The sequence below is a fragment of the Miscanthus floridulus genome, chromosome 4 (genome assembly GCF_019320115.1).
Source record: "Miscanthus floridulus cultivar M001 chromosome 4, ASM1932011v1, whole genome shotgun sequence".
NCBI lineage: Eukaryota > Viridiplantae > Streptophyta > Magnoliopsida > Poales > Poaceae > Miscanthus > Miscanthus floridulus.
The window spans coordinates 4,050,632-4,190,300 of NC_089583.1; the positions used below are offsets into that span (position 1 = coordinate 4,050,632).

Sequence of the window (139,669 nt, forward strand, 5' to 3'; positions counted from 1 at the left end):
AATGAAGATTCTTTATTCTCGTTGATGTATTCTTTGCCCGGGTGTGGTCGGATTTACTTGACTTGCTGAGTACTTTGTCCTGTTTTCGTCTCTGCTCAACTCTGTGTGTTATCCTGACGAAATCCCTCGATTTGTCGAGTACTTTTCTCTTCTTCCTCTTTTGTGATCCGCCGAGTACCTTGTCCGCGCTTGGCAAACTTTGGCAGACTGGTTAGGTGTAGATCTTTGCGTTGACAACCTTTCATCTGCGCTATGTAAAACGACTTGGCATTGAATGTTGCCTTGACAAACTTCGGCATCTGAGTGCTTTCTTGAGTGGCGCTTGTGCTTTTCTGAGGAAAAGAGTATTCCTATCTGGATGTAGAGTATTCCTATCTGGATGTAGCCCCTGATCCTCTTGCTTTTCGAAACGAAGAGCTGGAGGGTCTTTTTAAGCTTAATTTCGGTCGACTAGTTTTGGTTGTTAGTTTTTAGCTACCCTCATCGGCGGGTTCAAGCGTCTTTTCAGCTATTTTGCTCTCGGTCGGGATGCTCAGGCATGTTTTCAGCCATCTTGCTTCTTGTTTCGGGTGTTAGCTTTGAGCTACCCTCATCGGTGGGCTCAAGCGTCTTTTCAGCTATTTTGCTCTCGGCCGGGATGCTCAGGCATGTTTTCAGCCATTTTGCTTTTTGTTTCGGGTGTTAGCTTTTAGCTACCCTCATTGGCGGGCTCAAGCGTCTTTTCAGCTATTTTGCTCTCGGCCGGGATGCTCAGGCATGTTTTCAGCCATTTTGCTTTTTATTTCGGGTGTTAGCTTTTAGCTACCCTCATCGGCGGGCTCAAGCGTCTTTTCAGCTATTTTGCTATCGGCCGAGATGCTTAGGCATGTTTTCAGCCATTTTGCTTTTTGTTTCGGGTGTTAGCTTTTAGCTACCCTCATCGGCGGGCTTAAGCGTCTTTTTAGCTATTTTGCTCTCGGCCGGGATGCTCAGGCATGTTTTCAGCCATTTTGCTTTTTGTTTCAGGTGTTAGCTTTTAGCTACCCTCATCGGTGGGCTCAAGCGTCTTTTCAGCTATTTTGCTCTCGGGGGTACCCGGGGCAGTATGTTCAGGCTTCGGTGTATGCTGAACTCAATGGTTAATGCAAGAGACAGTCGATTTATCCTAGTTCAGGCCCTCGATCGTAGATCGAGTAATAACCTTACGTCCAGTCGGCGTTAGCCTTTGCGTTGGATTGATTGTGATATGTTGTGTTGTACAATTGTCGTCCTCTTCTCTCAGGAGCCCTGCCCTCCTTTATATAGTCAGGAGGTTAGAGTTCTAGTCGGTTTACAATGAGATTTCCTAGTAGGATTACTTAATAGTTCTACTACTAAGATTATATGGGAAGAATCCTAGTTGGACTAGATCTTCTCTCTTCCTTGCGGAGTATCTTGTGGGTCCCGCATCAACAATCACAAATGCAAACAACGTAGCCCCCTCCTCCGCTTCCCCCCACCGGTGGCCACTCTAGCCCCAGCGTCCACCCTAGCCATCGCCGTTGGTCCTCCTGACCACGCCGACCACTCCTCTATCTTCACCGGCGACTGTTCCGACCGTGGATTTGGAAGTGCGGACGGATTGCATCGCCCGAAGGCGGCCTAGGATGGACATGACTTGTCATCAGAAGCGCAAGCAATGAAATTGTTCTCTCGATTTGGAGCATGGCGGGGCTCTCGGATCTATGCTTTGATCCAGGAATTTAGTTTTCTCGCTCGGTCTCACAGTGCTTCGGGTGTTTGGTTAGTCCCAGCGCCCTTCTCTCCACCCCGTCTTTCCTTCTCGTCGCCAGCTTTGGGCGCTCTGCTGTTCGTCTCAATGTAGACTCCGTTGGGCTCATCCTCCAGGCATGCCTTGGTGGCATTGCGAAGGATTTCAGAGTTTTTCATCTTTCTAGATGGATGTTTAGGTTTTCAGTTTCTTGCAAGAATGTGAGCCTCATGATCTACAAACTCAAAAGATATTCTTGCAAAATTTTTGTTGTCTTCTTCCATCTTTGGAGTGGGGGTGGCCCTAATTGGCGCAAGGAATATGATCTTTGGCGCCTTGAATAGGAGTCTAAATGGACAACCGTTGGTTCTAGGTTCAAAAAAAGCTTTGCTGAGGTTGTTCATTCACCCAAAAAATATGTTTTCCTCCGGCTAAATTATCCAAAAGATTATGGCGCTTCTCTCCTTGATCAGTCTTTCAGCACCAAATAGACCCATTCGGCCAATCACCTTCCCAAGGGCTTAATCATATACTGGATTTTGATCAAGCTCTGAAGAAGAAGCCTAAGCAGTCACATGTTCTTCGCTGGGTCCACAAGACTACCTTTAAAACCCCAGCGCCGTCCTCGATGGGATCCAGGTTGAGCAATTTCAAATCTTTGATTCCTCCCTTCCCGGCCCACTTGGAGGATCATCGGTCCAATAAAGTCAAGGCTCCAAATTTGAAAAATAGCAACATTCATGGCTCAATTTATCCACCTCTTATCTCGGCCAGCTACTCCAGATGCTTGGGCCTTAGCGACATAAGGAAACTTTGCAAAGGATCAATCAGGTGCAAATCTTGTTTCAATTATGGACATCTTTCCTATACCTGCCTTTCCAAAGGCCATCAGCGCCATTACCGGCCCATTACCAAATCTAATGTTGGAAGGCCACACCCGGCTCCCTTAAATGCAACTGCGTCCTCCTCCTCGATGCATTCGGAAAAGCTCGCCCCTTCACCTTCCCTCGCTACAATGAGAAACCCTCCCTTGAAAACAATGATGGCCAACTTCCCGTGCGATCCTCGCCCCCACGTGCCGCCGGGCTTCTCCCTCGAGGATCCACCCCTTCGGTCGCAGCTTCGTCATGAAGTTTTTGTCACGGGGTGCTACACCTTGTTCAACGAGGATCTGGCCATCGCCAAGCTCACACCGCCGGTGCATAAAGATGACTTCAAGCCCCTCTCCAAGGAACTAAAGGTATTCTTTGATGAAGTCCACCAAGTCAGTGTCGTAGAAATCTTGCCCTGCCCCCTTGGTGATGCCTATGCGTGCTTTGGTAGCCCACTGGTTAGAGAGCGGTTCCTAGGTCCTACATTCACCATTGATTGCTACCAACTGCATTTTGTGATGCACGATGAGGCAGAAAATGCTAGATCTTTTGAACTAGATAGGGAAGCTTGGGTCATGCTCTTAGGGTTTCCTGAGGATTTGCGTACTAGTCAGATCATTGCTAAGTCAGTGTCAACCTTTGGTATCATGGTGAACTGGGACGATTATGGTAGCCTTGCTCGAGTTGTAGCCAAAGTTTATCTGAATGATGACAGGAAAATCCTAGATTCAATTAAAGTTAAAGTAGGTCTGCCCACCAAAGGGAGGTCATGGATTGTTCCATGCTATGTGCTCAAGAAGAACAATGTGCAGGAAATGCCAAATGAGGAAGCTTATGTGACAGTGGGACCGCTGCACCCCTTCCCCACCCCAGCACCCCGTTGGTCAGGCCCTGTTCCCCTAGCAGACTCTAGTGCAAGCCCTGTTTACTCCAATGCAGATTCCAATATGGTGGATAGGCAGAACAGAGCCATTGAAGCCCAAAATGTCCTTGTTGTGCATGATGATATTGGGTTGCCTGCTCCTGCTGTGGTAGCTGAGGACAATGTTATAGAGATCGCCAATGCTTTTGAAGATAGGTATGAACCTGTGTTCCCTGTTGTGTGATGAAGTAACCCCCCACCAAAGGTGAAGTCAATATTGGTCAAAGTTGATAGGAAGCTGTTTGATGCTCCCCCTAAGAATTCCTCTGTGAAGACTGTCCCCGCCGTGGTTGCCCTGCCTGGACCACGACCGGTTCTGATTAGTGACTTGCCCAAGGTATTTCTTTTTATACCCAAAGCACCTCAGTCTAGATGTTACTTTAATCTCAATTTCCTTGACATTGATCTCAATTGTTATATCCTTGATTACTTTGATGATTTCCTAACTCTTGCATGGTTGGCCTTCCTCATCCCTGATCAGACCAAGGAGCCAACCCCTACCCGCAAGGAGATTGAGGATATGGATGAGGATGATGTGATGGAGATTGCCCTGGCCCAGTTCACCCCTAGGAAGAGAAGGGTTGTCAAGGTCAAGGAACAACTGGATGAAGAATTTCAGAGGCGCAGCAAGAGGAATGCAGTGAAGCGTGCTGGTTTCAAGACGCCCCAGAAGAAGAGGAGCACCAAGGGTGAGGTGCTCGAACCATTGCCCCTCGCCATGATCCCAGCTTTGCCCTCCACCTCAGCACCAACGCCTTATCTGACAAAGGAGGTGATCGAAGGCATTGCTACTGGGTTCCTCCAGATTCATCCTAGTGATGTTTCTGCTACCATTCTCCAGAAGGATGTCAATGACAACTAGTCTAAACGTGCATGCTCCTGCATCACCGTGCCACTGGGTGGTGCCTCTTTTGCTTTCATGGGGTCAAGACAATGTTAAGTTAGTGTTTTTCCTGTGTCATCAGTCTGCGTACTAGTTTAATAAGACTTCTGTTGCTATGTGGCCTGGACAAAGTACTGCATGGCTGAATCGATCCGTTAATGCTACCATTTACCTTTCTTACTTATGCTTGTGTATCTATGGCTCTTTCCCTATGCTATGCTATCTTACTGCTCTCTATTTAACTATTACCTAGTGTGATAGTTCTTTCATTCATCTCTCTTATGTGATACAATGAGTAATAACAAAAGCTTCAACATTTTGGCCTGGAATGTAAGAGGTATGAACTCAAAAGAAAAATGGGATGCCATTAGAGCAAAGATCAATGCAAGTTCTTGTCACATAGTTTTCCTTCAAGAAACCAAGAGAGACAATTTTGATCAATTGTACCTTAAAAAGTTTTGCACTAAACAGCTTAATTCTGTTCCCTTCTTTCCCTCAGTTGGGGCCTCTGGCAGCATTATCACCATTTGGAATAACAATGTGCTTTCTAGAAATGTCATTCAAGCTAATGCCTATTGTGTTACTGTCAAATTTATTAATAGGCTTGATAACAGCTGCTTTTTTCTAAGCAACATATATGGGCCTTCTCATGCTTCTAGAAAATTAGCTTTCATCACCTGGCTCTTAAATCTTGATACCACTGGCTTTGAAGATTGGCTTCTAGTTGGTGATTTTAACCTATATAGATCAGCAGAAGACACGAACAAGGCTGGTGGGGATGTTGGAGATATGCAAATGTTTAATGATGTTATTTCTGATCTCGAGTTGGTTGACATCCCCTTCAGTGGCAGATCCTTCACCTGGAGTAACATGCAACTTGTCCCCCTTCTAATCAAACTTGACTCGGTATTCTGTAATTCAAATTGGAGTTTGAAATATCCAAGTACATCGGTGCAACCTCTATCGAAGCCCACCTCTGCTCATACACCCTATGTTATCAACTTTGGCAGCAGTATACCCAGAGCTTGTATTTTCAGATTTAAAAATCACCGGGCAGACCATCCTGAATTTGTTAAAATGGTGGAACTCCATTGGAATAGTTCTCCCTTCCATGCTAATGCAACCAGAACCATATCTTCAAAATTCAAGCAAACAAGAATCGGGTTAAAACAATGGAGAAAGGGGTTTCAAAATGTTAACAAGCTGCTCCACAATTGTGACTGGGTTCTTCTTCTGCTAGATGGATTGGAAGAACAGAGACCTCTATCAAGCATGGAATCATGCTTCAGAAAGTTGATCAAGGGACACATTGCCAAGCTGCTGGAATCTAAAAGGTCCTATTGGAAACAAAGAAACATAGTTTGATGGATTAAACTTGGAGATGCAAACACTAGTTTCTTCCAAGCAATGGCTTCAATTTCTCATAGAAAAAATTCTATTGCTAGCTTTTCACTACCTGATGATGTCATAGTTACCAATCATGATCAAAAGCAGGTATTCTGTGGGAAGCCTTTAAAAATAGATTGGGTGTCTCTGAGTTTACTGGAGTGACATATGACTTACATTCCCTACTCCAAAAGACATGACTTAAACTTCTTGGCTGATGATTTCACTGAGGAGGACTATAACAAGGTGATTTCTGAGATCCCCAGCAATCATGCTCCTGGCCCAGATGGTTTCAATGGCAAATTTATTAAAAAGTGTTGGTCTATCATAAAGCCAATTTTTCTGAGATTGTTCTCCGACTTCTTTAGAGATTTCACTAACCTCACTAGCATCAACTCCTCCTATATCACTTTGATTCCTAAAAAGAGCAATCTAGAAACAATGAATGATTTTAGACCCATCTCCCTCTTGAACTACTCCATGAAGTGCATCACCAAACTGCTCTCCTCCAGCCTACAACAGGTCATTCTTCAGCTAGTACATGCCAACCAATATGGATTCATCAAGGGCAGGACCATACAAGACTGCTTGGCTTGGGCTTTCTAGTTCCTACATATATGTCACCATTCTAAAAAGGAAATAGTCATCTTGAAGCTAGACTTCGAAAAGGCTTTTGACAAGTTAGAACATCAAGTCATCTTAGATGTCATGAAATTTAAAGGCTTCCCTGAAAAATGGGTCAGATGGGTAGAGGTCATACTCAAATCAGGAACTTCTTCTGTCCTCCTGAATGGCATACCTGGCAAATCTTTTGCCTGCAAGAGAGGAGTTAGACAAGGTGATCCACTCTCTCTCCCCTTTTATTTGTTTTGGCAGCTGATCTTCTTCAGACAATTATCAATAAAGCCTGGCAAGCTGGTGTTCTGCACCATCCAGTAGCAGATGATTTTGAGGAATTCTTTCCCATAGTCCAATATGCAGATGACACTCTACTGATTATGCCAGCTGATGCTAGACAACTACTCACTCTGAAGTACTTGCTCAGGACCTTCTCTGATTCCACTGGGCTACATGTGAACTTCCAAAAAAGCTTTCTGGTTCCCAATAATGTTTCTTCAGAAAAATCATCCCTCCTGGCACAAATCTTCGGATCACCTACTTGGGTCCATGCCCTCACCTACTTGGGCCTACGCCTTGGCACAACAAGAGCCATTGTGCATGAATTTAGTCCCCTCTTAACCAAAATGGAAAGGTGACTCTCAGGGGTGAGTAAATTTCTCTCTTATCAAGGAAGACTCATAATGGTGAACTCAGTTTTCTCTGCCTTGCCCACGTACTATATGTGTAGTATTATAATTCCCCCTGCAGTGATCCAACAGATAGATAGATTCAGAAAACATTGCCTATGGAGCAAAGGGGATATCAGTAGAAGAGGTACATGTCTTGCTGCTTGGGAACCATCATGCAGGCCCAAAGATGAAGGGGGCCTTGGGATTATTAATATGAAAAATCAGAACATGGCACTACTTATGAAATTTCTTGACAAATTTTATAATCATGCTAACATTCCTTGGGTCAAGCTTACCTGGTCCAAACTTTATCAGAATACCAACATTCCTCCTCATGAAAGAAGCCCCACAGGATCCTTTTGGTGGAAAGACATAATCAAGTTATTTGAAAAGTTCAAGGCTTTTGCTATCTGCCACCCAAATCCTGAAAAATCAGTTGCTTTCTGGAAGGACAATTGGTCTAGTCAGATCCTAGAAAATAAATATTCTCATCTCTTTTCTTATGCCCTGAAAGCAAACTACCCGCTTCAATTTTTCTGCAACAATCAGATCAGCCGATGCTTCTTCCTACCCTTGTCAGTACAAGCTTCACAGCAATACAATGAGCTACAGCAATTCATCATAGACAGAATATGGGATCAGAATTCTCAAGATGTTTGGGCTTACACCTAGGGACCCTCATTTTCCTCAAAAAAGGCATACTCCCAACTTCAGGGATCCCGGGAAGCATTTCCATTGTTCAAATGGTTCTGGAAATCACATTGGCAAACACAAATTTTTTGCCTAGCTCCTGATCAGGGACAGACTCAACACTAGGAATCTCCTAAGAAGAAAAAACATGTATCTAGAAGACTACAGCTGTGTCCTATGCCACAATGGTCCTGAAGAAACTTGTTTCCATCTTCTCTTTGAATGCCCTTTTAGCTCTGATTGCTGGAACTCTATTAATATTGTTTGGAATTTTAACCTTCAGCCACTGGACATGATCATTCAAGCAAGAATAGACTTCAACAGTCACATCTTCAGAGAAATTTTTATAACTGCGTGTTCGATCCTTTGGAAAGCGAGAAATGGAACTATCTTTGATAATCAAACTACAACTTTGCTAGAATGGAGGGCATCTCTCAAGGAGGAACTTGGTAAGATTTGTATCAAGGCCAAGAAGAGTATCTCGGATCCCTTGTTTATATGGAAGGAGAACCACTTGTAATTTACTCTCTTTTTTGTTTTGGGCCTTGACAGCCTTGTAACTTCGCCCTGTACAGCTTTTCTTTCATTTAATGAAAATACAAAAAAATAGGTAGAGATCTTCCCTGCCGTTTCCTAAAAAAAACGTATGGTTGAGAAAAGGAAATCAGCCAACAAACTAGGCTATTCTAGTAGCATCAAATGGCCTCCAAAAGCAGGCAGCGATTCCGGTCCCACTTACCAGACACTAGCTGTGATAGCCATTACACATCTGCAGCCACCATGCTACCTCCTTTCTGTGCAAAATAATCATGTACCTCATCTAAGGGCAAACAGCAAACACAATCACATCAACCGTGTTGCACTAACAAATCAAGTGAGGAGAAAAGTAATGAAAAGGTGCTTTACACAATCATCTGCATAATAAAGACTTCGCTTGAAATCAAGGTATTGATCCTTTTCTAAAAAAATATTGAATCATTGATGTCATGAACAAGAATAAAATGGTGCCAATTAAAAACATTTTGAGTGTTCACTTATTTTAAACATTACAATTTTTTTATAGAGGATATCAGATTCATTACAGGCCTGCAAGCTGAAGCACATGAGTACGTGTGTAGTTGGGTAAGGCAGTAGTTACCACCTTTACAAACAAGCTAAATAGTTGCTTGACACAAATAACCAACAGATTTTAACACACAACCCCTCAACGAAAATGCTGAATCCCTGAAGACCAACAAACTAAGACTACCAATAATCTCCTGATATTGAAGAGCTAACAAACTACGAAGCTTATATGATGCAGCAGTACCATTAATCAATGACCCAATTTACCCTTGACCAGGGACTCCACAATCAAGCAACTTATGTTTGTCAAGTACTTGAGACACTGGCTCTTGGTCCCTCACATGTTAGAAGCTCGAAATTCTGCAAAAATACACAAATTTTGGAAATCATATCAGCTGGATGAGAAACAAATTGCCCTCAATGAACACTTACTAGTATCCAAACACAAAGATCAATGACTTGGACTTGTTGGCTCCCCAAACAGACAAACAGTACTAACATACTATCCACAGCTAGACCCATACCTTGAGAAAAAACACCAACCATTTCTTTAGCAGTGATATCATCTATTATACAAATTACTATGCTGTTAAGTGGCATTGGCAGAATATACCCAAATAATTCAAAGGGTTAAAGATATGCAGGATGATGCTGACATCTGGAATGTAGAATTTTTTTTGCTTTCTTACATACTAGATATCTTCCTAGCACAGCATAAATTTAGATTTTTCTGAACAGGTCTAAAAGATGAATACAGTCCTACAACTACAAATGTGTGTCTGATAGGCAGCTGCTCTCTGTGCCTTGTCGATCGGAGGTTGTAGCTGTGAGAGATCGGTGGTCGGGGCTTGAAGGTCGTACGGTGGCGAGGCGCCGTGATCGCATGACGAGAGAGAGAGAGAGAGAGAGAGAGAGAGAGAGAGAGAGAGAGAGAGAGAGAGAGAGATGACGGCTAGGGTTCTGGAACTCCCGGCTCCCAGAGGGAAGCCAAGTAATGTGATTACTCTTTGCTTAATTCTGTCCACGGGAATTACAACTCCTATATATGGCTAATTGCTCTACTAATTATGGAAATAAACAATTAAAGATAAATATGGGCTTTTAGCCCCTAGCTCCTGCGCCTCATCTACCCACTAATGGGCCTCCTCCTGGCATATTGGATGCCGGTCATAACATCTCTCCCCGCCTGCACAAACAGCTCATCCTCGAGCTGGAAGTCGGGAAACTGCTCGCGGAACTCTGGAAGAGACTCCCAAGTGGCGTCGTCGTCGGAAAGGCCTTGCCACTTGACCAGCAGGCGCCACTCACCGCGACGCTACTGAGCCTACAGGACGCGCTCTGGGGCAGGAAGATGCCGGCGTCGAGGACCGGGGGCAGCTCGCCGGCTGCTGCAGGAGGGTCGCCGCGGTGGGGCTTGAGCAGCCCCACGTGGAAGACGTCGTGAAGCCGTGCGCCCTCCGGAAGCTGCAGGCGGTAGGCGACGGAACCGATGTGTTCCAGAACACGGAACGGACCAGCAAACTTCGGACCGAGCTTGCGCTTCGCCCGAGGGTCAAGGGACTGAGCCGTTCGGTGGAGCAGGCGCAGATAAACCCAATCCCCGACCGCAAACTCCACGTCACGGTGCCCGGCGTTGTAGTACTTCTTAGACAGCTCCTGCGCCTAGAGAAGGCGCTGACGCACCTCGGCCAAGATCATGTCCCGGTCTCAGAGAAGCGTCGCGGCGGCCTCGAAATGGGCCGACCCCGGCTGATACGGCAGGATGGGCGGCGGAGGGCGACCGTAGACCACCTCGAATGGCGTGGCACGCAGGGCCGTGTGGAACGAAGTGTTGTAGCAGTACTCAGCCCAAGACAGCCAATCCACCCATGCGCGCGGACGATCACCTGTGATACATTGAAGATACATGGCGATCACCTTGTTAACCACCTCGGACTGGCCGTCAGTCTAGGGGTGGAAAGCCGTGCTCATGCGCAGCTCGATGCCGGCGCATCGGAAGAGGTCGCGCCAAACATTCCCGGTGAACACCGGGTCCCTGTCGCTGACGATGGAGGAGGGGAACCCATGCAACCGGACGATGCCGTCGAAGATGGCGCGGGCGACGGATGCGGCGGTGTAGGGGTGGCCGAGCGCGATGAAGTGCGCGTACTTAGAGAAGCGGTCGACCACCGTGAGAATGACGGATTTGCCACCCACCTTGGGCAGCCCCTCGATGAAGTCCATGGAAATGTTCGCCCACAGTTGGGAGGGCACCTCCAGCAGTTGCAGCAGGTCGGCTGGCTGCAACGTCTCCGTCTTGTTGCGCTGACAGGTACTGCAATGGTGCACCCAGTCCTGTACCAGCGCACGATCGCCTGGGATGTAGAAGTCGGTGCGTATGCGGTGGAGCGTCTTTTGGACACCCTCATGGCCGGCCGAGTGAGCCAGCAGCAGCGCCTGGGGGCACAGGTCGCCGTGGTCGAGGATGAAGATCCTGCTGCCATGTAGCAGGAACCCACCATCCAGGAGCCAGGGGGCAGCCAGCGCCCTGGCGACCAGCTGCTGGAGCAGGTGCTGGGCGTCCTCGGCCTCCCTGGTGGCGCGGCGCACGTCGTCGAGGAAGGCGAAAGAGGGGCCCGAGAGAGCACACGCTGCACCCTCCGTGCCCTCAGTCACCCGCTCTGTGTCGCGACGAGACAAGGCATCCGCCACGGTGTTGAGGCGGCCGGGACGGTACTCCATCGTGAAGTCGACGCCGAAGAGTTTGTTGATCCACCGATGCTGAGGCACGGTGGACAAGCGCTGATCCAAGAGAAACTTTAAACTGTAATGGTCAGTGCGAATAAGAAAGTGTCGTCCCCAAAGGTATGGCCGCCAGTGGCGCATGGCCTACACCAAACCGATGAGCTCGCGCTCGTAAGCTGCAAGCTTGAGATGTCGAGCAGCGAAAGATGGCGAGAGGTCTGGCGCCTTGGTGAAGGACAGCGCCGAACCCCACACCCAAAGCGTCGCAGTCCACCATGAATAGCTTGTCGAAGTCGGGCATCTGGAGCACGGGCCCGGTGGTGAGGGCGTGCTTCAGCGCCTGGAAGGCCTCCGTAGCCTCCGTGTCCCAGTCGAACACGTCTCGCCGCAAGAGACGCGTCAGGGGAGCCGCGATGAGCCCGAACTCCTGGATGAACTTCCGGTAGTAGCCCGCCAAGCCCAGGAAGCCACGAAGTCCCCGGGCCGAGCGTGGAGGTGGCCATGCCGCGACTACGGCCACCTTGTCGGCGTCCGTAGCGACGTCGTCAGTGGAGATGACGTGACCTAGGTAGGCCACTGACGTGGCCCCGAATGAGCACTTCGAGCGCTTGAGGTGGAGGTGGTGCACCCGAAGCTCATTGAGGACGATGGCGATGTGCTGCAGATGCTCTACCCACGACGAGCTGTAGATGAGAATGTCATCGAAGAAAACCAGCACAAACCTCCGTAGGTAGGGGCGAAGCATGTCGTTCATCAGCGCCTAGAATGTTGCCGGCGCATTGGAGAGCCCGAACGGTATGACCAGGAACTCGTAGTGGCCATGGTGCGTGCGGATGGCAGTCTTGGCGATGTCGTCGGGGTGCATGAGCACCTGGTGGTAGCCCGACCGCAAGTCGAGCTTAGTGAAGAAGCGAGCCCCATGGAGCTCGTCGAGGAGCTCGTCCACCACCGGAATCGGGAACTTGTCCTTGGACGTCTTGGCATTGAGGGTGCGGTAGTCGATGTAGAAATGCCAAGATGCGTCCACCTTGTGGACCAACATCGGTGCGGAGAATGGCGAGGTGCTCGGCCGGATGATGCCCTGGGTGAGCATGGCCTCACACTGGCGTTCCAGCTCGTCCTTCTGCAGCTGGGGGTAGCGGTACGGTCGGACGGCAACCGGGGCCGTGTTGGGCAGCAGGTGGATGCGGTGGTCATACGGCCTCGCCGGAGGGAGACTGCGCGGCTCATCGAAGATGGCCGTGTGCTACTCGAGGAGGTGATTCAGCAGGGGCTGCTGGACGGCGGCGGCAGCCGCCGTAGCTTGCTGGGAAGGCTCGGATGGGTCAGGGCCGCCCACACCCTGCCACTGGATCCGGCGTCCACCACGCCAGAACGCCATGGTCTTGGCCTCCAAATCCCAAGCGATGAGGCCGAGCATGCGCAGGTAATTGTAGCCGAGGATGAAGTCGAAGCAGCCCAAGTCGATGCCAGCGCATGTGATGGTGAAGGTCTCCCCTTCGATGGTGATGGGGACGTTCTGGGTGACCCCAGCGCAGTGAAGTTTGTCCCCATTGGCCACCATGACGCGGAGGTGTTCCCCGCCATCCGGAGCGAACCCAAGGCGCCTCATCGTTGCCCCACTGAGAAAATTGTGGGTGGAGCCGGTGTCGAGCAACGCCAGCAGGCGCTCCCCCTTGATCATCACCGGCAGCAGCATGGTGTTGGACGTCTGAATGCCTACAAAAGCATGGAGGGAGACTGCAAAGACATTAGCAACATCGGCCTTGAGAGCGGCATCTTCCTCCTGCAGAGCCGGCGCGACCACATCCTCTTGTGGCGGCGCGGCTTCCTCGATGATGTCGTCGGCTGCCAGGTAGAGGAGGCGCGGGCACACGTGGCTCGGGGCGTAGAGCTCATCGCAATTGTAGCAGAGCCCCTAGCGGCGCCGTTCTTGCTGCTCGACTGGCATGAGTCGCTGGAATGCGTGGCTACCCGGGGCGCCCGCTCCCGCGGCTGGAGGAAGCACAGTCGGCCTAGCCCCTGGTGCGCGCGCCGCTGGAAGGCTCGCCCGTTGGACTGGTCGGGCGGCGCGTGCAGGAAGCGCCAGAGTAGTCGCAGCCGCCCGCCGCTCAAATGCGCGGGCGTAGTACATTGCCGTCGGCAGGTCCTGTGGGTTGTGGATATCGACATCCACCCTGATGTGCTCCGGTAAGCCGCCGACAAAGAGCTCAGCACGCTGGCGCGTAGAGACGTCCGGTGCATGACAGGCGAGCGCTTGGAAGCGGTCGGCGAACTCCTGGACGGTCATGGTGAAGGGCAGCCGCCCGAGCTCAGCCAGCCGACTGCCCTGTAGCGGTGGCCCAAAGCGAAGGCGGCATAAGTCACGGAAACGCTCCCACGTCGGCATGCCTTCGTCCTGCTCCAAGGCGTAGTACCAGGTCTATGTGCCCCCGCGGAGATGGTAGGACGCAAGCCAGGTACGGTTGGTTGCCGGCGTGCGCTGGCCGCGAAAGAACTGGTCGCACTGGTTCAACCAATTCAGCGGATCGACAGTGCCGTCGTATGTTGGCAACTCGAGCTTGTAGAACTTGGCCTGCGGATCATAGCCGAACGGCGGCTGGCTACCATGGCTGCCATAGTTGGAGGTGCCGAATGGCGGTTGGCCGCCATGGTTGGATGCGATGCCACCATCGTTTGGGACGCCCCCATAGGCAGGCCCCCCTCAGTACGCGTCTAGAACTGGCGCCGCTGAAGGGTGGGATGATGGCATGCTGCTGCTGTGGAACAGCGGCCCGTCGGTGCCACCATAGAGGACCCCCGGGGCCGCAGCACCCCCGTAGTTGGACCCGACGCCGGCGGAGGACAGTGGTGGTGGAAGCCATGGCTGCGTCGTGGAGGATGAATAGGCCGGCGGTGCCGCGAACAGCCAGGGCGGCAGCGGGCACGGGGAGTGCGGGAACTGAATTTGTTGGATCGGCACCCCACCCGATGGGTTCAGCACGGACAGGCGTGGTGATGATCCATGCACTTCGGGCGGCATGCCGTATTGGGGCGCCATCCCTGACGTAGCGATCGTGGGGGATGGCGGCGGCGGCAGTTGTTGCTGCGGCGGCCGTGGTGGGAATTGCGGTTGGGGAGACGGCTGCACGTGATTTGATCCACCCAGGAAGGCACGAATCTCGCCCACCGCGCGGCCCGGATCGAGGATGGCCTGCGTGACTTCCTCGGCCCGCCGGTGGCAGCGGGCGCCCCTGCGGAGCCTAGCGGCATCGGGGACGATGGAATCATGGCGTTGGTGGTAGGGGGTGGCAGCGGCATGGAGGTGGACGGCAGTGGAACGGAGGTGGAGGCCACGATCGGCGGCGTGGAAGAGGTGGGCAGAGGGAGCGACATCGAACCAGAGATCTCTGATACCAGGTTGATAGGCAGCTGCTCTCTGTGCCTTGTCGATCGGAGGTTGTAGCTGTGAGAGATCGGTGGTCGGGGCTTGAACGTCGTACGGCGGCGAGGCGCCGTGATCGCACGACGAGAGAGAGAGAGAGATGACGGCTAGGGTTCTGGAACTCCCGGCTCCCAAAGGGAAGCCGAGTAATGTGATTATTCTTTGCTTAATTCTGTCCACGGGAATTACAACTCCTATATATGGCTAATTGCTCTACTAATTATAGAAATAAACAATTAAAGATAAATATGGGCTTTTAGCCCCTAGCTCCTGCGCCTCATCTACCCACTAATGGGCCTCCTCCTGGCATATTGGATGCCGGTCATAACAGTGTCTATGTTGTTATGTACCTTTGACAGACTATGGTCAGGGAATACTAGATATGTGGGAGGCTGATATCTGCAAGGTAGTAACTTATTCCCAGCTGGATAGCTTCTTAGTCCAGCCTAAATTCAAATCAGTTTACATGACAGCTGTAGAAGATGAATAAAGTCCTACAGACAAATTGCGACTTTCATGGGAGTGCCCGCTCACACTTTTCTATGCAATTGTAACATTCAATTGATATTTGACTAATCACAGCAAAGAAATGTGCAACACTAAACACATGCACAAGGCTGGGTATTTTCAGCATAAAATTGACAAGACCCCACCCCATCATATGTCTATCTAAGATGTATCATAGATGAGTAAATTATTACTACGCATATGTAACTAGTGTCAAGGATTCCGTAAATAAAAATAAAATAAAATAAAAGGTGTATGCAGGAGTAACAGGTTTCAGATTCATATCTATCAAACTGAATGAACATATATACTATCTTGATGTTGTCCATATTTACAAGTTCCAAAAGTAAAAATTGGCAAACCATTAAGCTAAGCAATGTTGTACCTGAAGTGTAGAAGCTCATGTAGGGAACAACGCTCACGATACGATTTTTATTGTTGTCAACCAACTTTTTCACCTGGTCAGTTTTTTTTTATCATCAAAGCAGGCTCTAAGGCCTTGTTATTAATAAAACCATAGGCTCGACAGAATCGCAAGCCACCAAACTTTTTACAAACTCTGGGAGGGGGTTTGTCCAGATACAAGACTCACCCAGGTCCGAACTCATCCCCAGACTAGCTAGTTCATGCGCTACTGAATTACATATTCTAGAAATAAGGATAACATCGTTACATACGAAATGATCGCGTAGGAGATCCCGAGTATCCCTAATCAGCATCCCGCTAGCAGCCAGGTCCATAGACGATGTGAGGAGAGCTTGTTGTAGAAGCGATGAGTCCATCTCTAACTGAATTCGAGAGATCCCAATGTCTGCTGCTGCTTGCAAAGCTTTGGCACACGCAGAGGCTTCAGCAGTCAGCGCATCCGGCACTGCAGCTAGCCGGCCCACCCCAGCAATGACGGCATCACCCTGGTGATCTCTGATAACGAAGCCCCAACCACCCCTGAATGTTGCTTGAACAAAGGCGCCGTCACTATTAATCTTCAGAAAATCCGTTGGTGGAGCACGCCACCGCTGCTCTCTCCTTGTTGTCAGATTTGGTGCATCCTTCGCCTTCCCTGTGAGTTCGCACATGAAGTTCAGGACCTGAGCATTGACCTCTTCTCTTGTGAGTCGCTTGTCTCCATGATCCACCCGATTACAGAAGCTCCACCACTTCCATAGCAGGATTATAGTTTTTAGACGATGCTCCTCATTCAGGTGCAGCACTTCCTCTACCACATCTCATGCCGATGTCTTGACCAGCAGCTTCTGTCGGACGTGCTCCAATTGGAGATCAACCCAACAGTGCTTCACAAACTTACATTTCAGGAAACAATGCCCGCCGTCCTCATCAAGCCTACAAACAGGGCAACGTCTATCAAGTTTAATCCCTCGCCCCTGAATGTTCAGTTTGAGCGCAAGACTGTTACGGGCTAGGCGCCACAGGAAATGCTTCAGAATTTGTAGCTTCCATACCTTGCGCCAAAACGCGCTTTTTCGTTCAGCAGAAGAAGAGCCCGAGCTGCTCTGGCCTTCCTGCCGAACCTGCGCGCCTTCCTTATCATCATCCAGCACATGATACGCCGACTTAACTGAGAACCGACCTTTTAGGTCAAAGTGCCAGGCCAGGCGATCTTCATGACCAGGATTCGTTGGTGTTGCCAAAATATGCAGGACATCCTCCTCCCAAAAAACATCACGGACAGTATGTTCATCCCACCATCCTTTTTCCGGGTCCATCAGTTCCTCCACGTGAGTTAGCAGAGTCTGCCCACGTGGAGTGATTGGACGCCTTGTAACCCCATGGCCAATCCAAGGATCGTCCTAGATCCTGATGCTACCACCATCTCCATCCCGCCATACAAGCCCCTTCTGCAAAGCCTGCAAACCTCGAATTATGCTTCGCCAGGTGTAATAAATTCCCGGCCCTTCTTTAGCTTCTAGTAAAGAGCCACCTGCACCATATTTTGCCATTAAAATCTGAGCACACAAGGAGTTCGGATTTTGTATTAGGCGCCACTCCTGTCGTGCCAGCATTGCCAAATTAAAAAGATGCTGGTCTCTGTACCCAAGCGGCCAAGCCCTCCTTTTTCATTTCTCTGGCATATCTTCTCCCAGGAAACCCAATGCATTTTATTTTCTTTATCTTGCTGCCCACCAAAATCTAGAAATCATATTGCTTATATCATCGCACAACGACTTTGTCAGGTCAAAACATGATAGAGCATAAGAGGGTATCGCCTGTGCCACAGCTTTAATCAAGGTCTCTTTCCCAGCCTTTGACAGGAGCTTCTCTTTCCACCCTTGAATTTTCTTCCAAACACTCTTTTGTTAGATAATCCACTGCTTCCTTGTATGAACACACAGCAAGGGAAGGCGGCGCCAAAAAGGCTCCCTGCTATAGTACTGTAGTCGCTGTAGAGGTAGGCGCCGAACGGCTCACCTGCCGGACTGTAGCCACTTGCAGGCACTGTTCGCCTAAACGGTCGTTTAGCCCGTTTAAACACCGTGTAAACGCTACACGGTGATGCACTGTTTCCGTTTAATCACCCGTTTACCCCGTTTAATTGGCCGTTTAGCCCGTTTAATGGGACGTTTTGCCCGAATAATGGCTAAATGGTAGGTGACCGACTGTTTACCATTTAGCGTTTAGAAAAACACTGCATGCAGGGACAGATGCAGAAGTCAGTCCTGCTGTGTTATCTAGTCACTGTTGCAACAGGACAGCTGTACTAGGACCAGATGGATAGAGTTGTATATATAGTTTGCCACTGCAACTCAACAAAGCGAGTTCAGACTTGCCATCTCCTATACAGGGCTCAGCCAACGTTGGTGTCTCTGCTGTGTGTGTATGTTCTGTTCTCCCTTCTTCTTCTACCTCTAGCCATAGAGTATGGTCGGACAACGTCTGTTGTGGTCGGCACGGCTAGTGAGTGCTTGGCAACACTAGCTAGTGCTCGGCAAGACCGGTGAGTGGTCGACTCACCTGAGTTGGTGATCCTGTGGGCCAACATCTAGGCGAACATACTGGCCTTTGATCTCCGCATGTATACAGGTAACCCCAAATATTTGTCATTCATTGGTTCTTGTGTTAATTCCAAGTTTCCAACACATCCATAAAACTCCTCCTGTCATGCGCTTTTGTATTCTTTCTGAACATGATAGACGATTTGTCCTTATTAATTATTTGCCCTGAGCATACCTCATATAAATGTAGCACTTGTTGCAGATGCCTTGCATTCTCTTCAGTTGCTTTCATGAGAAGCAAAGAATCATCTAACAGGAGATGAGTGATGCTTGAAGCATTTGCACATATAGAGACCCCATGCAATCGGCCCTCCGATTCCGCCGCATTCAGCAGAGCCGAGAAGCCTTCTGCACATAACAGGAATAAATATGGTGAGATCGGATCACCTTGTCGCAAGCCACGGGTTGGACAAATCTGACCAGTCAGCTTGCCATTCACTTTTATTCTATAATTCACTGTTGTGATACAGCTCATGTTCAAACCGATCCATCAGTCATGGAGTTCGAGCTGTCTCATCATTTTCTCCACAAAAGACCATTCAACTCGATCGTACGTCTTGCTCATATCCAATTTTAGTGCTGCATACCCGACCCCTCCCTTTCTTTTTGTCAGCATAAAATGTGTCATTTCGTAGGTGATTAAGACATTATCTGTTATAAGTCGCCCGCCAGGGACAAATGCACTCTGGTTATGCGAAATAATGTCAGGTAAGATGACCTTCAAATAGTTAGAGAGAACCTTTGAAGCAATCTTATATACGACATTACATAGACTGATCGGACGTAAATCTTTTAGTTTTTTCTGGATTTTGCACTTTGGGTATGAGGACCACCACAGTATCATTCCAGGACTGTGGCATTGACCCACCATTCAGGAAGTTTCTAACCTCCCTAGTGACATCTTCCCCAACCGTAGTCCAAAAATTTTCATAAAACAAAGCTGGCATGCCATCCTTCCCAGGCGCTTTCAGGTCCCCTATACCATCCAACCCTGTTTAATTTCCTCATCAGTGAACTCTCTGAGCAATACCTCATTCATCTCGGGTGTGGCCCCAGCCACCACATGCTGCAGCAGCTCCTCATCGCTGCTCCCAGCATGGGAAGTAAAGAGGTCTTGGTAAAAATTTGAGACCAACCGCAACATTTCCTTTTCGTCCTCCACCACCCTACCGTCATCTAGAACAATCCTGCGTACCCTACTCCTTCTTCTCTCTGATGTATATTGGGGGGGAAATTTGTATTACGGTCTCCATTCTCCAGCCAATGCACTATTGCCCTTTGCCACCAGTAAAGATTTTTTTGCTCCTCTAGTCTTTCCAACTTAAATTTCAGAAGCTCCAGCCTGCTTGTCGAAGAGTCCGAGATCGGCCCCCATCGGCAAGCCTCCAGCATCTGTCGTGCTTTTTTAATGCGCTTCTCCAGGTCGCCTAGAACGTTCCTACTCCAGTCTGAAAGGTCAAGTGCCATGTTATGAACAGCGTCACAAACCTGACCAGACTGAGCATTCATGGACAATTTCTAGGCGTTCTCAACTATCACACCACATTGTTCCTCCTGGATCCACTCGGCTTAAATACGAAAAGGGGATGGCTGTCGCCGAGCTCCCACCATATCCCCCTCCCATTCAGTCTCCAAAATCACTGGTCGATGATCCGAGTGCCTCGGGTCCCTGTTAGTGACTTTGAAGGCCGGAAATCTCGCTCTCCAATTTCCATCTGCTACTGCCCTATCTAGTCTTTCCCTTATACACTACTGGAGACGGCCTCTGGCCCATTAACCCTCGGCAAAGGCTTTGCCGAGGGCGGCCCTCGGCAAAGAGCTCTCGGAGAATTTTGAGTCGGCGAAGAGGGTCTTTGCCGAGGACCCTTTATCGGGCACTCGGCAAAGCCTTTGCCGAGGGCTGGAGCGGCACTCGGCAAAGAAAAGCAGCCGTCATGGCGCCGGCGCCTGGGACAGAGTCTTTGCCGAGGGCTGTCTTCAGGGGCCCTCGGCAAAGAATTATTCTTTTTAAAAAAAAAATCTTTGCCGAGGGCCTCCAATCATGGCCCTCGGCAAAGAAATGTGCAGAATTTTTCCAAAAAATCTTTGCCGAGGGCAATGGGACGGCCCTCGGCAAAGAATTATTCTTTTTTTTGAAAAATCTTTGCCGAGGGCTTCCACGCAGGCCCTCGGCAAAGAAATTTTATTTTTTTAAAAAAAAAAGTCTTTGCCGAGGGCCTCCAACCATGGCCCTCGGCAAAGAAATTTTATTTTTTTAAAAAAAAATCTTTGCCGAGGGCAATGGGACGGCCCTCGGCAAAGGATCCTTCTTTGCCGAGGGCCATGGTCATTGCCCTCGGCAAAGAGGCAGAAATTTAATTTTTTTTTGTTTTTTACATTCCATCGACACAAGCATTTCATATATATACATATATATATATATCAGCCATCACATATATATATCGCACAGAACCCATTTTCTCACAATATATCACAACCATAATTGTGAACCACAAATCACAATATATTACAACGACAAGTCACATGTTCATCATCATTCACATGTTTATTATGACAAGTTCATGAAATCCAAGCACAAGTCAGAACCATAAACCACAAATATTACAATAAAGTCCAACCACATCACCTAGCACTAGTCCTCATCAAGGTAGCCTATGAGATGGTGGTGAAGGAAAGGCGGGATCAGCCGGTGACGCACTACCGGGATGATTGGAACCCGCGGACGGAGGCTGCACAAAGGAGTAGAGATTGCATGTGTGAGTAATCCAGGAAAACAGTTTTAGAACTTAGAGATTGCATCCACTAATCTAGGAATACAAAAAGGTTAGACTCAATTGAAAATTTCGACAGCACCTCCCCTGCACGGGGAGGTTTCCAAAACCTGCAAGAAACAACGGCACGAACGCCGACATCTACAATAGCACGAACGCCGACATCCACAATGACATGAATGCCGACATCCACAATGGCACGAAGGCCAACATACATGCAAAGCACAAGCGAAAAGTGAACTTTCATACTTATAGGAGTAGCTGCAGGAGTAGGAGGTGGAGGAACAAAAAACTGCACAGGTACACCCGATGCTTGCCCAAGACTTTGCATGATCACCATCATCTCCGCCATCTGCTTCTACGCAGCCTTGAACATGACCTGTTGGGCCTGTAGCTGTGCGGTCAGTTCCGCGTTCTGCTCTTGACTTTGCCCTTTTGTTTCTTCCAGCTCGGCCTGCAATATTTCACTCCAATGTATCAGTAATGCAAATCTAATTTAGGTGTGTAAATATCAACGTACGATGAGTAAAACAGGAATTACCTGGACTGCCTAGACCTGCTGCAGTGCTGGAGAAGGCCGTCAACATATGGGCTGGCTGGAGCTCGTGCTCCGTGCTCCGATAGCGTCGAGGGAGGGAACGGTGGTGGAGTCGATGGCGCCATCTGCAATCCACAGCCGCTCGTGCTTCTTGCCTCCTCCGAGCCTCATGATTGTCTCTACATCAATGGGCTCAGTGCGCGCATTGTAATCTTCCCCATAGATCTCCCTTACCGAGGACGTATACTCTTGGACTTTAGTGTACACGTTCGGGTCGGAGTACACCTGGGGTGGGGCAGCCGGGTCGAAGGAAACAGAGGATGACACCCTGCCCATGTGGGACATAGCCCACACAGAGAACTCCGAGACCTCCTCGCCCGGGTTTGTAGCCTCCTGCGAGAAAGACGGGAAGATGGTGAGAAATCAAGCAGAATTGAGCATCAAAATAAATGAAAGAAATCACTTACGTATGCTTGTTTGTATCCGGGGAGGCTGCGGCTGCCTTGATGGTGAGTTGGACCTTGCCTCATCAGACGCTATTCCCGCTGCCTCTCGTGCGTGTCAACAAAGTCCTATGATAACCACTTGTCCACGATCATGGCCTAGCACTCGAGATACGATCGACACTTGATGGTGAGTTGGACCTTGCCTCATCAGACGCTGTTCCCGCTGCCTCTCGTGCGTGTCAACAAAGTCCTATGATAACCACTTGTCCACAATCATGGCCCAGCACTCGGGATACGATCGGCACCACCAAGGAATCACCTACAAGTCATCGAGTATTTGACATATAAGAAGATGAAATTGAACCTACTTAATATCAAAACGAATCATTATGAATGTTATTCGCCTACCTCAAGATACTGGTCCTGGGTCAGCGTAATCAGTCTTGCTTGAGGCTTGGGGAGGGACTGCTTAAGTACCGACCTGTAGTAGTCTATGTGGGCTTGGACGCTCGGTGACGTACTTCCTACAAGCTATGGTAGCCGCCCAATCCGCCTAGGCCTCAAGTCCTTCTTCGGCCTTGAAAATTTTCTGCATACAAAACTGATGTATCCATTCATTATTTCAATAAAACATTTAACCAATGAATGAGATGTATTAAGCAATGTTGTGCGAGAGAAACTTACCCAAAACTCCGCCAATACCCGCTCCTGCTTGTTGCGGTAAGTGTCAACCATGACCAGCGCGTACTTGTCCCAGTTGGAGGCTGGCTCCTGCACCACCGGCTCTTCGGACAGTTGCACAATGCCAGGGTACCATTTCCTGCATAAAACACCAAGGATGCTCGCGGGGGTGCATGCTGGATGAAGGGACCATGACGCCTAAGAGGGGGGTGAATTAGGCAACTTAAAAAATCTAACTCTAAACTATGGCCTCTTTTTCAACCTCTAGCAAAACCAATGCAAAAGATAATCTATCTAGATGTGCAACTATGGTTTTGCTAGTGTGTTGCTATCTCTACCACAAATGATGATAATATGATCAATGTAAATGCGGAAGCTTAAAGAGCAAGGTAGAGATATGCAAACTCCCATCGACGACTCTAGTATTTTTACCAAGGTATCGTGAAGCGTGCAAGCTTCCCCCTAGTCCTCGTTGGAGCCCCTCGCAAGGAATCCCTCGCAAGGGCCAAGCTCCCGGTCGGGTAACTCCGTGGATAGCCTCGGGCCTTCCCCACGCGTAAGTGGATCTCCGATGTGCCTCTCGGCAAGCCTCTCCCGGATGCTCCCCACCGTCTTCACTATCAAGCTTCAGGCCGAAACGCCGTGGGCCTTGTTCCCTCCGGTACACGGTGGCGGCCACACCACAAACGCGGTTGGTGTGATCTCGCAAGACTTCAAGCCCCTCCGATGTACAACACTTGTGCTCGCAAGTACGGGGTGGCAAGAGGTATGTAAACCTCACTAAACACTAGGCAAACACCTAGAGCAAGCGCATAAGCGGTGGTCTAATCAACCTAAGCACTTCGCAAAGCACTTATGCTAATCACCTAATAAAACACTAAGCACTATGCATGTGGAGATCACTAAAATGGTGTATCAACACTCTTGGTATGTTTCCTTAGCTCCACACACTCAAATGGCCGGTTGGGGGTTGTATTTATAAGCCCCACTGAGAAAGTAGCCGTTGGGGTCGAACTCCCACAAATCTGCTACTGACCGGACGCTGAATCACCCCGACCGTTGGAGCCACGAACTGCCGATCGGACGCTGCCAGCGTCCGGTCGCCTGCCACCAGACGCGTTCGGTTGTAGTTTTGCGCGCCTAGAACCTCTCTATACTCAATCGGACGTTGATGCTTTGCGTCCGGTCGGTTGCCGCCAGCGTCCGGTCCTTGCGTCCGGTCGCTTGTCTGCCGAGCCACCGATCTAGTGTCCGGTCACGCTTCTAGCGTCCGGTCCAGCGTCCGGTCGCCTCTGCGAGCTTGTTTCTTCGCGATCTTGCGTACGGCTTGGTTCCTTTCTTCATGCTTGGACTTTGCTTTATATCTTGGGTCTTTTCTTGTGCTCCTAAGGTCTTTCTTATGGTGTTGATCATCGGATCATCACGTCGCCTTCGTCTAAGTCATGTCTTGCACCCTATTGAACTACAAAATAGACACTTACAAATTCATTAGTCCAATTTGGTTGTGTTGGTCATCAAACACTAAAATCCAAAGTAAATGGGCTTAGGGTCCATTTTCCTTACAATCTCCCCCTTTTTGGTGATTGATGACAACACGACCAAAGCAAGCAAATGATAGAGATTTTGAAATTTAAAAACTACCTACTTGCTAGGAAGCATTGCAAAGGGCAAGGTTATATGATGCAAGAAAATCCTACTTAGATACCAATCAAAAACCATCTTGCCCTTGCAAAAGTCCCTATGTGTCATTATGGATTCCTACAGATTTTACCATTACTTAGTCTAATCCATAATCCACTTTCCTCCCTTTCTTGGACCATTACCACTTGTATGTATCAACTTGATGCTTGCCTTTGGTCCTTCAAATTCTCCCCCTTTGGCATCAAACACCGAAAAGGAAGACATTAGTAGCACAAGGGAGGGTCAAATTTCGTGATCCTTTGTGTATAGAATGAAATGGATCACAAAATTTGACTCTCACATTATATAGACTAAGCTCCCCCTAAATGTATGCATACATATGGTAGAAAGCAAAGCATATGCATAAATAGCAATTTATTGCACAAGAGAGTTTAATCTATATAATGCATGGAGAAAGCATATAAATATGGAATGAAAACAACATGATGATGCCAATTAAAGAATGATGCTTAGCTCCGGGGACTCCAATTTCCTTACAATGAGACTACTACACATAGGTCTAAAAAATTGACACCATTTGAAAAAGTGTTAGTCTCAAAGCATCCAAGTTGTAGATTAAGCTCCCCCTAAATTTGTGCACACAAGTGTTGAATACTTGTAAAATTTGTGCACATTGATTTAAGTATCAAAATACCACTTGAAAGATGATATTTGGGAGAGATTATGTACAAATTGGATTTTGGCACATATTAGATAAATGATAGTACAACAAGCTATGTGCCGTGCTTCTAAACAATTTTTAAACCATGTAGGTTTGCTCCAAGGGTTGATAATGAAACCGAGCAAGCCTACCATATGATGTACCTATTGAATGCATGACAAAGGATTTAAGCATGTAAATGCAAACATAGGCATGAAAGATAACTAGATGCTTTAAGAGTATATCAATTGAATGATAATACCAATTGAAATGAATACTAATAGAAAGTAATGACATCTAGTTACCTAACATGGGAAGGGGAATTTGGGTCCATAGTATTCACTAACCTACTTGGCAATGACTATGTCCATCAAGATGCACCCCATGAAATGCACCCATACTTTTGCCAAGTCTCCAAATTCCCCAAAGTCTGATGGACTTCTCACTTCCCTTTCGGGATCCAAAACCTTCTTGGTGCTCTTCATGTTTGAAATGATTTCCTTTGGCACCCAAAAGCGTTTGACCCCATTGTTGGCTTGCTTGTTCACCTTGATGGCCACCACCTTATCATTTTTCTTCTTCTTCAAGAGATAAGGTGTGGAGGCCTTTTTGTCCACCTTGTTGGTGTAGGTGTTGGAGAGCTTGCTTGTTTGCTTTTTCTCCTTCTTCTTTGCTCCTCCCCCATTCTTCACCTTGCACTCATAGGACTTGTGACCTTCCTTGTGGCACACATAACAAACCACGGTTTGTCCTTCATCAAGCTTCTTCACTCCCTTGATGGTGTTATCTTGATGAAGTTGAGTTTGCTTCGCCTTGCCTTTCACTTGAGTCAAGTCCTTGGTGAGGCAAGCTACTTCTTGCTTGAGTTGCTCATTCTCTTTTGCAACCTCTTGTGTGCATGTATCTACAATCACTTTCTCAACACAAGCTTGGTTGCACAAAGGTGAGTCTAAACATAAATCATTGCAAGAGGTAGATGCATCCTTTTTAATTATGTCATTTCTTTTAGATGCCTTGATGGGGGTATTTTTGATGGCCTCAAGATTAGCAACTTTATTTGTTAGCTCATCATAATGTTTGCACATGATTTCTATTTTAGCAAGCAAACTTTGATAATCATTTTGTGAGCTAGCTAACTTTTCTTTTAATTTTTCATTTTTCTTTTCAAGTTGCTTATCATTAATTGTGCATGCATTTGTTGTTGCACTAGCCTCAAGTTGCTCAATTTTAGTAGATAGTTCAATATTGAGATTTGCAAAGTTTTCATATTGTTCAAGCAAATTCTTGTATGCTTCTTGTGAACTACCTAGCTCTTCTTTTAGAGTTTTGAGCTTCTTTTGTTGACTAGTGCAAACTTTAGCATATTTAAGATTTTGTTGCACAATTGTATTGTAAGAAGGCAAGTCATCATCACTATCACTCTCACTAGAGGATGAGCTTTCGTTACCTCATGCCATAAGGCACACACACGAGAAGAGCTTGATGATGAGTGCTTGTGGCCTCGCCTCTTGTGATGGTTTTCTTCTTCACTTGAAGAATCATCCCATGACCTTATTGTTGTGAGGGCTTTGTTCTTGCACGCCTTCTTCTTTGTCTTGGGTGTGGGCTTGTTTGGACAAACTTCCACAAAGTGCCCCAACTCGCCGCATCCATAGCATCCCCTCTTTCTTTGCTCGTTTCTTTGATTAGTGAAAACGAGGTCTTGAATTTGGATGGGCACACCCTTGACATTGAGCCTTACGATCATCTTCTCCACCTTTTTGATAAGTTTGATTGATTCTTTATCAAGGTCGGAGGTGGAGGAGGAAGATTGATCATCATCACTTGATTCTTGTTCGTCATCATCATCATCCTCATCTTCTTCTTCTTCACTTGAGGAGCTTGAGCTTGAGCTTGACTCAACTTTCTTGCCCTTCATCTTTTTCTTCTCGCAACAAGCGAGAGCTTTGCCTTTGCTTGATGAAGATGCTTCTTCTTGACCCATCTTATGTGACATTTCAAACGCCACTAGTTTGCCAATGACAATGCCCGGGGTCATGTTGCTCAAGTTCTCCATGTTGTGAAGAATGGTGATGATGCTTGCATATTTCTTTTGTGGTAGCACGGAGATGGTCTTCCTCACGATGTCCGCATCATCTAGCTTTAATAATCCTATAGAATGGAGCTCATTGATAATTAGATTCAATCGAGAATACATATCACGAACAAGCTCATCATCATTCATAGCAAAGGAATCATAATTTTGCTTAGCTAGACAATGTTTTTGCTCACGGACATTACTTGTGCTGTCATGGAGCTCTTGGAGTTTTAACCAAATTTCATGAGCGGTATTTAAAGTAAACACTTGGTTAAAAACATCCATGCTAAAAGATTCAAACAAGCAATTCTTAGCTCTAGCATTAAAATGCATTTCTTTTTCGTCACTCTTTGTGGGCTTTTCGAGATTCTTAATGGGTTTCATCCCATCACGAGTGACTCTCCATACACCTAAATCAACCGCCTCAAGGTGGCAAGCCATTCTAGCCTTATAGTAGAGGAAGTTAGTCCCATCAAATTGTGGAGGCCTAGCGGTATCCATCCCAACCACTCTACAATAGCGTCGGCTCAATGGCGGTTAAGCCAAAGGTCCAAATATGAGCCAACCGGCTCTGATACCAATTGAAGGGACTGTGACGCCTAAGAGGGGGGTGAATTAGGAAACTTAAAAAATCTAACTCTAAACTATGGCCTCTTTTTCAACCTCTAGCAAAACCTATGCAAAAGATAATCTATCTAGATGTGCAACTACGGTTTTGCTAGTGTGTTGCTATCTCTACCGCAAGTGATGATAATATGATCAATGTAAATGCGGAAGCTTAAAGAGCAAGGTAGAGATATGCAAACTCCCGTCGATGACTCCGGTATTTTTACTGAGGTATCGAGAAGTGCGCAAGCTTCCCCTAGTCCTCGTTGGAGCCCCTCGCAAGGAATCCCTCGCAAGGGCCAAGCTCCTGGTCGGGTAACTCCGTGGATAGCCTCGGGCCTTCCCCATGCGCAAGTGGGTCTCCGATGTGCCTCTCGGCAAGCCTCTCCCGGATGCTCCCCGCCGTCTTCACTATCAAGCTTCCGGCCAAAACGCCGCGGGCCTTGTTCCCTCCGGTACACGGTGGCGGCCACACCACAAACGCGGTTGGTGTGATCTCGGAAGACTTCAAGCCCCTCTGATGTACAACACTTGTGCTCGCAAGCATGGGGTGGCAAGACGTATGCAAACCTCACTAAACACTAGGCAAACACCTAGAGCAAGCGCATAAGCGGTGGTCTAATCAACCTAAGCACTTCGCAAAGCACTTATGCTAATCACCTAATAAAACACTAAGCACTATGCATGTGGAGATCACTAAAATGGTGTATCAACACTCTTGGTATGTTTCCTCAGCTCCACATACTCAAATGGCCGGTTGGAGGTTGTATTTATAAGCCCCACTAAGAAAGTAGCCGTTGGGGTCGAACTCTCGCAAATCTGCTACTGACCGGACGCTGAATCGTCCTGATCGGATGCGTCCGGTCGTCCCGACCGTTGCAGCCGTGAACTGCCGATCGGACGCTGCCAGCGTCCGGTCGCCTACCACCGGACGCGTCCGGTCGCAGTTTCGCATGCCTGGAACCTCTCTGTACTTGATCGGACGCTGATGCTCTGCGTCCGGTCGGTTGCCGCCAGCGTCCGGTCCTTGCGTCCGGTCGCCTGTCTGCCGAGCCACCGATCCAGCGTCCGGTCACGCTTCTAGCATCCGATCCAGCGTCCGGTCGCCTCTGCGAGCTCGTTTCTTTACGATCTTGCGTACGGCTTGGTTCATTTCTTTATGCTTGGACTTTGCTTGATATCTTGGGTCTTTTCTTGTGCTCCTAAGGTCTTTCTTAAGGTGTTGATCATCGGATCATCACGTCGCCTTCGTCCAAGTCATGTCTTGCACCCTATTGAACTACAAAATAGACACTTACAAATTCATTAGTCCAATTTGGTTGTGTTGGTCATCAAACACCAAAATCCAAAGTAAATGGTCTTAGGGTCCATTTTCCTTACACTAGAGTACCTGACAAAACCAACCAGGCCCTGCACAAGTGATTAAGAAAATTTATCAGTTTCTCTTATGATTTCCAACATATCTTATGAAGTAGTTGTGATAACATGTATAGTTACTTACCTCTTTGCCATAGGCCGAATCACTGGGCGGTTGTGAGGAAGCGGAACTGGAGGGAGGCTCGCAGGACCTTGCTCGTAGGCAGTCCGGGTAGTGGTACCCCCTCCGTCGCCCTCGAGCCCCTTGCCTCCCTCACCCTTGAGCGCCTCGCCTCCCTCGCCCTCGAGCGCCTCGCCTCCCTCACCCATCTGCTGACCCCTCTCGTCCTCCGATGAGGACGTGGCTATGGCCATCACGTGCTCCTCCTCCAGCACCTCATCACTTGGCGAGGGAGGAGACCGCTGCCTCCTGCGGCTGCTGCCCCTAGTCCTCCTCTCGTCACCTCCTGCGGACGCTACCCCGGACGCTACCCCTCACCTCGAAGGAGAGGGCGGTCTCTCCCGTAAACCAAGGGCATGTCACGGCGTGGACGTCTGCTCACCATCTTTGTTCAATCACCTACAATCACAAAGAATGAACAAGACTAATTAGTACATATATTAGAAATAGATTCAAAATATATAAACAAAACACAAATTAAAAAAACATAGTATTACATGTATTAGGAATAATCTTCATGATTGGGATCATAGGTCTCATCATCACTGTCAAAATTGTCCAAATGGGCAATGCTATCCGAAGGGTTCTATGTTGTCATCGTAGTCATTGCCTAGAAGTAATCGCTCAAGCATTGCTATGTCCTTGGCATTTACCACCACATCTCCATCGACCTCGCCATCAACCATTCCGTTGTCTACTTCCATTTCAATTGCTTCAGGTAAGACTATCTCAAACGTGCCTGGTAGCCCATCTTCTTGATAGAACTGTCCATCATATGTGTTTGCGTTGAAGTTGTAATCATCATCGTTTGGGGCAGGTAGTTTACCATGTGGAGATACCTGGTGCACAATAGCCCAACCCTTAAGATCCTCTTTGTCTTGGTTGGCGTATCGAGTATAATACACCTGCACGGTCTGTTGAGCCACAATGTAGACATCTTTTCCAGGATAGATGGAATCTTCTCGAATCTCGACTAGCCCAAGATGAGGGGTTCGTCTCGTTGATCGAGGATTAAACCAGTGGCATTTGAACATGATAGGTTTAAGAGGTTTGTCTCCATGAAATGAGAGTTCATAGATTTCCTCAACTCTACCATGATAGTCGAGGCCATCAGTACCGGGCATACAAACTCCGCTATTTGTGGTTTTTCATTTGGGCCGAATCTGCTCGTAACTTGTTGTGTGGAAGCAATATCCGTTCACGTCATAGCCGGTAAATGACTTCACCCTAACGTCATAGCCATTTGCAACCTGTTTCAACTCGTCACTCATGGACGAACCGGTCTGGGCCTACAAGGTGAAGCATGATAGATCGTTATATTAATCAAATGTACGATCACCTTGGACGATCGAACGTACAAGCTAAATTGGACATTACCTTTTGTTTGAACCAAGAAATGAAATCAGGCCTCCCCGCTCCCGCACCCCGCGAAACAAGGGTGTCTTGTTCATGCGATGTAGGATCCCTTGATTGATGCCAGAATTCATGAACAAATTCCCTATCCGAACGAGAATCAATGGAGTTGGATGTAGAATAGTGACGACATATTGAAACAAGTTTGTTGAGAACTTACTTGATGAATGGCTGCACCTCGGTAAGGTTATTCAACACATATAGCATGATACTGCGCCACTCTTCATTTCTCAATAGCTTCGGGGTTGATCCACTTGCGCTGCCGAGTTGGCCTTGGAAAAGGCTGAGGGTCGATTCATTTTCGCCAGCATTGTAACGAGGGAGTGGATTATGATTGCTAGGAAGGTTCGGCTTGTAGTATTGCGTTGTGAAGTTTGCCATCTCCTCCCAAAGGCATGCCTCTGTAATGGAAGCCTCAATTCTGGCTTTATTTGTACATTTTTTGCGAAGAGTCTTTAGGCATCTCTCGATTGGATAGCACCAACGGGCCTACATAGCCCCCCAAATGTGCCTCGGACGGGAGGTGCACAATCAGATGCTGCATCGGCAAGAAGAAGCTGGGTGGAAAGATCTTCTCCAGCTTACAGAGCAACATAGGTGCCACTTTTTTGACGTCCTGAGCGATGGTTTGAGATATCTCCTTGGCACAAAGCTGGCGGAAGAAAAAGCTCAACTCTGCCAGCACTAGCCAAACATGCTCTAGGACATAGCCTTGGACCATCGCTGGAAGAAGCCGCTAAATCCATATGTGGTAGTCATGACTCTTCATCCCATTGACTCACAGAGTGCCTAAGTTCACTCCCCTGCTAAGATTCGCTGCATATCCATCTAGGAACATTAACGTCTGGATCCATTTTAGTACTTCCCTCCTTTGATCGATTTGCAAGACAAAATTGACCTTAGGCATTTTCCAATTCTTGTTTCGGCCATTAGGAGGCTGCATCGCTTGATTCGGTCTATCGCACAACGTCGCTAGGTCCACTCTAGCCTTAACATTGTCCTTAGACTTGTCAATGTCCATGAGAGTTCCCCAAAGTGCCTCGATGATATTCTTTTCAGTGTGCATTACATCAATATTATGTGGCAGAAGAAGGTCATCAAAATAGGGGAGCCTCGTCAAGCCGGACTTATGAGTCCACATATGTTCCTCACCATATCCCACAAAACCACCTTCTTCATTGGGCATGAGAGCATCTATCTGAGCACAAACCTCGGCACCAGTCCTCAAGTGCGGTTTAGGGTCTGTCACTTTGACACCTTTCGTAAAGCTCTTGATGTCTTCTCTGAATTCATGGTCTAGAGGGAGCAACTGATGATGCTGGTTGAACGACAAATACTTGCCACCCTTATTCAACCAAATGAACCTCACAGCTTCCTTGCATATTAGGCATGGGAACTTCCTGTGAACACACCAGGAGGCAAATAACCCATACGCCAGGAAGTCATGTAGGGAGTAGTGGTACCAAACGTGCATTTTGAAGCTTGTCTTTGTAGCTTGGTCGTATGTCCATACCCCCTTCTCCCAAGCATGGATCAATTCATCAATTACAGGCTCCATGAACACACCCATATTACTCCCCGGGTGTCCAGGAATTATCAACGACAAGAATACATTATGCCGTTGAAAGGAGATGCCAGGAGGGAGATTGAGGGGGATAACAAAAACGGGCCAGCATGTGTATGGGGCAGCCATCATTCCATAAGGATTGAACCCATCTATTGCCAGCGCGACATGTACATTATGGGCCTCAGCTGCTTTCTCACAATGTTTGTCATTGAAGTACGTCCATGCTTCAGCATCAGACGGATGTACCATCTTCCTAGGATTGTACCATTTGCCATCTTTGTGCCATGTCATCTGTTTTGCGGATTCCTCGATCATGAATAGCCATTGGATCCTCGACAGGAAAGGAAGGTGCCGTAGCACTCTCGCAGGGATCAGAAGCTGCTTTTTTTACCATCACCAGAGTCTACCTCCAGGTACCTGGTGGATTTACACTTCGGATAGTAATTTGCGTCCTTGTGTTCTTTCCTAAATAGGACGCATCCCTTCGGACAAACATGTATCTTGTCATACGGCATCTTAAGCATACGAAGGAGTTTCTCTACCTCGTACAAGTTCATCGGCAAAGTGTGCTTCTCCGGTAGCATGGTGCCAAACACGGCCAACATCTTATCAAAGCCTTCTCGACTCAGGTTTAACTCGGCCTTCAACCCCATTACACGTCCAACCTCATCCAGCTGAGAAATCGTTGTACGCTCGTGAAGGGGTTTCTGTGCTGAGTGCAACATTTTGTAGAAGTCCTTTGCGGATTCCTCCATCTCCTCCTTCTCATGTCGTTCAGCGAAGTGAGCTTGGTGGGCGTCATCTAGCATGTCTACTACCCTGGAATCATCATCAAAAGCCTCGAGGCATGCTCTCACCACCTCCGCTCTTATATGATCTGCTTCACCATGGTAGATCCACTGCTGGTAGCCAGGCGTATAACCATTGAACACAAGATGTCTACCCATGGTCTTCTCGTCTACCTTTCTCCTGTTGTCACATTTGCTGCAGGGACACCAAACTAGAGAATGTCCTCCTGCTCCTGGGCGAAATGCATGTTTCAAGAAACGATCTGTCCCCTTCACCCATTCATAGTCATAGTCACTCCCGCTTCTCCAGTCCGTGTACATCCATTGACGGTCCTCCATCCTTTAATATTTACATCACAGAGTATTGTGACCATCAATTGCATCTACGCAGTGTTCCTAATGTCTAATAGGTGAGGATAGGTCCTAATCTCACCCGTGGATGCGTAGATGAGGTCAGTTTCCAGGCTCCGCTCCTCTTCGAGACAGAATTTCGGCAGCACCTCCCCGCTGTTCTCCCGATACACGTCCTACCAGGGAGAGTGTGTATCCGGAGAACAATAGGGAGGTGATGCCAAAACTCCGTCTCGGACCGGAGCGGACCATGGAAACTAACCCATCTATGCATCCGTGGGGTGTCCAAAAAATGTGGACAATCCGAAACAGATACGGTCGTAGATATGCAAAGATCCGCATACCTACGACCGTATCTCGTTCGGACGGGAGACGCCTAACTGGGTTACGCGCGGGCTACGACAAACATGCGGAAAAAGAGGTTATTTATACCTAGGGTGTCGGTGAAGTCAGGCTAGCGAGGCAGTGGCGAGTCGACGCAGTGGCGAGGCGATGCAGTGCAGGCAGAACCGTGACGTCGACGAAGACGATCGGGGGTCCTCTGGGTCCCCTCCAAAGTGCTCTTCTCCTGCATAAAAAGGCAATAGGTTATTGTTTGTTAAAAATTTCAGCAGCACCTCCCCTGCACGGGGAGGTTTCCAAAACCTGTAAAAAAATGACAGGATGGCCGACATTCACAACGGCATGAAGGCCGACAACCACAATGGCACGAAGGCCCTCATATCAATTTACGGCACGAAGGCCCACACAACCACATACGGCACGAAGGATGACAACTAGAGTTTTACCTAGGGTTGCGGTGGAGTCGGGAGTCGCGGTGCGGGGGTCACTTTCTTCTCCGACGAGGTCGAGCGGCGTCGGAGTACTCCTCTCCCCCTGTTCCCTTCTCTCTTCTCCGCTTCTCCTCTTCCCTTCTTCTCTTTCTCCTCCTCTCCTTCCCCTTCTTCTCCTTCTCTCATTTTCCTCTTCTTCTCCTTCTCTTCCCCTTCCTCATCCTCTTCTCCTTCTCTTCTTCCTCCTACTTCACCCTCTGCCTCCTCCCCTCCAACAGCAGCCGGCAACGGGGGTGGCCTAGGGGCTAGTGTCGGGGGCGGGGAGGCCGGCATGGGGGAGGGGCGGGAAGGCCGGCGCGGGGAGCCACCGGAGGGCCAGCCGGGGTGGCGGGAAGGCCGGCGCGGGGGGGGGGGGGGGGGGGGGGCGGGAAGGCCGACGCGGGGGCGAGCAAGTTGTGATGTCGGATGCCTAAAACCCAGAGATGTCATGACACCTCGAAACTTGCTCGAAACCTTCTCAAATTTTTAGGCAACTAGAGAAGGTTTTAGGCATCCAACATCACAACTTGCTCGAAACCTTCTCAAATTTTTACCACAGCCTACACATGCGATAACATGACACCTCGATAAGTTTCATGATTTTCGGACTTTGTATGGATTTTATATAATTTAAAAACACTTTTTCGGCAAGTTCCTCATCATGTTACGTGAAGAAGATTCCCGAAATTTGATGCGAGTTCGTGGATAGGGACTCAACATACACCAAATACCATGAATAACATTTTTCGAATCACTAAATTGCATTATTCCATCCACCTGCAGTTCAAATTTGAAATATTCAAAAAAAAATCAACGAAAAGAAATAAATTAGTGAAATATATAAAAAAGTCAAATTTGGCCCAAATTTTAAAATTGAGTTTTAAATAATGTATTATAGCACCACAAAAAAACTGGGTTCAAAAAACCAAAAAAAAATCTTTGTCGAGGGCCGAGCCTGGCCCTCGGCAAAGGGGGTCTTTGCCGAGGGCCTGGCCAATGGCCCTTGGCAAAGAATATTTAAAAATAAAATAAAAATATTTGCCGAGGGCCCTGGATCTGGGCCCTTGGCAAATAATATTTAAAAAAATAAAAACTCTTTGCCGAGAGCCTGGACAATGGCCCTTGGCAAAGAATATTTTAAAAAAAATAAAAAATCTTTGCCGAGTGCCTGACGGCGGGCACTTGGCAAAGACTGACGTCAGTGGCCGCCGTGACCCATCCGACCATATTTGCCGAGGGCCAATTTGTCGAGGGCTAGGCCCTCGGCAAAGATTTATTTTGCCGAGGGCCGTTTCTTTGCCGAGGGCTCCTGGGGCTAGCCCTCGGCAAAGACCCCCTTTGCCGAGTGCTTGAGATCTAGCCCTCGGCAAAGAGGCCATCTCCAGTAGTGATATATTGTTCGCTTGTGTGGCTATTGTTTCTCCAAGTAAACGGATCGCCCGTGAACCCGAGATCCGACAGCCCACACTCCTCCAGGGCCTCCTTGAACCGGTCCATACAGCTTTGGTGCCGTGCCGCCCCCCTTCCTTCTCACACCCCAAAAGGATTTCATTGAAATCCCTCATGCAAAGCTGTGGATGCCGTCTAGCAGCATTGAGCGTCCGTAAAGCTTTCCATGAGAGGTCATTTTTTTTCTGAATTTGGTTCACCACAGAAACCTGTGAACCTCCAAACGAAGCCATCTGCTTCCGTCATATCTGCATCAATGTACAATTTAGGCATCATACGAACATGAACATTCACCCCTGCTTCCGAAAGACGTACTGCTAACCCGTCACTTTTCCCTTCACACTCTTTGACCATCATCTACGTCATACCCAGTTTCCACCTAAAACCATCAATTCTACACTCGTCCATTTTTGTTTCAGACAAGAACAGAATGTCAGGGTCCTCCTCCTCCTGAAGGTTCAGAAGGCCTCGCACTGCTGCGCCATTCCCCAACCCGCGGCAGTTACCGGCTATGATCTTCTTTGATCCTCGCGGAGCTGTCTCGGCAGCCTGGCGTTCACTCTACCGGAGTATCATTGGCGGTCTATGCTACCTAATCCACATAAGGCCGGACATTGCGTTCGCCATGGGCTACGTCAGCCACTTCATGGAGGATCCCTGAGAGGACCACTGGGCCGCGGTGAAGCGGCTGCTGCGCTACGTCAAGGGGACGGTGGATCAAGGGATCATCTTCCCCAAGACTGGCAGAAGTGGGCTACAGCTCACTGTGTTCAGCGATGCAGACATGGTGGGGCACATCGACGGATGGCGGAGCACCTCTGGCATGCTCGTCTTCCTCGGGTCGGCTCCAATCTCATGGCTGTCGCTGAAACATAAGATTGTGGCGCTGTCCACGTGCGAGGCAGAGTACGTGGCGGTGGCCGCAGCGGCGTGCCAGGCTGTGTGGCTGCGCCGGCTGCTGGGCGAGCTGAGCGGTGTGGAAGCTCACCCACCAGCACTGATGGTGGACAACCAGCCCGCCATCGCCCTCGCGAAGAATTCATTTCTCCACGACCAGAGCAAGCACATCGACCTAAAGTTCCACTTCCTCAGGGACTGTGTCGATGGATGGCAGATTGTCATCGAGTTCGTCAAAACTGGTCGGTAACTCACGGACGTCCTCACCAAGCCGCTCGACTGTCTTCAGTTCACGGAGCTGAAAAAGATGATCAGCATGGTGGAGGTTCTAGGGTTAGCAGCAGGATTAGGAGAAGAATTATAAAGTAATCTGCTGCTCTGCTATCTCTGTACGCGCGGCAGGAGGGGTAGGCGCCGAAAGGGCTCCCCTGCCGCTGCACTGTAGCCATGGCAGGGGCAGGCGTTGAAAGACTCCCTACCGCACTGTAGCCACAGCAGGGGCAGGCGCTAAAGTTAGCCCTGCTGTCACATCTAGTCACTGTATCAGCATGGCAGCCTGATATTTCTGTGTACTAGGATTAGATGGGTAGAGTTGTATATATAGCTTCGCACTGCAACTCGGTAAAAAGAAAGAGTTCAGTTTTGCCATCTCCTCTGCAGAGCTTCGGCCAACCCTGGTGCTTTTGCTGTGTGTGTGCGCACTCTATTCTTCCTCCCTCTTCTACCTCCAGTCATAGTGTGTGTGCGAGAACGCCGGTGACCGATCGGCTCACCCGTGCGGGAGATCCAGGCCCAACATGGTGCAGGATGTTCCTTGGAGATCTGCATATGGTAACCTATCTTTAGATATGTCAGAACTCAAAATGTTCAGCTCCGGGTATGCAAGATATGGACAACCTTTTCTTTTCCAAATGCAAGCCGGTAATGTAACTGCAGGGATGAAAGATAGACCTTTGACCCGGAAAAGCCTGCTCCCAGTGCATACAAAATTAGTCCTTACTATTTGCATCCTACTACCTCTTTGCAAGGAATATTAAACGATTCAATAAAATATTTTTCTTCCCTGGTTCCATGCTAAGTAGAAGAGAAAAAAATTACCACAATCATACACAGTATTAAAAATACCATATGCCATACTTTCATGCATGGGTCAATATCATTCTAATAATGTGATTGCAAACTCAAGTTACCAAGCACAAAGCAAGTACAACCCTGATTCAGTTACCATCTTTAAGATGAGCCCAAGACAGCTTCAAACTAAGTAGCAAGCTCCTGACTTTAGAAATAAATGTTACTACTAATTAGTACCAATACCAGCTATCTAGAATGCATTTAGGCCTGCAGAACAAGGCCAGCACAGCAGCAAAATCATGTAGATATCCCACCAAAAAACATGTTTCTGTTCTACTCCCTCCATTCCAAATTATAAGTCGCTTTAATTTTTTTGGTTCATCTATTTTACTATGTATCTAGACATATTATTATATCTAGATGCATAGCAAAATGGATGTATAAAAAAGTCAAAGCGACTTATAATTTGGAACAGAGGGAGTAGTAATTTCCTTCTTGATTTAGAAGGCCTTGTACTTGTAATTTGACTATTTGAGCTTCTTATGCACTCGACATGCTACAGACAGCAACATCCTCCAAGCCCCTCATCTCTAGAGACCGCAACACCAGCTCCTGGTTCATCATCTGTAGAGACCACAACAGTACCTCCTGCTCCCTCATCTGTGGAGACTGTTCCTGGTGCTGCATAAGAAACACAAATACAAACATGAGGAATCGAAGGTAACAATGAGCATTGGGTCTACACAAATCACACAAGAGCCATGAAGTTGCTTTATGGCCAACAAAACAGAGCTGATTTATTATCCAGTTAATGGTCACAGATCCCACATCATCATTAAGATGAACTCAAACTAGTCCAGATATAGCAACACATCCCATTTATATTTCTACGATGTTATCACATCAAGTGACATTATCATACAAGAGATGATTGAGGAACATATATATCATTTAAAGATGGGCATGAGGCTAATAACTGGACTGTAGAAGCTTATGTCGGTAAAACCTTTTATGTAGGTAATATATAGGTAGCAGTAGGAGTAATCTGGTTTTTACATGAGGTTAAGATGTCACACTTTGAAAGACTCAATGTTCTTCTACCCGCAAAAGAAAAGAAGAAAAGAGAACACCATGTTGTTGGGCCCATATGCAATCGACCATATTTCCATGCTGAACTAATACTTGCTGTGCAAATGGGCAAACTAAAAAGCAATCAAATATGTACCTGGAGTGCAGAAGGTCACGTAGGGAACGATGTAAACCGAGCCTAAGAAGGGGCCGTTTGTTTCCGCGATGCCGTATCGCGCGTTCGCGTTCGAGCGAACGCGGCTCCGAGGCCACGTTTTGGGAATCATTGAGCCGCGTTCATTTTCTGCTGCGAAACGCACAAGTGCCGCAGACCGTTTGGCGGGATTTTCTGCGCATCTCGGTCGCCAACGCGCTTATGAGCGGAAACAAACAGGCCCGAAGTCCCCTACCTTCTTGCTCCTCCCTGAATTCAGATCGATAGTGAAATACCCAACACGTGTCCTTAAGAAAACGACACCAGCTCCTGTATCTGCAAAGGCAGCCACCCAAGGTTTGTCTTCTAAGGCTTCAGGTGGGAGTACTGGATCACGCGGGGCATCATCTGGGAGTAGACCATGAAGCTAAATGACTCTACTTTCTGCCAATCTCCCCTTGCTCCCTTAGCAGGCATAGTGTTGAATTTCTTGTACGTCATGGCAACTCCTAGCCTGCCATCCTCTGTAGCAATTAGCAGACCTTCCATGCCGTGTTCGAGTCCAGATTGTAGGTGAATCGTACACATTTCATGTCAGCAAGTCGTACTTGGTGATTATTTCTCCTACATGGCTGCTTCCTCTCCTGAAGTAGAGGGCATTCCCAACGAGGACACTCCCCATCATACAATAGACAAAGCCTGCCCCAGAATCAAAGATGCGATCACTCCAGCTATTAGCCTGGGATGAGTAGAAACAGGAGAACGCCCGCCCTCCAGATATTCCGACGACGATGACCTTGAAGTGGCAGTCGAGATGGCTGCAGCCGTCGCCCACAGCGCAGACCACGGCCGCGTCCAAGTTAGATATGTACGGGCCTGGACCTGGAGTCGACAGCAGCACGGGCAGTTCCCACTCCTTGTTCATGATGGGATTCCACACGAAGAGGTAGAGATCGTCCAACTCCCAGTCCCGGGTGGAATGGAGGAGGATGTGGCCATGGCTTGCGTGGATGGCATGCACGTCGCGGCGGTCAGCATGGGGAGGTTGAGCATGTAGCCCAGCAGTGGTGTCGAGCGGTGGAACTCAGTGTACCTACGGCGGAAGATGGCGAGGTGACGACGCGGTGCCATTGCCTGCTGACGAGGGCGGCGCGGGATCCTCTGGTGGGAGTCGGAGGAGGCACTGTTCGACGAGCTCATCCATCAGAACCGAAGGATCCGGAGACGACGGCGCCGCCGCCATGGGGAATGGAAGCGTTGCGATTACAGGAGTGGAGTAGCGGTCTGATGGTGATGGGGGCTGGCTCCACGCCTCAAACGCATAGCAATATGGGCCCTGGATGAGGTGGGCTCAATAGCAAAAATGCAAAATGAGCCCAGACGTCAGGATCTGCGTGAGTTAAAAACTTAAAATGGCTCCACGGTCAGATCAATACAAAATGGGCCTACCTATATTAGTTTAGTTAGTTTCTGCTCCGTCTCGTCGAATTCCCGGTTATTGGAAAACGTCCTTGCACCTTCAACTTTTCTCCACGTTCCATTCTCCTTTATTATTTAAAGAAAAGTTTCTCTGCTCAAAAAAAAATTAAAGAAAAGTTTCATTCTCCTCTCTAAACTAATAAAGTCATTTTTTTCATATAATATTTTGTTGAAAACTATTTGGATGTCATTTTAAATAAATAAATATTTCCAAATATTTGGATTTCGAATTTGAGAAAACATTTTGTAAAATTTTCTTCACAAAAATGGCTTGTATAGTTTTTTTGCGAAACGAAACCCTTTTAAAAGATTTGTTTATTTAAAACCTAGAGCAAGTGGTGCTCAAATATATCTTCAATTTTGGTCCTTTTCATCAACAATCTAAATAAAAAACTTACAAAACATTTAAGTTATTTATTTATAAAATGATCGTTGCCTCTATCAAAAGTAAACCCACTGAACAAAATCCTTAATCCTATATTAAACCACTTCTCTTTCCCTGTTAAATTTCCAATTAATGCGTGCCGTCGACCACTATCTACACAAATCACAATCCACGTCAGTCCATCACTATTAAATAATATAAAACCGATAGTGATATGTAGACAATCACTACCGGTTCATAAGCAAAAAGCTTATCACTACCGGTTGGTAATACGTCCTAGTAGTATTACCAGCCAGAGGTGAGAGTTTCCTTTTTTTAGTGCGATTAACTCTGCCTTCCCTTCAGGTCTACATCCTTACCCTTATCTCTCTCCCCTTTCTTACTCTCCCTTCTCATATCTCCTCTCTCCCCTCCTAGATCTTGTTCAAACTCTCCTCCCTCCAAGCCTTCCCATTGCTCTCCTCCTCTCCTTGGCTCTGGTGCGAGCATGAGCCAACAGCACCGACGTAGGCCTAGCCCTAGCAGTCGCTACTCCCTCCAAGTAGCGGTGGCACCGACAGGGCATGGGCAGCAAACCCAGCACCAATGTGGCGGAAGGGGTTGGGTGTTTTTCTGTCTTTTGTGTTTATCTTTTCTTTTTGCTTTGTGAAAATAGGCATCACTAGTGGGTAAGCAAATGGTAGTGTAGCAAAACACTAAGGCTAACACTACCGGTTCAAAATCTAGTAGTGAAAGCGGGGTTAGAACCGACAGTCATTAGTCATTACAAGTTGTGGGGTAGTGTACCCTTCTTTTCGTACTGTCACCTGAAGCCACGATTAGAACTCACCGTTTCACATCCCCAAAGTCGCGCGAGTCAAGCATGGATGCCCTCGCACGCTCCACGTGGAACCATTCCAGCAAGAAGGTTTTGGGAGCTGGCCACACCAACCTCGTTCGAGCTTGGAGCCAGCCAAACCAACCTTGTTCTCACCACCATCCTCTAACCACCTCCTCTCCTTTTTATTTCTCTTGCTTCTCTTTCTTGTGATCCCTCTCGCACACCACCAGGCCGGCCACACAGGCCATGCACATGAACACACTTGTTAGCATTCCCCACATGATGATAGTGAAAGACTCCATGCGGAGTCACACACCTGAGACTGAGTCTCACCCTTCTCTGTCTCTCTCTCTCCCTCTCTCTCTCCTCTCTCTCTCCCCCCCCCCCCCCCCCCCCCCCCCTCATATATCTTGGCATGGACCCCTCGATCGAGAGTGATGTCTAGAGCGGTGCACTCACCATCGTTCGGGATCAGAAGCTCTTCTCTACGCTACCCTAGACATCGACCAACCGAAGGACATATGCCATGCCATCCATCTCATGTCTCATCCCGCAGCCCTAGCAGTATCGACAGTACTTAAACCTTAGCCCCGCTTCTGAGGGCCAAGATCTGCGTGAGGAAGGCCTAGATCCAGACTCTGCCACGACACGGATGCAAAAAAACATAAACCACTATCGTGGCTCAGGTGACAAGTTTGCTCTATGACTAAGGTGGGTGCTGAGGTGTCTTCACATCACATGTGTCTGTGTGTCATATATATCTTTGGATTTGGACAAAACCAAAACTTGCGATAGAATTGAATTTTCAATGGATATATACGATGGACAGATCAAACTTGTGGACCAAGTTATTCAGCATTAAAAATTTAAAAACTTGACGCAGCAAGCTAGTTAGACCCGAGACATTTTTAATGGGCCCGGTAAAACGCTTGACAACCAGTCACGCATTGACGTAGTAGGGTTCGTCATGAAACTCGTGCGGAGTCATGAAAGAAAATGCAGTGCAGTCGCTAGCAACCAATGTCAATTGACGATATTCGAGAACCCTATATATAGTGTATCTGCTGTCCGCACCATATAGAGAACTTTACTACATACGTCGACGGTCAACATGGAGTTGTGTCATTGCTGACGTCAAGGAACTGCGACCGAAGAAGAGCAGGGCAGGGGCCTGGCCCACTGGATTGATTATGATGCACTTGCGGTCGTTGTGTTCCTTGACCCAGTCGTCTCGTCTGAACCATTTTGTATCAAAATTCAAAAAGAAAAAAATAGTATGACTACCTCGTGCCTGCGCGTGCAGAGTCAACTCAGTCCGCACGTTTTCTTCTCTTCCTCCTTTGCATCTCCACCGCACGTTTTATAGGGTAAAATTTGTGTGGGCGGTGGGTCCAGCGTGCCGCGCATGCGGCCCCCTCGCCGATCGATGCCGCGTGGATAGAAACTCCATTGGACGGCAGCTGTACACAGTGACAGAGGACATATTAAACTTGAGGTGTGGTGGATCAAAGCATGCCACGATTCCATGTGCCAACGGCCGTAGTTAGATGTGCTGGAGAGACGCTTTATGCCGTGTGCACTATTGACAAGGCCTACTGATGTCTTGTTTTGACAGTTTAGAGACCTTTTCTATAAGTAGGAAAATAGAAATTGAAACAAAAACAAGTAGTAAAAGGTATACGTGGTAGACATACCTTGCCATGATGGTCCTCCGCCCCTGGCTGTACACGACATCTCAACTGAAGCCAAATCAGCAGACGGCTCGGCTCCAAATCCGCTTGGCCTATCCTTCCCATCACAACGCTCCTCAGATTTCTCCGTCGCCTGTACCCGAGGTTCGCGCCACATGTACCCGCCGTATCCGGGGAAGAGCATCCTCTCCATCCGCCTCTACCTGCGCACGGCGTGCCCTATGCCAGCATTTCGCCAATGCCAGAGCTCCTTCCCCGGGCCCCCTCTTCTACTTGCGCCGATCTGTTGACCTAAGCCGTCGCCGGTGCCGGTGCTGGTGCTGTCGCCTGAGCCTCTACCTGGGCGCCCTCGCTGTCCACCGTGACTGCTCGATTTGGCGCAGGAGCCCTACTTCGGTGAGAAGAAAGCACTACTGGATTAAGGCGCTTTGCCGGGTGCCGAATGCACCCGGCAAAGCCTATTTTGCACTCGGCAAAGCCTTTGCCCGGTGCAGCACTCGGCAAAGAGCCTCCGGCAAAAAATTAGTCGGCAAAGATTTCTTTGCCGGGTGCTTTTTATCGGGCACTCGGCAAAGACTTTGCCGAGTGCAAACCCGGCACCCGGCAAAGAAAAGTGGTCGTTACGGCGCCGGCTCCGTCATCCCTTGCTTTGCCGGGTGCCATGTCAGAGGCACCCGGCAAAGATTTTTTTAATTTTTTTTTCAAATTTTCTTTGCCGGGTGCCGTGCCGGGAGGCACCCGGCAAACAATTTTTTATTTTTTTTTAATAATTTCTTTGCCGGGTGTCGCACCGCGGGGGCACCCGGCAAAGAGTTTTTTATTTTTTTCGTAATTTCTTTGCCGGGTGCCAGATCATAGGGCACCCGGCAAAGAATTTTTTTTTTGAAAAAACTTTGCCGGGTGCCCTGGCCCTGGCACTCGGCAAAGCTGGGAATTCCTTTCAGAGAATTCCCAGCTTTGCCGAGTGTCAGGGCCAGGGCACCCGGCAAAGCCTCAAAAATTAATTTTTTTTATTTTGTTTTTTGATTCTATAATCACAAACACAGCATATAAAAGATATATATCACATCTGAAGCATCACAAAGACAATATAGCATATATATATCACATCCATCTCATCACAAACTCAATACCACACATATATATCACATCGCGAATACAATACCTCACATACACGACATCACAAACATAATAGGTCCAATTACCATCGAAACAAGTCGATAGTGGATCACAGTGCATCACATGTCCATCAAGCGGTGAAAAAGAGATACAAACTAAAGGTGGGGAGGAAACTGAGTGCCTGGTGAAGGAAACTCGGCACCGCCTGCTTGCGCCTGAGATGGGTCATTCGAACCCGCCGACGGAGGCTGCATAAAGGACAAGATATTCAGGCGGTTAGAGTGGGTCATCTAATGAAAGCACTAGTCAAGCAATATGGATTCATACTCACTGGACTAGCTACAACTGGCGGCGGCGCTGGAGCGAACATCGGCATAGGTACACCGTTCACTTGCCCAAAGTTCTGCAGGAACATCGTAATCTCCGCTAGCTGCTTGGCCTGTCTCTCCCGCTCGGCCCGCTCGGCTTGTCTTTCCCGCTCGGCCACCTCGGTCCTCGCCGCCAGGTCCCGCAGCTCCTGAGCCATCCTTTCGTTATCGGCCTGCAACATTTCAATCGAATGTTTTAGTAATGTAAAGGTAACTAAGTTATGTAAAGATCAATGTACGAAGAGTTAAACTGGACTAACCTGGAGTGCGTCGACCCGCTGCTGTGAAGGGGACGGCCGTTGGCGTATGGCCGGGCCTCCGCTCGGGGTACTTGCTCGGATCTGGGAGAGGGAGGGAACAGAGCCGGACTCGAGGGTGCCATCGCCAAGCCAGTACCGCCCATGCTTCTTGCCCTGTCCAATCCTCATGACAGTCGTGCCATCAATGTCGTCGGTGCTCGGATCCCAGTCCGGCCCCTGGACCGACCTTGCGTCCGACGTGTAGGAGCTGATGCGGGTGTGGGCGCTCGGGTTGCTGTACGACTCGGGTGGGTCATCCGGGCTGAAGGTGACAGCGGAAGTCGCCTTTCCCTTGCGGGCCAGTCCATACGCCATGAACGTGGACAAAGGCTGGCCACCATGCGACGCCGACTGCGAGAAAGACAACAAGATGATTAGAAGTAACATGCAGAATGGAGCGTCAGAATACTAAAAATAAATTCACGTACCCAAGCTTGCTTGTACGCGCCGAGGCTGCGGCTGCCTTGGTGGTGTGTGGGGCCTGTCGCCTGCAAAGCCCGCTCCCGGTGGGCTTCGTGTTCCTGGATATAACCCTCTGTGAACCACCTGTCCACGATCATCTCCCAGCAGTCGGCAAAGGACTCGCACCACCATGGAATCATCTACATGTCATAAAGAATTTGAGATGTAAGACGACCAAATGAAAGCTACTTAATCTCAAAACGAATTAGTATTATTCTTCTTCATTTACCTCAATGTACTGTTCCCAGGTCAGAGGCATCTGTCTTGCCTGTGTCTTGCTGACTTTTTGACCAAGTCGCGTGGCGTAGTACTTGATGATGCAAGTGAGGCGCTCCTCGTAGTGCATGTCGCTGATGCGTTTCCTGACACTTTTCACCAAGTTCTTCTCCGCCCTCTCCTCCTGTCCCTCTTCACACCTGAAAAAAGTCTGCAGACAGACACAATGTATCAATTCATTATGTCAAAAAGTGCCAAATGAATGCGATGTATTGATCAAAGTTGTGCGAACGAGACTTACCCAGAACTCTCTCCTGACCCGCTCCTGCTTGTCTTCATAATCTGCGTCGGGGGCAGATTTGTAGTGGTCCCACGATTTGGCCGGCCCCATAGTCCCCTTGTGTGTGACAATGCCGGGGTAATAGTGCCTGCACAGAAGCCCCAAGATGTGGTTGGGGTTGCGTGAGTCACCAGGCGACACAACCTCCCAGTGCCTGCACAAGTCATTAACAAACATTATTAGTTTCTCTGACAATTTTCAACAGGTTATATGAAGTAGCTGTGATTAAATCTAAAGTTAGTTACCTGTCCCCCTGGGAGCGGATCACTGGGCGTAGGGGAGGAAGCGGACACACCTGTTCGGACAAGCATGTATCTGCTCATATGGCATCTTTAGTGCTTTAAGGAGCTTGTGTGCCTCGTACATGGTCTTCGGCAACACGTGGTTTTTTGGAAGTAGGGTGCCAACCACGGCCAACACCTTATCGAAGCCTTCTCGACTCCAGTTTAAATTGGACTTCAACCCCATCAAGCGACTTATGGCATCCAGCTGGGAGACCTCAGAATGAGCGTGAAGGGGTTTCTGTGCCGAGTCCATCATGTACTTGAACGCATCTACGGCTGCCTGCATCTCCGCCTCCTCACGTCCTTCAGCAAACTGTGCTTGGTGAACGTCATCTACCATGTCTGCTACCCCAGCATCAGCATCGAAAGCCTCGACGCGTTGTCTCACCACCTCCTCTCTCATACGATCGGCTTCACCATGGTGGACCCACCGGGTGTAGTTCGGTGTAAACCCATTCTTGTGCAGATGTGTACCCATGAGTTCCTTGTCTAGCATTCTCCTGTTACCACACTTGTTGCAGGGACACAAAGCCATTTTTGGGAATTTTGCGGCCTTGCCAAATGCACGATTCAAGAAACGATCGGTCTTCTGCATCCATTCATAGCTGGCATCACCCTGACTTGTCCAGCCCGTGTACATCCACTGACGGTCCTCCATCCTCTAGCATATATAACATCACCACAGGTGACCATCAATTGCATCTACGCGGTGTCCCTACTCTCTAATAGGTGAGGATAGGTCCTAATCCCACCCGCGGATGCGTAGATGAGGTTAGTTTCCATGCTCCGCTCCTTTCCGAGACGGAATTTCGGCAGCACCTCCCCGCCGTTCTCCTGATACACGTCCTGCAAGGGAGAGTGTGTATCCGGAGAACAACGGAGAGGTGTTGCCGAAACACCATCTCGAACCGGAGCGGAGCATGAAAACTAACCTCAACTACGCATTCGTGGGCTGTCCAAAAAGCGTGGACAATCCGAAATAGATACGGTCGCAGATATGCAAAGGTCCGCATATCTCCGACCGTATCTCTTTCGAACGGGAGACACCTAACTAGGTTACGCGACCAAAAACCACATACGGATAGAGGGGTTATACCTAGGGTGGCGGCGAGGTCCGGGTAGCGGGGCGGTGGAGAGTCGGTGCAGTGGCGAGTCGACGCGGTGCAGGAAGACCCGCAGCGCCGACGAAGACGATTGGGGTCGCCGAGTCCCTCCCACAGGTCCTCCTGCAAAAAAGGGCAAAAATGGTTAGTGTCGACTCAAAATTTCGGCAGCACCTCCCCTGCACAGGGAGGTTCCCAAAACCTGCAAAAAACATGACACGAAGGCCAACAACCACATATATACCAAACATGGCACAAAGGCCAACAACCACATATATACCAAACATGGACACGAAGGCCAACAACCACCAATATATCAAGAGGAGCCATGTACTTTAGTTCTCTTTCCATGCACATGAAAGTATTGAAGTAGTACAACAACAATTACTACTAACCCTACAACTACTACTAACACTACTACTAACAACTACTTAACTACTAACAATGCTAATAGTAAGAACTACTTAACTATTAACAACAACTACTACTAACCACTACTACTTACTAACTACTACTATTTACTAACCCTACAACTAACACTACTAACTACTACAACTAACACTACAACTAAAACTACTAACTACTACTACTAACACTACAACTAACTACTACTAACACTACTAACTACTACTACTACTACTAACACTATAAGGGTAGGGCTTACCTTGGCGGCAAGAACGGCAAGAGCGAGGGCCGGCGACGACGGCGGGGATGACCGCAGCAGCGCGAGGATCAACGGCCGGTCCGAACGGCGCGGGGATCGACGGGCGGTCGGGTCGGCACCTTCCTCTTCTTCCTCCTCCCCCTTCTCTTTCTTCCTCTTCTTCCTCCTCCCCTTCTCTTTTTTCCTCTTCCTCCTCCCCTTTTTTTTTCTTCTTCCTTCCTCCTCCCTTCTTCCACCTACCTCCTCTACTGCTGGCCGGCGGCGGGAGGAGCCCGGTGGCCAGACCACGGGCAGCCGGCCTCGTCGGGGACGGCCAGCGAGGTGGGGCCGCGTGGCCGCCGCGGCCGGCGAGGCTGGGGCGCCGGGCCAGGCAGGAGCGCCGGCCGAGCGCCGGCCGGGCCGAGCGCCGCCGGGGTCGTCGGGGCGGGGCCACGGCCGCGGGGCCGCCGGATCCGGGCTGGGGCGCCGGCCGGCCGCTGGGGCGAGCGCCGTCGGGCGTGGGCGCGGCTCGCGCGGGTGCTGGGCCGCCGGTGCCGGCGCCGCGTGGTCGCCGGGACTGGGCGGCAGAGCAGCGAGGCGCGGGCGCGGCTGACCGGCGAGGCGTGGGCGCGGCGAGGCGCGGGCGCGGCGGAGCGCGAGAGCGGCGGCGGCGGCTGCGGACAGCAGGCGCGGGGTCGGTCTGCTGGGGGTTGGGACGGGCCGGCCTTTTTAGTCATGCGCCTTTGCCGGGTGCCAGGTGACGACGGCACCCGGCAAAGAATTTTTTTAATTTTTTTTTAAAATTTCTTTGCCGGGTGCCACGCCGTTAGGCACCCGGCAAAGAATTTTTTTAATTTTTTTTTAAATTTCTTTGCCGGGTGCCCCATGACCTGGCACCCGGCAAAGGATTCTTTGCCGGGTGCCCTGGGTGGCACCCGGCAAATTATTATTTTTTTTTTGTTTTTTTGACCCCATTTTTTTGTGGGGACTTGCTACAGTAAATATATCCCTATTTCAAAATTTGAGACAATTATGAGTTCTTTAACAATATTTCCTTAATTTTTTCCGTTGCATTGAATTTTTCCGACTATTCCAAATTTGAACTGCAGGTACATGAAATAATGGAATTTCATCATTCAAAAAATAGTATTCATGATATTTAGGCTATGTTGAGGCCGTATGCAGGAAGTGGCATGAAATGTCGCGCATCATGTTGTGGAGATGTCTGGGTTTTAGGCAGCCGACGTCGCAACTTACTCGAAACTTTCTCAATTTTTAACTAGGGCCTCCACATGTGATAACAAGACTCATCGACAAGTTTCGTGATTTTCGGACATCGTTTGGATTTTATATAATTTAAATAAACTTCCCCCGCGAGTACATCGTCATGTTACGACAACATGATGCGCGACATTTCATGCCACTTCCTGCATACGGCCTCAACATAGCCTAAATATCATGAATACTATTTTTTGAATGATGAAATTCCATTATTTCATGTACCTGCAGTTCAAATTTGGAATAGTCAGAAAAATTCAATGCAACGGAAAAAATTAAGGAAATATTGTTAAAGAACTCATAATTGTCCCAAATTTTGAAACAGGGATATATTTACTGTAGCAAGTCCCCACAAAAAAAATGGGGTCAAAAAAACAAAAAAATAATAATAATTTGCCGGGTGCCACCCAGGGCACCCGGCAAAGAATCCTTTGCCGGGTGCCAGGTCATGGGGCACCCGGCAAAGAAATTTAAAAAAAAATTAAAAAAATTCTTTGCCGGGTGCCTAACGGCGTGGCACCCGGCAAAGGCTGACGGCCGCTGGCCGCCGTCAAGCCGGCCACCTTTGCCGGCGGCCATATTTTGCCGAGTGGCCGGCACCCGGCAAAGACTAATTTTTGCCGACGGCTGGAATTTGCCGAGTGCCCGGCTCCCGGCAAATGTTGATTTGCCGGAGGCCTTTCTTTGCCGGGTGTCTCCAGGCCTGGCACCCGGCAAAGAATTCCTTTGCCGGGTGCCCGATAAAAAGCACCCGGCAAATATTTTTGCTCCCGGCAAATCAGCCGTTTCCTGTAGTGAAGGGGCCGAGCCGACTTGCAGCAGGAGCCACGGACAAGAGAGCCATCCGTGCGGGAGGTGGCTAGTAGTGTGGAGGAGCAACCTCTCCTCGAGCGGTCCGGCACCACGCGTCATTCATCCAAGCTATGGGCGCACGCAAGGGAGTTTAGACCCAGGGTCCATCTAATTTTCTTCCGTTTTATAGTGTGTGCATGCTGAAGCACCGTGCGCATGCAGAAACAAGCATTTGCGCAATAAGATTGGTGATCTTATATAGAGACCAATAAACTTTTTTCTTTAGCAGAAATATAAAACAAGGATTCGAACATGCTCTGTAGTATATGCTACATATAGTTGTTTGAACTTGGATGGTCTCTCAGGTTGACAAGCCTCAACTGCCCTTGTCCAACGGTTCTTCACCCCTAATCATATGCTCGATCCCACACCAAACCATTTTTATAAGATAATCCCTATTTATTTACAGAAGCAGTAAAAAATGTCACAACCTCCAAAAATACCTATGGTTTTCAAAGGCGGCCAGTCCATTTACAAAGACAACCTAGAAACCAATCATCTCTGTAAATGAATTTTTATAGCAAGGTCTCTTAAGAACACCACCTATAAAAATTACCACTACAAACGCAGGCCTCTGAACGGTGTCACCTCTGGTAATTAATTTTTAGAAAATGGCCTTTTAAGAGTTCCATCTTTGAAAATGGCTATTAACAGGGGCTGACCTCTTAGGTCTGTCGCCTCTCTAAATCGATTAATAGAAGTGGACGTCTAAAGATGCCTGCCTCTATAAATAGCTGTCCCCAAAAAGTTTGATAACTTTTGTATATGAAGGCGAACTCTATATCAAAATTGTACAACTCAATGAGATCTACATTATTTTTTTAGCATTTATATTAGAATCCCATAAGGCTACGGATATCCATATTAATGTTTCAGCGGATATAGGTATTGTTGACGCTAGAATATGCCATTACTCGTGCACATCTGCATGCACTCGCAAAGGGTTCCTTCCACAGCCTTTGCGAAGATCGACTTGGTCTGTTTTGATAGATTGGATCATCTGTCAGCCCACCAAACGCTCATCCGAGAGGGACCTGCCAGGGCAAGTGCATGTTGGTGTGCCCTAGGCTTGATATACCAGCTAGGGCACCTTCTCATACCGTGGAGACGAGAGAAGATCACACAAGAGGTTTTCAACGTAAGATTTAAGGGATAAAAAAGCATAAATAAAAGGTAAAAAGATAAAAGATAGTCTCATTTTATGCAATTGTACACGCTCAATCAGTTGTACACTATCGGAATCCTCAAATTTGCTGAGTGTTTTTGGGTTTGCCAATTGTATTCCCTCGGGCACTCGGCGAACAAGTTCTTTGCCGAGTGCCGCGACAAAAACACTCGGCAAATAGGGCGTTTTGCCGAATGTAAAAAAAACACTCGGCAAAGAGGTGTTTGTCGAGTGTTAAAAAAAAACACTCGGCAAAGATATAAAATCTTTTTTCTAGAAAAGAAAAAGAAGAAAAAAAATAAATTTTTTTGCCGAGTGCTCAGATCTAGAACACTCGGCAAAAAAAAGAGAATAAAAAAATGAAAAAAAAAAGCTTTGCCGAGTGTCCGATCTGGAACACTCGGCAAACAAAAAAAATTCCTTACTTAACCGCGTCCCCAGCACCCCCACACCTCCCATCCCCACCCCTTCTCTCTCCTCCCTTCCCCAGCGCCCCTCTCCGCGCCGACGGCGCCGCCTCCCTCCCCTACCTTCTTCCTCGGCGCGGCCCCTCCCCTCCCGCTTCCTGGTGCCGCCTCCCCACCGGTGAGATCCGGCCGGCCCCTCCCCTCCTTCCCCTTCTTCTTCCGCGCCGGCGGCCGGCCCCTCCCCTCCCTCCCCTTCTTCTTCCCTGCCGGATCCGGCCCCCCTCCCTCCCCTTCTTCTTCCCCGCCGGATCCAGCCCCTCCCCTCCCCTCCTCCCTTCTTCCACGCCATGGATCCGGGCCCTCTCTTCTTCCCTGGTTCCCCCCTCCCCTACCTTCTTCCCCGGCGCGGCCTCCCCACAGGCGAGATCCGGCGGCCTGTGCCGCCCCCTCCCTCCCTCCCTCCCCCAACGGCGAGATCCAAGGAGGGGGCCCGGCGGCCCCTCCTTCCCCAGCGGCACCCCCTCGCTGGATCCGACGCCCTCTCCCCGGATCCGGCGCCCCCTCCTTTCCCGGCGGCGTGGCAGCGCGGATCTGGGCTCTGGTGGTGGCGGGCGGTGGGCGGCGTGCGGCGTGGCGGCGGGTTTCGTGGTGCTGGCGGGGTGGTGGTGGTGGTGGTGCGTGGGTGTGCTGGCGGTAGCGTGGTGGCGGATCTGGGCGCTGGAGGAGGAGGCGACCGTGGTGGGCAGCGGCCGATGGCAGCCGTGGTGGGCGACGGCCGGTGGTGGCAATTGTTTTTTTTATTTTTTGCCGAAAATGTTTGCCTAGTGTTTTTTGGGCACTCGGCAACGTCTTTGCCAAGTGCACGACAAAAAACACTCGGCAAACTAGCATTTGCCATAAAAGGGTTTGCCGAGTGTAACACTCGGCAAACCATTTGCCGAGTGTAACACTCGGCAAACCATTTGCCGAGTGTAACACTCGGCAAACCATTTGCCGAGTGTTTTTGGGGCTTCGCCGAGTGCCCCTTTATATTTATTGGGCGGGGTGGACTTATATCACCTAATATAAAAGGGTTGAAGCCCTTACAAAATCCATATCAAAATGTAACTCCAACTCAATTTTAGGCTGCCATTTTGGAAAATTGGCTTGGCCGGTTTACATACGTGTGGAACTTTCCAAAACCATAATTCTCTCGTCTAGGCTCTAACTTAGGCATTTTACATGTGCCTTTTGATCTCCTTGACGAGGAGAGCACAATGGTCAAGTCCAATTTGCAGTTTACACAGAAATTACAGACACCACCCTAGCGTCAACCTTTTGTCATTAATTTATAGCTACGTCGCTGCCAGTGCTGAGGTCAACATCCATGACCCAAGGAAACCCACGGCACAGAAAGAAAAAAAAAACTTGGCCCTCGCTCCTTGAGCAAGTCCATGACGGCGACCAACTTCAGAGCACAGCAACGTACCTTGATGAGTACTTGACTGACCAAGTCGTGTGTCCATGTCAACAAGATTGGTGGCCTTATTATAAATTAAAGCAAGGAACGTTAATTGTATTGTATTGAAGTGCGGCGTAGTATAGCAAAAATAGGATGGCCTGTTGTCAGGTTAACTGCAAGCTTAGATTGCGCCCTGCTGTCCAATGGTTCTTCACCATCCTGGTGATAACCATATGCTCCCATGCCAAACCATGCACATGTTCCAGCAGCTCCAACCATGTCCGGAACACTAGCTACACCTGGAACACTAGTTTCCAGCAAATGAATCAGGGCCTCTTATTCCTCCTCGACAACGAGTCTCTCATCTTGCAGCAAGGCAGCCTCGGCTACTACATGCAGGAGAACACTCATCCTGGGTTCAACTTGACCGATTCCGGCTGGTTCCTCATCCCTAAATGGTTTGATCCATGGAAGATGAGCCATGGTGATGATCAGAGGGTCGACTTGAATGAGACCATATCCTTCAGCATCGTCTTCACCCTGAGCGCAGTAAGCACCATCGACCCGTTTTTGTTTGACATCCTTCCCACACTTGAACCACCTGATGACAGAGGGACTGCTCATCCACCCCCTACCAGGGGGAATTTTTTCCAGAATTTAACCGATACATTGAACATCACATCTCAATCTGGAAAAGGTATCCGGGTTACAGCCACCTTTAGCTCTAGTATATCGACATATAGCATGCGCATCAATTACGATCGTAGTGCGCGCAACCTCTCTGTCTACCTAGTGCGTGATGCAGATGTATTGACAACAGCCGCCACCACACAGCTCAATGACACAGACACCCTGACTCCAGATGCCTTACTCTTCGCCATTACATCCTCGATGGAGCAGCTCTTGGAACTCCACAACTGGAACTTCACCATCAAGGTCCAGGTGACTGAACAGTCAAGAGGGCCAAATATTGCCACCATAGTGTCTTCGGTCTTCGGATCAGCAGCTGCCACGGCCACCATTGCTGCTGCTGTCTACTTCTACTTGAACTCCAAGTACAGGAGGTGGAAGAAAGACCTTGACAAGCTCACCAAGACCATGCAGAGCCTCCCCGGTGTGCCTATGCAGGTCGACTTCGCTGACATCAAGAAGGCCACCAACAGCTTCCACGAGACCATGAGGCTGGGGCAAGGTGGATTCGGTGCTGTTTACAGATGCAGGCTTCCTGCACCAAACAATGGAAAGCTCATGGATGTTGCCATCAAGAAGTTCACTCGGGCTGATAATCGGGGCTATGAAGACTTCCTTGCCGAGGTCAGCATCATCAACCGCCTGCGTCACAAAAATATCGTTCCGCTCATCGGTAAGCTTGCTTTCATTGTGCTATATATCCTTCTATGTGATAAACTGATAATATGTTCTACTTTTCTTGTCATGACTGAAAAAAGATGCTATTTTTGTTCCAAATTATAAGTCGTATGCCTTTTCTAGGTATACAACTTCTGTTATGTAGATAGACATAGTGTATATATATTTAGATGAATAAAAAAATCTATGTGCCTAGAAAAATCAAATGATTTATAATTTAGAACAGAGGGAGTAGCTATTAAACCAGATCCAAATTTCCAAAAGAAAAAGAAAAGCATCTAATGTTTTTTTTCTTCTTATTTGCAAATAATTAGGATGGTCTTACAACAGAGGAGAGCACATTCTTATCTCTGAGTACATGCCCAATGGTAGCCTAGACCAACATCTCTTCCGTAGGAGCAGCGATGGGCAGCAAGCACCTTGTATTAGCCAGTGGGCCACTCGCTACAACCTCGTCAAGGACATTGCCAGCGGGCTACAGTACGTTCACCATGAATATGAGCCTATGGTGCTCCACCGTGACATCAAGGCGAGCAACATCATGATCGATTTTACCTTCCAAGGACGCCTTGGGGACTTTGGGCTCGCCTGCGTATTGGCCGATGGCAAGGACTCCTACACCGACCACGGCGCCCCTGGAACCCTTGGCTTCAGAGCGCCTGAGTATGTGTACAGCGGTAGGGCCAGCAGGAAGACGGACATCTTTGCCTTTGGAGTGCTCGTACTTGAGATTGTTACAGGAAAGAGGGCAGTTGGCAGAGATGTGCAGTTTGGACATATTATAGACTGGGTATGGAAATTTCATGCAGAGGGCAACCTACTTGCCGCTGTTGATGCTGTGCTCACCACCACCGCTGAATTCGATGCCGATGAGGCCATACGACTACTCCAGCTTGGCATGGCGTGCAGCAGCTCAAACCCATCCGACCGGCCAAGCATGGTGGATGCGGTGCAGATCATCAGCAAGTCAGTGCCGCCACCGGACATCCCTCTTTTGAAGCCACCGCTCGTGTGGCCACCAGGAGGGTGGGAGTCATCGTCATCGACCTCTGATTCTAGCATGTTGACTAGTAACTTCAACACAACCTCGACATTCATGGTTGAGATGACGGCGAGCAGCAGGGAACACATCTCTTCTGAACAAGAACGCGGCAGATTCACCAGTTATCCCAGAAGGAAGAAGATCTTCGCAGGTGGCGGTCTCCGTTTATCACTCTGAACATGACTTGATCCGCAGCTGAGCTCTACTGACGAAACAACACAATACATCTGCACGTGCTTTATCGTGCTGTACTGTGTGTGACTTTTTCTAGTAATATATGTATTCTTTGTTGCTACCACAGTTGGTTCGTTTACTAGCTAGTAATAGTATGCACTCTTAGATAATAGTACAGTCATGGTATGAAAGATTAATAATCTGTTTAGTTAGTGAGAACACCGAATAGGTTGGTACCATACCACTGACAAGAAATATATCAGATCACCTGGATGATCATCGAGCCGACCACAGGCTCTCCTCTCCTCGGTGCCATGTAGGTGTTAGAATCGTTGGTGTACCTTTGTGTAACCATAGATCGGAGTATACCTCTTTAGGGTTCTTCTATTTCGGCCTGGTTGTACTGCAACCTCGCGGACGCCGGTGTCGAGGCAGCTCCGGCTCAGTGGCGAAGTCCAGTGGTGATCTCGTGGCCTGCATAGGCGAGGCAGAGGTCACGGCGGTACGGTGGGGCATCCCGTCGCTGGCAGCACTACTTTAGATCGGTTTAGGTTTTCTCTGTAGGTGGGTACGGCGGCTCCGTTAAACCTCGTAACCCGAGCCCTGATCCCCACCTTACCTTTTATATGTGCTGTGCGACAGGGCCCACCAACCTTATTAGGGTTGGGCTCCCCCGATCAGGGAGCAAAGACAAGGGCCCAATAGGCCGTTGTGCCTATTGGTGAAGATCAACTAACATTCTCCCCCTTATCTCACTATCATCTTTCAATTTTATATCGTTTACTTTTGTTCACTCCATTATAGATTAGCGCATAGAGCATGTCTCATTGTCACGGTCCATTGCCGATAGATTTAACAGCTACAACACACTACTCTGTTCTAAAATAGATACTTATCTTTGGGCCTTCTTTTGTCCAGGAATTTTAGGCTTTCCCTTAAACCCATGCTAGCTACATGTTTCCTGAACACGTTGGGTGGTAAGCCTTTTGTAAGCGGATCCGCGAACATCTTTTTTGTACTTATATGCTCAAGACTTATGACTTGATCCCGGACTTTATCTTTCACAACATAATACTCTATGTCAATATGTTTGGTAGCACCACTTGACTTATGTTGTGAGCATACTGTACTGTCGAATTATCATCGCAGTATAACTTAAGTGGTCTATAGATGTCGTCAACCACCTTCAAACCGGGTATGAACTTCTTTAGCCAGTTCACCTGCCCCATTGCCTCATATCACGCTACAAACTGTCATACATTGTGGACGATGTAGTGACTGTTTGAATTTGAGCTTTTTCATGAAATAGCTCCCCTTTTCGAGAGTGAATACTATCCCGTCGTGGATTTTCTATCATCTCTCGCATAATCAGAATCTGAATTTCCCACTATGTGGAGTGAATCAGATCTTCTATATGTCATCATGAGGCCTTTCGTTCCTTGCAAATAATGCAAGACTTTCTTTACTAATTTCATTGTTCTGTTCCAGAATTGCTCTGGAATCTGCCAAGTAACCCGGTAACAAATGCCAAGTCAGGGCGCGTACATACTTGAGCATATTGTAAGCTTCCGACAGCTGAAGCATATGGAACCACTTTCATTTGATTGAGCTCATATTGGTTCCTGGGGCATTGAAATTCCCCATATCTGTCGCCCTTGACTATAGGAGCAGGTGAGGGACTATATTTGTGCATACTGAATTTCTTTAAGATTCTTTTTATGTATGTCTTTTGTGACAGTCCTAATACCCCTTTACTTTTATCTCGGTGAATCTCGATCTCTAGAACAAACAAAGGTTCACCAAGATCTTTCATATCAAATTTTGAGGACAAAACTTCTTTGTTTCTAGTAGTAGACCGACATCACTACTAGCAAGTAAGATATCATCCACATATAGGTCAAGGAAGATAAACTTCCCATTCTTAAACTTTGCATAGACACAATTGTCCTCTACATTATCTTTAAAACCCAAAATTCTTTATTGTCTGATCAAACTTCAAGTACCACTATCTTGAAGCTTGTTTTAATCCATAAATGGATTTCTTTAGGCGGCATCCCATTCGTTCTTTTCCTTCCATGACAAAACCTTTCGGTTGTGCCACATAAACATTTTCCTCCAAGTTTCCGTTGAGAAATGCCGTCTTTACATCCATCTGATGTAATTCTAAATCGTAATGTGCCACTAATGCCATTATGATTCTGAAGGAATCTTTACACGAGACTGGAGAAAAGGTCTCATTGTAATCAATCCCTTCTCTTTGCATAAATTCTTTTGCCACAAGTCGCGCTTTATATCTCTCTATATTCCCTTGAGAGTCAAGTTTTGTTTTGTAGACCTATTTACAGTCTACTGTTTTGGCTCCTTTAGGAATTACTTCCAAGTCTCAAACTTTATTGGTATTCATTGATTTCATTTCATTTTCCATGGCCTCAAGCCACTTTGATGAATGATCACTTCTCATGGCTTCTTCAAGTGAGGTGGGATCATCCTCCATTTGAAATTCATCAGTGTTGTACACTTCATAATCAGTAGGAACAACTGATTTTCTAACTCTTTGAGACCTTCTAGGGGCCTTCACATTTGGCACAACTTCTATTTGAGGCTGTTGTTTCTCTCCCTCATGTGTGACAATATGTTCTATAGGATCCTGAAGAACAGGCTCCTCATTGTCATTCACTGTTGCTACAGGTGGGATAACAACAGGTGCTAGCACCACAGTATCTAGCACTGTCGGTGCAGCTACAACAGGTAGTGAGAAAAATGGCTTATGAATCATTGGAGTGGGCGCTTACACCCGCTTCACTTTAAGGTCAATTTCTCGAGCTACCATGCTTCCCTTCATCAATTCGTCCTCTAGGAAGACAGCGTGTCTCGTTTCCACAAACTTTGTATGTCTCTCTAGATAGTAGAAAATGAAAACCTTTTGACTTTTCTGGGTAGCCAAATAAATGGCAACTTACTGTTTTGGGATCTAACTTCCCAATGTTTGGGTTCAATACTTTAGCCTCAGCAGGGCTCCCCCCCACACACGCAAGTGATTTAGTGAGGGTACTCTTTCTGTCCACAACTCATACGGTGTTTTGGGCACCGACTTTCTTGATACTCTATAGAGAATATGAATGGCGGTTTTAACGCCACCATTCATAGGCTCAACTGTAAGGTGGAATAACTTATCATACTGCGCACCATATCCATTCATTGTACGATTATGTCTTTCAGCTACTCCATTCTGCTGAGGTTCGCTCAGTATAGAATACTGGGCTACTTTGCCATTCTCATGTAAGAACCCTACATAAGGTCCAGGAACTTGACCATATGGGGTATGCCGACCGTAGTACTCCCCCACGGTCAGACCTGACTTTCTTTATCTTTAAATTGCGTTGGATTTCAACTTTTGCGTTAAATATCTACATTTATCTAATGCTTCTGTTCTTTTTTTGATTGGATAAATGTAGACATAACGGGAGTAATCATCTGTGAATGTTATGAACAAATCATTACCATCCACACTCTTTACAGGAAACTGACCATAGATGTCTGTGTGAATAATCTATAAAATTACTGCACTTCATTTGTCATCTTTCTTACTTTTCTTTATATACTTTTCTTTTATGCATTCTCTGCATTGTTTTAAATCTGAGAGCTCTAATGGAGGAAGAATATCATTCTTAACTTGTCTTTCTATTCTCTTCCTCGAAATATGGTCTAAACGACAGTGCCATAATTTCGACGACGCATCATGAGCTCTCTTATGCCACCATTTCCAGAGTGACTCTCTGTCACCAGCTGCTTTATCAGCTGTGTAGCATATGTCTTTGAAGAGCTAGTGAACTGACTCTTTATTCTATAGAGGTATTCGGTGACCGTGTCACACTCTAGGATTGAGCCCACAATTGTAGGCTCAATCGTGTTCTTTATCACAGCCAAACATTTCATATTGGCAGTGACCCACTTCCTATGCTTAAAGTCGTAGGACATCTTTTGGGATTCAAAATCCCTTTCTTTAGTTGCCTAATCGGCATTATTCTCTTTTGTCTTCCTCACCGGTGCCACCGACTCAGTGGAACACGGTGACATGACTACCTAGTTCACCTTAGACAAGATGAAAACCAGGACAAACATTTTCTTAACATAAAAATAACACCATTTGCATGCCTTGATTCCAACGTTGGTCAAAATCAAAACATACAACTGTTCGTATACACTAATTCTACATCACCGTTGGGCAGAAATAGATTTAATGTATAAAATCATTAAAATTCACAATTGTTCTTACACACTAATTCTACATCACCGTTGGGCAGAAATAGAATTAATACATAAATTATTAAAATTACGATATTGTTATTAACAACGTTGGTCAGAAAATAACAACATCATAATCATGTCAAAGTCTCTTTTTCTCCAATTAAATATCACGTTGGTTCAAAATAACTGAAGAATAAACAATTTCTTTAGCTGCGGAAAAACTCTCTTTTTCTCTAATTTTACCCACAGAGAAAAATTACTTTTTCTATTTACTTTAAGCCATTAATCAATTTCTAGGAAATCAACATTTACTGGAAAAAAGAAAAATGAGAATTGTCACTGTTCTTTCGGCCCGGCCAGCAAAACAGTCCGGCCCAGCTCCCTTGCGCGATGCCCGGCCACACCTAGGCCGCAACCTAGGCCTAGGCCAGCAAAGTCGCTCGGCCACGCGCGCCCGCCTGGGCTGCATCGCTGGCCCGGTCGCGCTCCGCTATCGGATCGCATCCGACAGTCGCCCGCAGGCTTCGCGGGGTCAAAAACCCCCTCGCCAGCGTCGGCTAGAAACCCTAGCCCCATTCGCTTCTGCCTGCTTCTCTCTCTTCGCTTTCTCTTTCGCCGCTCTCCTCTCCTCTCAGCGCAGCCACAGCGACCGAGCGGGTGAAAACGGTGGACGGGCAGAGCCATGGCGCCGTCGCCGGCCCCCTCGCCGGCGTGCACGCTCCCCAGCGGGTGAGCGTGCCGCCGTCGAGCGGCCTAGATGCGGCGCCCCTTTGGCCGTAGCCCGGCGAGCAGCGCCTCGGCTCGACCTTCTTCTCCCGCGCCGGCGAAAGGTCAACCCTGCGCACAGCAAGTAGGTCTCCTTTTCCGGAAAAACTCTCTTCCCCTTCCTCAGTCGCAAGTTAGGGTTAGGGTTCTTTTGAACCCTATTCATGTTTTCTTTTGGTTTGATTCGAGATCTGCGAGATTATCCCCTTCCCCTCTTCCCCTTCTTTTCTTTTGAATCTGTCTGCACTGCTTTAGATCGGTTTAGGTTTTCTCTGTAGGTGGGTACGGCGGCTCCGTTGAACCTCGTAACCCAAGCCCTGATCCCCACCTTACCTTTTATATGTGCTGTGCGACAGGGGTCCAACAACCGTATTAGGGTTGGGCTCCTCCGATCAGGAAGCAAAGACAACGGCCCAATAGGTCGTTGGGTCTATTGGTGGAGATCAACTAACAGTAGGTTGTAGCATGTTTGCCGTGATCAATGAGTCCAAGCCAATCATCTACATGAGACATCCATGAAAGCCTTGACTATAGCATTTCGTCGAGCACTTGATTGACTGGAAATTTGGAACTGAGTCTGGAGAGAAAAGGGCAAGAAAAAAATGCTCAGAGAAGTATTTTATGAAGGCAGATAGAGGCGGGCCGTGTGAAGTATGAGAGTTGAGAGCGAGACCTGGTAGAGGGATCGGAAGCTCATCCTGCCCCGCGAGAGCTGGCCTGTCAGACGGCCCGGAGCCAGGCCACCCTGGTCCGTTCACGGCGGAGGGGGCGTCGTCGTTGTCACCTCATCGGACAGCCATGCGGCGGGCGAGTGCGGGCCGCACCATCACGCGCCGGCGTTGTCACCTCATCGGATGTTTAGACACATGCATGGAGTATTAAATATAGACTAATTAAGAAACTAAATGCATAGATTGAGACTAATTTGTGAGATGAATTTTGTAAGCCTAATTGGTCCATGATTTGATAATGTGGTGTTACAGTAAACATATGCTAATGACGGATTAATTAAGCTTAATAAATTCATCTCGCGGGTTACTGCTGACTTATGTAATTTATTTTATTATTACTGTCCGAACACTCTCATATGACATCCGATGTAACACCCCTAAACTTTAGCACTGGATTTAAACACCTAAGTTTTAACGACGCGCGACCGGTGGGCCTCTGCCATCGGGTGCAGAGACGCAGGTGCTCGGCGAGCACTGCGACCTACGGGGCGAGTCATCGTGCTGTCTCCTACGTGGTGCACTGTGTGGGGCTTGCTGTCGCTGAGAGGAGCAACGCGTCGGGGTGAGCGCACCTGGTGCAGATGTGCACGCGCGCCGGCCTCCACCAAGGGCCAAAGGACACACGGTTCCCTGTGCCACTCGGGTTTCCTTCTTGAAAGCGTCGTTGTTGTGCCCCTATCACCGCACCTTCTCTCGATCCTTCATTCTTCTCGCCGGATATGCCCGTCGCAGTTCCTAGGTGTGCCTCTAGTTCTCCACATTGGTCTGTCATACTTGTCTGAATTCTGGAGGAATCTGGATGGTTTGGAGGAATACTGGATGAATTTGTGAGAGAAAAACACTGTTCCGGATGAAAAAATAAGCGGATCAAGCCGGGTTTAAGGGCCTGGCTTGATCCGCTTATTTTTTCATCCGGAACAGTGTTTTTCTCTCACAAATTCATCCAGTATTCCTCCAAACCATCCAGATTCCTCCAGAATTAGTGCTTGACTTAGTCACCGTCGTTTGGCCTATGGCAGATGCTTTGCCGTCGTAGTCCTTTGTCCTCTATCTGGCATATATATACATTGCTACCATATTGCTGTGGGCCTCTCACTTTGCAGATACTTTGCCGTCGTAGTCGTTTGGCCTATGGCAGCGTCAAGGTTCTGGCATTATCTAATGTGAAACTTTCTCTAGATGTGGTTATTAACATAATCAAATGCTTTCCCAACATGGAGAAGTTGTACATCGAGGTGACTTTTATATGTACCAGAATGTGCACCTGCATTCTTTTGCGTTGTTTACTCCTATAACATCAATGATTGTTCTAAATCTAACACATGTTTTTCAGATAACAAGTGTTGGGGTGAAAAATTGGTTTAGATACCAGAAAATTTTTGGCACCCTTGACATCCGTCTAAGGAAAATTGTGCTAGCAAACTATGAGGGCTACAAGTCACATGTTAAGTTGGCCAAGTTCTTTGTATCAAATTCAAGAGTGCTGGAGTTTTTTTTTTTTTGAAACTAAGAGTGCTGGTGTTAATGAGGTTTAAGTTAGCATTTGCAAATGTTTGCAATGAATGGATTGAAGAGCAACATAGTCTGCTCCAGATCAAAAACAGGGCTTCTATGGGTGCATGGTTTGATTTTGTATCTGAAAACATCTTGATTGGGTCATGTAGCCAATACGCTGAAGTATATGATTTGTCAATACTGGATCCCTTTCAAAGGATTCGTCAGTTGGTCTGATGAGACAAATGAGACATTGATTTTCAGGTAGGAATATCTAGCGAGGTTTAGTCAGTCTGGAACACTGTAATTTGCCAACTGATTTGATACTATATTTATTTTAAATGGAGAAGAGCTCTCTTGAGATATCCGTTTTGTTATATCTATTCCACCTTGTTGTCATTGTAATGATTGGAATTTGCATATACCCCCACATCTAATCATAAATACAGTCTAACCCATTCTGTTCCCTCCCAAAAAGAGATGGTCGTTACTCGTTACCAGATGTTTGCTTATTTAGTAGCCACATGCCCACATCTTGTTGGCCCTTCGCTGCTGTGTTTGATAATAAGCATAAGTTCATTCGGAGTGACAATTTGATTCCAGAACCAACTGAACTTAACTTTTAATGTTGTATCTTTTTTTTTCACTTGTAGCAGCCTCTATAATTAGAGACCAAGAGCTGGTGCCGTAAGTGCTTGACAAAGATGAAAAAAAGTTCTCACTGCCCCCGATAAAATCCAAAATGCTTTCAATCCCACTAAGATGCCAATGCATGCCATTGACATGCACATTAAGATTTAAGAGTATCTCCAGCAATCATACCCTAAACATGATCCCTACTTGCCTATTTGGGTAGCCACCTATTGTAAGATTATCCAATTTTTGAAGTTGTTGTCCTAGCAATACTACGTAAAACAGAGCTCTCAAATTCATTCCAATAGGGCATGACATGTGGGTCCAAAATGTTATCCAATGCCCTATCCCCATCGACATTGCCGAACATGGCCATCTCGCGAGGCCCTCACGCCACCGGGGAAGGGCTGCCAGGAAGTCGCGATCGAGGAGAGAAGGGCCGGCGATGGCCGTGGAGGCACGAGTTGCCACCCTTGGCGGACCTAGAAAAGGTGTCAGCGACGTCTGGGTTAGAGGATACCACAACGTAGGGCGACGGCTTCTAGCGGTCTCGGCAAGCCAGCGATGAGGTGGCAACCTCTGCCGAAGAGGATGAAGCCGGTGGCGGGCTCCCTGTGGGCGGTAGCGTCGGGCGAGACCGTGTGGGTGTAATAGTCGGAAAAAATGTAGGTAGCCACCTGTTGGCCTAACAGGAATGGGTTGTAATGGGGAATTTGGGTAGCCAACAAATTTGGGAGGCTTAGTAGATATCCTACTAGAGCTATTTTTTTCTCCACTAGTCGAGAACTTAATAGGGGGTCTGATATGTAGTGTTGCTAGAGATGCTCTAATGGCATGTAAGGGATTGCAAAAGTTTTCAATAGCGCAAAATAAATTGATCCACGAACTTTAAGTGCTCCTAGGAAGGTTTCTCATTTAAGTTGAGATTGGCTAGGAGGAATGAAAAATTGAATAAACTTTTTGGTACGAAACCTACTATTTAGCATCAATGAAATTAGTGCTATACTTCATTTCTTTAGCTTTAGGGGTTCTGTGTTTCATTTGACATCTAATCTCCTAATGTTCTTGAAATCTTGTCATTGGTGACAAGCTTTATCGGTCTTGTTTGTAAGAAGGTAGGACTTTAGTGTGTACTAAAGAACTTCAATTTGTAATGCAAGTGAAGTGGATGTGGTCCTTTCGTTACTAGAAGCAAATGTGTATTTGAATTCAAGGCATTAGAAACTGATCAGTCGTTTCTACCGAACTTTAGTTTGGATGAACATCTTTTGGCTTCAAATTTGGTACAAATTTGACCATCTGATCGCGTACACCTTATGCATGGCAACACTACTACATAAATTATTTTCAGAATGTTATTTTCACCGTTGGTTCTCTGGAAACCATTGATCATAATACGTCACCGCTCGATCATAATAAAATTAGTTTTTACTGTTGGATTGTGTTGAGAACATACGGTGAAAACTTCAGCATGACCAAAAAATTCAACTCATGACATCTAATAAGTTCTACGGGTGGAGTCTCTCTCTCACTCTTATCTCTTCCCCTCTCTGCCGGGCTTCATAGCTCCCTCCCTCTCCCTTTACTCCCTCAGCATGGCGGCCCCACCAATGGCGTCCACCCATTGGCGCAGCAGGCCCTAGCATGGGTGGCCCACAGTGTTGCTGCACTGGCCCTCAGCACATGGTGGCTGCCCAACGGGGCTATGTAACACATTGTGTCCAAAATTTGCTTATGGCCCATCTTATATGGAATGCTAGCGACATATGCAATAGCCGCCAAGAACCACCCTCGGCTATGCCAAGAACCACCCTCGGCTATGCCACTCCTATCCCTTCACAGGCAATATAAGAGTGCACCACACGCGTATGCAGGCTCATTCAACATGAGGAGCTAGGTCATAAAAAGATTTTGAACGTGGGTTGTTACAAGTGCCAATAGCGCGGGCATGCAAGCATTGGCGCAATGAGCCCAGTGTGGGCGCCACCGCGCACACGGTGGCTAATTAGGGATTTGACTATACAACTATTGGCATAATAGACCCTCGTACTGTCACTGCATGGAAATAAGCTCGAATAGGACAGGGTGGGCCGAGCTTGCTAAGGAAGAGTGACTAAGGAAGAGGCCCAACCCAACACGGTGCAACAACTACTTGGAAAGCAAGATAGCGACCAAATAGCCCTAGGACCTAGTTATTTGCATTGATCGGATAGACTTTGGTATCATACAACATTCCATCTGTAACCTTACGCCAGACTATATGTGGGGAGGCAGGGGCAATCCCAGGATAGATTTATTGTCATTCGTAGCTAGAACCCTAGACAAACTCATCATCAGTGCCCTGTAAACCCGGATCATACTGTACACTTCATTGGATATTTAAGCGTCTGCCTACGCTGTACTCATCAGTATGCATATTTCTACTTGTACTACTCTTCTGATTTTCTGCGCACAGAACATTGATTTACTTGTTATATATGCTGGCATGCAGAGTGGAAATCAGTGTTTGCATCATCGATCTAGTGAATTTAGTTGCACATTTACCAGCCTTTTATGAAGAATGGCCAAGATGGCCTCTCACCAGCTGTAGCAATTTTCCGTCAGGACAGTAACTGACTCAGCACTAGGAGTATAATTGTGTGGAATGCCATTTTTGAAAAAGAAAATATGTGGAATGCACTATGTTGTACATTTACATGCGCCGGTGGAAAATAAAATCTTGCTTTTGTACTTTGTTGATGATTAATTGATTGGTTGGGTTCGAGTGTTTGGATAGTTTAGTAGTTTAAGGTCATGTATAATGCAAAGCCCACTAGTGCAGACGCTTAAATAAAGAGAGAGATACAATAGAAGAGTCTCACTCTACAACGCAAGTGGCTCTTGCTCACTTTTTTTTTTCTATTAGAACTAGTCATAACTTTTGGTTTAGGGCCTGGTTGGAAGTTTAGTCCATGTTTTGAATGCCAAATAGAGAAGGCCCAAACATTAACTAATCACAGTTTAACAAAAACTAATGAGTCTAATTGGTAAGTAGAACTTATTAGAAGAAAGAAATTTTTAACCAATTCACGTTTAGCCTATTATTCAATGACAAACTAAACTTTAGTCCGGTGATCAAACATGCCCAGTATGAGTCCCCAATTTTAACATCCACAGGCCAATACAACTAAGATAAATCGAGCATCTAAAAAAAACTCTCAGTTATTTTTCGGTTGTTTCCTCATCTTCTCTCCCACACAGCACACACCTAAGTTGCAGGTTGCTTGATATAGCACGAGGCGCTTGATTCAGCAGCATCAAGCTTAAGCTCAGTGGCGTAAAGCTCGATTTTAGTTAAGGCGACCATCTATTTCAGAGGTAAGAAGCCCCATTTGGGCCGCAGCAAGTTGAAGCTTAAAATCTGGTTATGGTTGGCCAGGACCTCAACTTGCTTCATCTATGGGAATTTCGATTTGTCTGGGATAATAACTGTGCTAAACTTTTGTGTGGGGCCAACAAAAGAGGAGCAGGCGAGCTTCCGGGCTGAAGCGTCTCTCCGTATGCTCCACGGTGGCATAAAAAACTCTCAACTGCTCATAGGCGCCGCCATGCCATGCCCATGTGTGTGTGTTGTGCAGGAAGCCAGGAATGAAACCGTCAATCAAGGAGATAGAGTAATCAGATCAGATTGCAGCGGGCCGACAATTAAAGCAGATGATTGGCCCCAAAGCCCAAATTGAAACAAGCGCAGAAGCCAGGCGTGGCAAATTATTCGTGATCTCAGCATCGCAGTGGCTGTGCGTGGCACAACCTCGACGCCCCGATCGGTTGCCGTGCCACCGCCATCGCCACGGGGGTGCTCACCAGAGCGAAGAAGAGGAGGCTGGATCCGGAAGAGCGCCTCGCCGACTGGATCAGCAGCCTCCCCGACGGCATCCTCGGCGACATCGTCTCCCTCCTCCCCACCAAAGACAGAGCCCGCACGCAGGTCCTCTCCTCCCACTCAGCTGGCAGCAGCATCCTGGCCTAGCAATATCTCCCACATCCTCTCTGCGCACCCTGGCCCTTGCCGCCGCTTCATCATACCTCGACGCTACGTGGAGTATCCCTCCAGGAGGACCCTGGATGGCTGGCTCCGTTCCCCCCCTACTCGACAACCTCCAGGAGCTCGACTTCAACAACAGTCTCCTACTTTCATCAGTGCACCGCTTCTCGTCCACTCTTTGCGTCGCCTGCTTCAGGGCCTGCAGGTTCCCAGATGGAAACGATGCCAGCCCGCTCCAATTTCCACTTCTCAAGCAGCTGACATTTTTCGCAGTCGAAATCTCAGAAAGCGGCCTTGGGCCAAATTCTTTGCACCTGGTCCTAACAAGGTCCTCAGTTCCTGATCCTCAGTTATTGGGCCAACTACTTCACTGGCCTCCTAATGTCCCCAGGCCATTTTAGTCGTGCCAAACAATTCATGTGCTCTCTTGGGTAGTATTGATAATGGTCAGAAAATTGGTTTCACTCTGCCTGCTTCTTGTCCTGTGAAGACCTTCCCTTCCTACATAGTTAAAGCACATGTTGCAGATGATGAAGCGATGGAAAGTGCCAGTAAGGTGATAGAAAGTTTAGCTACGGATATGTTTGTGGACTTAAATGAAGCCCCTCCTGTTGATGAAGAAGGAAGAGTGAGAAACAAGAGAAGAAGGGTGTTGTTTTAGTGGAAACTGAGGTTAGGAGGAGTCCCAGGATCAAGGTCAACAAAAAAGGATTCAAGGATCCAATCTGCAAGGACAAGTCTTGCCTTGGTTGTAATGCCAAACCACCTTCCCTCTCAACACTAAGGCCATCAGGAGTATTAGCTTCACTCTTTGTGATCTTGATGCTTCTCAAGTCACCGATGCTGCTCTCAGTAAGAAGAAGAAGAGTCAGCCGGCCCCTGTGGGAGCTGGCAATCAAAAAAACAAGGATGCCTCAAGCAAGAAGGATGCTGCAACTTCAAGTAAGAATGATGATGCTTCCCCAAGTAAGAAGAGTGATGCTGCTGATAAGTAAGGACTGCCCTCCTCGCGGTGCATGGAAGAAGTGGGCAGATTTGCCTTCCTGCTTTTGCTTTTTTTCTTTTAGTACCTAGGAATGTTAAAATTTCTGGTAGCTTTGGCTCTGTTGATCTTTGACATCATATGTAATGTTTCTTTCTATCTTTTGCCTGAACTATATACTTATGTTATGCATACTTGTACTTGGGCCTACCTCTTTACTGTTTTCTATGGATAGTACAAACTACAATAGATCTTGGAATGTTCTATGTTGGAACATTAGGAGCATCATTGCTGATAACAAATGGGAGTCAATTAGAAATAAAATCACTGAAAGTAAATGTGATATCATTAGCATCCAGAAAACCAAGAGAGAGTTTTTTATCTTACTTATATTAGGAATTTTTGCCCCAGATCTTTTGATAGCTTCTGCTTCATCCCTTCGGTTGGAGCTTTAGGGGGTATCCTTATAGTCTGGAAGAGTTCTATCTTCTCGGGTCATGAGGTTTTCCAAAATAGGTTTCCAATTTCTGTGGAATTCTCTTCTGTCCACAATAATGATCCCTGGATTCTCACTTCAGTTTATGGGCCTTGTGATAGAGAAGGCAAGGTAGAATTCATGCACTGGTTTGAAAATATTCAAATGCCAGATGATCTTGCCTGGCTTATCATTGGTGATTTCAATCTCTACCGAAAACCTAAAGATAGAAATAGAGCAGGTGGAAATGTGGGTGATACTGCTCTTGTTCAATAATGCAATCAGTGCATTGGGGCTTGTTGAAATTCCTCTACATGGGAGAAAATTTACTTGGACCAATAAGCAGCATCCACCACTCTTAGAAAGGCTTGACTGGTTTTTCTCCTCTCAATCTTGGACTCTCAGGTATCCTCTTACCATTACTCATTCCTTGGTCATGGAAATCTCTGATCATTGACCTTGTGTGATTAAGATCAAAACTTTCATTCCTAAGGGAGGAATCTTCAGATTTGAGAACTGTTGGATGGCACATGAAAGCTTCTTGCCTATGGTTGCCAGTTGTTGGAATGGCTCTTTTTCTCAACAGGATGCAACCAAGCTCCTGACTACCAAATTCAAGTCTCTAAGATGTGATTTAAGGCATTGGCAGGCTAAACTTTCAAATCTCAAGATTACACTTGAGAATGTTAAATTAGTGATTTTATTCCTTGACTCTATTGAAGAATGGAGGGATCTATCAGTACAAGAATGGAATTTCAGAGACATCCTCAATCCGAAGCTCAGTTCTCTCCTCCACTAGCAAATCATCTACTGGAAGCAAAGAGGTAATGTTAAATGGGTCCAGTTGGGGGATGAAAATTCTAAGTTCTTTCACTCAATAGCAACTGTCAAGCATAGGAGGAACTTGATCTCTTCACTAAACAACCCATCTGGTGTCCTAGTTTATGACCATAATTCAAAGGCTGAGCTCATTTGGTCTGATTTTAAGGACAGATTAGGCTCCTCAAGCTACCAGAACATGTTGTTTGACCTTCATTCCCTCTTTGGCCAGCCCTGTGATCTAAGCTATTTAGAAGTGCCCTTTAGTAATCAAGAAATTGATGAAGTTGTGAAGAATTTGCCTCCAGATAAGTCTCCAAGGCCTGATGGGTTTAATAATGAATTTCTAAAGAAATGTTGGTTTCTAATTGAGCATGATTTCTATAAACTATGCTCTGCTTTCTTCTCTGAAGAGGTTTGCCTCCAGAGCATCAATGCCTCCTTTATAACCCTCATCCCAAAAGTTGATGGGCAATCTAGAATCAGTGAATACAGACCCATCTCCCTGCTCAACTCCTCGATAAAAATCATCACTAAGCTGCTGGCTAACAGACTTCAGCCCTAGATTACTAAGTTGGTCCATGTCAATCAATATGGCTTCATCAAGTCTAGATCTATCTAGGACTGTCTAGCTTGGTCCTTTGAGTATCTGCATCTTTGCCACTCTTCAAGAAAGGAACTTGTAATCTTGAAGCTAGACTTTGAAAAGGCATTTCACAAAATTGAACATGAGGCTATGTTGCAATTCATGAGGAAGAAAGGTTTTGGGTAAAAATGACTGGCTTGGTTGAAACTTATCTTTTCTTCTGGCACCTCTTCTGTTCTACTAAATGGTGCTCTTGGTAAGGTCTTCCATTGCAGAAGAGGAGTTAGGCAAGGGGACCCTCTATCACCTCTTCTGTTTGTGCTTGCTGCAGATTTATTGCAATCAGTTCTCAATAGGGCAAAGGAGCAAGGGTTGCTCAATCTACCAATCCCTCTTTAGTATACTAATGACTTCCTAATCCTTCAGTATGCTGATGACACTCTTATCTTTATGGAAGGATGTGCTAGGCAATTGTTTGTGATGAAAGCCCTTCTAAATACTTTTACTGATTCCACTGGTCTGAAAGTGAACTTCTCTAAGTCAATGCTAGTCCCAATTAATCTCTCGGAGGAAAGGCTTTAACATCTTGCTGCCACCTTTGGCTGCTCCACTGGTAATCTGCCTTTCACCTACTTGGGGCTACCATTGGGTACTACTAAACCAAGGGTTGAGGACTTCTTGCCTTTGGTGACTAGATGTGAAAGGAGGCTGGTCAACACCTCCCTTTTTCTCTCTCAAGCTGGGAAGCTCCAGATGACTAACTCTGTCTTCACATCCCTTCCCATATTCTTCATGAGCACTTTCCATCTTCATTCCATTGTCAGAGAGCAAATTGACAAATACAGAGAGCACTGTCTTTAGAGAGGGTCTGAAGAAAACAACAGAATCAATGCCAAGACTGCTTGGCACATGGTGACCAAGTCAAAAGAAGAAGGTGGACTTGGGGTGCTGGACCTCAAAACTCAAGATGAGGCCCTGCTCCAAAAAAAAAATTCACAAGTTTTACAACAGAGCAGACATCCCCTGGGTGCATCTTACCTGGGAGAAATATTATAGTAATGGTAGACTCCCTAATCATGTCAAGAAAGGATCATTCTGGTGGAAAGATGTCTTGAAATTGTTAGATAAGTTCAAAAGCATGGCCTCAGTTTCAGTGACAGATGATGCTTCTTGCCTTCTCTGGAATGATTGCTGGATAGGTCAACCTCTAAGATTAATCTTTGCTGAATTGTTCTCTTTTGCCAAGAAGCCTCTCCTTTCACTCCAATGTGCAGCCTCAGTTACTAACACCTCTAGTCTGTTCAGCCTTCCTCTTTCAACAGAGGCCTTTGCACAATTTCAGCAGTTTGAAATCATCCTACAAAACCTTCAGCTGTCTGATGGTGTTGACACTTGGATGTATATTTGGGGCAGCTCCATTTTCACCACCAAGAAGGCTTACTGTCAGCTACGTGGAAGAAGTTGGTCACACCCAATCTATAAATGGATTTGGAAATCCTCTTGCCAGCATAAGCATAAGGTCTTCTTCTGGTTGCTCACTAATGACAGACTGAGCACCCGTAACATTTTGAGGAGGAAGCACATGCACCTTCCTTCTTACAATTGTGTGCTTTGTTCTTCGAATTCTGAGGAAACTGTTCAGCATCTATTTTTGGAATGTGAAATGGCTCAAGCCTGCTGGAATCTTGTTGGCATCGCAGTTAATTTAGCTTTGGACCCTTTACAAATCTTTGAGAGTTTCAAAATGCAGCTAAATGTCAGTTTTTATATGAAAGTTATCATCATTATGAGTTGGAGTATCTGGAATATTAGGAATGATGCCATTTTCAGAGGACTACCTGTTACCGTTCAAAGGGCTTTCAGCTGTTTTCAAGCGCACTTTTGGCTTGCTCCTGTGGAGGGCTAAAAAGAAATACTTTTCTTCAATTGAATTATGGCTAGAGCACTCTCTGTAATTGTTTTAATTTTCTTTGTTTCTTTTTTTGTTTCCTGAATTTCTCTCTGTCTGCGGTCTTCCCTGTAACCTCTAGTAAAACTTTTGTTGTTTTTGTTAACCTCTTGGTTACTTTAATAAATTTCCAGTAGGGGCTTCCCGACTCCCTCTTGTTCCTCAAAAAAAAATCTCAGAAAGCTCTCTGCATGCCTTGCTCGCCGGCTGCCCTGTCCTGGAGAGCCTGTTGCTACTCCACAACAGCGGATTCCGTCGGCTGCAAATCGTGTCAGAAGTGTCGGTGTGGATTCTGGTGGTTTGTGTGGCATCAGGTTACAACAGCTCGACATTGACAACGCCCCGTGTCTGGAAAGATTGCTGTATTTTGGAAGAACTGAAATGAACATCTCGGTAATCTCTGCGCCAAGATTGGCTATTTTGGGGAAACTCTTTGACGGCTTTCCCAGGCTTCAGTTTGGGGCCACGGTTTTACAGGTACATACATGTATGCGTCCTCACTTTCACCGTCATGACGGATCCAAATTAAATTAAACCCTTTTTGCCTATGTATCAATCATAGTGTGTGAACTCTTCCATGCTTAAATTAAACCATTGTTAGCATGTCAGTGGTGGTCAGCAGTGTGAAAGTTCTTGCCATATATGATGTCAATCTTTGCCTGGATGCGCTTATTAACTTATTGAAGTGTTTTCCCCACTTGCAGAAGTTGTACATCGAGGTGAGCTAGCTGTCTCCGTACCAGAGTGTGCATCTGCATTCTTTTGTCGCTTGTAGAACATCAATATTGTTCTAAAGTCAGGTTGGCCCATGATGCTATTTCTATGTTCACTTTGCCTTTTTCAGATAAAAAGAGTTTGGGGGAAAGATTGGTGAACATACCGGAAACTTGACATTGGTCTAAGAAAAATTGTGCTAAGAAATTACCGAGGCAACAAGTCACATATTAACTTGGCTAGCTTCTTTGTATCAAATGCACGAGTGCTGGAGTCAATGAGGTTTGAGATAGAAGGCCGATCGAAACGTTAGCACCAAATGGATAGGAAGGCAACACAGGCTGCTCCAGATCAAAAAGCGAGCTCCAACGGGTGCTCAGTTTGACTTTGTATCTCCTAACATATTGACCGGGTCTCCTTACGAGCATCGTGCCGAACAAGTACACAATCTATCAGCCGACCCTTTTCGCAAGTTTCATTAGTATATATATCAAATGACACCAATGGAACATTTCTCAGCAAGGTCTAGTCATTTTGCAGTGTGTTGACATTTGCTATCTCTTCTCAAATCATATTGTAATTTATCAACCAATTTGGTGTTATATTTCATTTTAAATGGAGAACACTTAAGATTTCCATCCACTTCCATGGGGTTCATTTGATGTTTTTTTTGTTTTTTTGTTTTTTTGCAATATGCATATGTTTGTGTCAAATCATATTACTGTCTAATCAATTCTGTTTCCTTACGAAAGGACTTTTTGGTAAGCCATGAGGCCCATGAAAAAATCCAGTCTTGTTCCATGCGCAGCACCAACATGAGTAATTGTGGAATATGCTGTTAATTTATGTTAATGTATTTGATCTTCTATATATATTTAATATAAGAAGTCTGTCTTATTTCTGCATTTCCATTGGACTCTATATATCTCTCCTTAATAACTCATTGTTGACCTCATTTGTGAATGGACTGCCCAAAGACTAAGGGCACGTACAACGGCGTCTCTTCCCCGTCTCTTTGTTACCGTTTTTGCAAAATACACCCTCGTTCGGCTTGCAGACGGTTGCCCCGTCACCTCGCGAGGCGACGGCGAGGATCTATGCTCCGAGGCCGAATCGCCTGCTGAAGCAGCGTTGTAGGAGTCGTCTTCTCGACTCGCCGAAGGATGCGGATCCCGCGTGGGCACACACTGAATCTGGTATTCGCGCGCGTGGGGGGATGTTGGGCGCCCTGGCCGTTGCGAGCAGCACGGTCGAGCTCCGCCGCGCCGTGGGCTGTGCGCGGCAACCTCCGCCAGTGCCGCAAGCTGCGCGCGGCGACCTCCGCCACGGCCGCCGTGGGCCGCGCTGCAAGCTGCGCGCGCCGACCTCCGCCATGCCGCCGCGGGACGCGCAGGCCAGCTCCACGCGCAGCGGGCTGCGAACTGGTGAGCTCCGCCCCGGCCGCCGTGAGCCGCGCAGGCGACCTCTGCTGCTCCGCCCTGGCCACCGGGAGCCACGCGGGTGAGCTCCACCCTGAGTAGGTCAGTGCCAGTCCCTGGGATTGTTTGACAAAGATGCACTATTTTGTTTGACAGTGCAATCGAAGCTCAAATATGGTTGACAGAGACATGGCGCCATCGTCCATCGATGGATCCAGTGGAGGCGGCTTCCCCAACTTTGACAGAGATGCGTGTGTTGCTTGTAGTTCCTACTAGTGTTTGCTTCAATTGCTATATGCTATCAGTTTAAGATTTCTTTGATGTGCACCCCCTTTGTTTACAGTGATGCTTATGCTAGGGCTAGATGCTAGACCAGATATAGTTAAATCTGCATATAGTACTACAATGATCCTATCTTCAGTTGAGTGCCAATTTTCTGAGCCAGTTTTCTGAATCTTCAGTTAGAACAAGCCTGTGAGCACTGTGATTTTTCTGAATGTGCTATTTTTCTGAATGTGTGCAGTGTGAAGCTGATGTAAAGTTGCTGTGAAGACTGCTGCCGTGGAGATTGAAATTAAGCTTGCTGTGAACTGCTATGAACATCATCATCCTGTTAGCTTTATTGCAAAACCCTGGGCTATGAGGACTTGCAGCTATGAATGTTGTAGCAACTATTATCCTATTGTCCAGGAACTTTATCCTATCTGAATGTAAACTTTATCCTATATGTGCTGCCATTTTCTGAATGTGAACCGAGCTATCAGGATGCTAGCTGTTGTCTGATTATGGTGCACTACTATTTTTTAATGTGAATAGAGCTTTGCTACTATGATCTTTGAAGCAGTGGCAACTCGGGATATTCCTATATGGCATGCTTTCTTTGGTATCATGTTGCTCTTATTTATCCTTGATACATTTTCTATCAAATAGCCACACAATAAAAGGGCGTACGCAGTGTAGATCCTAGCTACATGCAAAGCATTAAATAGCTTAGAGACGGACCCTGTTTATGAGTTGTATGACCTATCTTTATACCTATTTGTATGATAGATTTGAGGTGCTTAGAGACGAACCCCCATCTGTGGGTTGTACATGCCCTAAGGCACTTGGCAGTTTTTCTTCTGGTAACTACTCCAGTGATTAAGGATACCATGATGCTTAAAAAAAGAATCCATCATTATCCTATATATAGCCTTATCTCGTGATGTTTAAGGATGAGATAGGACATCTGATGTCGTGATGTTTTCAAATTTTGTCATTGTTGTCAAGCATTATTGGTCTTGTTTGTAAGCAGGTAAGACCTGCGATTCTACTCCTGAACTTCAATTCGTAATGGAATTGAAAGAATGGACATGGTTCCATTAGTTTATAAGAAGCAAATGAGCATTTAAATTCAAAGCACTAGAAACTACTACGTCATTTCTACCCAATTTTAGTTTGTTAGTTAAACAACCTGTGGTTTGAAATTTAGTCAGTTAGGCTGAAACTTGTTGACTTCTTATGTTTCTCTAGCTCCTTTTACTGACAATCGGGTAAAAATTCAAATAAACAATATATAGTTTTTTTAGGGCCTGTTTGGATCCCCTTCTCTAATTTTAGAGCTCTACATCCCACGCGTGCTCTCTGCACACCCGGCCCCACACGCCGCTTCTCCATCCGGAGGGCTACTGCTACTTCTACCCCTACAACGCCACCAACCTGGACGGCTGGCTCTGGTCCCCCACCCTGGAGAAACTCCAGGAGCTCGACTTGAACACCAACTACAGGGTTGAGCACTGGTCGATTCGGTTGCGGATGCTGCCAGTGCCAGCATCAGTGCACCGCTTCTCGTCCACCCTTCGCATCGCTAGCTTCAGCGCCTTTGACTTCCCGGTTGGAACCAATGCCAAAGCGCTCCACCTACCGCTTCTCGAGCAGCTGACCCTTTTGAATGTTGGCATCTCTGAGAGTTCTCTGCATGCCTTGCTCACTGGCTGTTCTCTATTGCAGAGCTTGCTTACTTGACAAGGCTTCCCTCGACTGCAAATAGAGTCCCATAGCATTAAGCCTGTTCGTTTGGCTGTGGCTTGTCGTAAACGATCGTAAATTTCCAGCCGGAATAGTATTTTTCTCTCACAAAAACCAGCCAGCAGTACTTCTTCACGAACCAGCAATGATACAAACCAGCCAACCGAACAGGCTGTTAGAAGCTTCGGTGTGCGTTCTAGGTGGAAAGGTATCAAGCCAGAACATCTCCTTGTTGTGGACGCACCATGCCTGCAAAGATTGCTATTTTTTGAAGGGAGGGATATGTACATCTCCGTAATCTCTGCACCTAGAATGGATATTTTGGGAAAACTCTTTGACAACCTTCCCAAACTCGAGTTTAGCGCCACGGTTTTCCAGGTACATGCATCATTTTTACTTCATCGGGGACCCTTTACTTGATCATAGTGTGTTAATTCTATGCTTAACTCAGGGATCGATCGCTGTTGGCATGACAACTGTGGTCCACAGTGTGAAGGTTCTAGCTTTGTCTGATGTCAAACTTTCCTTGGTTGCGATTATTGACTTACTGAAGTGCTTTCCCTGCTTGGAGAAGTTGTACATCAAGGTGATTCCCTGAGAAAGAGTGTGCATCTGCATATTTTTTGTCTCTTACTATTATATCAATGATAAAGCAAGGTTGACCATAGATCGACACCATTTTTATCTTCACTTCACTTTTTTCAGGCAACAAGTGGTCAATCTTTGCTAATGTTTACGTCTACTGCCTGGAGCCTCATAGACTCCAACACTCGCGCATTTGATACAAAGAATTTGGCAAAGTCAATATGTGACTTGCTGCCTTGATAGTTTGCCAGCACAATTTTCCTCGGGCGGATATCCAGGGTGGCAAAGATTGGATTTCAAGACAACGTAGTCTGCTCAATGTCAAAAAGAGGGCTTCAAGGGGTGTAAAGTTCATTTTTGTAGTATCTCCTAAAATATTGATTGGTTCACTTGACGTACTGCATGCTGAACAAGTACACGATCTGTCAACGACCGACCCTTTTCAAAGGTTTCATCAGTAGGTCTAATAGCACCAAAGAATACATTTGTTTGGAGGTGGGACAAATATCCATCAACGTTTAGTCACTTTGCATTGTGTTGGTATTTGTTATCTCTTTCCTAGAATGTTGTAATTTATCAATCGATTTGTTGCTATATTTTTTATTAAATAGAGAAGAGCTCTTGAGATGCCCATTGTGTGAGAAGATCTTCTTCTTAGCCAAATTCCCGCGGGCTGTCTTACCCCCCCCGCCCCCCCCCCCCCCCCCCCCCCCCCCCCCGCAGGCCGAGTTTCCATTTAAAAAAAAATAATAAGTCGCCCCATAAAAGTAGTTCAGTATTGTTTGAAAATAAGTGAAAGTACTTCAGGCATACAACATATGGATCTATATTTAGGACAGTACAGATTCCCTCTAACATTGGAACAATTGATCTACTTGAGTAAGACATGTCTCATTTTGATTCTTTTCTCGAATGCAGCATACATTGTGATACATGATATATCTAAAAATTGCCACAAAGGGTTCTAACCTGTTTTGCTTTGCTCAAGTATTTGCAAGGCTGCAATGCAACACTACTGAGCCCATTCAATTATCACTCTTTCCAACATGTCCCACCGATATATGAGATCCAAACTAATTTCAAGAGAATTATTATAAATTTTGACGCATTTTGCAATGAACAGATTCTGCATGAGAAAGTTAGTATAACTCTATTGTTTCCTCTGTGCTAACAGCGATGGCCATATTTTTAGCTTTGTACTTTTTCTAAAAACACATCCCAAAAGTGAACCCTGTCAAACAAAAACCAGTTCGAATTGATGGCCTCCATACCAATCACTATGTATGGTGCTGAGCGCAGACAGCATCCCAGTCCAATTGGTCCACAGCGTCAACTCCTGCTTCCGATGCCTCTGATCACTTCCCCAATTTGCACTCCAACCTCTCAAACTAACTCTCAGTTTGTTAGTTCCTGTTCGCTTGAACTTATCAGCCGGCTTATCAGCTAGAATCTACAGTATTTTTCTCTCACAATAAATCAGCCAAGACCGGCTTATCAGCCGGCTTTAATACCAGCCGAACAGGACATGCAAAAGTCCTTTTACTTTCATTTTCATTTAGTTAGCATTCCACTACTGAAAAAGTCCTGCACCAGGACATGCAAAAAGAAATTCTGCTACCACTGAAAATCCTTGGGTCATAAATGGCAAGCATTTAATGGAAGGAACGATCTGAACATTTCTGAGTGTTTATACTATACAAAGGATACATAGCCCTTCCACTGCTCTTTGCACTTTTTTGTTTTGAAATGCTCGTTACAATAATTGAATAGCTGGCCCAAACTACTAACCAACTGCAAGCCTATGTAACCAATACACCCAACCATAACTTCAGTATTACCGTTCTAGCACACTGAAAATGAGCAGGCAGTCTAAATTTTCTGAGCTAGCAAGGATCCAGAACATACAGAAGCATGTTGTCAGGATCTTACATAGGAAATAAAAGCTTGTCAGTTAGCTAGGAAAGAACAATTACTGCTTAAAAACATCCAAACCATTTACCCCTGGCATCTCCAATTTTCATCCAAGACATATCTGGCTCCAAGTCACCCTTTGGATTTTAAAACCTGGGTTCATGGATTCATTAATTCTTTTCTACTAACCCCTAAAAACTTGTGATCCGAATTTGGCCTATGCCCGGGCAAGGTACATAGTCGTTTGAAGGTCGTGCAGCTCCCGGAGTTCGACGTTGATCCGGATATGCTCGGGGAGGCCACCGGCGAAGAGCTTGGCCTTCTATGCGGGCATCAGGTTCCGTGTGTGACACAGGAGCGCATTGAAGCGCTCAGTGTACTCTTGGACCAAGGAGAGGAGTGGGAGCTAGCTGGGCCAGCTCTGCCAGCCTATTCACGCGCACAGGCGGGCCGAAACGCAGGTGACAGAGTTCCTTGAAGCGTTCCTAGGTCGGCATGCCGACATCCTTCTCTGGCACGTAGTACTAGGTGCGGGCGGCGCTTATGAGGTGGTACGACGCGAGCCAGACGCGATCTAAGGCTAAAGTGCGTTGGCCTAGAAGAATTGCTCACAACTATTGAGCCAATTCACCGCAAACTGTCTTTGGTGAAATCGTGAAAACCATTTAGAAAAACATACTTAGAAGTTTTTAAAAAATTGAAACGATGCACATCCATAGTTACTCTATAGATACACATTGTGACCAAGTTTATTATTCAAACTCAATCTATAAAAGTCCATACGAAAATAAAACGTTTTTAGGTGCATATGCTTTAGAAGATAAATTCCCAAAACTTTGTCTTCTAGTGCTTATACACCTTAAATGTGTTACTTCCATAAGAATTTTACAAAATGATTTTGAATGTAAACTTTTGTGGCAATGTACATCTATAGATACACTATGAATTTGCATAGTTTCTTTTCTAAAACTCCTAGGTTTGGTTTTTATGAGCTTTTCACGGTTCAGCAAAAGATATGGTGTGCATTGAATATTTTCCCATTTAGTTATTCATGGGCACAAGAATAGCTTTTGGTCCAATTTAGAAAAAGCAACCATACATTTGTCTCATGCGTCGCACTTGTGAAAGGATTTCAAAACCAAACATAGCATTTTTAACTTATTACAGAAAATTAGCATATCCAATCAAGAATCACAGTGGTTAGTTTTATGTATCATACTCCCTGCATCTATACGTTTGACCAAGTTTATATAAAATTTTCTCATAAAATATTATCAGCATCTAGGTCTCCAAATAGATTTATTGTGAAAATATATTCTGCACAATCTAATAGTATTTATATGATATCATAGTAGTATTTTTTTATATATTTGGTTAAAACTTAAAAATTATTTAGCTCATAAAAAGTAAGAATGCATTCTTTTCAAAAATATGGAGCAAATCATAAAAATAATTTGATTCTAAGTTTAGAACACGTCATTTCTTAAGTTTGACCAAGTTTATATAAAATAGTATGAATATTGATGTCTCCAAATATATTTAATATAAAAATATATTATATGATTAATCTAGTAATGTTTATTCGGTATCATTGGTGTTAGTATTGTTTTATTCATCTGGTAAAAATTAAAATTATTTGGCTCATAGAAAAATGAGAATTTCATTTTTTTAGAGATGAGTAAATCATAATACGTAACAAAGGACCCGAGAGAAGGAAAATTTACAAACAGGTACGTACTTCGTGTGTATTCTGCCGTTCTTTTCACGTGAGCGCAAAACACATCTCCCCCAAATCCGTAATCCTTCCCAAATCCGAGCGGCGTGCAGTACTCCAGAGTCCAGTCCAGATCGCCGCCGAGGCTGAATCGAAACCCCCCGCCATTTCCATGGAGCTAAGCGGCGGCCAGATCGCCGCTAAGCGTGCGAAGCCCCCAGACGGCGGCGAGGACCGCCTCAGCGCGCTCCACGACGACCTCCTCCTCCGCATCCTCGTGCTCCTCGACACCACCGAGGCCGCGCGGACCAGCGTGCTCGCCTGCCGCTGGAAAAGGCTCTGGCGCAACCTCCCCGAGGTACGCTTCAACCTCGCCCCTGACGGCAACCGCATCCGCGACGTGCTCGACGCCCCTGACGACGCCCCGGTGCTCCGCCGCATCTCCGTCAACACCAAAGAAGCCGCCCCTGATTCCGTGGCGGCCTGGCTTCCCGCCGCCGCGCGCCGCCTGGTCGGTGACCTTTTCTACCGCAACGTGTTTCCGAGGACCACCACTGACGACGAGGAGGACGAGCAGGAGGAGGAAGAGGTGGAGGAGGCCGGGGAGAGAGGCCTCGTTGAGCTGCCCTGCTTCGAGAAAGCCACCAAGATTCAGCTCAAGCTACGGTATCATGGCCTCACCTTCCCTCCCCAGGGCGTCTTCGACAAGCTCACCAACCTCTCCCTGAGCCGCGTCCGATTCCACGGCCCGTGCAACCTCGGTGACGCTGTCTCCGAGGCACGGTGCCCGTGCTTGCAGAAGCTCAGCGTCTTCGAATCCCACGGGCTGGACAGTCTCTCGATCCACTCCAAGTCTATCCTAAAAATAAAGCTGTTCCACCTTCGTAGGAGCTTGCAGGAGCTCACAATTGTCGCGCCGAATCTCAAGAAGTTAGGCGTGGCATACAGCCTTCTTGATGATGATCAGAGGAAACCGGTTGCTAACATCTCAGCGCCCCAGATAGTGTCCCTGGCGTGGGCAGATGCGTATGATCCAGAATCTGTCCATCTTGGCAATTTAGGACAACTCCAACTCCTGAGGACCAAACTTTTCTGGTTATATGGGCCACAACTCCAAAGAGAGCAGAATCAATGTCTAAGATTTTTGCAGCGATTCAAGGTTCTTCGCAGTCTTAATCTCATCCTCATCAATCAGCCGGTGAGTGAACATCCTTCTGTTGTGGAATTCCGGAGTTACAATATTGGGTAATGCTAGCTATTATTGTGATAAATTTTACTTAGAATTAGAGTTGAAGAGGTGTTGTGCCTAACATCAAAACAAGTAACTAATAATGTGAGCGCAGAGTTTCGGAATTATACCAATGCAACCTGTGGTGCTAGAAAGAATTGTCCTAGTAATATAGACATTCCAGAACATTCGAAACTGTGATGTACATGAGGTGGTGAGGGACAGTCTGATGCAATTAGTGTTCTAGTTATTTCAAGGGTTCATGAACTCTCAGTAGTGGTGCTGAGTGAATTGAGTGGTTAAAACCTAAATAAGTATAGTTTTCAGTTGACAGTATGTATCTTATCTCATGTTTTACAGATGGGATGTGACATCATAACTAAATCATCCTGTATAGCTTTTTAGCATATTTAAACTAGATGTGTAAATGACTAGCTTTGCTTAAGAACTATAATGCAAACATGTCAGGTTATAACAATTTTTTTGTGTGTGCTAGTCAGCTATTTGAAAATGGGATGTCCCGTATGATCTTTATTTTTTCTGGTAACTTCTTATGTATTCACAGGACGTAGATGACTATCAATACTTGTTGGGAGACATAACAGTGCTCCCTCAGATTATGTTCTTGCACCTGGATATATTAAATGAAGGACATGCTTTTGGAGCCAGTTTATTCAATGTGCTTAGGATGTGTTCCGGTTTAAGAAGATTGTCACTTGAGTTCTACACAAATCGCGACTTGGAGGTAAAGATGCATTTGTTTATTCAAATAAGTAGGAAGTGACAAAAAGCAACATATTTGCATTTGTAGATTTGTCTTGATCTTTGAGTTGAGTTCCCTCATTCTAGTTGTTGGTTTGACACTAAAACTTTGTGCTAGTTTGGTGTTCAATATATATGTGTGTGGGTGTGGGTGAATGGGTGCTTGGGTCAGTGCGTAGCTGCATGTGCGGGTGCGAGCCTGATCTGCTTGTGTCCCAAGGCATTCGTGGTTCCATGTTTATAATATTTGTTCCACTTTGTATTCAGTTCTGAATGCTATTGGTAACATTAATACATGTTATTACTATGTATCGGCTGCCTCATGGGATTCTACCCAGCTTGCTGCCTAGGGACTCTCCAGGTGTGTTGCCTAGGGCTTCCACCTCCTAACTCTCTAGCTTAGGCTTTCTCTATATATCCATAACTGAACTCTTCACATATAAATAAATACAGAAGCATGTTAATGCTCTAATATGGTATCAAGATACTTCCAAGATCCTATGATCTCCTTCCAGAATCGCGAGTGAAGTCCATCGTTTCTCCTCCACGGTCATGAGCCCCCTATCTCACTCTACCGCTACCGCAGCTATTGTGCATGCCGAGCGTGAGCAAGATGTCGCCAGCGAATGCATGGCTGCCGCTACTCACGAGCGCATGGCTGCTGCTGTCGTCGTAGCCAAGGCAGGCCAACCTGGAGGATGCCACTGCGGTTGGCACCCATGCAGCCGCTGCCATCTAGGACCTTGTTCGCGCGGCCCTTGCTACTCTTGATGACGAACGCGCAGCCACCAAGGCTCTCGAGCATGAAGATGTCGCTGCTCGAGCTTATGCTGCCCTGCCTCATATAGATGGCAATGACTCTGTTAACAACATCGATGAGGACAATGATGTCCACCCCAACTACAAAGCTACCACCATCACTCACCACTAGGCCCTGACTGCGAGTGTGGAAAACATCCGTTCTCTAGTGCTGGTAGTCCTCGACCCTATATCCTCCCAATAAATTGGTGGTGTGGCCTTATCTTGCTCACCCTTGAGTGCTATGCTCTTGCTGTCAAGTCCTCTCTGATGTCCTTCACCCCGCCATCCTATCTTGGTTTCAGATGGATTGCGTTGTGCTTTCCTGGTTGCTCGGCATGGTCACCGTCGACCTCTAGGACAACATTCGTGAACGAGGCGGCACAGAGCCCAACACATGGCTCGGCATCTTGTAGTAGTTCTTGGGACATCATGAGACTCACGCTCTGCAACTTGACACTGTGTTTCGTTGTTATCCAAGGTGACATGTCTATAAAATGAAGGGATGGCTGACGCCCTTGGGTGACCTTGGTGAGGCTATCCATGACCGCATCGTTGTACTCAATATCCTCTAGGGTCTAAATGCGAAGTATGACCACATGTAGGCCCTCCTGAAGTGCACTCATCAAACTCTGGATCCTCCCACATCCCAGCTGCCAACTGCTATACTCACCACAGAGAAGAAGACTGACACCCCCAACGTGTCTCAGCGACTACCCGTCAATGGCTCTTCCTCTACATAAGGCATCCCCAACTGTCTCACTAACACTGTTGCTAGCACCCATGGCAATAGCAGTGCAGGAACCAGCGACAATGAAGGTGATCTTTGCTGTCGTCGGCGTGGTAATGGAGGCAAGAGTGGTGCCCCTTGGCCGTCTTCTGACAACCCCAAGTTAGGGTCCATCAGCATGTGTCTTGGCTCTAGCCTAGCTTTGCCACTCGCAACTTGTAACAATAACAACATCGGGGCACCTCACCGATACCTCAGGATGGGTGCTCTAGGTACCCTACGGACGAGATCCTAACATATGGGTATGTTAAGCCTCGGGGTCTATGGTTCCCGACCGAAGAGACCACCTGACCAATCCCTCTAGGATCGCCTGGGGGCTCGGGGGCTGTACCCATCTGGTACGCTTGCGCGCACCCTCATACTAAGGAACTTGCCCGAGCCTGAGCACGCCAAGGCCTCTAGTCAGGGCTCAGGGGCTAGCCTAAGCCCTAGGCTCCCGATAGACGGGAAACATGAGCCCGACCCTCGGCTCCTGCCCGGCCTACGATGCCAGCCAAGGCCTGGGCACAAGAAGACACGTCCCGAGCCATCGAGGCTCGAGGGCTCCATGACATAACACTTTGGGCATGGCCTTGCTGGCCGCTCCCAGATAGGGTCATGCACGGGGTGTGACATAAGAAGACAAGCTCTCCTCGGCCTCTAGGGGCTCGAGGGCTTCCGGGCCCACATGTTAGCCCCTCGAGCCGACCTCCCTCACCACCAAGAAGACTCTAGAAGCTGTGCCCTGGGGGAGGCTAGTCCAAGCCGACACAGCCTGACACTCAGTGTGTCAGAACAGGCTAGCCGAACGACGCCCAAAGCTTCTTCGGCTCCACAGGATTGCCACGGTCCATAGAGCGTCGCTGCAAGACCATCCTGGACTCCAGCGCATGTTGACCATAGACTCAACCCCCCAAACCGCCATGTACCCAACCTATCTTGATATATAAGGGGTAAGGTGGGATCCTAGAGGGGAGGACGATCCTAGACAGATCATTCCATTCCTCATCGATTAGCTCCTGCTCAACACCGAGAGCAGAGCAACTTAGAGAGGGGCACCGAGAGCTCCTCCACTGCACCCGTCATCTTCCTCCTCTGACGAGAGGAAGACTCCACTGGCGGCGACGCAACCTCAGAATTAGCACCGAGCTATCCCCCTACCAAATCTCTTTCTTTCTACTATACACTCTGTTGTAACCCCTCGATTTTGGGTGCTCTTGAGTATAAGGATCATTAGCTGCTAGATGTAGGGCATCAATCAGCCTGAACTAGGATAAACCGTTGCATCCTCTCTATAATTCTTGTGTTCTTGAGTCCACCCGAGCCACCAGAGACATGTACTCTGACACCGACTCGAACAACAATGCTTGCCACGGTTCTGACCCCATGATAGCTGGCGCGCTAGGTAGGGGAAAGCGTCAAGTGTGATTCATGCTCTACAGTGGCCAAAGCCACCCGCCTTCTCACCAAAGCAAGCGGCACTACCCTAGACAACGGTGTCTGCTTCCCTAACGAGTTCTCATCGCAGCTGGCGCCTTCGCTCTGGGCCAAGTCCTCAACTTTGGGAGTTTCGTTCGCTCAACGGGGCTGCGCTGGCGGGCAACGAGCTCCTAGCGCCGCCCCCTCTACTAGGCCTCCTAGGAGCAGATCTTGAGGTCCTGGCCCAGCAGATCCAGTGCAATCTAGGTCCGCACCCCACCGTGTCGGACCACTGCTAGATATTCTACATGCTAGCCAACGTCCACCACCAGATCGCCACCGGTGAGGTGCTCCCACCGCTTGACCGCTTCTGGTACTACCTCCCGGACCTGCCTTTTGGGATTTAGAATACGACAGCGTCCTTCTAGCTAGAGCTGGAGCACCTCATCAGCCATGAGGCGCCACGGATCACCATCCTCTCTGGTGCCATGGGGCTTGACGTCACCTTGCTGTGCACCTTCCTCGAGATCCTCACAAGCAACGGCCCGGAGTACGACTCCGACGACATTGACTGCTACGCCCTGCTGCACATGTGCTATCACATCGACGATGAGGTTCCCATCGAGGAGGCACCTAAGGTCATGTCACCAGACTAGAGTTCCTATAGCCACGTGAACTACCTTTGACCGAAGGCCACTTGCCTGCAAGCTCTATAGATGGACCTAGAGGCCGTCGAGGCAGAGCTCGAGTGCCAAAGGTAGGACTTTGCGCGGCAACAAGACACGCAACCTCCTGGCAACGACGATGACGCCCGCACAGGGGCTCCTAGCACCCTGCACTTCCCCTGAGTGGGCAACAACATGGTGGCCACCACCTACTAGCTAGAGGACATTTCCAACACGCCAGACCTAAAGTCCAAAGAGCGGCTGCATGAGGCAAGGCGGCTTCTCCACGTCGCCCTCGAGCAGTAGGCCAAGAGCTCTACCTCTCAGCTTCGTACCAGGCCATCCCAACTGATGACTACCACCAATGGGGATCGCCTCGACACCCACGCCCTGCCGATAGGCAGGTGCAGTGGTGACTCCTCCGGTAGTAGCTCTGACCATCTGCGGACTAGGGGCGCCAAGCCTCGATAGGAGCAAAGGCATGAGCTTTCCCCACGGTGTCCCCCCGCGCACCACCGAGTCGGTGACAGCTATGACATCCACGACACCATCGAGGCCTAGTGCCACACTCAGGCATAGTCCTGCACCCTAGAGCGAGGTATAGGTGGTGCTACCCCGGATCACTTGACCCCTAGGCGTTCGGGCCAGCGATTTGAGCGTCCCCCTACCCTAGGAGGTTTTGGCCACCGACGCACATCTCCAAGTACGATGACAAGACCAACTTGGACCATTGGCTCGAGGACTACTGCCTCACCATGAAGGCCAGGGCTCAAATGATGACTTTGCCATCCAGTACCTTCCATTGCTTCTATCGAGCTCGACCAGAGCTTGGCTCGAATAGCTCGAGCCCGGCAACATCCGCTGCTAGGGCGATCGCCGCTCAGTCTTCGTCGGTCACTTCTAGGGTACATAGACTCGGTTTGGGAACTCATGGGACCTCTATAACTATAGGTAGAGGGCTGATGAGATCCTCCGAGAGCACATCCAGCGCTTCTCCAAGAAGCGCAACGAGCTCCCCAATATCACCGTCACCGACGTGATCAATGCCTTCATCTACGGCATGACCTATGAAGCGCTCGTGCACATGCTCGGTCGTGAGACCCTTGCATGATGCAGGAGCTCCTGGACAACGCCACTAGCAAGGATGCCATCTAGGCCAACTTCAGCAGCAAGGCCAAGGCCGCCGGACACCTCAGCGGTGGGGACAACAGCGACGACCTTACTTCATCCTAGCATCACTGTGGCAAGAGTAACGAGGATCAAAAGCACCGTAGGAAGAAGATGGTGGTCGTAGTCGACCGCGCCGCCAGGCCTCAGCCCCGTGGGGGCGCTACGTGCTCTGAGCACTTCGAGAAGGCGCTTGTAGCTCCCTGCCCATTCCATGGAGGGTAGGCAAAGCATCTCCTCAAGGACCATGCCACCATCAGGGGCTACATCCATGGCACCCTCAGCCAGTAGGGCAAGGCCTTGAGGCCAACCCCAAAGTCCAGCGAGCTAGCGGATGCCACCCCAGAGGACGACGCCAAGTTCTTCGGGGGCTCCTAGGCGTATGAATCCTACCGGTAGCGACACATCACAGAGCGGGAGGTGAACACCATTCACACCCTCAGCACTCCAACGTGGCTCCGATGGTCCTAGACGGCCATCACCTTCGACTAGGGGGATAACCCCGATCGTGTTCCTCACCCAGGATGCTACACGCTCGTGGTCAGCCTAATCGTGGACACCATGCGCCTTACCAAGGTGCTGATGGACGAAGGCAATGGCCTCAACATACTCTACGCCATCACCGTGATAGGTTGGGCATCTCGTGGAGCAGCCTGCGCCCCAGCAAGGCACCATTCTACGGGATCGTCCTAGGGAAGGAAGCCATGCCCCTCGAGCACATCTAGCTCAGCGTCACCATCAGCTAGCTGGTCAACTTCTACAAGGAGCCACTCACCTTCGAGGTGGTTGACTTTCCCAGCATCTACCAAGCTCTCCTAGGCTAGCCATGCTTCGCCAAGTTCGTGGCTATCCCTAACTACACCTATCCGAAGCTGAAGATGCCCAGCCACAAGGGGGTCATCACCGGTGAGGGTAGCTACGAGCAAGCCTACTACTGCGAGCCAGACTGCATTGCCTAAGTGGCTACACTGATCGCCCCATGTGCTCCCGATAGCCCTGGCCGCAACATGAGAAGGGCACCAGCAAAGGAAGCAGCCAAGGTAGCGGCGGTGCTCAACCAACCGAGCATCGGCGAGGTGACCAAGGTTCTTGGAGGTAGTGATGGCTCGGCTGGCCCCTCCATCTAGGTGCTCAGCCCCTTAGAAGGGGTTGACCCAATCGAGGTGAGTTCCAACCTTTCCCCATGAGGGAAGGCCACCGCCGAGCCATCTGCCTAGAAGCACCGCCTCCCGAGCCTGTACCAAACTACCAAACTCCTTTGCCGACCTACCTCTCCAACAACAAAAACCAAGATAAGTCGCATCCTCCTGACCTTCTTGCTTTGCTTGTCTTTGCTAGTGGCTCAACTCCACCAAAGGATTGACTAAGCTAACCACCTATTGCTCCCTTTGAAGGAGAACTGCACTGAAAGACCCCCAAGTGAGGCAAGGATGGGATGGACATAACAGGAGGACCTAGTAAGAGATTAGCAAAAACACTAATGGAACGGTCCCAACCGCAAAGTTACTAGCTATGTCCTCTTTCCCTTCTCCTATGTCTATTTTGTTCATTTGCAGCTATCTCTCTAGTTCTCGATCCCTCATCGGATCACGTTTCCTAGCCGCACGATGGTATGGGACTCCTAGGAGGGGCATTGCCGAGGGTTCCAAGGCCACCCAAAGCATCCAAAGGTGCGAGGGACATTCAAGGACGGGCACCAAAGGCCTTAGCCGGGCGCTTAGAAGTGAAACCGGCCAACCTTCAAACAATGTCTGAGTACTGACCTCGAACTGCTCGTGGTGACCCAACAAGGGAGGCAGCGAGCCCCCGAGCATCGATATACGGGCTTGGGAACTATACTAGTGGCTTGGTCGAGAAACCGATGATCTCTCCTCTGGGGGATATGACCAGGGCATAGAACGACTGTAAACCTAGGGTTCTCATGGACTCTCCCACTAGCAGCACCGGTGCGGCAATCTTGGCCACCGAGGCTATTATCGTAATAGCCCATCCCAATGAGGGACCTAAATCTCCAAGCACGACTTGTGAGCAATGAGATTACAAACGAAAGTAATTTCATTTCATTAATTAGGAATGACCCGATTACAATATATGGCGGCAAAAATAGGTAGATTTGTAGAGTACTAGTTCCGCGGCTAGGCGTCAACAAAGGCCCATCGGCGACATGCCTTGCATGTGCCCCCTCTCAAGGTCAGCACACTAGCCAAAGGAGGAGGTCAAAAATCCAAGCCAAGAGCAAAGCATGCCACTGGCAGGGAGGGTCGGAGTGCACTCAGAAGAGGCAGAGATCTACCAGCTACGGCTTGGAGATTGACCTGACCTCAGCTGCCCGAGCCCTTCGAAGAGTGCAACGTCTAGCCCAATGATGAGCTTGGGCAGATGGTTAGGGGCTCATGAGTGGCGATATGAGACTCGGGCACCCCCAAGCCTCACTAGCGCCCAGAAGCCTGCAGGCGTTGCCCTATCGTGCCCACATGCCTGCCTTCGCCGCTCCCGCCAACAGGGTTGTAGGAGCATGTCGAGAGGGCAGTACAGCCCTGGCCAACCCCCTCCCAGCACACGCACGTCAGCACCACCATGAAGGGCCCTAGCCCTATGACCGCCTCAACTTCGAGTCACGGCTAGGGCCTCACTAGAATCCTTCCACTCTCGCAAGGGATGACTTGGATGACTAGGGAGGGGGAAGCAAGGCTCACTCAGAGAGAGGCATCGCACTTCATCATAGCCATGGCCACCAAGAGTTAGATCTGAGAGGAAGAAGGGAACAAACCGGAGGAGGGATAGAAGGTGTCGTGTCCACGGGACTCCCCTTTTATAGCCCCAGTCAATGTGCGATGAGTGACTCTAGGCCCTCCGATCAGCCATCGACTAGTAAAAGAGGCTCCAGGGATCCAGCCAGGTGTCCCTTCAATACTCGCAATGTGCCCTAGTGTGGTTTCATGATGGAGGCCACACAGTAAATGCAGAGCCAGGACAATGCTGACAACGAGTCAAATCTCCGCTCCACTTTCCACCATGCGCACCGCCCACTCCGCGCATGCCTCCTCATGGGACTTGAGGGGATCTGACTCCCTTAGGCCCACCGGCCACTATCAATGTCCTATATCCGTGCACACCAAGTGCCATGACACCTCCCCTGCCAAATCTACACCACATGGCCCGACGTCCCATCTCCCAAATGAGGTGGGACGACGAGGGAGTGCACGCCATAACTCCTCTGCCAGGCGTGGCACGCTAGGTGCCATCAACCACTTGCACAGAGCATCCACAAATGAGACATGCCTAGAAGCCACCACACCTGCTAGCAACGAGGCCGCATGATGGCCTCGGGGGCTACGTTTGCTCCCTAGATAGAGCAACCTGACCCTCGGGCGCCCGGGCGGCGCACCCTCAAAAATCAACAAACTCTCCAGAGTTGAGTCAGGAGCCGCTGAGTAGTGGGCCCAACAAGGGACCCTCACCTGAGCTCGACACGCTCCCCGCACACTGACCTATGGCCGTAGAAGGTCAGCCCAAGAAGACCAACCTGAGAGGATGGGGGCCTACTACCAAAGCCCCTTGAAGGGCGTGGCGCATTGGGTGATCATGTGGCCCTGAGTCAGAGCCTAGATGCTCTCTATCACCCAACCCATGGTAGGCACTTAACCAAAAAGAAGGGTGCCCCAAGGCCTAAAGTTAGTAACTTCCAGACGAGTTCACTGAACCCTCACTCGAACCACAGACCTACGCGACATAGGATCAAAAGAAGGGTCAACATCACTACCGCCCGGCCTTGATAGCCAAGCACCCCCATCACATTGGGGAAAGGACCCACATAGGGCATCACGATCTCATTAGCAAAAGCTATCCTCGCCATGGCTAGTTCGATCACCGGAAGATCTTCAGCCCCCCATCGCCATCATGAAGAAGTGTGGCCACGAAGGGCTCAGGGGCTCCTAATGAGATCCTAACATATGGGTATGTTAAGCCTCGAGGTCTAAGGTTTCTGACCGAAGAGACCCCTAGCCGATCCCTCCAGGATTACCAGGGGGCTTGGGGGCTATACCCATCAGGTACGCTCACACATACCCTCATACTAAGGAACTTGCCCGAGCTTGAGCATGCCAAGGCCTCTGCTCAGGGCTCCAGGGCTAGCCCGAGCCCCAGGCTCCTGATCGATAGGAAATCTGAGCTTGGCCCTCAGCTCTTGCTCGACCTACGATGCTAGCTAAGGCTCAGGCAGAAGAAGACATGCCCTGAGCTATCGAGTCTGGGGGCTCCACAGTGTAGCACTTTGGGTGAGGCCTTGCTGGCCGCTACCCCGACAAGGTCACGCATAGGGCGTGACACAAGAAGACAAGCTGTCCTAGGCCTTTGGGGCTTGGGGGCTTCTGAGCCCACATGTTAGCCTCTCGAGCTGACCTCCCTCACCACCAAGAAGACTCTAGAAGGTGAACCCTAGGGGAGGCCGGTCCAAGCCAACACAACCTAACACTCAGTGTATCAGAACAAGCCAACCGGATGACACCCAAGGCTTCTTTGGCTCCATGACATCACCACAGTCCACAAAGCGCCACTGTAGGACCCTTTTGGACTCCAGCACATCTAGACCATAGGCTCAACCCCCCAAACCGCCATGTACCCGACCTATCTCGATATATAAGGGGTAAGGTGGGATGCTTGAGGGGGAGGACGATCCCAGATAGATCATTCCATTCCTCATCAATTCGCTCCTGCTCAGCACTAAGAGCAGAGCAACCGAGAGAGGGGCACTGAGAACTCTTCCACCGCACCCGTTGTCTTCCTCCTCTCTAACGAGGGGAAGACTCCATCGGCGGTGAGGTAACCTTAGGATTAGCACCGAGCTAACTCTCTACCAAATCTCTCTCTTCCTCTTATACACTCTATTATAACCCCCGATTTTGGGTGATCTTGAGTATAAGGATCATCAGTCGTTGGACATAGGGCATCGATCGGCCCGAACCAGGATAAACCGTTGCGTTCTCTCTGTGATTCTGGTGTTCTTGAGTCCACCCGAGCCACCGGAGACACATACTCTAACACCAACTCGAACAGCAATGCTTGCCGCGGTTCTGACCACGCGACACTTGCTTCCCAGCAGACTTCCATGTCGATGCCCAACCCCTATAGTGCCCCTCTATTATAGGGATTTCATCCCATGATGCTTGTAGTCCCATCACTAGCACACCCACAGCAGTAGGTGTACTAGGCACCCCTCAACACCCTCATTTGACTGCTCTTAAGCGTATCTTACACTACCTCTATGGCACTCTGCACCACAACCTGAGCTAGTGGTCTACATGGATGTTCACTAGGATGGTAGCCCAAACACACCGATCAACATCTTGCTACACCATGTTCCTTGGTGCTAGTTTGATCTCTTGGTTGTCCAAATGACAACAAACAGTTTCTCGTTTGAGTGCTGAAGTTGAGTACTGGCCAGTCGCCAATAACATTGTTGAAGCATGCTAGTTTTGCTAACTCCTATAGGAACTACATGCTCCCCTGCCACAAAGTACTCTCGCCTGACAATGTCATTGCCCTCTACTTATAGACCCATCGGGTTCAACATCAGCATGCAAAGTATGTAGAGATTGATCTCCACTTGGTTCATGAACAAGTTGTTATTAGTGATGTTCATGTACTACATTTCGACAACATCTTAGTTTGAAGACATCTTCACTAAAGGGCCTCCCCACATCTGTCTCAACGAGTTTTGCAATCGGGTAGCATGATTAATACCAGCTATTACTATGCATCTGGTGCCTCCTAGGATTCTACCCAGCATGCTGCTAAGGGACTCTCCATGTGTGTTTCTAAGGACTTCCCCCTCTTAACTCTCTAGCTTAGCCTTTCTCTATATATATGTAACTCTTCTTCGCATATATAGAAATACAGAAGCATGGTAATGCTCTAATAAACACCATTTGGGTTGCAACTATATGTTAATTTTTTATGACTATCACCCTCTTTAGAATAAAATTGTAGTAAATTGACTGAGTTGTTGCATGGGAGGCTTGATCAACTAGGAGTTAGGAATAGTAACACTGTATAGTAAGCCTTGGGTCCATGATCCTTCAAAGTTTCCATAGCTCTATTAGATAATTTATTCTATAAGATTAATTGAAAATCTTATTGGATATGTGATATTCATAACATAATGCTAAAAGATGTTTGGAAATTTATAACATCATGTTCCCTATACCACATTCTACGAGCTCATAACAATCATATGACTGCAATTTGACAACTTTAGAATTCAGGCTAACGTCTATATGGAATCCTTTTTGTGAATGTTGAAGATGCCTTTGAAAGCATATTCAAAGCGATTAGAAAAACTCCTTATCAGTTAGCCTTACCAAATTAATGTGGTCCTCGTTTTAGGTACAAACTGCTTGTCCACTAGGTTGCATTTGTGATGTGTAAGAAAAGTGGAAAACAGAGGAACTCCTGTTGAATCACCTCCAACTAGTAGAAATAATTGGGTTGAGAGGATCTCAATATGAAGTAAGTTTTGTGAAACAAGTATTCAATTGGGCGAAGGCTCTAAAATGGATGAAATTAACTTTCAGTTCTTCAATATCTGAAAACATGGCCAAGGAGTTGTGTTAGGTTTTCCAAAGCTTCTCTAGGCCAGAAATATGCATGGAATTCTACCTGCAGAAGGACATGATCAAGGTGTTGTGTGCGCTACAAAACTAAAACACATGTCCAAATTATTTTAATGTGCTAGACAGAGAATCTGTAGTTTCTTTTTCCTAAAAATGGAACCTTTAATTTCATTGTGGTATGTATTTTACTGCCATGCATGACTTTTGACAACATGGAAATGGTATGGATCCTTTGCAAATGTGTACTTCCATTGTACTACTTTATGTTTCATGTTTCTCTCTTGTTTCCCAGATAACACCTTTGCCATGTTTGGCAGCCTTGTTGTCGTGGATTCATAACCATGGCTAGTGATTAGAGAACAGTTCATGGTCGATGCGTGAGACTTCGGTGGTTAACACTCAAGACACTAAAGGGGTTTATCCTGGATCGGGCTTCGAAGCCTATGGGGGGTACGACTTTGGATACCCACAGCAGACCACATGGGCTGCGCCCCTTGGGGCGGCCCAGCTCACAAGACAAAGCCTTATAGGGCTCGACACTGCTCGACGCCTCCCATAAGACACTAGGAAGATATCCTAAAGATACTATGAGATCTGTTAGGATACATATGATCCCATGATTCCTGTAATCTATTATTACTTTCTGGTTATCTCCCAGATCTAATCGACTTGTAACCCTATCCCCCGGACTATATAAGGCAGGCAGGGACCCCCTCCAAACTCACGCAATATCATATGATAGCCAATACAAATCCAATAGACCACATGAGTAGGGTATTACGTCATACTGACGGCCTAAACCTATCTAACTTGTGTGTCTCTGTTGTCTTCTTGTTCTCGATTACACGCATCTCTGCCGATCAATCTACCTTCGTGGGATACCCCTCGGAGGACTACCGACGATATTCTATCGACAGTTGGCACGCTAGGTAGGGGTGTGTGTGTTGTTTTCATGTTGAACAAGATGGTATTTTCCGCAGGCTCTTCGTCCCTCCCGTAGCCCGGCTAGATCTTCATGGTTGGATCGATCTCCTGAATCATCAACGTTGACGGAGTTGGAGAGCTCATAGAGCCGATGCAGATCGATACTGCGTTGATCACCCCAACGCTTGCGACTGCAGATACGATCTTCAAACCACCTTCGAGGTCACCTTCATAAACAACTTGCCGCCTGCTTCTCCGCTACTAGAGGAGGCAAATCAACAATGATGATCTAATCGCATCCATCGATCAGGTCGACTAGAAGCTCACCGATTGTCTCTCCATCGCCGAATCGGCTCTAACCACTCTAGTTCAGCGTCGACCACCCTCCAATCTAGATCTATTAGAGGCTGCTCAGGAAACTCCAGGGGTTATGGCCCTACCCTTTGGGCTCACCAATGACACCTCCACCTACCAAGATGCCCTAAGGGGCAAGTTCACCGACCAGGTTGGAGATGTCTAGCCTCCCATTGACCAGATCGCCGACCAGCCTCCGACGACCGTCAACATACTGCACTTCGGCCGATGCCGTGGAGCATCCCTCCAAACCATCTTGGAGGAGAATCTAGACTCTGAGTCCCAGGGCTCTACAGAGACTATCGCCGAGACCACCGCCAAGCAACTTCCTCTCTCTCCTTTCTAGGGTGGCGCAATCTTCAACGTCAGCGTCGATAGCCCCCTGCGAGAAGGGGAAACCAAGAAGGACCGCACCGCCCAGGTCAACAAGAACATCAACAGTGCACAGCGCCGAGCAAATGAGGCTGCCCTTATGATGGCTGAGGCTCAGCTTGACTCGCAAGGAAGGCCACGCCAACTCCACCGCAACCTCGACGATTAATTTGTCCTTGTTGACGGACACGACGTCTATAAGTCCCCAAGCGCCAACCTGGTCATGGCCGCCAATGAGCTTGCTCGGCTCCTGCAGACACCAGAGGTCGCCAAGGTCGCCTCCATGCTTAAAGAGGCACATTGTCAGGTCAACTAGATCTGCCAGGATCAGAGATCTTCATACTCCACAAGCTCGATTCGCCGATCAGCCACACCAAGATCTGATCGCCGCCCAAGTCGCTTCACCGACCAGCACCGCAACGATAGGCAACCCCTCCAGCGGGAGCTAGGGGCAACCGCATCGAACACCTTCGCCAACACGGCCAGGAGGTTGACCAGGACATCCGAGTGCACCTCAATAATCTTTGAGACACGCAACAATGTATCGACAAGCGCTGCTTCGGTCGACCAAGACATCCAGCAGAGAGTTCTTCATGTTGGAATACTCAAATGAGATCTTATAATTCAGAGAGAGAGTAGGGGAGTGTAGCAATTGCTCTTGTTTATGGTTTCGATCAGAGAGATTATTTTTGGGAGTCATCCCTATCTATGGGAGCCCTTTCTTGTCTTTCTATCTCCGAAAGGAAAGGGAAGTATTGGGTTTAGGTTTTCTCTAGGTTTGTTGTTTGCAAAGGGATTGCCCCAGGCTTCATTACGGTATGTATGTACTACCATGCATGAGGATTGAGAACATGAAAATGTTATGGATCCATGCAAATGTGAACTTCTATTGTCCTGCTTTTTGTTTCCTATTTTTCTCTCTCTTGTTTTCCAGATAACACATTTGCCTTGTTTGGTAGCCTTGTTGTTGTCGACTCATAACCATGGCTAGTGACTAGAGATTAGTTAGTGGTCGATGTGTGGGACTTCAGTGGTTAACACTCAAGATACTAGAGGGTTTTATCCTGGTTCGGGCTTTGAAAACCTATGTCTAGCAGAGAGTTCTTCATGATAGAATGCTCAAATGAGTTCTTACAATTGAGAGAGAGATAGAGAGAGTAGGGAGTGTTGTAATTGCTCTAGTCTATGGTTTTGATTCAAAAGATTGATTTTTGGGAGTCATCCCTGACTATGGGCACCCTTGCACATCCTTATATGTTCGGAAGGCATGGGAGGTATAGGGTTGGGGTTTTCTCTAGGTTCCTTGTTTGCAAAGGGAGAGCTCCGGGCTTCTTCATCTTCTAGCTATTGGAGACATTATCGCTCTAGGTGTAGCCGTGGCCAACAATGTGGAAACCACCTATGATAGCTTTTGCAGATGGTAGTGTCAGGTCTAGGCTGACTAGGGGTTCACCGTTTCGCCCACCCCTAGCTCATCCGCCCTCTAGCGTCCCTTCACGACAAGGGAGACGAGGCCACGTGGGTTGATGTGTGGGTCCGGTGCACCCCTTATCCCCTTGTGTCATGCCCTGAGTGTGACCCTTCACCAAAATAGGCAAGCAGCTCCATGCTAAGGAGGAGTGAAGAATGCCCTAATAGAGCTAACCGCACTATACCTCTACGCAAGTGATAGGGTCCTGTCGAGAGCTCTATGGCATCTCCTCGACCTAGCCTATTGACATTTTTACTGTTGGATAGGACCCTCAGGAGACGAGGGCCTATGCTATCCTGAGGGTCAGCCATGCTCCCGAGCTAACTTCGCTTGGCTTGAGCCCTTGAGCGAGGGATGCTCGAGCATCACAGACTCTGGTAGGTGGCGCGCTAGCGCACCGCTTGGTGTAGCACCAGGCTAATTAGGAGAATTAGTCAACAAGTTAATTAAGCTATCTTGTTGCTGATCTAAGGGTTTAAGTAGCCTTGGTGTTAGATATTCAATAGGATCCCCTCATGATCCCTTCAACTCATCTTTGGGATGATGGCAAAGGGCATCGGCCTTTTTTCTACCATTCATCCAACCGAGTTGAGGCACCTGGTTCCAAATCGATATGCTTCGAGCGATAAGAATGGGTCGGGTAGCGTCTTTCATAAGTTCAAATTGGTCAAGCCTAAGTGGGGCATAGATAATCCCTCATCGGCATCTAGCTCAGGCCTATATGAGGCACTATGCTTACCCATCATTGTGGGCCAAGAGACTAGCTCGGGGTTTTGTCATCGCTTGGGTGCCTACCCTCACCGAGGGGTTTGGTGGTGATTTTAGTGGCTCAGGCTGCACATCACACGAAACCCCAGTGCTCCACATGCCTGAGCTAGGATCGCTAGAGGGTCCATCGTGGTGTGCTTATCGCTTATCCCGATGGTCTGAAGGTGGCGACACATTATTCACTGACTAGCCTTTGAACCTTCTATTTCACGGGCCACAGGGTCCTTTGTGTTGGTTAGTGGACTCTAATGACGTCTTCTTGGAGTCAATCTATGTCATCAATGGGCATGGCATTTTGAATTGTTTGGTCCTAGTTGGAGCGGGTGAGCTATACAATGGTCTCGGGAGCCGAGAGCATTGTGCTCATGCTACTAGCGGGTGAGTGCATGTGTGAGGTTATTGGTCGATCTTGGTTCTTGGTCTCAGGCCCTATGGGGTCACTCATGATTTCTTGACCTAGCTACTCATCTAGTTCCAGAACTCGATCGGCCGAGTTCAGAGGATCGCGGCCTCCCTATGGTCGTGAAAGCCCTATGTTTGGTTTTGGTAATCGAGACAACTAGTGGACTAACCTCTACTCTAAGCATTGTGAACTTGTGATGGAGATAAGTTATGTCACACCAAGGTTGAGCAGGATGGCAGTTCATGGAGGTGATGAAGGAGACCAGATGTGGTATGGAGCTCAACATTTGGAAAAGAAGATATGGCTCTTTGCTTTGCTGGTCAAGACGCACTAGAGTGTGTGATCGAGTTTTAGATAGATAGCCGATCAATTCATTGCATATGCATTAGACATAGTGAGGACACAAAAAAAACCTTTGAAAAATGTTTATGAAAATGCTAACTTACTTCCACAAATTTATTAACAAAAGAGTTGGCACATTTGAAATACGGGGTTGAAAACTCGAGCTACAAGTGCCTCAACGTAGGGATCCAACTGAGAGAGAGAGCACCAGACTGCCAGGCAACTGCCTCGTCCGATGGGTACGAAACTCTAGCTAGTAAGGAGCCCTCCGGGTCACATGGGACCGGCAGCACTGGTCCAATGGATGTGGCTGGGGCGCACCGGACCACATGCTGGCATTACTCACACTACGCTAGATTCGTACAGTAGGAACGGGGGCATTTTTACTGTAGGGACGGCTGGGGTTGGGGGCGCCCCTACAGTGGGCGTCCTCGGGCCCCAGCAGCCCAGCCGCCCCTACAGATGGCACTATAGGGGCGGCTGGTAACCTGAGCCACCCCTATAGTTGGGGCTGATCTGTAGGGGCAGCTCAATCACCAGCCGCCCCTGCAGTGACCATTTTGTAGGGACGGCTGCCACCAGCCGCCCCTGCTGTTCTACTGTAGGGGTGGCTGGATCACTAGCCGCCCCTACTGACGGCGCACGAATAAATAGCAGCCACCCCTTCTTCCACCTCGAGACATACTCTTCTACCAAAAAAAGGTTGGGAGGCCTTTGGCTCCTCCTAAAAATTGCTCTACTAAGGGGGGAGGTTTTGATCTCAAATCCTTTGATGAAGAGGCTCTAAAAGGTAAGGAAATGCTTCTACAACTCTTTATTTGAAGTTTAATTCGATTGGTTAATGAGTAATTTGATTTTTGGTTTTCTCGTTCTTCCATGGAGCTCGAGCTAGTTATGAGTGAAATTGGACTCTAATTTTCACTATACTTGGGTAATTAGGTAGGGAAGTAAGATTGCACCCTTTGTTAGTACATCTTTGTTGATTTTAGTGTAGTATTAGTGAAGTTTGATGCATGTGTCATGAAACCCTATATCTAGATCTAGATCCTAGGATTTTGTTTTTTTATTCTTTTTCAATTTTTTCTTTATGTGACTAGGGTTTGCATGTAGGTGAATGTGTAAGATTTTAATTGTTGCTAATGTGTAAAATATCCTCTACCATGGCTACCTAATTATCATTTAATATTTATTTTGATTCCTTTCTATAGTGTTGTTTATAATTAGTTATGGATAAATAGGCCATTAATTAATTATCCTCTACTATGAAATTGGAATGGAGTTTGCATGAAAGGTAGTGGATGAAATATTAAATGTTGCTAATTGTTTTCTTTGAAATTGTTTATTTGAACCTATTAATTTATATTTTAAAATATTTATGCATTAATAGTCAATTAATTAACTATCCTCTACTACCATGGTGCGTGTCTCAGGTATATACAATTATTCTCGAGTAATATTCTTTTTTTGGTTGTTTTGTTTCTATAAGATGGACTACAGGAACTCTTGGATGTATGGTTCGTTAAGACACGACGCTCTTTTTCATGATGAGGTGGACAAATTCATCAAAGCCGTAGAGAAGCATGCAGCGACGTTGAAAGAGAATAGTGACATGATTATTTGTCCCTGCAAAGATTGCAAGAACCTTATTGCATTTCGAGATGTGAGTACCATCAAAGAACATCTGATTAGGAGAGGATTTGTTCCGGACTATATAGTGTGGATTCATCACGGTGAAACAGTGGTTGTTGATGACAGCGACGATGATCTAGCTGATGAAGCTGAAACCCAAGCATACTTGTCCCGATTCACAGACGATCTTGAGCAACAAATGGATCGTGACTATGGCAATGAACAAGGTGGTGGCTTTGGCAATGAACAAGGTGGTGATGATGCTGGTGGTGTCAGCAATGATGGCGAAGCACGTGAGGGGGATGCAGATGACGGTGACAACTTGGACTGAAATGCTTGGGGCCTTTGGACCAGAAATATTAGAAAAGAGCAAGAGAGGTCTAGAAAATCTTGAGAGGGTGACAAAAGCATCGAAGAAGACTGTGTATGATGCTGAGAAGGGCTGTCCGACATACTTCACACTGCTATGTTTTGTGCTTGAGCTACTCATCCTGAAGGCTAAGTACGGCTGGTCGGACTACAGTTTCAATGATCTGTTGTGCCTCATGTCACGGTTGCTCCCACAGCCGAACATAGTTCCCGCCAACACATACCAAGCGAAGAAGGTTATAAGTCCACTCACATTGGGGGTTGAAAAAATCCATGCATGCCCCAACCACTGTATCCTTTTTTGGATGTGGCACATCGTTCGAGACTTTAGATACATGTCCTAGGTGTGGGGCTAGTCGGTACAAGAATAATGACCTTCAAAGTGGGGTGGAAGCCTCCACAGGAAAGAGGAAGAAGGGTGGGAAGAAGGTGGTGCAAGAATCTCAGCCCCTAGAGGAAACTCCATTAGGCAATGATGCAAATAAGAGAAGAATTCCTGCCCTGGTTATGTGTTACTTGCCAGTGACCGACCGCTTGAGACGTATGTTCCTAAACCCTAAGGAAGCCGCACTGATGACAAGGTGGGATGATGAGCGTAAGGTGGATGATGATACGATCGCACACCCGGCCGATTGTAGCTAGTGGCAATCGTTTGATGCCAAGTACAAAGCAGAATTCAGTGATGACCCACGGAATGTACGGTTCGGCTTGAGCACCGATGGAATGAATCCCTTCAATGAGAGGATGACCGACCACAGCACATGGCCAGTCATCTTGACCATGTACAACCTCCCAACGTATTTGTGTCAGAAGAGGAAGTACCTTCTCCTCACCATTCTTATCTCCAGCCCCAAACAACCAGGCATTGATATAGACATGTTCTTGGAGCCTCTGATGCAAGAAATGGAGAGGCTATGGAGGTATGGGGAGCCGATGTACGATGCGTTCTGGCGGGAGGACTTTATATGCAAAGCAATAATATTTGTTACTACCAATGATTACCCCGCGCTGTTTGCCCTGTCTGGACAGTTCAAAGGCAAGACTGGATGCTTAGTCTGTTTGGATGGTACTAAATGGGTGTTCCTAGATGGATCCAGGAAGATAGTTTACATAAGGAACCTGGTGCTTCTTAAAGACAAGTCACAAGTACCACAGGCAAATTGTACCTAAGATACTATGGCAACATCCTAGTAGGATGAACCCCCTCTAGAGAGACGTCGTAATGGAGAACATGTGTTCAGAATGGTCCAAAACATACACGTCGTCTATGGAAAGAAGAATCTAGATGGAACGATTAGAGATAGAAGCACACCTCCCATCGAAGGCGTACCATTCAAGAAGCAATCGATCTTCATTTCAGTACCTAGCCTTATTGGCCAGACTTAGAGGTCCCCCATGCCATTGATGCGATGCACGTGCAGAAGAATGTCTTTGAGAGTCTCATGGCTACCTTGATGGACACGGGCAAGTCAAAGGATGGTCTTAGATCATGGAAAGACATGGTGCAGCTGAACGTGATGCGGGAGCTTTGGCCGGTACAGCAAGATAATGGCAAGTATAGTCTTCCCGCGGCTAGCTTCAACCTAACCCTAGAGGAGAGGAGAGCTATATGCAATTTCCTTAGGGGGGTCAGAGTGCCGACTGGGTTTTCGGTGACCCCGAAGAAGCTAGTGTCGATGAAGGACCTATCATTAACATACTGCAAGGCTCACGATTGTCATGTGATGCTGACAGTGTTCCTACCAATTGCAATCAGGGCTATAAAGCCTAGAGTTCCTAAAGATGGCCATCACCCGCATGTGCTACTTCTTTTCGAAGATCTCACAGAAGACGATTCGCAGGCAAGAGCTGAGTGACCTACATGAATTCATGGTGGAGACCCAGAACCTAGCTAGAGATGTGTTTACCTCCCGCTTTTTTTGATATAATGGTACATCTCATGATTCACCTGGTTCATCAGATCGAGGCGCTGGGCCCTAGCTTCTTGCATGAAATGTGGTCCTACGAGCGGTTCATGTCGGTTCTAAGCCGATACGTGCATAACCGAACACACCTAGAGGGCTCCATGATAGAGGGTTACAATTCCGAAGAAGTCATCGAGTGCTGCCAAGAGTGGCTAAAAGTACAGAGAGGGATTGGTAATCTCGATTCTCGTCACAAGGGAAGGCTAGCTGGGAAGGGCACAAGTGGTAGGAAAGTGTTCCTCGACAATGATTACAGAGAGGTGAGTCAGGCGCATTACAGTGTCTTACAGAGTATGGCAGTGATGCAACCGTACATTGATGAACACATGGCTATCATTATGGCCGAGAGGAATGGCCGTTCAGATGATTGGGTCATGAAACAACATAGCAACACCTAACACCATGGTTGAAGGACAAGAACATATAGCCTGGAGAAACCATAGATTCTATTACCATAAGTCAGTTGGCGGCCAGGGCCATCGAAACAGGTGATGTCTTGGAATGCTTATGACATCAATGGGTACACATACTATACCGACACAAAGGACAGGAAATCTGTGAATCAGAGCAGCGGCGTCTGAATAGAGGCTCTCGACAGAGTGGGGCGAAAGGTGCTGTACTTTGGCATAATTGAAGACATATGGAAACTTGACTATGGAAGGGATATAAAGGTGGCCCTGTTTCGATGCCGCTGGATCAAGCAACATCAATTAAATGAGATCGGACAGAGAGTCGTCGACCTCCAGAATGTAGGCTACCAGGATGACCCTTGGGTGCTCGCTGAACGAGTCGCGCAAGTCTTCTATATGCCCGACCCGCAAAGTAACCTCCCCCCAAAGAAGAAGACAAAGCACGTGGTGGCCTCTGGAAAACAACATATCATCGGAGTTGATGGCGTGGACGATGTTGAAGCTTACAATAAGTGTGATGAGATGCCGCTATTCACAGACTTTTGTAAGAAGATCGAGGCTGTGGAAAAGAACCTGCCCAAAGATGTATTGCCATGGGAACGAAAAGGTGTCAAGGGGAAAGTTGTCATGGTGGGCTAGCTAGTTTATGTAAGTGTGTCAGTGTTTGTAAGACTACATTCATGTATGTGTGTGTGAGACTACATTTATGTATGTGTGTGAGACTACATTCATGTATGTGTGTGAGACTACATTCATGTATGTTTGTGTGAACAATGATGTACTAAGAATTTAACAAATTATGAAATTACCAAAATAAAAGTTGTAGATCTCCATGAGTTATTCAACTTTGGTATTCATTACTTTTTAGTTGAAATGATTTGGGGGTCCAAATTTTGGTTCGAACTTGTCATTTTTTCAAATTTCAAATTTGAAAGGTTCAAATTTTGTCAAATGACAAGATGACTAAAATAAAAGTTGTAGATATTAATGAGTTGAACAACTTTGGTATTCATCACTTTTTATGTTGAAATCAATTTGGGTCTCAAATTTTGGTTCGAACTTGTCGTTTTTTAAAATTTCAAATTTGAAAGGTTCAAATTTTGTCAAATGACAAGATAACCAAAATAAAAGTTGTAGATCTTGATGAGTTGAACAACTTTTGTATTCATCACTTTTACATCTGAAATCATTTAGGGTTTGAAAATTTGGTTTGAACTTGTCAAATTTCAAATTTTAAAATGTGTAAAAGCATTGTCACATCCAAGTTTGATCAAACTTAAATGCTGAAGCATGATTTTAGAAATTTTTAGGAAAAGAAACCATCACATTTGGAGTTAGTATGAGGGAGAACAACTAGTTACAAAGTTTACTCCATAGATTAAAAAGAGAAATCACACTGTTCTAGATGATCCTTACATGATCATAGTGAACAAGTGTGATTTCTTTTTTTAATCTGTGGGTCAACTTTGTAACTAGTTTTTCTTCCTCATACTAACTCCAAATCTGATGATTTTTTTTCCTAAAATTTTCTAAAATTCATTCTCTATCAATTTATTTTGTTGGTTTTGTCAATATATACAGTATGAAAAGTTTGAGCAATTTAAATTTTGAATTTTAAAAAAATGCAACTTCAGATAAGATTTTGGTACCCCAAATGATTTCAGCTGAAAAAGTGATAAATACCAAAGTTGAATAACTCATCAAGATCTACAACTTTTGTATTGGTCATTTCTTCATATGATAAAGTGGTAATGACATTGTTCACAAATGTGACACATCTCTCATAAGGTTTTATAAACTATATGAGACATGTGTAAGATTAATGAACAATGTGTGCTAAGAATTTGTCAAATGAAAAAATGACCAAAATAAAAGTTGTAGATATTCATGAGTTGAACAACTTTGGTATTCATCACTTTTTATGTTGAAATCAATTTGGGTCTCAAATTTTGGTTCGAACTTATCGTTTTTCAAATTTGAAAGGTTCGAATTTTGTCAAATGACAAGATGACTAAAATAAAAGTTGTACATATTAATGGGTTGAACAACTTTGGTATTCATCACTTTTTATGTTGAAATCATTTTGGGTCTCAAATTTTGGTTCGAAATTGTCATTTTTTCAAATTTCAAATTTGAAAGGTTCAAATTTTGTCAAATGACAAGTTGACCAAAATAAAAGTTGTAGATATTAATGAGTTGAACAACTTTGGTATTCATCACTTTTTATGTTGAAATCATTTTGGGTCTCAAATTTTGGTTCAAACTTGTTATTTTTTCAAATTTCAAATTTGAAAGGTTCAAATTTTGTCAAATGACAAGATGACCAAAATAAAAGTTGTAGATCTTCATGACCTCTACAACTTTGATGTTCAACTTTGATTTTCATTTGAGATCATTTGGTGTCTCAAAATTATTTTAGTAGTTTTGATTTTAATTTTTTAAAATTTAAATTTTTCGCATTTTTAAAGGTTCAATTTTTCAATTTTAAACTGTTGTAGTTGTCTTAGTTATTGTATATGTAAATATATATATAAAAAAATAATTATAAAATTTTGTACTGTTTATTTATTATTTACATTTCAAAAATTCATTTTGATTTAGATTTTTGAAAAAAAAATTCTAGTTTCTCTGTAGGGGCGGCTTATAACCACAGCCACCCCTACAATTTATCTGTAGGGGCAGCTTATAACCTCAGCCGCCCCTACAGTGCTATGAGGTATATCAGTGACCGTCGCTGTGGCCACCCATTAAGTGTTGGACGAAATCTCCTGTGGACGCAGTCAGGCTGCCCAATTCCTCGGCGGCTAGGGTTCCCGCGGCACGAAGGAACCGAGGAAGGCGAGGACCTACAGGCTCCCGATGCGTCTCCGGCAGCCGGCCCCCCTCCCTCTCCCTCTCCTGCTCGCCTAGATCCGGAGCAAGGAGGCTAGGGTTCCCGCCGCACCTGAGGAGGCAGAGGACCGTAGGCTCCCGACATCGTCTCCGTCGGCCGGGCCCCCTCCCTCTCCCTCTCCTGCTCGCCTAGATCCAGAGCGAGGAGGCTAGGGTTCCCAGCCGCACCGGAGGAGGCGAGGACCGCAGGCTCCCGACACGTCTCCGGCGGCCGGCCCCCTCCCTCTCCCTCTCCTGCTCGCCTAGATCCAGAGCGTCGTCAACACCGTCTCCGGCAATCCAGCGTGGGATCCGAGGGCGCCGGCGATCTCCCCGCCCTCATCGTGCCGCTGCCGCCCTAGAGGAGGACCTTCTGGCCCACCGCCGACGCCTTCTCCACGTGAGTATCCTCGCCCCCACCTGCCGACGCCTTCTACATGTGTCTTCATAGAGGCTTGTCCTTCTGTTTGATAAATTGGTTTCTTCATTTTTTTCAATCCTTCCTTACTTGGCAGTGCTTCGTAGTAGTGGTCTAATACTATTTGTTCCATTCTTTTCATCTGGTTTGATGTGGTAATGTCAGTCACTTTGGTGGTTAGTTAATGTTCATATGGTTAGCATCTGTGCCAACACAGAAATGAAACAGGCTTATGGTGCTATGCTATGCTGGAATTGTTGAGAGATTGTGAGGTGATGCTATTGACATCACCATTTTTTTTGTGTCCAAAGATTAGTGAATGTATATAGTCTGATCACAAAAGAGACTACACTTCATCATTGATCACTCAACATTAGCTTATGTTGGCTTAGTCCGTGGGGAGAGGCGAGAGGTGGGCGGAGGCACAGAGCAGGATCCGCAGTCGCGCAATCGCGCCTAACTTTGCGCGCAATGGCCTCAGTTTTTCCAAGTCCTAAAAGATTAGGAGCCAGTATTAGGGAGCCACTGGAGATGTATATTTATTAACTTTTACTAAAAATCCTAAATTAGGCGTGTGTTTTAGGAAATCTGGGAGACACTCTAATACTATAGCCAGAATTAGGAGCTGGGCAACAAACGTGTCGTTGTGTCGATGGCTTGGAGTCTCGTGCAGCCGCCGCCACCGGCAGCGCGTCATGGCTCTATCCCTACCGGATGTTCCCCTACAAGGGGAGCTCAGCCCAGACCTCGGTAATCTTTCGTTCCTTTCCTTCCTCAACCTCACAAACACCAGCCTCGCTGGCTCCATCCCTGCTGAACTTGGCATGCTACATCGGCTTAAGGTTCTGCATCTTTCTTTAAATGGCCTCACAGGCCCTCTTCCAACTGCCATAGGAAACCTAACGAGGCTTGAGGATCTTATCCTCAGTTCCAATAGCATGTCTGGGGATATCCCGCCAGGACTACTGCAGAATATGCACAGCCTTGAGAGGTTTGCTCTTGCCAAGAATGACCTAACTGGCCACATACCACCAAGCCTATTCAATAATACGCAATCCATAAAGCAGATCAGCTTGATGAACAACAGCTTATCAGGTCCTATACCACATAACCTAGGTTCCTTGCCCAAGTTGGAATTCTTGTACCTGGGGTACAATAACCTATCCGGTATAGTGCCCCCAACCATCTACAACATGTCAATGATGCAGTGGCTTTATCTTGCACACAACAACTTTGCGGGTGCCATTCCTACCAATCAAAGTTTTAGCCTTCCTCTACTGAAGATCTTGGTTCTCGAACAGGAACAACTTTGTGGGTCCGATTCCACCAGGACTTGCAGCATGCAAAAACTTAGAAATTCTCACTTTGGACAGACAATTATTTTGTGGACGCCGTTCCAATATGGTTGGCTCAACTACCACATCTCACCAGTCTTTCCTTGGCTAGTAAATAACCTCTTTGGCTCTATCCCAGCTGTTCTTAGCAATCTCACCCATCTTACTGTACTAGATATGGGAACCAATCAGCTAACAGGTCGGATTCCTATCTTTTATTTGGAATTTTTCGGAATTATCTACACTATTTATGCACAACAATAATTTCTCCTGGCTCAGTACCACCAACACTTGGGAATAACATCCCAGCTCTTGAGAGGCTTGCTCTTGGATCAAATAATTTAGATGGGAATCTTAACTTCTTGTCTTCCCTTTCTAATTGTAAGAATCTCCAGGTCCTTGACCTGAGCTTTAATTCTTTCATAGGGGGCTCCCAGATCTTATAGGGAACCTATCAATAGAGTTACTTTGGTTTAGTGTAGGTTATAACAAGTTAACAGGTAGGCTTCCATCAACACTGTCAAACTTAAGCCATCTTGAAACATTAAATCTTTTTAACAACCTATTCACAGGAGATATCCCAAATTCTATCACAATGATGCAAGACCTCATCTTACTTAGCGTCGATAACAATGACTTGTCTGGCCCTATACCGACAAATATTGACATGCTGAGGAGCTTACAACAGTTGTATCTTCCAGGAAACAAATTCTTTGGCTCTATACCCTGACAGCATTGGCAACCTTAGTGTGCTAGAACAAATAAGCTTATCTAGTAACCACTTAAACTCGGCTATACCAGCAAGCTTCTTCCACCTGGACAAACTTATTTCTTTAGATCTTTCTAAAAATTTCTTTGTTGGTCCACTTCCAAGTGATGTTGGTGGGCTAAAACAGTTGTCTTTCTTTGACCTCTCTTGCAACTATCTGCATGGAACCATACCAGAATCGTTTGGACAAATTATGATGCTCAACTTCCTAAATCTATCACATAACTCATTTGATAATATCTCCCTCAATAATATCTCTGGTACCATTCCCATATTCATTTCAAAAGCTTACAAGCTTAGCATATTTGGATCTCTCCCTTAATAATATCTCTGGTACCATTCCCATGTTCCTTGCCAATTTCACGGCCTTGACATCCTTGAACCTCTCCTTCAATAAGCTAGAAGGGAAGATACCAGAGGGAGGTATTTTTTCAAACATCACATCAATATCTTTGATTGGAAATGCTGGGCTATGTGGATCTCCCCATCTTGGATTTTCTCCTTGTCTTGAGGACTCCCACTCAAATAAAAGACACCTTCTAGTTATCCTTCTTCCAGTTGTCACTGCTGCATTTGTCTCCATTGTTCTTTGTGTCCACCTAATGATTAGAAGGAAAGCTAGTGTCACTGATCCAGGCAATGCTGTAAGACAAACATTAGTTACCTACCGTGAGCTAATTTCTGCCACTAATAACTTTAGCAATAACAACCTTCTGGGAATGGGAAGTCTTGCAAAAGTTTTCAAATGCCAACTGAGCAACGGTTTGGTTGTTGGAATAAAAGTTCTAAACATGCGACTAGAACCAGCCATTAGAAGCTTTGGAGCTGAGTGCCATGTGCTTCGCATGGCTCGACACCGCAACCTGATAAGAATACTAAGCACTTGCTCCAACCTGGACTTCAAAGCACTCATGCTCCAGTACATGCCCAATGGCAGCTTAGACAAGCTCCTGCACTATGAAGGTACATCAAGTAGCTTGGGATTCCTTAAGAGGTTGTTGGTGTTGTGTGTGTTAACACTGCATGAAAGCCAATTGGAAAATGGCAAAAGTCTGATTTAATCTAGACAAAAGTTTAGCTCTTTGACAAAGTGGCAATGACTTTGGTAATAAGAAGGATTAAAAAAGATTATAAACACATATGTGCAAGTGTTAACACTGAAATAATGATAAATAGGAGTACCGTTGCTAGCTGGATCTCCATCGAATGACTTCGATCCATGGTTCTGTGATGATGAGACTGTACACTGTAGATAACTGTATAAGTCAGTATAGCTGTGTTTACACTTGGTACTCGTCAAGCGTTTCTGTGCTGATGAGACTTGACACTTGATAACTGTAGATAACTTTATAAGTCAGTATAGTTGTGTTTACACTTGTTTACACTTGACACTTGAACCAAAGTACTATTCTTAGATATGAACACAGAAGAAGCTGATGCTACAATTCTCCAACTGGAGCTACTCTGTTAGGTTAAAACAGAAGATGATGTCTTATTCTTCAAATAGTTCTAAGTTGTATCCATTTGATAGCAAAGTTTGTATCGACCGATTGCAAAATTTGTTGGGCCCTTGTGTGCTCCCAAGCGGAATCTGATTACCCTAGCTAGCGAGTCCAGTTCAATTTGGTGTTGGCTTGTCACATGTAAAACCTCGCCTCTGTCTTTAGGGTTGATCTGCAATTAGTGACTGCTGATGCACCTATCCACACTATTTCATCACCTCGTGTCTTTGGAGTTCTTTTTAAATGTTATTATGCTAGCTGTATGTGTCTGATCCGATCTTATCATGACTTTTTTTCTCTCGTTGCATATCACTGTATTAAGGTAGAAATTTGAGTTTTACAACGCTCATGACTTAAAAGTGGCTATGCAGTGGGCTAGTCCTGCTTTCTCTTTGTTTGACTACTACTACTACAAGTACTACTACTACTACTAGTACTACTACAAGTACTACTACTACTACTACTACTACTACTACTACTACTACTACTACTACTACTACTACTACTACTACTAGTACTACTACTTGTACTACTAGTACTACTACTTCTACCACTAGTACTACTACTACTTATACTACTTTTTTTCTTGCATCTCTTAGAACAAGGCATGAAATGTCGCGAACATCAAAGAGTGCATCCCGATGCCCCGTGAATGATGAGTAGCCATCCCATGGAGAGCAAGAAATAGATGACTAGCTTACTCAAGAGCAGTTCGATAACGAGTTAGAAAAGGGTCTAGAAGTGATGCTTACTCAGGAGGACCTTGTCGATGATGATGATCCAGTGGGGGAGCCCAGGGAAGAGAAGGCAGAGAGGATGCCCAAGGCGAAGAAGGGGATGATGATGACGACACCTCATCAGGGGGATATGTAAGTCCCGAGGATCCTTTCCCACAAGAACCCAGACAGAGGCCAACGAAGGACGAGTTGGACAAGGATTTTGATCCGAACGACGAGGTACGGATAAAGCCTTAGTACCTTGTAAATTTGGCTAATGCTATGGCTTTATGTTACCTCTGCTAACACTTTTGACCTGCCGGATACACAGGTCGTCCCTACTCGGGTCGAGGTGCATACTGTGAAGCCCGAGTTCATGACTTGGAAGATAGAACACCCTACTCCTAAGGGAATCGTGTTACTCAGAGACGTCATGAACCAGTTCATCCTCTGGCACAGACGGGACATTGTATTGACCGAGTCTTTGCCAACTCCGACTGAAGTTCATCCTCTGGAGCGACCCGTCGAGGACAGGGAGGTATACTCACCGGCCCATGACCATGACCACCACACGCTAGAGACTTCTCCACCTCGTACCGAGCAAGGGCATGATGACATGCCACATCCTTCTCCACCTCGTATCGAGCATGGGCATGATGACATGCCATGTCCTTCTCCAGCTCGTACCGAGCAAAGGCATGATGAGATGCAACATCCTTATCAACAAGCGCAACCGATACATGAACAACAAGTGTCTCATGAACAGCAATTGCCTCGTGAACAACCGATACGTGAAGAACAAGTGGCCCCTGGAGCAGGTGATGCACAAGTTGACAAGGACGTGCCCGAATGGGAAGCTCGAAACAAAATCCCAATCAAGATAAAGCCATCGTATGTGGGCATTAATGATGTCTCGTCGGTGCACAAGTGGATGGCTCATGACCAGTTCAAGCCTAAGAACCAAGTAAAAGAATTTAGAGCACCAGCTTTTGAGGAGGGCACCACTGAGGAGGGCACCACTAGCAAACTGCACAAAGGGTTTAACAAGTATCCAGCCGTTGATAACCTCAAATGGTCAAATGATTGCCCGGATAAATATGAAAAAGGCAAGAACTTCCTACCAAACCGAGTCATACAATGCTTGCCACGTGGAATGAGAAAGTTCCATGATTGGTACTTGTGTGCTCAGATAACAGAACTAGAAATCTTACAAGCATGGATCCCTGCCGGCACATTTGGAGCCCAGGTGGGCAAATTGCCATTGAGTTTAAGGATATCCAGGCATGCTTCCACCTCAGACGAATGAAAATGAATCTGATTCGCATATGGTGCCTGTAAGTCCTTGCCCTCTCGATATGATATGAATATAATCTTTTAATTTTGTTGTAACTAACCCGCGCCGTGATTTGTAGAATGCAAGCGGACTTTGTGAAAAAGAGGCCAGCTCTGAAACACGGGCATATAGACCCTTCACCTATAGCATCAACAAATTTTAATTACCCTAAAGAGTGGAAACTAGATTGCAAAGAACTAGGAGCTGGAAAGACACTTAAGAAGAAAGAGGACATCAGGAACAAGAAAATATTGGAAGAGTCCCTCAAGGTTGCGGCATACATTGCTCTATGTTTTAAAAATCTCCAACAACACGATAATATATGGATACCATACCACTTCAAGTAAGTTCGACTGTATACTTAGCTTTGTTCAAATTACTTTGTTCGATGCAAAAGAGCTTATGTGTTCCTTCTATGACTAAATTCATGCAGCGATCACTGGATTTGCATAGGCGTCTGGCTCTCACATAGCATGGCATGGGTCTTTGATTTAGCGGATTTCCCAGTCGAGACATACAAAGACTTCATAACGATTGTCAAGACGTATACATATTGACAATTCTCATTTTAGCTACTATGTTTGTATACATACTTGTAAGGTTCAATGTGGGATACTAACAAGTTGCATTTGCTAAAACCATTGGAACAAGACATTCAGGCACTATGTCCAGGAATATAAGGGGAGGCATCATCCAAATAGGAAGGAAAAGTTGTATGTCAAAACTCTATGTGCGGTAAGTGTCATTTACTTTGGTACTCCATATATTACGTGTCTGTCAATAGCATTACTTAACATCTTCATATGCAAAACACACAGTGCCCCAAGTAGAAGCCTGGGAGTCTACATTGTGGATACTACACATGTATTATGATGAGTACCATCGGTGGCTACAACAGAAACCCCAATCTGGTAAGTTTGAACCTCTTCGCTCGTAGTATGAAAAGTTCGCAAATGTTGTGATATAGTAAACCTAAACTTGTTCTCTTGTAGTTGGAGAAAGATAAAGACACGAGAAGGAACCCATACAAGGATGACGAGCTCTTAGAGATGGTCGGCGACCTTTGCAACTTTACAATGGACCAGATTGTGTATCATAAAGGCACTTACCATCATCTTCTTTCCGACTTAGGTAGTAATCCTCTGTACCAACACCTTCGGGAGACTGATAGGTTAACCCTAGGCCGTTGATGACAATGTGGACTTGTGATATAATTTGGATCAGACTTTGGAACGGTTTGGACTTTGTTTTGCTTGTGGACTTGTGGATATCTTAATGGACTATGTTATAATGATGGACTTCATAATGGACTATGTTGTAATGATGGACTTTTGTGAATTATGATTTGTGATGATGGTCTTGTGTTTGTGGATGTATATATGTATATTTGTGGCGGTCAGATTTGAATTATATATATATATGGTCAGATTTGAATTTGAATTATTTTTTTTGCTGGAAAATCCAGGTGGTTCTTGATTGAACCGCCCTTACAAATACACACAGCAGGGGCGGCTGGTGATACGGCCGCCCTTACAGAAGTCCACTACAGGGGCGGCTGATATTACCAGCCGCCCTTACAGAGGGCACTGTAGGGGCGGCTGAAAACACCAGCCGTCCCTACAGAGAGCACTGCAGGGGCGGTCAGGAAACCGCCCCTACAGAGACACCCTCTATAGGAACACCCTGGGAAGGACGGCTGGCGCAGCCGCCCCTACAGTAACATTCTGTAGTAGTGTCACCTAGGCGGCCCCACTTGTCAGTGCGTGGGATTGTTAAAAGGGAGCATTAGACCGGCGTTGTCGATCTGATGCAGAGCATCGGACCAGTCCGATGGCAAAAATTGCCCGCTAGAACCTCTATGTTCCACATCGGACTGGCACATTCTTTGGCCTCGTGGGCTCTGGTCAGGATCTAGTGGGGGCGCGGGAATGCATCCGATGTTGCCCAGAGCGCCTGGTCGATTAGGATGGTCAGAGGGTTAATCCGCTATCATCTCTACCCCTATAATACACCACTTTAAATTATTCTACAGCCACCAAACAAATTTCACCTCTAAAGTCACGACCTAAACTACGTCCACTATACAAAATGCACATAGAAAAAATAACATTAAAAACGTACGTACCAAATTAACTCGCACTGATTCTCTCTCCTTACTCAACCATATCAGACGGCCGATATTCTTTGGATCTCCCGCCCCTGATCTCCCCACTTCACCGCTCCACCCCACCCACGCGCGCAGACGCCGCTGCCTTCTCTTGATTTTTCGTTCCCCCCTTCAACCCTCCGGTCCCGATCCACGCCGCCGCCCCAACCCAGGCCCCCGAGCTCGCCCTCTGCTTCACCACGCAACTCGCACCCGTCGTCGCCTGGGAGGGCGCCCCCAGTTCCGCCGTCGAACTCTCCTACCACCACATCGACCACGACCGGAACCCGCTCCCCCACGGCAAGCACCGCGTCGCCGTCTCAGCCTACTTCGGCGACGGACACGGCACAGCGCGGCAATGGGCGGCAGGCACTCGCGAGCAGGCATGTATATTGGTTGTCGAATTAGCGCCTTCAGATTAGATCCTTTCTTTCCTCCTGCTCGAGCTGGGCCTGGCCCCGGCACTGGCGCCTCCTGGTGCTTGACCGAGGCGAAGGCGGTGGTCGCCTGCACCTGTGAGCCGGAGAAGAAGCGACCGAGGAGCGCGTGGCACGGCCGGCCGTCAGCCCCCTCCTGCAGCCGGGCGCAGATCCACGGCCGCCCACCGGAGCCATCAGGCCGTTCATGATTTTTCGGTAATGAGGAATATTATTCTTATATAATTGGTTTCTCAGTGGATATGTCTGTTGATGCTCCACATGTTTGAAGGATTTTTTATTTGGCATTTTCTTTGTTAGATTATTAATTAGAGAGTGAAGTTGCAATTCTGGTTTCCAGAGAGTTTTTTTGGCATCGTCCATGACAGAACTTGGATATCTGCAGGCTTATGGTCATGAAGATCCTAATATGCATACAACCAATGAGGCCCAGTTATACGGACTGGTGGAGCCTAACATACATCCGCAAGTATTAGCGTCATCTTCTCAGGTAAACGTTATATTGCAGTTCAGTTGCTAATTGGTCTCCTTGATTGTATTACTTTTCGAAGTGACCAAAAAATTTGTTTTTTGGATATACTTGGCATTTTCATAATACAACTTCAAAAACTAATTCCTATATAGTATTTGTAGAAATATTAATGTTACAATATTTAGTACTTTTGAAATCAAACAAATACATTTTCATATGTCCTTAAATGATCCTAAATACACTGGTGGAGAAATATTACGGAGGTTGACTGCTTGCACAACTGGAACGAGGTTTTTTGCCGAGGGCCAGATACACTCGGCAAAGAAGCCTTTGCCCTCAGCAAAGGCTTTGCTCGGCAAAGGCCGGTCGGCACAGTACCTCACGACAAAGGCTACTTTGCCGAGAGCCGCATCTCGGGCTCTCGGCAAAGGATTTGCCGAGGGTTAGCCGGCCGTCGGCAAAAATTTTCGCCGTGACGGGGAGTGGTCACGGTAAAGTTGATCTTTGCCGTGAGCCTTAGCAAGCTCTCGGCAAAGAATTTCTGAATTTTTTTTCCAAAAAACTTTGCCGAGCGTCTGTCAGAAGAGCTCTCGGCAAAGAATATTGATAATTTTTTTTGACATTTTTTGTGCCGAGAGCTATGGCTCAGCTCTCGGCAAAGGCTTCCTCTTTGCCGAGCGCTATGGTCATGCGCTCGGCAAAGATGGGATTCTGTGTGTTCCATAATTCCTAGCTTTGCCGAGGGCATGACCATAGCCCTCGGCAAAGCCACAGCCAGTTTTAATTTTTTTTTGTTTTTTGCATTTCCATTCAACAAATAAACATATATATGACATCCACATCACAATAAGCACATCCACATATCAATAACCACATCCACATCACATAATTCACATCCACATCACATAATTCACATCCACATCACATAGAAGTCTCGAAGTTCGAAGTCACAAACAAATCTCGACACATAGACAACCACAAGTGTAAAGTTCGACAAGCAACATAAACAAGAGGCATAGGAGGCGCCAAACTGGTCACGGCGACGGTCCGGGCTGAGATGGCGCCGCGTGCGATCCTGGGGAGTTGACAAGGAGAAGGTTAGGGTCGTTCGACGCCGCCGACTGATGCTACACAAACAAAGAAGATGCAGAACGTGTTAGACAACATAAATAGATAACCAAGCACTAGATGTACTTTTTACCACCACCACCACACTACCACCACCACCACCACCACCACCACGCCACCACCACAACCACACCACTACTACCACCAACAACAACCACACCACCACACCACCACCTCCACCAACCACGCAGCCACCACCATGACCACGCCACCACCACCACCCACGCCGCCACCACCGCCCACCACCATCACCACTAGCACTAGGTTTCACTAGGTTTTACTAGGTTTCACTAGGTTTGACATTTAGAGAAACTAAAACATTTGTCATACTCACCGGAGTAGAATCAAGCTGAGGTGGAGGTGTAGGCTGCAGCTGACCGAGCAAGAACTGTGGGACCGTTCCACCTTGGGTCATCGCAAGACCCCGCACGTAGGAGAGCACCTCTGCCATCTGCCGCTGATCCTGCTCCTGCTTGGCCTCTAAAGCTGCCAGCCTCTGCCGCTCGAGCTCCCTCTCGGCCTCCAAAGCTGCCAGCCTCTGCCGCTGCTGCTCCCGCTCGGCCTCCATCGCCTGCAGCTGTGCCTGCAACATTTGACGCCAATGTTTCAAGATTGCGGAGCTAAGGTATGTAAAAGTCAAAGAACTAGGAATGGAAGAGAACACTTACCTGGAGTGTCGACACCATGGTCGGGCGCTGGCGTATGGCCGACATTGAGCTCGTGCTCACTGCTCGGATCTGGTGCAGCGGAGGAACAGAGGTCGTGTCGAGGACACCGTCGCCAAGCCAGAACCGCCAGTGCTTCTTGCCTTGCCCCACCCTCATCACGAGCTCTAGATCAAGCCGCTCCTCGGTGGTCGGGTCGTAGTCTGGCCTGTGGACTGACCTTGCCATCTCTGTGTACGCAGAGATGCGAGGGGCAATGTTGGAGTTGGTGAACGACTCGGCAGGGACTTCCGGGGTCCAGTCGGTGGTGGACGTCACCTTGCCCAAGTGGGACAAGGCATATGCCTTGAGGTGACCACAAGGGCGGCCACCATGTGACGCCGACTGCGAGAAAGACAATAACATTGTTAGAGTTGTTGCAGAATTGAGTGTTAGGTTAGAGAAATGGTTTCGCCTTACCCAAGCTTCTGAGAATTTGGAGAGGTTGCGGCTGCCTTGATGGTGTGGTACTCCTTGCATCAGCAAACGGTGCTCGCGTGCTTCATCCTGCTCCTTCTTCCGGTCCTGGCTGAGCCACATGTCCACAATCCTCTCCCAGGCATCCGGATGCTGATTGCACCAGTTAGGAATCGCCTACAGGCCATCAAGCAAACGATATATCAGAAGATCAAATTAAGAAAACTTAATCTCAGAAGAAATCAATAGTAATGTTCCGTATTTACCACAAGGTACTCCTCCTTGGTCAGCACCACCTGTCTTGCCTCGTCCTTTTTTATGCTACACCCTTGGACCTTCGTGTAGTGCCAAATGTGCGCCTGATGATGCGCGTCATGAATCATGTCCGTGACGCGCTTCTTACAAGAAGCGACCGCCACCTGGTACACCCTGTGCTCCTTGCCCTCCTCGATTCTAAAGAAATCCTACATAAAGGCGCGAGGTATCAATTACTTATTAGAAGAATGCCCAATGAATACGATGTATCTGTGGCTAAAAGAATACAATGTGTGCCTGAAAGACTTACCGACAGGTCCCTGACGACCCGCTCCGCCTTGTTCCTGTATTTGTGGCCACTACGATCCATGGCATCGGCGGCCAATTCATAGTGGTCAAACTGAGTGGCCGGCTCGAACATGTCTAGGCTCACCTCCACCAGGCCAGGGTAGTGCTCCCTACACAGACCTCCTAGGATGCCATTCACTTTGCGTGCCTTGGCTCCAGTCTCCACAAGTTTCCAGTTCCTGCACAAGTGATTACAAAAAGTATTAGTTTGTATTTTGATTTTCAACATTTCAAATGAAGAAGTTTTGAGCACATCTTAAGTTACTTACCTATCCCCATAGGGTGTGATCAGCGGGCGGGCCGCTTTAGGTATTGGTCGACGCGGGAGCTTCGCGGGACCACGCAAGTACACCGTCGACACATCAGAGGAAGTGGATCCCCCTGCAGTCACCTCGTCCCCTGAGGTGGAGGAACCCCTGCATCCGCATGCTCCATCACGGCGGTAGGCTCCTCCACGGCCGGAGGGGTAGTCGGCTGCGTCCTGCTCGGACGCTTGTGGCTCCTCCGCCTCGGCACCGGCTCCGGAGGCTGAACCGACGCCTCCGGCTCCTCCTGGCTGGCGTAAAGAGACTGGACGGACCTCCTAGGTGGCATCTCCTGCATTAAAAAAGAACAAAACAATTAGCATATATAAACGATACATAATTAGAAAGAGATGCAAAATGAATGTAATTACAAAAACAGATAATATTACATGTATTAGAAACGATCTCCACGACCGGGATTAGCTGGATTGTACATATCGTCATCGCTATCAACCATGTCCAAATCTTCATCCGCCTCCTCATCATCACTATCAACACCTAAGTGTAATCGGTCAAGGAACACTATATCCTTTGGATTTTTCACCTCATCTCTAGAGTCCTCGTCCACAACCCTTTTGATGTCTGTCTCCATTTCGACTAGCCCGGTTAAGTCTATATCAAAGCTCCCTTGTAGCCTCTCTTTGTGTTGATAGAACTCTCCATCATGTGTTTCTGGGTTCAAGTTGTAATCTTCATCGTTTGGGAGAGGTAGTCTATCGTGCGGCGATATTGTGTGAACAACATACCAACCCTTAAGGTTTTCCTCGGTTTGGCAAGCATATGGACTATAATAGACTTGCTTGGCTTGTGTGGCCATAATCCATACATCATCACCTTCATAGACGGAATCCTGTCAAGTCTCAACTAGCCCAAGATGAGGGTATTGTCTCGATACCTCAGGATCAAACCACCGGCATTTGAATATGACAGGACTAAAAGGTTCGGCTCCACGAAACTGGAGTTCATATATTTCTTCAAGTATCCCATAATAGTCCTTGCCATCAGTTCTGGGCGTCATAACTCCTGTATTTGTGGTCCTTCGATGCGGCCGACTCTGCTCGTAGCTTGTTGTGTGAAAGCGATACCCATTGACATCATAAACGTTACATGACATGACCCTAAAGTTGAAGCCATCGGCAACCTGCCGCAATTCAGCACTTATAGACACATCCCTGTAGCACTACAAAGTCAGGCTAGAGCGTTATGTTATTCACACAAACGACCAACTTGAAATCAAGAAACAAGGGGGAAGTTGGACGGTACCTTCTTTTGGAACCAAGAAATGAAATCCCGCTCCTTAAGAATGGTATCAACTTCATGAGGGCGAGGTCGCCTTGATTGACGCCAGAATAGATTAACAAATTCCCTATGTAGACAAGAAACATGACAGGATTGGATGTAGAATAGTGACGGAGTAAGTAACAAGTTCGTTGAGAACTTACTCGATATACGGCGCCACTTCATCTAGGTTGGCCAACAAATATAGCATGATACTGCGCCACTCTTCATTGCTCAAGGTCTTTGGGCTCAATGCACTCGCTCTTTCGAGTGACCCTTTCAAAAGGCTAAGGGTAGATTTATTTTCATCCTCATTGTAACGAGCCGGTTGATTATGCACGCTAGGAAGGTTGCCCTTATAGTATGTTGTTGTGAAGTTTGACACCTCCTCGTTAATGAACACCTCTGCCATGGAAGCTTCAATTCTAGCTTTATTTCCACATTTCTTGCGAATAGTCTTTAGACATCTCTCGATTGGATAGCACCAGCGGTTCTGCACGGGCCCCCCCCATTCATGCCTCATACGGGAGGTGCATAATCAAATGCTGCATCGACAGGAAGAAGTCGGGTGGAAATATCTTCTCCAACTTACAGATCAACTCAGGGACTCTTTTTTCCAAGTCAGCCACCACGTTTTGAGATAACTCCTTGGCACAAAGCTAGCGGAAGAAATAGCTCAACTCTGCCAGCACGACCCAGACATGCTCAGGGACGAAGCCTCGAACCATCGACGGAAGAAGGTGCTCAATCCATATGTGGAAGTCGTGACTCTTCATCCCTAAGACTTGGCCAGTAGATGGGTTGGCCCCCCTCTTAAGATTCGCTGCAAACCCATTAGGAAACATTAAGTCCTTGATCCATTGGACTACAACCGTCTTGTGCTTCTTTTCCAAGATGTAATCGCCCCTAGGCCTTCTCCATGTCTTGCCGGCTCTTAGTGGTCGCATCTTTAGGTGTGGTCTATCGCATAGCCTTGCTAGGTCTGCTCTAGCCTTAGGGTTGTCCTTTGACTTGTTAGTGTCCATGAGTGTTGCCTAGAGAGCTTCGGCGACATTCTTCTCAGTGTGCATTACATCAATGTTATGTGGTAGGGCCAGGTGCTTAAAATAGGGAAGCCTCTCCAAGCCCAACTTATGAGTCCACATATGTTGAACACCATACCCCACGAAACCAACTCCGTCTTCCTTAGCGACAAGACCATCTATCTGAGCAAGAACCTCGGCGCCAATCATCTTCTGCGGTTCAGGGTCTGTCACTACGACACCTTTCGTAAAGTTCTTAATGTCTCGTCTGAATGCATGGTCAAGAGGGAGGAATTGTCGATGTTTGTCAAACGAGGAAAACTTGCCACCACTCTTCAACCTAATGAACTATAGAGCTGCCTTGTATACCGGGCATGGGAACTTCCTGTGGACACACCAGGCGCTGAATAGACCATACGCCAGAAAGTCATGCATCGAGTAGTGGTACCAAATGTGCATTGTGAAGTTCCTCTTTGTAGCACGGTCGTATGTCAGTACCCCGTGATCCCATGCACTGATCAACTCATCAATCAAAGGCTCCATGAACACACCCATATGTTTCCCCGGGTGACCAGGAATTATCAGCAACAAGAATATATTCTGACGTTGAAGGACGCCGGGGGGGGAGATTGAGGGGGATAATGAAGATTGGCCAACAAGTGTATGGGGCCACCATTATTCCAAAAGGATTGAACCCATCTGTTGCAAACGCAACACGCACATTACGAGCCTCTAGAGCTTTGTCAGCATAAATGCCATCAAATGTTTGCCATGCTTCACCATCTGATGGATGTACCATCTTGTCAGGATTGTATCGGATGCCATTTTTGTGCCATGTCATCTGTTTCATGAACTCCTCACTCATGAATAGCCATTGGAGTCTCGGTATGAACAGAAGGTACCGTAGGACTTTCATGGGGATTCCAAGCTGCTTCTTCTGCCCATCACTAGATTCGACCTCCACATACCTAGAGGACTTACACTTTGGACAGTACTTTGCTTCTGCGTGTTCTTTCCTAAAGAGGACGCACCTGTTATCACAAGTGTGTATCTACTCATATGGCATCTTAAGAGCTTTGAGGAGCTTCACTGACTCGTACATGTTCTTCGGCAGCGCGTGATCTGCCGGAAGCAGGGTCCCAAAAACTGCCAACATACTATCGAAGCAGTCTCGACTCATGTTATGCATGGACTTTAACCCCATTAAGCGTCCAATGGCATCGAGTTGAGAAACATTTGTCTTGTAATGAAGGGGCCTCTTAGCCGACTCCATCATGCGATAGAATGCCCTTGTGGTTTCCTCTGGCTCCTGCTCCTCGGTTTCGTCCATACATCGTACACCGAAGTGTGCTTGGTGGAAGTCATCCATCATGTCTGGTACCCTGCCATCACTATCAAACTCCTCCAAGCGTGGCCTCAATGCCTCATCTCTAATACGATGGCCTTCACCATGGCACACCCACCGGGTATAGTCTGGCGTAAACCCAAACTTGCAAAGATGTTCCTCAATGACCTTCCTGGTTTTCCTATTCCTGTTTGCACTTTCGCTGCAGGGACACCACACCTCTATCGCTGCTTGAGCACCCACACCAAATGCTTTGTCCAAGAAATCCTCAGTCTTCTGTATCCATTCACGAGTGACCTAATTCTGACTACGGCGGCCCGTGTACATCCAATCACGGTTATCCATCATCTACCATATATATAACAGAGTAATATAACCATCAATAGCATATGCACCGCTTGCCTACTATCTAATAGGTAGGGATAGATCCTAATCCCACCCGCGGATGCGTAGATGAGGTTAGTTTCCATGCTCCGCTCCAATCCGAGATAGAATTTCGGCAGCACATCCCCGTTGTTCTCCCGATACACGTCCTGGAAGGGAGAGTGTGTATCTGGAGAACAACAAGGAGGTGCTGCCGAAACCCCATCTCGGACCGGACCATACAACTAAATCATCTATGCATCCGCGGGCTGTCCAAATAACGTGGATAATCCAAAACAGATACGGTCGCAGATATGTAGAGATCCGCATACCTATGACCGTATCTCTTTCGGACGGGAGACGCCTAACTGGTTTACGCGATCTAGCTAGGGTTACGGACAAAGGGCTTATACCTAGGGTGGCGGTGGAGTGGAGAGGTGACGCGGTGCAGGCAGACCCGAAGGAAGACGCTCGGGGTACTCCGGGTCCCCTCCGTCGGGCTCTTCTCTGCAAAACAAGAAACACAATTTATAAGTTCAAAATTTCGGCAGAACCTCCCCTGTACGGGGAGGCTTCCAAAACCTGCAAGGAAAAAGATGGCACGATGGCCGACATCCACAATTTTGGCACGATGGCCGACACAACGACATATGGCACGATGGCCAACACATCCACAAAAGGCACGAAGGCCCACTAATCCAGAAATGGCACGAAGGCTAGCAACAGGCAGGAGGGGGGCTTTACCTTGGGTGGCAGTGTAGTCGGGCGACGCGGAGTCGGGATCACCCTCGTCTTCGGCTAGACACGAGGAAAACGGCAACGACCGCTCGGCGTGACACGACGACGCGGGGGCGTGACGGTCGTCGGCCTCTCCTTCTCCCCTCCTTCTCCCCTCCTCTCTTCTCCCTTCCTCTTCTCCCTTCCTCCTCCAAATGCTCTCTACACGGCCGGCAGGGGCGCACGGGGCCAGCTGGGGGAGCACGGGGCCTGTCGGGGACGCGCTGGCCACAGGGGTGGGCCACCGGCGGGCGTGGCCCGGGGCGCGCGGGGCCGGCCGGGGACGCGCTGGCCGTGGGGTGGGTTTTAGGCATCGGACGTCGCAACTTGCTCGAAACCCACTCAATTTTTTATCACAGCCTATACATGCGATGAAATGACACCTCGACAAGTTTCGTGAATTTCGGACTTCGTTTCCATTTTATATAATTTAAAAATACTTTACACGCAAGTTCCTCGCTGTGTTCCATGAAAACAATGCGCCAAATTTGGCATCTGTCACTGGATACGGTCTCACACCACATGCAATACCATGAATATGATTTTTTGAATCACTCAATTCCAATATTCGATGCACCTGCAGTTCAAATTCGAATTACCGGGAAGAATTCAAGTAAATGAAATAAACTTATTAAATATAGCTAATAAACTAAAAAAAGCTCTAAATTTTAATATGTACTTTAAGGTACAACAGTAAACCTAGGGAAAAAATTTGGAAGCAAAAAAAAATATTTTGCCGAGGGCACAGAAACGACACTCGGCAAAGTAATTCTTTGCCGAGGGCCAAATTCTGACCCTCGGCAAAACAGACGGCAGGTGAAGGCCGTTTGCCTGCCGTCACAGATTGCCGACGGCCTTTCTTTGCCGACGGCCGGACCCTCGGCAAAGGGCCCGGTTGCCGAGAGGAATTATTTGCCGACGGCCTGGCCCTCGACAAATATGGTTTTGCCGACGGCCTATCGTTGCCGAGGGCCAACTCTCGGCAAACCTTTCTTTGCCGAGAGCCCGACCACTACAACAGCACATGGATACAGTAACACCAGCTTGTGTTACTGTAGGTTGAAAAAAGTGTTACTAGCTCTCTTAGTAACACAATTTTTTTGTGTTCCAATTGGCCATGTTACTATAGACTAGGTTTATTGTAACACATCTACTTGTCTATAGGAACATTTGTCTAGTGTTACAATGAATTTTTGCTGTAACACTTTTTTTTCTCTAGTAACACTTCACATTATGGTGGAATACATAGTTTGTAACACATTTATTTATCTATGGGAATATTTGCCTAGTGTTATAGTGATTGTCTGCTGTAACACTTTTTTTAGTTCTAGTAACACTTCTATATTATGGTAGAGCACAGTATGGAACAAAGGAACACATGGTTTGTAACACTTGTTTATATCTATTGTAACATATTCAGATTAGGAAACAAATATTTGTTTCGCCTATATATGTGGCACACGGATTATTATAGAATCACACAAACATGACACATTGCAAAATCACATAAACCACAAATTTCAATAATCATAACAAGATCCACATATAGTAGGATGATTTCAAACATAGTGCGTGTTCAGATTAAATCATAGTATTTGTACATAACGATATGGCTCTAGAGAGCAAACACACATAGTCCATACTAGAAAGAAAAATTCAAGAACTAGCTAGGATTCATAAAGTCCATTGCTTCTTCTTCTATTATTCTTTGTACACATCGATGTAGGAATTCAACCATTAATCATTTGAACCTGCAAAGAAAATATAAGTTGTAAGATTACAAATTAGGCCACATATGTACAATGATGTAAGTTAAGAAAGCTAGTTTGAACATACAAACATCGAAGGCCAAGCAATTGAGACTCCTTTGGCTTGAGCATCACCAATATTGTTGCACCCAGGCCTAGGCCTCACTAATGGCTCATCTTTTGCTATAGCATGATCGATACGCACTTTGTAGAATTGACTTCCTGTCTTAACTCCACCAACAATGGCTTCTGGATTAGTGCTCAAGAGAGTTGCATAGGCCACATTAGCCTTATTAGGATATTTTGAAGTCATTAGTAGCACCATGGACCCAACCTACATTAATTTGACATAATCTCTTAGTGACCAACAACCCTTAGTTGTACATCAAGATCATGCAATTAGAACAAGTGTATTATGTTCATCTACCTTCATTACAGGAAGTTGTTTAGGTGCTTGACGCTTGTTGCATGTAACCTTGTCATGAGCCACCTCCTGGTGTGCAATGGTTCTAGTCTCTCCAGGCCCTCCATGATGACCCTTACACATATAAAATGAAGTATGAAATATTAAGACAAAAATTCCTCTATAAATACAGCAAAGTGTGGTTCATAGATACCTTTTGTTTCTTTGTTGTTTTACTTATGGTGGATAAAAGTAGACTGTCATCATCACTATATTCAGACTCACATGTTTCTTTATTCTAGTAAAGAGAAAAAAGACAGTAGCATGAGTTAATATAAAAAAAATCCTTTGTGAATAAAATAGTATTAAATTCACAAGAAAGTGACTTTACTAATTCATCCCTGTGTTCAAGGAATCCATCATTCTGGTTGGGTGCAACACAGTGAACTCTCTAAAAAATTGAAACAATATTAAAGCCAAAAGACTAAATTAGGTGAAAACATGGAAAATAGAGCAAATACCTTTCTTTTAGAAAGCACCGCTTGATTCTGAGAATTGTTATGATCACTCCTAGCACAATTTCCCTAGAAAAGAAATAAAGTTTGAGTAACACATTTCAATACGAAGTTACAAATTAAAATGTACATTGTTACCATTGTTGCTTCTTGGTTCTCATGGTGCCTTTGATTGTTTTTTAGTTCTTCAATAACTTTGTCTTGCATTCTAGAATGCTCTTTGAGTTGCCTTATTTCCTCCAACATGTGAGTCTCTACATCAGATGATGAGCCATCTAGTGAAACTATATTAATGTCCTTAAAATGGTGTGTTCTTCGACCATAAACTTGTTTAGGAACTGGAAGCAATCCCATGCCGTGCACTTGTCCAGCTTTCTCTTCTCCCAACACCCGATGTAATGCATCACCTTCCCATGCAACTCCTCCCTCACTATTTTGTGCTAACTCTGGTTGTGTGTCTAGGAGATTTTCCAGTTCAACCTACAAGCAAGAAATCCGCACATTAGAAAACAGAAATAATTTTATATTTGCAAAAATTCTCATGTGCATGTAGCATACCATTGGTTCATTTATCCCTTTTCCCCTTTTCCTGTGAGTTGCGAGGTAAACCTTTGCTCTATGTGGCTGTTTTTTTCAGGATCAGTTTGCCTCTGAAAAAATAGCAGTAAAGGAAAAGTAAGAAGAATCATATATAATTTTTTTAAACAGAAGATGACTCACCATGTCCTCAGACCAACGAGCATAACTCTTTGTACCGGCTTGTATGTGTTGTCTTCTTCATTTCACAACTTATTTTGTTCTTCTCACTTAGGGTCTACAAGAAAAAGTAAATTAATAGATAATGAACCATTATACATATAAAAATCAATAATGGTATAGATAGTGATAGTAAAAAAAGCCAAATAGCGTCAATAATGGTGCCTTACTTGTCCTTCGCTGGACTTCCAATATTTTACTAGGGCCTTCCATTGATCTTCATCGATATCATCTGGACAACGCTTGTTCAAAACAGACTTTTTCTTCTTTGGATTAAATAGTGACTTTTTTAATGTTGCCTTGTATTTTCTCCAATCTCTTTCAATTGATTTCAATCCATTTCTCACATGAATGAGGATATAAGAACTTTGTCTAAAATAAGAAAGTCACTAATGAATGAATTTGACTTCATGACATGATAACAAGCATATATATACTTAATCTTATAAAAACATTATGTCTTGTGAAATTTAGCTAACCTGGATGAATTGAATTATGGTTTCTGCATTGTTTTTCTTAACTTCTCTCCAATCTTTGGCACCAACAGGACAGTAACCACCATTTCTTGCTATGGTGCCCAAAAATTGTCCTAAAAGGCCACCTTCTTTTTCAATGGGTTGTCCAAGCATATTACATCTTACTACTATCCGATCTCCTCCAAGTAGATCCCAAACATGTGTTAAAACGGTCCCCTTTCGTTTACTACGGTACTTCATCGCCATCACCTATTAAAAACAGAATGATAGTGATAGTAATTGGTTAAGATGCAGTCCATATGAATGAGATTGATCTAACTACATTTGTACCTGATGTGTTCTGGTTCTCATCATCATACTGCTCAACCTCGTTAGCATATAGTGCTTCAGTATGCATTACATTTAATCCTTTCTTTTTCTTTGTACCTTCTCTTCCTGCTAAACAAATGTTGGGGACATGAACACGTGTTTATAGTAAATATAATAAATAATATGTAATCTTTTTATTAAACAACTAGACATTTGTATTAGACTATCAAGATTGTATTTATTAAGTCACATACCACGGTGGGGTTGGATATGCTAATCTTGGATGAAAATAAATCATTGATAACTAACATGACTTGGAATAGTTGTCCTTGAATAATCAAATATACATAGAAAAGTAAATTATATGTTCATTCTAATACCTTTATTTTTTTTGGTTTAGATTTGGATGGTTCTTTGTTGGACTTGGTAGGTGCTAAAGTGGCCAGTCTCTGCCTCGTCACAAACAAATTAACCGTCTTTTCGCTCTCACACTCGTTGAGCATTTCCATCACATCAGAATCTTGTTGTATTACAACCAAGCTATCTTTTCTCTTGTAGTATAGATAGTCGACTGATGTGTACCCAGAACCCTCGATCAGATCAATCAAGTCGAAAAAGCATATCTCATCTCTATCCATTTCCCTTTGCACATGTTTATGTCCTTCAGCTTTCCCATCACATTCCAGATTTATGGTCCAATTATCCACCGCCATGGTAGCACAATCTAAATAAAATATAGCACCAATAGGAAAATAAGAATAAAGCATAGGATAATTCACAAATAAGAATCAAGTATAACCGAATAGTAACAATTTGACTAAAGTGCATATTTGTAATGTTATTTGAACTTGGAGCTTGAGAACAAGTAAAGTGCTATGGTTCAGATAGGATGGTCTAGAGCATGACACATATATACGAATAAAAATAGTCCAAAAGGTTCTTTACATTAAATAAGATAAATAAGAATAAAGAATAGGATAATTCACATCTAAGTATTTCAACTAATCAGCCACACTAGTGAAGCAATCGAGCAGTAAGTATTTCTTCTGTAAAGTATCCTCTTCCAAGTATTACACTAAGTCATAATGCCATATGCACGCAGACCAAGTTAGAGTCTCACATACTGAACTGCTGCTCGGAGCGTCTGTAACCTGAGTAACCAAATGCTATCTACTTTGCGTTTGCCTGTGCGAGCAATGAAAGTTGCAACTGCATAAGTTGCCGACGCACCGCTACCTGCTTGCTTACCTAATTGTCGAACTGCAGCGGCTGAGCTCCTCCTGCTATCAATGTTTCGTAGAAGTGCTATGTTTTCAATGCTAGAACACGATTTGCACTAAGCCATCTCTAATCTGCAAAACAAATTGCTAATCAAATATTTGCTTATACGACATGTCAATCGAGTTTCTCCCACATGGTGGCAACTACTAATCGCAAGAAAACAAAAAAACTTTAGTGAATCGCTGTGATGATTAGTCGACAATACCCAATTCAATCACAAGTGGGGGAAGGATGCTAAATAGAAACTTACGGATGGAGGGAGGAAGCTAGCATTTGTGTATGATTGTACGGTGTCCCTGGTTTTTTATTTGTTCTGCTACACATTCTTCAACAATTCTTGCACATGTGCCAGAAGATATGCCTGATCGTTAATGTGAAGTACGCGATGGGCAGACCCCTAACGGGCGTCACCATCCCCCAACTCATCCACCATAACTGCAGTACGCGATGGGCAGCCCCTGACGGGCGGCAGTGGACCGGCCGGCGGGGGATGACGTGCCCTCAACGGGCGCTGTTCAGGGGCGGAGGCCGGCTGATGGCTGCGGAAGCAGAAGGTCCGGGTCTCTGGGAGATCACAATGGAGAGGGCTGCAGGAACAAGGACGCGAGCGCTACGATCTGACCCCGCACGGCGCGGGGCACCGGGAGCGTGACCAGCGCAGCCACCGCCGCCTCGGTCTCTCCGATCGGCGACGGCGAGTTCGTAGGCTGGGGAGCGAAATGAATTTGGGGGGTTGGTTCGGCTTCTAGTTCTAGGTGGACGGATCACGGACAGGTGGATTGAAAACGCGTCGCATCGGTTTCTTTCCTTCGTCTCGGCGATTTGCTTCATCGACAAACGGCCTGCGGCACGGCGCCCTGATTGCGAGCAACAGAACGAGATAGAGAGAGAGAGGGCCAGGGCAGGGCATCGGTGGGCACTTGGGCGGGTGACAGATCCATCACACTTTAGGGAGCACGTACCTGCATCTTGGCCTGAACAAGCCGGAGAACAATGGTGACGGGGACGAAGGCCGCGGATGCCGCCGCCGTCGATGCTCACAACGTGATGAGCCTGGCCTCGTATGGTGAAGATAATGCTGCGACCAGAGACGAACCGGCCAAGGAGATTGGATATGACCGAGAGTGGCAACTGTTAGGGCGGTAGATGGATTCGTGAGAGGGAAAATTTAGTGGGAAATATTTTCAGTCAATATTTTAGGAGGAAAGCTAAGCTTCCACGCCTCTTGATTCTGGATTTCTGGTGCTTATCCATGCGCACGAAGTTGAAACACGTACATATAAAAAAATAAAAAAACATACAGATCAAATTAGTTTGGCCTACGAAAATATGCAAGTTAAATCCAAGAGTGTCTACACATTCTAGCACAATTTTAAGAAAAATAAATTCATTTAATAGATTCATCTGAATCAATTTTCCATTATTTTACATATCCGATTCAGTATCAGTAGTAAAAAAATTGATGGACATCCCATACAAATCCTTATATATCTAAAAAACATATAGTTTTCAAATAAAATATCTAAAAAATATATACTACTAGATTTCGCTATCTAAAAGTTACTTTATCAGTAATGACTATGTATATCGGTTTTGTGATAATATTAATAATATGTACCAATTTAGTCTATTTTAAAGCAATGACTAATATTAATTTTAATATTAACAATAATACATAAATGAAATTTATTTTTATATAACTAATCACATCAATTTAATGTGGCCAATTATATTACTTTTTATTTTTATTAATAAGACAAATATTAATAAAAAATTGTTTCTTGATACTTGTCATTCAACTTAAAAGTAAACAATAAGGGAGTTCCTATTTAAGGTGCTTGATTTTTTGGGCAACAGCAAGGACCCTCGACTAAGTCTTGAAGGGTTGGTTCCTTTGCTGATGTGCCCTGTCGCGTAATGTGGACCCTCGGCTGTGGATACCGGCGCGGCCACCTCAAGAATGCCCCCAGCGAAGGTAACATTGATTCCCTATCCTTGTAGGACCAAGCACTACCTGCGAGGGCTTGACAGCCAAAGGAGACCCACATGGCGCCAGCTCCACCGCCGTACAGAGGAAGACGGAAAACCATGGTACCCACAAGCAGAGCTCCAAGCGACACTAGAGTAGTTGGGATGATGGGGTGGAATGTCCGTAACACGCTGCAAAGTGACGTCTGATTAACCTCATTTTTGTTTTAAAATGAAAATGACATGATTTTGAATGACTTCAACTTTGGCTCGACTCGTTTAGCTCGGTTTGAACTACCTGTAATAATTGAACGAATAATTAGTACCCACGCGCCAAATCCCTCTCGTCCTCCTTCCCACTGCACCCACGCAATCTAAATCGCGGCAAGTTTCCCGCAACATCCACGCGCCAAATCCCTCTCATCCTCCTTCCCACGGCACCCACGCAATCTAAAATTCTAAATCCATCTGTACCCTCGTAGCTCCCCTCCGATGAGCCACCGATCCAAACGGGTCAGGACGTCGTTCATCCCTCGTCTCAACTCTCAAGCTCCATCTGTAGTGCTCCTTGGTGGGCGGCTGCTGCAATGAAGCACCAAGTTGCCTTCCCACCACCTGTTGAATCCATGGTCCCTCCTGCAGGTTAAACCGCTAATCTACATGGTCTTAAGTGAAACAGATCGAAATAGGGTGAGCAAGATTTGCACGTTGCGGCCGAAATCAAAGCCGCAAGTTTTAACATGGATTTTATGCTAGGAAACGAAGTTATAGCAGCTGTAATATAATTGGCCACATTAAATTGATATGATTAGTTATATAAAATAAATTTCATTTATGTATTATTGTTAATATTAAAATTAATATTAGTCATTGCTTTAAAATAGACTAAATTGGTACATATTATTAATATTATCACAAAACCGATATACATAGTCATTACTGATAAAGTAACTTTTAGATAGCGAAATCTAGTAGTATATATTTTTTAGATATTTTATTTGAAAACTATATGTTTTTTAGATATATAAGGATTTGTATGGGATGTCCATCAATTTTTTTTACTACTGATACTGAATCGGATATGTAAAATAATGGAAAATTGATTCAGATGAATCTATTAAATGAATTTATTTTTCTTAAAATTGTGCTAGAATGTGTAGACACTCTTGGATTTAACTTGCATATTTTCGTAGGCCAAACTAATTTGATCTGTACGTTTTTTTATTTTTTTATATGTACGTGTTTCAACTTCGTGCGCATGGATAAGCACCAGAAATCCAGAATCAAGAGGCGTGGAAGCTTAGCTTTCCTCCTAAAATATTGACTGAAAATATTTCCCACTAAATTTTCCCTCTCACGAATCCATCTACCGCCCTAACAGTTGCCACTCTCGGTCATATCCAATCTCCTTGGCCGGTTCATCTCTGGTCGCAGCATTATCTTCACCATACGAGGCCAGGCTCATCACGTTGTGAGCATCGACGGCGGCGGCATCCGCGGCCTCGTCCCCGTCACCATTGTTCTCCGGCTTGTTCAGGCCAAGATGCAGGTACGTGCTCCCTAAAGTGTGATGGATCTGTCACCCGCCCAAGTGCCCACCGATGCCCTGCCCTGGCCCTCTCTCTCTCTCTATCTCTTTCTGTTGCTCGCAATCAGGGCGTCCGTGCCGCAGGCCATTTGTCGATGAAGCAAATCGCCGAGACGAAGGAAAGAAACCGATGCGACGTGTTTTCAATCCACCTGTCCGTGATCCGTCCACCTAGAACTAGAAGCCGAACCAACCCCCCAAATTCATTTCGCTCCCCAGCCTACGAACTCGCCTGTCGCCGATCGGAGAGACCGAGGCGGCGGTGGCTGCGCTGGTCACGCTCCCGGTGCCCCGCGCCGTGCGGGGTCAGATCGTAGCGCTCGCGTCCTTGTTCCTGCAGCCCTCTCCATTGTGATCTCCCCGAGACCCGGACCTTCTGCTTCCGCAGCCATCAGCCGGCCTCCGCCCCTGAACAGCGCCCGTTGAGGGCACGTCATCCCCCGCCGGCCGGTCCACTGACCGCCCGTCAGGGGCTGCCCATCGCGTACTGCAGTTATGGTGGATGAGTTGGGGGATGGTGACGCCCGTTAGGGGCTGCCCATCGTGTACTTCACATTAACGATCAGGCATATCTTCTGGCACATGTGCAAGAATTGTTGAAGAATGTGTAGCAGAACAAATAAAAAACCAGGGACACCGTACAATCATACACAAATGCTAGCTTCCTCCCTCCATCCGTAAGTTTCTATTTAGCATCCTTCCCCCACTTGTGATTGAATTGGGTATTGTCGACTAATCATCACAGCGATTCACTAAAGTTTTTTTTGTTTTCTTGCGATTAGTAGTTGCCACCATGTGGGAGAAACTCGATTGACATGTCGTATAAGCAAATATTTGATTAGCAATTTGTTTTGCAGATTAGAGATGGCTTAGTGCAAATCGTGTTCTAGCATTGAAAACAGAGCACTTCTACGAAACATTGATAGCAGGAGGAGCTCAGCCGCTGCAGTTCGACAATTAGGTAAGCAGGCGGCCGAAATCAAAATGTTTTTACTTTTTATATGTTAATTGGCATTGGCAAAAATTACTATCAGTGCAACAACACATGATCTATGATTTTTTTTCATGTTCAGTTCATTGGAGATGTAGTATGTTGCAGCTTATCAGTGAAACGAAATAGCTTAACAGTGGAAACAGACCATGAGCTTCATTGTTTTTTTTTGTTTGGAAAGACATTTATATAATGCTGAATTCTTTTTTAAGATAGGCCATTGAGTACAATCCATATTAGCACCGATTGTTGTTCTGTACATATTTTTTTAGGTTAAGGTGTAGTTCTGTACATTGTTGTTCATTGATTCTTCGGTACACATTGAGTTCACCTTCAGTAAACAAATAGTTGAGATGAAACAAACTGTTTGAGTCCACTTTATATAATTCATAGCTTTTTATGTATTTCCAACATTTTATCTCAGCTATTGAAGTACCACATAACTGATGCAGTGATAGTATCTCTTGATTTTAGTGAATTAATGGACTTAAGTGCTATTAAGAGGTTGTTGCAATCCAGAAGACCAAGTGATGAGTACATAGCTGGGGTACAGGGTTTTCTTAAGTTTGCCTACAGTGGGAAAAAGTCCGATGCAAAGATTCAATGCCCCTGTGTCAAATGTGTCAATAGGCAGTTACAAATGCAAGAAACAGTGTATGAGCACTTAGTGTGTGATGGAATGCTGCGTGGATACACTATATGGGGATGTCATGGGGAAACAACATCTTATATCTCTGCTAACAAAGATTCAGAGTCACCGCGTCCAAGTTTAAACACTAATATGCGCCAAGTAGTCCAAGAAGCCTTTGGATATATAGACGATGAACATCACACAAATGGACCTCACGCATCAGGTTTATCTGAAGATGGACCAGATGCGGAAACACAAGATTTCTTTGATTTGCTTAGGGCTGCTGATGAACCTTTATGGGAAGGATGTGAGCTATCAAAACTTTCTTTCCTAGTCCTATTGTTTCATGTGAAGTCGACCAACAAGTGGAGCAATAAATCAATTAATGATCTACTTCAAATTTTACAGCTAGCTCTCCCAAATGGTTCAAATATACCTAGAACATTTGTAGAGGCTCGGAAGACCATTGCGAAGCTTGGTCTTAGATATGAGAAGATTCATGTGTGCCCAAATAATTGTCAGCTCTATCGGAAAGACAAGAAATATGATGACTTCTGTTCAAAATGTGGAGCTTCAAGGTGGAAAAATAAGCCAGATAAAACATCATTAACAAAAAAGGAAAGAAGAAAGGCAACCCCAAATAAGGTATTGCGTTACTTTCCAATCAAACCTAGACTTAAAAGGCTTTTCATGAACAAGGAAACAGCCAAGTTAACTAGATGGCATGATGAGGAGCGTACAAAGGATGGTGCTTTGCGCCATCCTGCTGATTCAGAGGTTTGGAAAATCACTGATTCCCAGCACCCTCATATTGCATCAGATTCTCGAAACATGAGGTTTGGAATAGCAACAGATGGTTTTAACCCATATGGGAAGTGTAATTCTACCCATAGTTGTTGGCCAGTTGTATTAGTACCATACAACCTTCCACCATGGTTATGCATGAAAGCTTCTTCTCTTATGCTCACTCTAATAATTCCTGGTTACCCTGGAAAGGACTTCCATACATTTATGCAGCCGGTTTATGATGAGCTAAATGAGTTGTTTGACACTGGTATGTCTACATATGATGCATCTCGAGATGAGAGATTTCAACTTTATGCTACAATATTGCATACTGTGAGTGACTACCTTGGGACAGGGATACTGGCACAGTACAGTGTTATGGGACAGTTGGGTTGTGTGTCCTGTGAAGATGAAACAAGTTCAATACGCTTGAAGCATGGCCTCAAGCAATGTTTCATGGGACACCGACGATTTCTACCCACTGGCCATGAGTTTCGTTATGATGCCAATTCATTTGACGGAACCGAAGAGCATCGGTTGAGACCTATTTCTTATTCTGGAGTATCTCTTTTGGAAAGGATAAAATCAATTAAAGACTTTGAGAAGTCCAAAACATGGAAGGGTGTTAGTGGCCTATTTTGTTTGTCTTACTGGAAGTATAATTTGCTACGGCACAATCTTGACTTTATGCATATAGAGAAGAATGTGTGTGAAAATATATTTGGGACACTTTTAGAAATGGATGCCAAATCAAAGGACAATCTACAGGCAAGGAAAGACTTGCAAGAAATGAACATCAGGCCAGATCTACATCCACAAAAAAGGCTAATGGTAAGTATTACTTGCCTCCTGCTTTGTATAACATGTCTAAAGAGGAGAAGCAACAATTCTGTAAAGTCCTTCGTGACATAAAAGTTCCAGATGGTTATTCTAGTAACATCTCTAGATGTGTAAATGTTGGTCAAGCAAAAATTTCAGGCCTCAAAAGTCATGACAGCCACATACTAATGCAACAACTTATGCCACTTGCTCTGAGAGGTCTTCTCCCAGATGAAGTTACATCTGTCTTATTTGATCTGTGTGGATATTTTAGAGAACTGAATGCAAAAGTTCTCCACATGAATGAACTTGAGAAGTTAGAGGACCAAATCATAATGACGTTATGTCGGATGGAGATGATATTCCCTCCTGGGTTTTTCACTATCATGGTGCATCTAGTTCTTCACTTAGCAACAGAGGCAAAAATAGGTGGTCCTGTATGTTATCGATCAATGTATTTTGTGGAAAGGTATGTTTTTCTTATAAAAAATTAAGAGCCATGTTTGGTACCTTCGCTTTGCATGCTAAATTATAGTTTTTATTAATTTATACTAGTTTGTGTAGGTACCTTGGTGATTTGAAGTCAAACGTGAGAAATAAAGCTCGTCCAGAGGGCTGCATTGCAGAATCAGTTCTGGCAAAAGAGGCTATGCACTTTTGTTCAACATTTCTTGATGGTTTTCAGACATTGTCTAATAGGCTTTCGCGGAATGATGATAATGAGGAGTCACTTGGATGCTCTACTAGACATGCATCAACTCTTTTTCCTCAATCTAGGGAAACCACTTGGGAAGCCAAGTAGTTATGTCCTGAGAGGTTTGGCTAAAGTACAAGCACATAGATATGTGCTATTCAATTGTTCCGATGTCGATCCATACCTTAGGTAATATCTCAAAATTGTAAACATAAATTTATTTTTTTGCCTCCCATAAAATTTCTTACATGTAAATTGTAGAGCTCATGCTGAAGAGATCATTGGAAAAGGTACTGGACATAGAGCCAGTCATAGAGATGTTGAGAAAATCCAAAATGAGAAGTTCCATCAATGGTTTAGAGGTCATGTAAGTACCTTAACTCAAAATGCTTATGTAGCACTAACGTGCAGGACTAAACTTGTATAATTATACAGATAATGCAAGTTAGAGAGGGAAAATGGCATTCATGGTGTTAAAGATGACATTAGATGGCTAGCTCGTGGCCCGGTTGATGCTGCAAAAAGGTATCAGTGCTTTCAACAGTCGAGGTTTCCGTTTTAGGCCCAAACGGTTGGATAGGGTGACACAAAATAGTGGTGTAGTGCTAACTGCAAAAACATCAAGTTATGCCAGTGCAAGTGATGGCAGTCCAGTTTTAGGTGATGTGACTTACTATGGGAGGATAATTGATATTATTGAGCTAAACTACTCTGGGAATTTTTCTGTGGTACTTTTCAAATGTGAATGGGTTGATGTTGTTTCTAAAAGAGGAATAAAGAAGGACAAGTATGGCTACACACTTGTTAATTTCTCACACCTGATACATACAGGAGAAAAGATTGTTCATGAACCGTATATTTTTCCTAACCAAGCTGACCAGGTGTTTTATGCTGAAGACAAAGAAAACCCTGGGTGGTCTGTAGTCATGAAGATGAAACCAAGAGATATATATGACACAGGTTGTGATGAATGGGAAGATGATGTAGAAAATGAGCCATTCCATGTCACACACCTTGGAGATATGTTCAATAATGCAAATGTAAGACATCAATGGGCTAGAACAGACATTGAGGGAACCACGGTGGATGCTAGTGATGCTGCGGATGCTAGTGGCAATGGATTGAATGACCAATCATAGTTCATGAGGTGCAGTACCTGACTCTTTATTGTGCAAGCTCATTTCTTCAATGGTTTGTGTTTCTCCTTTTTCTTTATTCTGTAATTGTACAAGTTCTTCTCATATTTATTGAATTTTTACTATAATGATAATTTATATATGTGAACTTTATTGGGGTGGTCAATGGTATGATTGGAACAATATATGTTATACCTGTATGATACGATAACGAAAATATATAAAGAAACCACAAGTTAATTGTTACTTGACCATGCTAGTTCTCTACACATTCTTAAGTTGATTTATTACTAAGTTCAGTTTTGTTTATGCAGTCCAGCAGCACACGTTAATTGTTCTTGTACTAATCTATAACTCTCTCTTAATGGGGAAAAGAAATGCTACTTTGGTACATGTACTAAGAACTACTGAGTACCTGCTGTATTTTCTATTGCTATGGCACGCAAGCCTGCTTTGTTAGTTCATTAATGGCTGACGTGTGCTTCAAGTGTGGCACTGTTTTGCATAAATAGAGACTGGCTGACAACATGATAGACTGCTGCACAAGCACATGGATTAATGCTGCATGTTTTCACTAATTCAATCTTTCTATTGAACTTGTGATCCCAAAAAACATTGGTTTAACGCTGCATATTTTCACTAATTCAGTGTTTGACCCTGAAATTTTATGGGGTTAACTTTTAATGAAGTTCCTGATTCATGGCTTGATGCTGCTATAGGAGGTGAATGAGATGTTGGGCAGGTCTTGGCTACTACCATATGGGTCGATTTCTGTTGTAAGGTGAGTTGTGCTCGTAATGGATTGAGGATGAATGACTAGGCGTTCTATTGGAATGTTGATGCTTGCTTACCAACTTTAGCAGCTGTGCTTGTTTACAGTTTTGCAATTAGTCAAATTACTGTGTGCATTTTCTTCTTTTTTTAAATGGTTCTATTCTTACATGTCTCAGTTGTTGATGGATGACTTATGCAACATGATACTCGTAACATGAGCTAAGATATAATTGAACATATTTCTGACACAAGAGCTATAGACTCGCTAGAGTAATTCTTCAGTTCCATTGCTACCAAATGTTAAAGGGAGTGTTCACTAAAGCTTCCTGCACCTGCTGTTGTGCAGTTGCTGTAGTAACTGCAGAGAACAAAGTGCAGCCATGGTTTGCCACTGCTGTTAAGTTTTATCTTGCATTTGCCAATTAAGTAACTGCAGAGAACTGCTGGCTTGTTATGCAGGACTTCAGGTGGCAATCAGCATGGGAGTGCAGGAGATCATTGTGGAGACCGACACCATGCTTGTCAGAGATGCTCTCTCAGGCGACAACTATAGGCTGTCCACAGTTGGGGGTCTAGTCACGGAGATGAAATTTTTTATTAGCGTAGAGCTTAGATCATGTAATCTTAGTGTGTGCAAACTTGACTGTAATAGGGTGGCTCATGCTTTAGCAGCTGTCAGGGTGTAAGTTTTCTAGTGGCATTAGTAACACTTGGATGGTGTACCTTAGGAGTTTGAGTGTGTGGTAACCAGCGATTTGGCCGGAGTCGATGAGTAATAAAATGCTCAGTTCAAAAAAAAAGATTATACTCGTACTAGGATGCTCGTCATGGTTGTGACTTGATAAATTATCTCATTATGTGTTCGCAACTTGAGTGGTTATGTGCCTGTAAACTTGAATTATATGTACGGATTTTTATTGGGTTGTTCCAGTTTATTATGACGTGGACTAATAAAAAAATAAAAGCTGAAATCTAGACTAATAAGAATGCAACACGTGGAAGAACTAGGCTGGTCTATTAAAAAACTGATGAAATACGTGGATGAATTGGGTTAGCCCACAATATGGGACTGGACTATAATGTTGCTAATTTGTAGCTGGGCCAAAAAAAATTTGGGCCAATTGGGCAGATTGTAAATGAAAATAATAATGAAAAAAACCCATGCTATATGGGCCAAATGTTAAATGCCACGTCACCCACCACGTCCTCTGCCATGTCATATGTGCCATGTCACCATACACGTGGCAGTATTCTATTCAATATGTTGTGACGAGTTGTCTTGTCACGAATTATTGACAGGAGAACTATTGTCACTGTATTAATGAAAATGTCCTCTGGTGGTCATAGAAGCTCCTCCAAAATGGCTCCGA

The 139,669-nt window shown here is 46.5% G+C and overlaps 3 protein-coding genes, 2 long non-coding RNA genes and 3 pseudogenes across 5 annotated transcripts; 4 read left to right on the forward strand and 4 right to left on the reverse strand.

Annotated features, from left to right (window-relative positions):
- Window positions 1–15,860: 15,860 nt before the first annotated feature.
- On the reverse strand, window positions 15,861–17,215 carry LOC136547919 (uncharacterized). Its single transcript, XM_066539606.1, has 3 exons — window positions 16,798–17,215; window positions 16,281–16,551; window positions 15,861–15,876 (listed from the first exon to the last, which is right to left on the reverse strand). Exons 1-3 carry the CDS (start codon window positions 17,213–17,215, stop codon window positions 15,861–15,863), a joined length of 705 nt encoding a protein of 234 aa, XP_066395703.1.
- A 28,224-nt stretch (window positions 17,216–45,439) lies between these two features.
- Window positions 45,440–45,938, reverse strand: LOC136550821 (uncharacterized). Its single transcript, XR_010782372.1, has 3 exons — window positions 45,922–45,938; window positions 45,659–45,832; window positions 45,440–45,581 (listed from the first exon to the last, which is right to left on the reverse strand). It is a non-coding gene; the product is annotated as an uncharacterized lncRNA (long non-coding RNA).
- A 2,606-nt stretch (window positions 45,939–48,544) lies between these two features.
- Window positions 48,545–49,015, reverse strand: LOC136547920 (uncharacterized). The gene has a single exon (XM_066539607.1). The coding sequence runs from the start codon at window positions 49,013–49,015 to the stop codon at window positions 48,545–48,547; it is 471 nt and encodes a 156-aa protein (XP_066395704.1).
- Window positions 49,016–52,327: 3,312 nt separating this feature from the next.
- LOC136547921 (L-type lectin-domain containing receptor kinase IX.1-like) lies at window positions 52,328–56,020 on the forward strand. Its single transcript, XM_066539608.1, has 3 exons — window positions 52,328–52,770; window positions 53,688–54,784; window positions 55,104–56,020. Exons 1-3 carry the CDS (start codon window positions 52,328–52,330, stop codon window positions 56,006–56,008), a joined length of 2,445 nt encoding a protein of 814 aa, XP_066395705.1. The 3' UTR covers window positions 56,009–56,020.
- An 11,960-nt stretch (window positions 56,021–67,980) lies between these two features.
- On the forward strand, window positions 67,981–73,906 carry LOC136547922 (uncharacterized; annotated as a pseudogene).
- A 7,325-nt stretch (window positions 73,907–81,231) lies between these two features.
- On the forward strand, window positions 81,232–94,569 carry LOC136547923 (putative F-box/FBD/LRR-repeat protein At4g03220; annotated as a pseudogene).
- Window positions 94,570–125,968: 31,399 nt separating this feature from the next.
- LOC136550823 (uncharacterized) lies at window positions 125,969–126,565 on the reverse strand. The gene is made up of 3 exons (XR_010782374.1): window positions 126,229–126,565; window positions 126,097–126,159; window positions 125,969–126,026 (listed from the first exon to the last, which is right to left on the reverse strand). It is a non-coding gene; the product is annotated as an uncharacterized lncRNA (long non-coding RNA).
- Window positions 126,566–133,940: 7,375 nt separating this feature from the next.
- On the forward strand, window positions 133,941–137,528 carry LOC136547924 (uncharacterized; annotated as a pseudogene).
- Window positions 137,529–139,669: the final 2,141 nt, after the last annotated feature.

Bases quoted from the DNA above. Each gene is read 5' to 3' on its own strand.
- LOC136547919 (XM_066539606.1), bottom strand. From the start codon at position 17,215: ATGGACCCGGAAAAAGGATGGTGGGATGAACATACTGTCCGTGATGTT. The intron at 16,552-16,797 runs GTAAGTTTGTGA...GCGAACTCACAG, and splicing joins CGGGCATTGTTTCCTGAAAT to GGAAGGCGAAGGATGCACCA.
- LOC136547920 (XM_066539607.1), bottom strand. From the start codon at position 49,015: ATGACTAAAAAGGCCGGCCCGTCCCAACCCCCAGCAGACCGACCCCGC.
- LOC136547921 (XM_066539608.1), top strand. From the start codon at position 52,328: ATGGATCCGGGCCCTCTCTTCTTCCCTGGTTCCCCCCTCCCCTACCTT. The intron at 52,771-53,687 runs GTTTTTTTTATT...CACATGTTCCAG, and splicing joins GACGGCCGGTGGTGGCAATT to CAGCTCCAACCATGTCCGGA. The intron at 54,785-55,103 runs GTAAGCTTGCTT...GCAAATAATTAG, and splicing joins AAATATCGTTCCGCTCATCG to GATGGTCTTACAACAGAGGA.